General features: G+C 51.9%; 4 protein-coding genes and 1 long non-coding RNA gene across 11 annotated transcripts in view; 2 read left to right on the top strand and 3 right to left on the bottom strand.

Annotated features, from left to right (window-relative positions):
• The window catches only part of LOC116156812 (uncharacterized), a 6,908-nt gene extending 2,765 nt beyond the window's left edge, over positions 1 to 4,143 (bottom strand). For both annotated transcript variants that reach the window (XR_010383896.1, XR_010383897.1), the window contains exons 1-3: positions 3,976 to 4,143; positions 3,264 to 3,356; positions 1 to 760 (exon numbers count right to left, since the gene is read on the bottom strand). The exon at positions 1 to 760 is cut by the window's left edge. This is a non-coding gene — a long non-coding RNA (uncharacterized LOC116156812). The remainder of the gene's footprint in view (positions 761 to 3,263; positions 3,357 to 3,975) is intronic.
• A 74-nt stretch (positions 4,144 to 4,217) lies between these two features.
• Positions 4,218 to 14,175, top strand: TINAGL1 (tubulointerstitial nephritis antigen like 1). 2 transcript variants are annotated; one of them, XM_010976095.3, is made up of 12 exons: positions 4,218 to 4,307; positions 4,820 to 5,137; positions 6,085 to 6,148; positions 9,943 to 10,035; positions 10,251 to 10,365; positions 11,461 to 11,584; positions 11,670 to 11,820; positions 11,954 to 12,143; positions 12,253 to 12,298; positions 12,561 to 12,684; positions 13,499 to 13,544; positions 13,651 to 14,175. In XM_010976095.3, exons 2-12 carry the CDS (start codon positions 4,828 to 4,830, stop codon positions 13,789 to 13,791), a joined length of 1,404 nt encoding a protein of 467 aa, XP_010974397.1. In that variant the 5' UTR covers positions 4,218 to 4,307; positions 4,820 to 4,827; the 3' UTR covers positions 13,792 to 14,175. The 2 variants fall into 2 exon arrangements, with proteins under 2 accessions (XP_010974397.1, XP_064349897.1); XM_064493827.1 differs by lacking the exon at positions 4,820 to 5,137 and having other exon boundaries at positions 4,219 to 4,307.
• Positions 14,176 to 41,537: 27,362 nt separating this feature from the next.
• Positions 41,538 to 49,482, top strand: HCRTR1 (hypocretin receptor 1). Its single transcript, XM_010976094.3, has 8 exons — positions 41,538 to 41,660; positions 42,861 to 43,198; positions 43,387 to 43,565; positions 44,711 to 44,954; positions 45,332 to 45,447; positions 46,941 to 47,167; positions 48,233 to 48,354; positions 49,021 to 49,482. The coding sequence occupies exons 2-8, from the start codon at positions 42,892 to 42,894 to the stop codon at positions 49,209 to 49,211; spliced, it is 1,386 nt and encodes a 461-aa protein (XP_010974396.1). The 5' UTR covers positions 41,538 to 41,660; positions 42,861 to 42,891; the 3' UTR covers positions 49,212 to 49,482.
• Positions 49,483 to 51,977: 2,495 nt separating this feature from the next.
• Positions 51,978 to 68,830, bottom strand: PEF1 (penta-EF-hand domain containing 1). The gene is made up of 5 exons (XM_010976093.3): positions 68,686 to 68,830; positions 59,886 to 60,201; positions 55,489 to 55,644; positions 54,852 to 54,995; positions 51,978 to 52,968 (listed from the first exon to the last, which is right to left on the bottom strand). Exons 1-5 carry the CDS (start codon positions 68,707 to 68,709, stop codon positions 52,739 to 52,741), a joined length of 870 nt encoding a protein of 289 aa, XP_010974395.1. The 5' UTR covers positions 68,710 to 68,830; the 3' UTR covers positions 51,978 to 52,738.
• A 6,458-nt stretch (positions 68,831 to 75,288) lies between these two features.
• On the bottom strand, positions 75,289 to 126,198 carry COL16A1 (collagen type XVI alpha 1 chain). Of its 5 annotated transcripts, none has more exons than XM_064493823.1 (72): positions 126,180 to 126,198; positions 124,044 to 124,150; positions 122,050 to 122,124; positions 121,827 to 121,944; positions 120,882 to 121,005; positions 120,285 to 120,551; positions 119,619 to 119,699; positions 119,327 to 119,452; positions 118,485 to 118,538; positions 118,160 to 118,186; positions 117,570 to 117,605; positions 116,548 to 116,574; positions 115,445 to 115,507; positions 115,124 to 115,165; positions 114,955 to 114,999; positions 114,817 to 114,852; positions 114,377 to 114,439; positions 113,972 to 114,016; positions 113,793 to 113,888; positions 113,578 to 113,616; positions 112,949 to 112,993; positions 112,773 to 112,808; positions 112,180 to 112,290; positions 111,740 to 111,775; positions 111,479 to 111,514; positions 111,293 to 111,403; positions 110,893 to 110,937; positions 108,996 to 109,031; positions 108,703 to 108,747; positions 108,287 to 108,418; positions 107,521 to 107,556; positions 107,216 to 107,323; positions 106,783 to 106,905; positions 106,624 to 106,677; positions 106,366 to 106,407; positions 106,010 to 106,045; positions 105,871 to 105,924; positions 105,620 to 105,688; positions 102,883 to 102,936; positions 102,765 to 102,791; positions 101,994 to 102,053; positions 101,769 to 101,816; positions 101,587 to 101,640; positions 98,045 to 98,098; positions 97,797 to 97,829; positions 95,638 to 95,754; positions 95,511 to 95,552; positions 95,334 to 95,420; positions 94,514 to 94,558; positions 93,602 to 93,646; positions 91,810 to 91,863; positions 91,260 to 91,313; positions 90,670 to 90,723; positions 89,031 to 89,075; positions 88,867 to 88,920; positions 88,527 to 88,562; positions 88,143 to 88,205; positions 85,686 to 85,757; positions 85,465 to 85,518; positions 84,780 to 84,824; positions 84,559 to 84,603; positions 84,189 to 84,242; positions 83,696 to 83,749; positions 81,621 to 81,671; positions 81,212 to 81,301; positions 79,710 to 79,745; positions 79,094 to 79,138; positions 77,982 to 78,170; positions 77,548 to 77,614; positions 76,640 to 76,816; positions 76,384 to 76,461; positions 75,289 to 75,633 (listed from the first exon to the last, which is right to left on the bottom strand). In XM_064493823.1, exons 2-72 carry the CDS (start codon positions 124,114 to 124,116, stop codon positions 75,431 to 75,433), a joined length of 4,878 nt encoding a protein of 1,625 aa, XP_064349893.1. In that variant the 5' UTR covers positions 124,117 to 124,150; positions 126,180 to 126,198; the 3' UTR covers positions 75,289 to 75,430. The 5 variants fall into 5 exon arrangements, with proteins under 5 accessions (XP_064349893.1, XP_031320440.2, XP_064349895.1 ...); XM_031464580.2 differs by lacking the exon at positions 126,180 to 126,198 and adding an exon at positions 125,735 to 126,103; XM_064493825.1 differs by lacking the exons at positions 101,769 to 101,816; positions 126,180 to 126,198 and adding an exon at positions 125,735 to 126,103.
• Positions 126,199 to 139,502: the final 13,304 nt, after the last annotated feature.

The following is a 139,502-nucleotide window of genomic DNA, read 5'->3' as shown; positions in this document are numbered from 1 at the left end:
TTCATTGGCTCCTATTTGCTGTTCCACCCATACCAGTCAGCTTCCGTCCTCATTCTTCCACTAAGACTACACCATCAAGGTTGCCCTGATGTCCTTGCTGCCAAATCTAGTGGACACATCTCTGTCCTCGGCTTACTCAACCTCTGGGCAGCATTCCACACAGGCAACTACCCCTCTTTCTTAAAACACTCTCTTCTCTTGGCTTCCTGGCCCTTCTCTCACCTGGTCCCCCTTCTTCCTCCCAGACTGCTCAGTCTACTGTACTGTTCCCTCCTCTCAGCCGAACTTCTGACAGAGGAGTGTCCCAGGCTCTGTCCACCTCCTGCTTTTCCAGTCTGAGCTGGAAACCAGCATAGGCCACTGTAGGTCTCATCGGCCAAGCTGTCCCTGAGCCTGCCTGAACTCCGAGAAGGCGAACACCAGAGTTTTTTTTAAGCAGCTGAGATTTTGCGGCCATCTTCAACCCACCAGGCTAGAAACCTGGAAGTCCTCCTCAATTCCTCGCCTCTCTCACCCATCACATCTGATCCTTCAGAAAGTCCTGCCACTTTCACCTCCAGAACAGGTCCCCAGCAGGCCTGCTTCACACAATCTGCATGGCCACCAGCCTTGTTCAAGCCTCAGCATCCCTAGCCTGGGTTATACCACCGCCTCCTACCAGGCCCCTCTGAATCCGCTCTTACCTGGTGGTCATCCGCCCCTACAGAGCAGGCAGGTGTAAATCAGATGATTTCAGTGCCACGTTTAAATCTCTTTAAACCTGCTCAGGAGACAATTCCAGCTTCAGACTATAGCCTGAGGGTCCTGCATGACGGGCTGCCCAGCCCACCTCCCAGCCTCATCTTGCTCCTCTGCGCCCCTCGTTCACCATAGCGCAGCCACTCTGGGCTGCCTTCTGTGTCTCAAACAGACCAACTTATGCCAGGCCCCAGGGCTGTGGCTCATGCTGACCCTTCTTCCTGGGACACCCTCCCCTGGACTCTAGGAATGGTCCTCCTGCTTGTCTTTTGGTCTCAACTCAAAAGTCATCCTCTCTCTGAGACCCCCTTGACCTTCACATCACTCCAGGTTCCTGAGCCAGGAGCACTGCTTCCATAGCCCTTTACCTGGTGGAATGATGATTGATATGTTTGTCTGCTTGTTTATTTGTCTGTCTTCCTATTAGCTTGAAGACAATAGAACAGTCTGGCTTAACCTTGAACACTTAGCCTCTAGCACAGAGCCTGGCACATAGTAAATGCTTAATAAATATTTATTGGAATATTGTGGAATGAATGAGAAAATCAAACAGTAAAGCATTCCACAGGACAACACACTTCCATGTGGCCCCGAATCTTATCGATCACGAGCTTCAGCATGCTCCAGTAGTGCCACATTCTGTCACATGGCCCCAGGGGCAATGCTTTGATAACACAGCCCAACGGGCTCCAGGAAGCCTGACATGTCCCGACAGGGCCCAACACGGACAACATTAGGTCTGGCCTAGATCTAGGATTCAGCTCCAGGCATCACTGCTCCAAGCTCTGGACAGGTCCAGCTGACCACAGGGGCCCTCAGCCCTCACTGGGGTGCCATTTGGGATCCAAATCCTTGAGTCCCCAAGACTCAAGTAGTGGGTCCTGGGCTGCAGACCTGGGTTGAGCAGAGCACAATGGGTCTTTGTCTCTCCAGGAGGCCCTGCTCTGCTTCCAGAGGAGAATGGCCCTTTCTGAGCACCCAGAGCAGCTGGGGAAGCGGGATGGGTGGGGGTAGCGCGGGACTCCCGCAGAGAGGAGAGGAGGCCCGGACCTCTGCTCTGCTGTGTGACCTTGGGCATGTCACTGCCCCTTTTTAGCTTCACCTCCCTTTGTAGAAAGAAAAGAGCATCAAAACGGAGCATCCAGGTACACATGGGAAACCCAGGCCCAGAGAGGGGCCGTGTCGGCCCAGGGTCACAAGTGAGGGAGGACAGAGCCACTGTGGAGCTGCAGGCCACCTGCCTCCCAGGAGGCCAAAGGGCTCAGAGAGTAAGGCCTGCTGCCACCACCTCAACTGTTGCTCCGCCCCAGGCCCTAGGACAAGAATGAGTCACCAGGAAGGAGGGGGGGCCACGGAAAAGGAAAGTGGGGCTCCAGGCCCTCCTCCAGAGCCCTGCCCTTTCCCTCTCCTTTTTGGCCAGGGATCCCAGTGAGTCACAAGGTCCCACAGGGGCGGGATCAGCACCAAGCTCAGTGATGACGAGGGACCTGGGAGCCATGCTCTTGGCTCTGCTCTCTTCCCTGGCTCTGTGTTCCTGTTTCCTAAGCATGGACAGACAGACAGGCAAGGACAGGCAGACAGCTAAAACTCCTGAACAGACACAAACAGACGCCCACACAGATACAAAGACATCTAGCAAGACAGACAGGCACCTAGTACATAGGCAAACAGAGTGGGTCACACAGCTCTACACACCGATACGCTAGTCAAGAAACATAAATACAGGCCAACAGTACACCGACAGACAGACAGACAGACAGACCCATGACCACACAGAGGTAACATCCAGGTGAGACACAGGCACATAACAGACAAGCACACCCAGACACACACTCAGAAAGAAACACCTCACTCTCAGATACACACAATGCAGACCCACATGGGTGGCCTACAGGGGGTGATCTGGGGCGAAGGACAGGCCAGATGCCCCTGGGTCAGCCGCCAGCTCCCGGCCCCAGAACCATTCTGAGACTAATTCACAAAAGTGGGTTCTCTGGGCATGAGCTCTTCTGAAGGCAGCCTCCATTCCTACCCAATACAGAGGCACCCACATTGTAGTAAGATGAATGGAGGTTAGACTTGAAAAGGGATTTCCTGACCAGGAAGGTGTTGAGACCTGCAGTGGGTGACTAAGGGTGACTGAAGGGAAAGGAGGGGAGTGGCAGTAGGTAGGGAGCCTGCGTTCTGGCTGTGTGACCTTGGACAAGTCTGTTCTTCTGAGCCTCAGTGTCTCATCTAGGTTATGTCCCCAGGGACCCTGGAGGGAGCAGATGGGCCAGCTCCTGTGTGTGTTCTGGCCAGTGCCCATCCTCCACACCCCCGCCCTGGGCAGGATCCCCTTGGTGACTCCCTGCCCAGTGCCCCCTGGCAGGGGGTAACCCAGTCACAGATGCTCGTTGTCCTGGTCCCTCCCCTCCCCCAGGGGCTGGCCAGCTGAGGATGCCTCAAGGCTGGGGGAGGGGGGCAGGGAGGTCAGAGAGAGGGCAAAGGGAATCCCCAGCGCTTGAAGCTTCCCCCACCCCCACCTGTGAGGCTCAGGCCCCGGGATGGGGGGCATCTGTCCAGGTGGAGTCTCTTTCATCTTCCCGCTGTTAGAGTCCTCTGGCTGGGGACCCAACCTGTTGGTAGAGAGGGGATTGCGTAATCTGAGGTAAAAGGTGACGGCAGGCCTGGCGGGACAGAAGCCCCATTGTCTGGGGCTCAGGCCAGCCTGGGCAAAGGAAGGGTTTATGCCTGGGGCAGGAAGAGGGGGAGCTCTGCAGGGGGCGCCAACTGGCAGGGCTCTTGCCTTTGGACCCTGAAGGGTGACAGGTGCCAAGCAGGACCCCAGGGGCAGTATTTGGCAGGGTGCCCAGGCAGACTCGGGAGGGCAGACCCAAAGAGGGGTCTCAGAGCCGGGAGGTACCCTCACACCACACCCACCCCACCCCCTTGGGAGGATGAGCCGCCCCAGGCCTCTGCAGGGTCCTAAACCATCCTCCTCCAGATTCCAGTCATTCCTGGGAACGGAGGCGGCTTGGGGCGGCTCCAAGCCTGGGGGGCACTGCGAAGAGGGGTGTGCATAGCTGTATTTATTACTGAGGGGTCACAGAGGGGCTTAGAGATTTTTTTATCACCCACATCTTCCCTATCATTTCCCAAACTTAAGACCCAAACTCGGAGCTCCGCTGCCCTCTACCTTCCTCTGTCCGCGCGAGTTCCTCAGCCCCACAGTGAAACCCACTGGGCAGTCCTTACCGGTGTCAGACCACAGTCCTTTTTGCTTCGGTTGGAGTTCCGCCCCTTAAGGGAATGGCCTCCACCGAAGACCCAGCAAGCCTGGTCACCTGCTCACAGTCTCTCTCACTAGTTCCAGCTTCGGAGTTAAGGGGCCACTCCAGGTGCGAAGGAGCCAGGGCCCCTCCCTCCGGCAGCCGGGCCGGGGCGGCGCGCCAGGCAGCGGGGCGGTACAAAAAGCGATCCCGCCCCGCGCTCCTCACTTGACTTTGAGTGTCCGGCGGTCGGCGGTCGCAGGAGTGAGGAGGCGGAGGCGAGTGAGGCAGCCGGGCTCAGCCCACACCCCTCACCAGGTAGGGACGCTCCCCTGCTCAGAAGGGAGAGGGTATAGACAGAAGAAACAGAGAAGAGAAGGGGAAAGACAGGTGCCAGAGAGGGAGAGTGGAGGGGGGCAGGGGGGCACAGAGGGAGGGGGATACATAAGGGCACAAAGTCAGGGACCCTCATCAGGGATGGAGCTGAGGGAGGGGCAGGAACCCAGGGCAGGAGGAGACTTTGGGTGTAAAGCATGGGTGTTGAGTAGAGGGCAGCAAAAATGCCACAATCCCCACCTCCTGCCCTTGAGGGTCCCCAGGCAGGTCAGGGAGGGGCTCCATTTCTTTTCCAAGCCCCCTCCCCGCTAAGCCAGGTCACCTAAGCTGTGGCTCCTTGCCCCTATCCTGCCTGGGGACCCAGGAATCAGAATCCCTGCTGGATACCCTTGGACTCACAGCCCCAGCTATCTGGGAGATCAGTCCCTGGGGTACCAGGGAATCTCTGCTGCTCATCACCTCTGACCCCTGACCTCTGCCCTCCTTGGGCCCAGGAGGCACCATGTGGCGATGTCCACTGGGGCTGCTGCTGTTGCTGCTGCTGCCTGGCAAGTTGGCCCTGGGTGCCCGGCGGGGTCGTGGGCGCCGGGAGCTAGCACCGGCTCTGCACCTGCGGGGCATCCGGGATGCGGGTGGCCGGTACTGCCAGGAGCAGGACCTGTGCTGCCGCGGCCGCGCTGATGACTGCGCCCTGCCCTACCTGGGTGCTACCTGTTACTGTGACCTCTTCTGCAACCGCACCGTCTCCGACTGCTGCCCTGACTTCTGGGACTTCTGCCTCGGCGTGCCACCCCCCTTTCCCCCCATCCAAGGTGGGCACCAGACGGCCAGGGGTGGGTCACTTGGTCAATCCCAAACTCAGCAAGGCTCAGGAGCAAGGCTGATGCACTGACATTTCCAGGGGAGGCTTTCTAGAATCTGGGAAAGAGACACTGCCCCACTCTCTGAACCTCTGGGAAGTCCCTGCTCTGGTCTAATCTGAATCTCTCCAGTGAGCCTGAAAGAGAAGATCCTTGGTCAGTGGGATTTTAAGTTGGCTCAGGAGAAGGGCAGCCTCCTGCCCTTTCTTCCAGTCCTGCCTGTCTCCATTTTCTGGACTTGGAAGGTGCTGGCCCCGCCTGCTGACTCACTCACAGACTGATAAAGCACAGGGGTTGGTCAGGGTCATCTTAGCAATTCCTCTACTTTTACTCAGGATTCTCCACCCCGATGGCTGGGCACACCTGGAAGGTGGATCAGGTCTATTCCTGCCTTCAGCCCTGACCACCATCCATTTGCCCTTATCCCATAGGAGAATCATGTGAATTCCTTCCCACAATTCCATGGGGCTGTGGGTGTGAGACTGCATTCCTGGGTTGTCATCCCAAAGTGCTGTGTTATCTTAAGGGAGTCACTTACCTTCTCTGGGCCTTGGCTTCCCCATACCCCTCCCACTCCCCATCTCCAGACCCCAATTCATTTAAATGGCATAGGATCTAAAGAAGGTTGTGACTGGCAGCCAAATGAAGCAAGAGGAATCTGGGTTGGAGTCACTGGAGAACTTCCCAAGTAGCAGTTGGTGTGTGACCCTGTAGGTGGTGTCTTAAGTTATAGCTTGGCTTTAGTTTCAGTGAGGGTTGGTGTGTGCATGTGAGTGTGCATGTGTGTGTATGTGTGTTTTGGGGAAAATTCGGGACACCTGACCTCTGAGGACCCAGCCATTTCAGCCCATCATGTCTGGTCTTGGTTCCACTTCTCTCCTTGTCTTCCGTCCCTGCAGGATGTATGCACAGGGGTCGCATCTATCCAGTCTTGGGAACCTACTGGGACAACTGCAACCGTTGGTGAGTGTTGGGGCTTGGAGGGGGCTTGCCTTGTGGGCTTTGTGGCCAACAGACTTAGTTCAGATCTTATGCCTGTCACTCATGTGCTGGGCACAAGTCCTTTCCCTTCTCTGAGCCTCAGTTTCCTCATCTGTAACATGGGAATTTTCACATGGACCATATCAACTTATATACCAGGATTCCAACAACAGTCCCCAGGTATGGTCAACAATGGATGCCCGGCTCCAGGTGCAGCCCCTCCTGCCTGGGGCTGGGCTGCTGCCCCTCCCAACCTTTCTCGCTGTCATGGGAGAGTCCAAGAAGGGGGCGCCAGGAAGGAAACCTCTGACTGCAGTATCCGCTGCCCTGGACCGGATGAGGGTCAGGGATGGCTGAGTTGGCAGCTAGCCAGACTGTAGCAGGGCCTTCCCTGGAATGTGGCCTCCCCCAGCCTCCTCCCCTACATTCCCAGCAGGAGGATGAAGGGTTCAGGGGTGGCCCCCACTCTAATCTAAGGCCTGAGATGAGAGGTGGATAAAGGTAAACTGGGAAGCCTTGAATGCCTTAATGGAAATAATGGGACCCTAAGACTTAGAGGAGGAGGCCCTGCACCCACTCCACCCCATGCCGTCTTTGCCCAGGACTGAGAGGGCCCCAGGGACAAGGAAACTTTTTGGAATGCATTACGCACAAGCTATTTCCATTGCCTCACTGGCGTGAGGGGTGCCTGGGTCACAGGGAGAGTGGGGACTCATGCGTTTCAGCGTGTGTCTGGGTGAGAGAGTATGTGTGTGTGTGTGTGTGTGTGCGTGTGTGCGTGCATGCTTTGAGTGTTTGTGAGCTATGTTTGTGTTTAGAAAGATGAAATGTGCCTGCCTGATTCTGCTTGTACTGATCGGATGCCTCTGGATGTTGAGGGGTTAACACCCTTTCCCATTCCCTTCCCTGAGGCCTGGCCACCCAGGCCCCCTCTGGAATGCTGGGACCTGCTGCCACCAGCCCTGCCTAGACCTGCTTGAGCAGCCCTGGGGGCAAAGAGGGAGGTGGCAAGAAAGGACTGACCAACCCACTGCCCTCCCAGGCCAGCTCTGGCTGTGTTCCCCGCAACTGACACCTGAGGGAGGGTAGGGGGTTGTGTCTGGGGGCATTCCAGGCTGTGTGAGCCCTCCAGGGATGCTTCGGAAGCTCTGAGAGTCAGAGGGGGAAGGCAAGGCCAGGGAGAGCCTCCCTGCCCCCCTGCAGTCTCCTCTGCTCTCCCTAAAGGTGCCCCGCAGCTCCCAGGGCTGGAGAGCCCAGCCATACTGGGTCTCCTTCCCCTTGAGGCTCCTTAAAAGGCAACATTGGAGGCGGGAGCCTCAAGAGGGTGTAGAAGGACACAGCTTAGCATCTTGTAATAGCGCAGTTATGAGCTTGTAAAAGCATCATAGAATTTACAGAATTCAACTGTTCAGTCGACTCTTATTTGTTAGAGCCCTACTATGTGCCAGGCGCTGTGCTGGGCCAAGGAGATGCAGTCAAACCATGGCAGACATCTTTGTCCTCACACTGGAGCCTCTAGTCTAAACCCATTCCAAGTGTGATGGGGAAAAGAGAGAGGGGATCCTAGTTTCGAGTGGTATGAGGGTGAGGGGAGGCCACTCAAGAAGGGACATTTATGTGGATACCAGGCAGATGACAGCATGAGTGGCCCAGGCCCAGGAGGAGGGAACATGGGGGAAATGGCTGTGGAAAGGCCAGGAGGTGGGACCCAGCTCATTGCAGCTGGAGCTGTGAAATGGGGAGAGAGTCCCGGAGGAGGTGCAGGCCATGTCCCATGGGTCTTATAAGCTGTGCCAAGGATTTTGTATTTTGTTCTAAGTGTCGTGGGAAGCCACTTAGAGATCACAGAGTCTGATTTATGTTGCTCAAAGATCTCTGTGGCAGTAAGAGAGGGGTGTGAGTACTAGGGGGAGGGAATCAGAAAGCGGCAGGGAGCCTGGGTAGGAAGCCACTGCCATGGTCCAGATGAGAAATGATGAGGGACCAGAATAGGATGATGGTAGTGGAGGGGTGAGGCGTTCTGGCTTGAACAACTGGGTAGATAAGGGGGCTATCTTCTGGGTTGAGGATGTTACGAGAGGAACAAGTTTGGCAGAAGGCAGTCTTGGCCATTTGGCATTTGCAATGCCTTTCACACACCCAGAGATGTCAGGAGGCCGGTTGAATACCAGTCTGAAACTCAAGGAGGCAGGGAGTTGGAGTTCGAGTTGGAGTTCTTGTAATGAGAACAAGAATGGTAGATAACAATTTTTGTTAATTTATTTTTTGGTAGGGTGTAGAATTAGGTTTATTTATTTAATGGAGGTACTGGGGATTGAACCCAGGACTTCATCCATGCTAAACACGCCCTCTACCACCAAGCTATACCCTCTCCCCAGGTAGCTAACAATTCTTGAGCACATAACATGGGCCAGGCCCTGTGCTAAATCCTTTACAAGCTTGCCATTTAATCCCTAGAAAGTGGTACTATTATTATCCTCTTTTTACAGACAACAGCATTGAGGGAGAGCTTCAAATAACTTACCTAAAGTCACATGACTAGTCAGCTAGGATCGGAACTCAGGATTTGAGTTTCAGAATCCATGCTGTCAGTCACTTCACTATATTGCCTCATTCATTCATTCACTCACTCACTCACTCAACAAATATTTATTGGTTACCGATGATGTGCAAGGTTTTGTTTTCTAGGCTCTGAAGATGTCAAACAATATCTGCCCTCAAGGACCTTAGAGTCTATGAGGAAACAGGTATAAAGAATATAAATAACTAAATATGTAATATGTCAGATACACTATCGGGACAGGCTGAGGAGAAAATAAAACAGGGACACAGGGCAGGAAGGGCAGAGGATGTTGAGATAGGGTGGCCGGGGCAGGACACCCTGAGAAGGTGACATTTGAATAAAGACTTGGAAGAAGTGAGAGTAGGCCATGAGGATGTTGGAGGAAAAACAGCTCAAAGGCCTGGGGGCAGGAACACGGCTGGTGTCAACATTCAGGGGACCAGCCAGGCTGGGGCTTCAGGAACCAGGACTTGGAAGAGGGGGGCAGAGAGGAAACAGGAGGACAGATCATGTGGGGCCTTGTTGGCACTGGAAGGACTTTGGCTCCTTATTCCGTGATGTGAAGCCTGTGGCGGGCTTCAGGCAGCGGAATGGCCAGATATGATTTGGGTTTAACAGGATCGCTTAGGCAGCTGTATTAAAAATATACTGAAGTTGGGGTGGGGCATGGGGCAGAACTGGGGAGAGCAGTGAGGAGACTGCAGCATAATCCAGGTGAAAGGTGATTGGACCACAGTGGCTGCAGGAAAGAATGAGATGTGGTTTGGATTCTGGTTGTGTTTTTAACGTAGAGTCAACAGGATCTGCCAGTGAATTGGGTCAGCACATGAGAGAGTCAAGGGTGCCTCCCAGGCTTTTGGCCTGCGCTCCAGGAAGGATGGAATGGTTTTTGAGGCCTGTGAGAGTAGGGGAGAGCAGAAATTCGCTTGGGATATAATAAGTGTGACTCGCTAGACACCCCAGTGGTGATGTTGGGTAGCAGCAAGATTCTTGAATCTGGAGTTTAGGGAGAGATCTGAGAAGCAGATATAAACTTGAGAATTGTGAACCTGAAGTTAACATTTAAAGCCGCCAGGCTGGATGGGATCATCTAAGGGCCCTCCTTCCATAGGCGCTGATGCAGAATTTCAGGCCCCTGTTAACCTCTGAAGCCTCCTCCCTTCGGAGGATGCCCAGCCCTGCCTCACCTCTTCCTTTCCTCGTGTTCCTCCAGCACCTGCCAGGAGAAAGGGCAGTGGGAGTGTGACCAGGAGCCATGCCTGGTGGACCAAGACATGATCAAGGCCATCAACCAGGGCAACTACGGGTGAGAGGCCTTAAAAGTGCCCCCAGTGGGCACACAGGCACATGCACGCACATACACACGCATTCTGCCCGAGGTGCATGTCTTGCCAGACACACCCACTCTCAGATCTTATTCATGTGTACACTTAGCCAGGAGGCATCTCTCCCACCCTCATGTGCAGACCTCTAGGACCCCCAGCCTTGGCAGGTCTGTGACCGCCATCCCTTCTCTTTCAGGTGGCGGGCTGGGAACCACAGTGCCTTCTGGGGCATGACCCTGGATGAGGGCATTAGTTACCGTCTAGGCACCATCCGCCCGTCTTCCTCCGTCACCAATATGAATGAGATTCATGTAAGTCCACCCCCGGCCACAATCCTGCCATCTCTTCTTGGCCTGGGACCCTGACACCCTGTGCCTTGTTTCTTCAAGGGCCTAGGCCTATCCTCCACCAATAAGCTGTGTGTCCCTGGACAAGTCACTCCCCTTCTCTGGGCCTTGGGTTTCTGCTTATAACCAGATGTACTGCAATGCAAGAACTGATGCTCAGAATCTGAGCTTTGTGGTCCCGGCATCTGTCCCTCCCTGGCCTCCCTAGCTTGGGAAAAATGTCATTGGTCCCAGTATGGCTGGGTCAGGGCCCAAAGGGCCAGGAGGTCACCTTGGTATTTTGGGAAAGGAGGGACAGACACTCCTCTGGCTTTGGCCAGAGAGCAGCAATTCTCGGAAACAAATGCTGTCTCAGCGGAACCCCAAGGGAAGAGGAGGCTTCTCCCGACCAGTGGGACTTTCTAGAGGGAGAAATGGGAACGAGACCCAGAACAGTCAAAGGGTGAGGAAAGGGAGCTTCAGCAGGACAGGGCTGGAGCACATGCTGGAGGCAGTGGCAGGCAGGGAGGAGGCGGTGGCTGGCCGGAGTACCCTCTCTGCTGAGGGAGTTCACTTCAAGGCTAGGGTGACCAGACCCTGCCCCTGCCCTTACTCCCCTGGGCCTCTGGCTATTTCTGCCTCCTGCTGTTTGCCTTGGCAGCCTGCCCGGTCACGAGACCTTACTGCTTCTTGCCTCCACTGCCCTTTGGGGCCTGAAGCCCAAGGTCCTGGTGGGAAGAAGGATGTGGCAGATCAGAAGGTGCAGAGGAGGAAAGAGGCGGGGGCTGAGGAAGGAAATCGGGGTGGCCCTGGCCTGGCCACTTTCCTGTTCTTGGCTTCAGTTGCTGCACCTATAAAACAGGACTAGCCACCCTCCACCTGACACTAGGGAGGCACGAGATGGTGCTTGGGCCTTCCTCTCCAGTCCATCTGGAGGTTGTTGGAATGTCTCAGCAGCAGGAGGGCTCAAGATCAAACTGAGGAAGGCCCTGGACGCTTGGGAGACCTCCGATGCCTAGGGCCCCCTAGGGCAGGCTGGGGCAGAGGCAAGAGGCAGACAGAGTGACCTCTGCTTTGCAGACAGTGCTGGGCCCAGGGGAGGTGCTGCCCACAGCCTTTGAGGCCTCTGAGAAGTGGCCCAACCTGATCCACGACCCTCTCGACCAGGGCAACTGTGCAGGCTCCTGGGCCTTCTCCACAGCAGGTACATCTGAGGGCAGGGTCTGGCAAGGTGGGAAAGGAGGACAAGGCCTGAGCTCCCTGACAGCCCCTCTCCCTCCTCCCACCAGCCGTGGCATCCGATCGAGTCTCAATCCATTCTCTGGGGCACATGACACCTGTCCTGTCACCCCAGAACCTGCTGTCTTGTGACACGCACAACCAGCAGGGTTGCCGCGGTGGGCGTCTCGATGGTGCCTGGTGGTTCCTGCGACGTAGAGGGTGAGCAGCAGAGGGCGTGGGCAGGGAACAGGGCATGAGGCTGCTGCCTTGGGATGCAAGGGGCTGCAGGAAGGGTCTGGGCCAGGCTGCCCTGTGCTCACTCTGTCCCCGCTCCCTCCTGCTGCCCTTCTAGGGTTGTGTCTGACCATTGCTACCCGTTCTCGGGCCATGAGCAGGACGATGCTGGCCCCTCACCTCGCTGCATGATGCACAGTCGGGCCATGGGTCGAGGCAAGCGCCAGGCCACTGCCCGCTGCCCCAATAGCCATGTCCATGCCAATGACATCTACCAGGTCACTCCTGCCTACCGCCTTGGCTCCAATGTAAGTCTGCACTTGGGTGAGAGGGCAAAGGCAGGAGAGAGGAAGGTTGGCCAAAGGCTTCAGACTCACCCCTGACGAGTACTCTCCTCCTCACCCCCTTGCTCTCCAGGAGAAGGAGATCATGAAGGAGCTGATGGAGAATGGCCCTGTCCAAGGTAAACACCCCTCATCCTGCCCCCTGGCTACAGAAGCTGTGTCTGCTTGAGACTGGGCACAGCAGCACAAGTGGTCTGTACAGCATTGAACAGCAAGTCCATCAGGGCCAGGAGGTGGGGGGACCATGTCCCCTCTCCACGGGCAACACCTGGAGCGGATACTTAGAGCCTTGGTGCCAAGAGGCCCTAGGGCATCTCCAGGCTCGGCATCAGTGCCTGTGCTGATGGGCTGAGCCAGTCGTGCTTTGACCTTTGCCCACAGCCCTCATGGAGGTGCACGAGGACTTCTTCCTGTACCAGAGCGGCATCTACAGCCACACACCAGTGAGCCTTGGGAGGCCCGAGCGATATCGTCGGCATGGGACTCACTCGGTCAAGATCACAGGGTGAGGGGCTTGATGGGCAGGGGGATTAGGGGTAGCAGAGTTTGCACTGGGGGCTCTGAGACTGCCTTGGATCCTCACCATCTCTCTGCAAAGCTCCATTTCAAAGAGGTGGAAGCTTACATTGGAAATGAGAAGGGACTTGCCCTGAGTCACACCAAGCTTAGGGGCCTTTTAAGGTGTTCTGCGAACTGTTCCTTCCTCACACACTGGGATAAAGTAACTCCAATGAAATACAGACAAGAATCCAAGAGTTGCTCAACCTCTCCCCCGCTCAGCACCTGTTCCAACTCTGCCTGACTCTCGGACTCAATCCCCAAGCCGTCTGTTTCCCCAGCTGATATAACAGGAGATGCTAGAATCATTTATTTCAATTGTCCAACCAAGGAAATGTACTTTGCAGGGGGAGTTTGGGGTCTCTAAGGTACCCACATTCTCTGAGTCTCTTCCTTCTTGTCCTTGGCACCCCACCTCCTCCCTGGCTCCCCAGATGAGGAGGGAGGGCAGGCAGATGTGTGGGGTCCCAGAGAACTGCTCCCCTGTAGTTCTCTGGAGGGTAGAGGCCCCAGTTCCCTCCGTTTCTGCTCACTGCCTCCGGTTGTCTCAGTGCCTTCCCCAGACTGGGCGCAGGTACACTGGCGTAGACATGTGGAGACTGAGGGGGGTTCAGAGAAGGACAAAGACCTGCCCAAGTCCTGAGGGTGTATCCAAGTCACCAAAGGCAACAGGGGCCTGATTAGGGAAGGCCCCCGGGTTGGGTCGGAGCTCCTGAAAGCAGCTGAATCAGCGCCCTTCCCCCTCTGGCTCTGCCCCACAGGTGGGGAGAAGAGACACTGCCGGACGGAAGGACACTCAAATACTGGGTGAGTCCCTGCGCCGCGTGCCCCGCGGCCACCGTCATCTTCCCCCGCCCTCCTCTTCTCCTCCCCGACTGCCATTCCCCTCCTCACAGCCCTTCCTCATTCCCAGACGGCAGCCAACTCTTGGGGCCCAGCCTGGGGCGAGAGGGGCCACTTCCGCATCGTGCGTGGCGCCAACGAATGCGACATCGAGAGCTTTGTGCTGGGCGTCTGGGGCCGCGTGGGAATGGAGGACATGGGTCACCACTGAGGCCGTGGGCACCACGCCGGGAAGAGCCCCCTGTGGGGCGGCAGCCCCCCGCCCCGCCTGCCCGACGGAGCTCCGGGGCGCAGGCGGGCGCCAGGGGTCTAATCCCTGCTCAGGTTCCGCTGACGCAGCGCCCGGCCTGGGAGCCACGGGCGGCGAGGCTGGCGGAGCCCCCAGACCTCCCAGCAGGGACCGGGCAAGGCCTGGCCGGGGAGGAGCGGGCCTGCACATCCCAGGCCCCGGCACCCCCACGCAAGACCATCGAAGCCAGGGCACTCCCAAGTCTCTGGCCCCACTTCCCCGCCCTGCCCCACCCCTGTACTCTTATTCCTCAAAGATATTTATTTTTCTTTTCACTGTTTTAAAATAAAAACAAAGTATTGATAACTGTGGTATTCTCATAACTTCCAGGCGTGGAAAGTGAGGCCAGAGTTGAGGTGGCATATGCTTAGACAGCAGAAAGGACTGCCTGAGGCCTTGCTGGGTGGCAGGGGTGGGTGGACTAAAAATCTTAGCCTCCATTTAGCCCTAACTGTCAGTGACTACGGACACTGACCTGCTTGGAGGTGGGGCATGGATGGCATGGCCTTTGGCCCCCAGAGAGACGTGGGCCCGTGGGAACCACGTCTCAGACGCTGAGTCAGCGCTGCCTGAGGGGGGTAGTCCAACCCACCAATCAGCAGAACTGGCGCCAGTGCCCAGCAGGCAAGGGGGGCACAGTCCCACAGAAGCTGGAACATCTGTCTCTGCAGATCAGCCTCTCCAAGCCACCCAGGCGAAGGGGCCCCTCTCTCTTTCCCCTGCCCCTAGGCCAGGCTGGGTCTGCCTCTCTGAGCCGTCTCCCTACCTCACTTCCCCAGGCTCCCAGTGCCAGCAGAATAAGCCCAGGCTTCAGCTTGGCTTTCAAGGCCATCAGGACCCACCTCACTGGCCACCTCGCCAGCTTCTTCACCCAGGGCCCAGGCAGCTCCAGATTCTTCATTGCTCCCCAATGTCCAGTACACATACAGACCACTGGGCATTTGCTTCTGCTGTCCTCCCAATGCAGATGCTTTTCCACCCCTGTCCCACTGCTATTTCAAAGCCAGGGTTCCTTCTATCAGACAGTACTGGTGCAGAGTAACTGAGGTGCTATGCAAGGGACCCATGCGTCCCCTGACTACCCCAACCTCACTTAGCATGGTTTAGACACCCCCTCCCTGAACTCATCTGCACCCTGCCCTTCCATCCAGTGTTTCACTTATCCTTCCTTGAGGGTAGGGACTGGGCCTGATTCATTGGTGGGTCCTGGTACCCACATTTGTACACTCGATAAGGTGGCGTTAGTTTGTGGAATGCTTGAGTTAATATGACCCTCCACTTCCCTCCCAAGACTGTAGCCCCAGCCCATCTCTTCAGGCACAGATGTCAGTACGGTGCCCTGCTTTTCCAGGAGCCCAGAGAGGCTACGCCTGGGGATGGGACTTCCCATGGCAAGAATTTCCTCCTTGTCCCCACCCCTAGCTGATCGGGAAGGCAAGGGGAGCTGGAATCACTGAGGGAAGGAGCCCCTAAGGGCCAGCCGAGTCCCCCGCCGACCGTTTGGGCATCACCTGAAAGGAATGTGGGCGACCGATAAGCGACCGCCTTTGTTTCACTTCCTGTTTGCTAGGACGTCCCGAGCCCAAGCCGGGCTTCCCTGGCCGTCCGGGGGCCCTGGGGACGGTGACAGGCAGGGAGTCCCGAGCAGCAGCGGCGGCGGGTCTGTCGGCTCAACGCCCCCTCCGCAGCCTCCGCCGCCAGGACACGCCCGGCTGTTCCCACCCAGCTGGAAAAAACCCGGTCCAGGGGCGAGGCTGGAATTTTCTGCAAGGATCTTTGGCGGAAGCAGTGCGGGTTAGGAAAGGGAGGGGAAGAGGGGCGTGGCCCGGTCTCGAGGCTCCGGCTTTGCCAGCCCTGCTGGAGGCCTGATCCTGCAGAGGGGTGGACGCAGCGCTTCCCTACTCCTGTTCTCGGGCCAGGGAGCCCCAGGCCCGCGAGGTCCGCCCTGGAGTGGAGACGGCTTGGCGGATCCCTCAGTAACCTCCATCAGCCACCTCTACTTCTCTGATGTTTGCACTGGACGCGTCGTCCTAAACAGGGAGACAAACCAAGGGCCCCCAACCAGATTACTGCCCTTGAGTCTGTCAGTAAAGAAATCCTGGCGCCCCAGAACCTTGCTCTGTGTCCTGAGGCTAGTCCCTTACTCTATCTGGGGCAAGGCCATGGGTCCGTAGACAAACCTGGGTTTGCACCTGCTCAATTCCACACTGGCTATGTAATCTTGATCTCTCAGAGCCTGTGTTTTTCCATCTTTAATGAGGATACTAGTACACCTCCTGTAGTTGTTGGGAGGATCAAAAGAGACAAAGCATGCTAAGCATTTAGCACCATGCTTGGAACTTACTAAGGGCTCAATAAATGGTAACAACTCTAATCTTTTAAAGGGGGTTGGCCTTGACAATGTAAAAGCTTCTCATAATGAGCTAAACATTTATTTAGTGCTTAACCACAGCTTTCTGCCAGCACGTTGTTCTGAGTGCTTTACATATATTATTTCATTTAATACTAAAAAAATGAGCAACTCCCCATTTCATTATTTTGGAGGTAAGAAATGGAAGCATAGAAGAGTCTGAAGGTTTGTTGTGGCAGGATTCAAACCCAGGCTGTCTGAATCTTCATACTGATCAGCTTCGTATTAATAGATTTAGTAGTGATAGTCCAGTGTCCCTTTCCAAGCCCTTTTCCTGTTTGTCAGACTCTTATTCATCCTTTAAAACTCAGCTTAAATGTCCCTCTCTGGAAAGTCTTTCCTGGTGTCCATCTTCTGGACCTCCAAGGACTCCAGCAGACATCCCTGGCACAGAGGGACAACTTTTCCTCCCACAAAGGTGTGGGCAGGAGTTTTTTTCTTAGTCCCATCCTTTTCCTATGGATGAACTGTTGCACTTGGGCATTTATTCTGGTCTTCTGTGGAGCTCTGCGGGGTCCCAAGGCACCTGACTTTCGTTTGCCAGGAGCAGCTGAGTTACATCACTTCACTACTGCTAATGCCTCACATCTTTCTGGTATCTTGCCAAACCCCGTCCTTGCCTGGTGCCCGTTAAGGGAAAGGAATTCATGCCTCCTGAGCCTGCAGTGTGCCAGGCTCTGGGCTGAGTGCTTCACACACTTTTGATCCTACATACAACCCTGTGAGAAAGTGTATCTTTAGAAACCAATACCAACCAGTGAGGTGACTCTGAGAATCTAAGGGAAGGGTGAGCTTCCAGATTGTGAGCAGGGCTCCTGGGCCCAGGCACAGCCAGAACTGACCCAAATACTACCAGGACTGACTCTCTCAGTATCTCTCCACTAATTCTGTCACGAGGGAGGACATTTGGCCAATGACAAGTCCTGAGTCTCTCATATTTTCACAGCCTTTTTTTTTTTTTTTTTTCAATTTTGACTCAAAAAGAAACAGAACAGAACAGGAAAGGCTTCTGACTGGCTTGGCTCTAGTCAGGTGTCCACCTGTGGGCCAGTCACCTATGGCCAAGGGACAGGCTCAGGGAAGCCATGACAGCCCTGGATGAACCAGCATTTGGAGGAGAAGGAGATCCCATGGAAGGAGAGGGCTGTTGAACAGATGACAGAGAGTCCACAACAGCTGGGGTCTACTGTAACCACCATTTGACAGATAAGGAGTGAGCAGCGCAGGGAAGCCTGGATCTGTCAGGTCACATAGCTGATAGGTGGTGGAAATGGATACAGCCCACACTGCCTACCATTGAATTTGTAGATCAACCCACAGAGATGCCCTTTGCAGGTCAAAGAGTGAGGGATTCCTCCCCCAGCTTCTCCCTGGTGACTCACTCCTGAGACTTGGAAGATAACTTTTCTAGAATTCCACCCATTTTGTGAAAATTCTGTGGCTCTGACACTAATACCTGAGGTGGTCTTTCCCAAAGTAAAGCAAGGCTGAGTCTGGGCAGGCCTTCCAGGACAGCGTCCTGCTCCCTGTTCCAGGGGGAATAGCATGGCCCCCCCATGGGATGGAATGAGATGCTTAACAGAATATGCCAGTTTATGGATCAGAGAGATGGGTACCAAGGGAACCACACCGAAGATATACACTCTAGTTAAGGACTGTTATTATGCCCATTTTACAGGGAGGAAACTGAGGTTGGGGTGGGGCTGGGAAAAATGAAGTGACTTGCCTTAAGGATACATTGCTAGGAAGTGGTAGGGAGCCTCAGTTGTCAGGCTCCAAAGCCTGGGCTTTCCAAACCTACGTCCAGGTGCACACTCTTCCCTTTGTACCCAAGCAGCCTCTTTGGCCTCCAGCTCTGAGCAGCTGACCAGGACCTGAAGTTTGGGGCTCACAGAAGCTGGTGACCTGGAGGGAGGGGGAGTGATGGCGATTATGAACACTCAGGTGGCCTTGGCTTGGAGCTGCAGGGAGGTGTCAGGGTCTGCAGAGTGGGAGCCAAATCACTGCTCATCCTGTAAAGTCAAGTTCAAAAGCCTCCTCCTCTGAGAAGCTTTCTGACTTTGTACGGTTGTTTTCCATCCTCTGAGCTCCTGTCTATCCACTTCTTCACCATGGTATCCCTTCCTGACTGCAGGCTACTTGAGAACTGGGCTGGGCCTCACCCTCTCTGCGGTCATTATTGCCTCAAACACTACCTGGCAGGGAAGAAACACAGGAGCCGTTTGCAGGGAGAGCGGAAGAATGAGTGAATGAATGAATGCACCCCAGAGGCAGGGTCAACCTTGGCAGCAGCGACCCCTGCTGGCTGAATCTACACCCCACCTGCCACAGCCCAGAGAAGTGAAGAGAAGGGACCCGGGCTGACTCCTGAAACTGAGCACTGTGGGTGTCACAGACCTTCCCTGGGTGAGTCCTCATAACTGCCCTGTGAGGCCTGGGGACCAGCCCAAGAGGACAAGCAGAAAAGGGAAGAACTGGAAGGGGATGTCAGTCTGTTGGACTCCAAGGGCCAACTCCCACTCTGCACCTCTCGCCCAGAGGTCGTGCCCAAGCCTGGCCAGGAGAGGGCTTTGAGGTTCCCCTCACCTGTGGCTCTGTCTTTCATTCAGAACCCCTCGTATCCGCCCAGCACACACAACCTCACCCTGAAAGTCTGTAACTCAGAGCTGGACAAACCCAGTCTCTGCTGGACTACCTGAAGCTCACTTTCCACTGTGAATCTCAATTTCCCAGCCTGTAAATTGGGAACAGTGATCTCTGCTATCTCTGTGTGGGAGCTGGTCAGGATTAAAAATTTCCCGATGAATGAGGAAATAAGGGAAACAAGCTGGGCCCACTGAGAATCAGACTGAAGAAATTGGTAATGAATCAGAGCAGAGATATGCAAAGTCACCTTAAAGGGCCAGGCTGACTCTCGGTCCTGCAGAAGCTGACAGGCACTAGGTGAGAGTATTGACCCATCTAAGGTGATAAAGTGTCCTCAGACAAAGATGTCTCCGTGACCCTGAGATGCTGAATGTGCCCAGGAAGAGGCTATTCTGGCCATCGGACCAGTGGCCAAGCTGAGCCTGTGTTAAGACAAGGTGAGTGGTGTTGATGAGCTTTGTGTATTTCCTTCCCACGAGGCAGGATGGTGCTCTGGAGTCCTGGATGTGGTAGCTGTCCTAGCCTGGGGCCATTAACCCAGGGTCTCAGCCTCAAATGCCTTTGGAACTAGACAGACACAAGAGTGAGCCAGGAATGTCAGAAGAGGGAGTCGTGAGGCCTGTGTCCGCACGTATTGGAGAATGCGCACTTGCCTAAAGGCATTCAGTATCAATCACTTTTAAACACATGATGCCAGCCTGCATCACTCAGGGTCCCAACAGGAAACAGATGGCGTGTTCTAATTAAGAGAACTTGGGCAGAGTTTATTTTCAAAAGAACTAATGACAAAGCAGGGTGTAGTGGAGTCACAAGAGAGATTGCAGGACTCTGAGGCTAGCAGTAGCATAGCTTTCATTCCCCAGGGCCTGCAGGGTCAAAGGGAGGGCGAGGTGACCAGACTCTGATGGAGAGAGTTGTGTAGAGCAGAGGTGACCTTCTGGTGAAGGGGCAGAGGAATACATACCTCAACTTCACCCTTCTCCCTCCCTTTCGTCTCCTCCTGGCCCCTATTTACCAAACCCCACAGGACTGTGGACTTTAATGTGAACAAGAAATAAACTTCAACCTTACTTAACCCATTGTTTTTTCGGGTCTTTTGTAACAGCAGTCCAGCCCTCACCAACAACAAAGGAAACATCTGCCAAGAAGATATAATAATCATGAATACATAAATCATAAACATATTTATTTTGGTGAAACATATAAAGCAAATCGGGCAGAACCATAAGGAGAAAGTCAAGAATCTGTAAAGAAAGTGGGAAATTATATTAAAACTTTCTTAAAACCAGTGGATCAAATAGAAAAACATTAGTAAGGATACAGAAGTTTGGACAATGTAATTAAGGAAATTCATCTGCTAGATAAACATAAACTTACACCTCCTTACACAGAATACCCATTGTTTTCAAGCTCAGATGGAACATTTTTAAAAACACCACATATGTGGCTATAAAGGAAGTCTAGAAAATTTTCAGAGAATATCAGTCATGTTCTCTAGCCCCAATATGATAAAATTAGAAACCAACAATAAAAAGTTGGCCAAGGAAATCCAGTATGTTTGTTAACTTAAAAACTCATTTCTAAATAATTTATGTGCTAAGGAGAACATTATAATAAAAATTACAAGATATTTGAAACTGAATAACAAATAGCTAAAGTGGAACTTGGAGGAAAAATTATAGCCTTAAATGTATTTATTAAAAATAGGAAGGACTGGCAAGAAATGAACTGAGCATCTATCTCAGGACTTTAGAAAGAGACCATCAGAAAGCCCAAAGAGAGTAAAAGAAAGGAAATAGTAAAGATAAAGCAGAAATCAATGATATGGGAAACAATAAAAAGTTGGACTAATTCTTTAAAAAAAACCTTAATAAAATAAACAAATTATTAGCACAAAATAGACAATATTGGGAACAAAAAGAAGGCAATGGCCAGAGATGCAGCCAAGGTTTTAAAAATAAATCACTAAAAAACACCATGAGGACCTAGGGTTCTGGAAAGATATCAGATTAAGATAAATGAAAAATCCGGGAAGTAAACTGAAAAGGATGAAGTAGAATACAAGAGGTGGGGAGCAAAAACCCTAAAAAGATTAATGCGGAAAATTCAAATAAACATGCCCTTTATAAAAATAAGTTTAAAGGCTGATTTGGGGGATACAATAAACAAGGTAGAGTAAAAACTGAAAAGCAATGAAATTATAGGCAGGAAGCTATGATGAGAGTTCAAAAGCATTCTAAGTTCCTTGATTGTTTTAGAGGAATTGATTAACTTTGGACATTGTTAAGTAAAATATGCATGTTAAAAATTTAAGGATGACTAGTGAAAAACAGAAATAGAATGAATTCTAAACCAGTAGAGAGGAAACAAAGGGAATGAAGTCAGTCAAATCAGATGACTTTCAGGCAGGAAATGACACATAGAAGAAGCAAAGGTTGCCAGTTTCCAAGATGGCCCCAGTGATCGCTGCTTCCTGGGACCCATACCTTCAGGTAGTCCCCTCCCATAATGTGTGGGTTGGACTTAGTGACTAGTTTCTGTTCAACAGAATGTAGTAGAGTGATGGTATGTCACTTCTAAGCAGGGCTGGTTTTCTAGGAGTATCTTCTCATCAGGGCTCCATGCTTGGTTTAACGTTCTGCTCTTGCTGACTTGAGATTCCTAGTAATTTTTTAATAACAAATTATATAGCCAGTTTTGGTTCCAAGATCAGATTATAATTAAGGTTGCCAGATAAAATTCAGGAAGACCCTGCCAAAAAAAAAGTCAAATTTGAATTTCAAATAAGCATGAATGATTTTTTTAGTATAAGTATATCCCATACAAATATTAAAATGTTATCTGAAATTTAAATTTAACTGGACATCCTGTATTTTTATTGGTTAAATCTGGCAACCCTATTAGAAAAGATCTGTGGCTTTCATTTTGATTGCTCTTTCTCAGAGCTCTCTATCTCTCTCAGATCGCTCACCCTGGGGAAGACATATATGAGTAACTCTATGGAGAAGCCCATATGGTGAGGAACTGAATCTTCCTGCCCCCAGCCATGTGAGTGAACTTGAAAGCTGATTCTCAACAGACCTTTTAGATGGCTGCAGCCTTGGCTGACACCTTGACTGCAACCTCCCAGAGAGGCTGAGCCAGAATCATCGAGCTCCCAGACTCCTGACCCTAAGAAACTGTGTGAGATAATAAATGTTTGTTCTTTTGAGCTGCTCAGTTTGGGGGTGATTTGTTACAGAACAATGGATAACAATTAATAATACACATGGAAAACACAAAATAAGATATAGAAATGAAATCTTAAATGCTGGTAATCACACTAAATGTAAATGGACTGATTTCACTGGTGAATAGATTATCAGTGTGAATGAAAACACACAATTTAGCTACATGCTGTTCATGAGAGACATACTTGAAACAAAAATATGGAAATATTGAAAACAAAGATATGGAAAAAGATACCCCAGGTATAACAGACACTGTCAATAGCATGCCGCAAAACTTTTGCTCTTTGCTGCAGAATCTTGATTCTTTTTTTTTCAGGCAGTAGGCAGAAATCTGTTGGTTCCGGGAGGAGTGCCTTTACCCCAGCCCCAGTTTATTTCTTGTAGTGTTAAAGTACCAATTCCAAAGGATGAATTGTGATTTGGTCTAAGCCAGTCATGGACTCTCATTTTTTTGGTCAACAATTAGGGAAAAGGTGCTCATGTGACCTAGTTTTGGCAACTGAGATGTAAAGGGAAATCTTCTGGGAAATGTTTCCTTACCTTTTCCTTTCTCCTGCCTGATATGTGAATACAATGCCTGAATGCCTTTTTGCTATCTTGACATACCGTGAGCATAAAGGCTCACAAGCCTTTGTGAAGAAGAAACACAGCCAACCTGGGTACCTGATGGCATTGCAGAGCAGCTAAAGTAATGCCAACATGAGAGCCTAACTCTGGAATTTTTGTTACTTAAAGGAAACATAATTTGTTTTGGCCACTGTAGTTGGGTTTTGTTACTTGCAACTAAATGCATTCCTAACAGGCACACCAGACAAATACTAAGCCAATGGAAGCTACTGTAGCTCTATAAATATCAGATGAAATGCACTTTAAGTCAAAAGGCATGATTTTGAGGAGAGGGTCATTATATAATGTTTAACAAGGAAAATATTACCAAGGAGCTATAACTCTGAACTTCTTTGAACCTAACAGCATAGCCTTCAGATTATATTTTTCCTGTAAAAAGACAGATAATAAATATTTTAGACTTTGCAGGTAATACAGTCTCTGTATCAACTTCTTTGCCATTGTAGTGAGAAAGCAATCACAGATAACACATAAGCAAAAGAACATGGCTGTGTTCCAGTAAAACTTAATTTACAAAAACAAGGAGTGGGCCAGATTTGGTCCACATACCATAGTTTGATGACTCAGATATGAAGCAAAACTTGAGACAATTTTAAAGAAAAATGAATGGATTCATAATTCTCCCAAGGATTTTATCTTTCCTTTCTCCATAGTTACTAAATTAAGTAGCCATAAGATTAATAGATGTGCAGAAAATTTGACTAGTATAATTAAGAAGCTTGTTCAAACAATCAGAAGATTAACATTCTTCCCATACAATACAGGAAATTTTATAACAATTGATCACATACTAGGTCATGAAGAAAGTCTGCCCACAGAGTGAACAGTTGATATTGTTATAGGCCATCTTCTATGATTACAATAGAATGAAATGAGAAAACCGTAACAAAAAGATAACCCTAAGTTTGAAAATTAAGATACCTCTAAATATTTAATAGGACAAAGAAAAAATTCAAAATATTAGGAATTGGCTGACAATGAAACCATTACATTTTGAAATTTAAAAGCAGCTAAAGCAATACTTGAGGGGATATGCACACTTTTAAATACATATATTAAGGACTGCACATTAATAAAGATTTCACATTAATGCATTGAGCTTCCAACTTAGGAAATCAGAAAAAAAAAACGTAATAACACCCTTCCCAAATAGCAGAAAATAGTAAAGATAAGAGAAAAATCAATAACAAGAACAGAAACAAAGAAACAATACAGATCAATAAAACAAATGTCTAATGAAAGAGATACATTTCTAGCAAGACTGATTAAGAAAAAAGAGAGAAGGCCCAAATAAATAAGAGGGAGTTAGCTATAGAAAGATTTTTTTTAATTATAAGAAATAACTTTAAGCCAATAGATTTGAAATGTAGATGTAATAGATGTGTCTAAAATATGACATCAAAACTAACTTTGGAAATGGAAATGAGAAATAAATGATAACATTAAAGAAATAGTTCAGATTATTCTATTTTTAATCTTTTAAATCTCTCCTGAGTCTGTAGTTATTTTAGCCTTTTCATTCTTAATATTTATTTATTTGTGCTTTTCCTTTTAAAATATAAACCAGCCTCAGAGGTTTGACTATTTTATTGAACTTTGCGAAGAATCAACTTCAGGTTTCATTAATTCTCTCAATTGTATCATTGTTTTCTATTTTATTAATTTTTGCTCTTTATCCTTTCCTTTGCCCTACTTTCATTGGGTTTATTCTGTTGTTCTTTTTTATTTCCCAGGTTAGAACAACATAGAATTTTCAACACTTCAGTCAATAATCACACCCATCGCCCTAGAGGTAAACTATTCTGACTTCTATCACAGTGGATTAATTTTACCCACTTTTGGACTTCATGCAAATGGAGCTATAGAGTATTTACTCTTTCTGACTTCTTTCACTCAACATTGTTGCCTGTAACAACAGTTGTTTGTGTGTGATTTATTTGGGGGTGTAGCATCCAATTGTATGAATATACTACTACTTATTTATCCATTCAACTGTAGATAAGCATTTGGGTTGTTTCCAGAAGTGTGTTTTTAAATTTCCAAACATTTGGGAATTGTTTATTGTTATCAATTCTTAAATGCATCTTGGTTAGAGAATATGGTGCATATGTGTAGAGAATATAGTGGATGACTGATTCTTGACAGTAAGACTCGCCTTATGGCCTGGTATGTGGTCAATGTTTGTAAATGTTTCATGTGAGCTTGGGAAGAATAAACGTTGGGTGTTGGAATCTCTTTATGTCAAATAATCAAGCTTGTTCGTTGTGTTGTTTAGATCTTCCATACCATTCCCTTATTAACTATTATTCTGATAAGAAATATCAATCAATAATGGAGTGAAGTGTTTTGAACTACCCTACTCCAAACTGTGTTATTATTTTTTTTTCTTTTTTTTTTTTTTTTTTTTTTTGGTAGAAGGGGGAAATAATTAGGTTTATTTATTCATTTTTAGAGGAGGTCCTGGGGATTGAACCCAGGACCTTGTACATGCTAAGCATGCACCCTACCACTTGTACTATACCCTCCCTACCCAAACTGTGTATTATTGATTTACTGTTATTACCAATGTATTTGATTTGTCTCTACCATTTTACCATTTGCTTTCTATTTGTCCTACTTTTGCTCTGTTTTTTGTTCTTTCTTGCCCTTTTTAAGAGTAGACTGAGTTTTTGTTTTCTGTGATTTTTACTCCCCACCCCATAATGTTTTTGACGTCATATTTTACATACTTTGTTTTGTATATCCCTTAACTATCCATGGTGGATATAGAAGGTTTTACTACTTTTGTCTCTTAACCTTCCTACTAGGTTTAAAAGTGGCTGATCAACTACCTTTACTGTACATGTGTCTTTTCCAACGAGATTTTTCCTTTTGTAATTGTCATATTTCTAGCTTTGGTCTTGTCTTTTCTGCTTAGAGAAGTTCCTTTAACATTTCTTGTAAAGCCAGTTTCGTGGTGCTGAATTCTTTTAGCTTTTGCTTGTCTATAAAACTCTTTAACTCTTTCAAATCTGAATGAAAGTCTTGCTGGGTAGAATATTCTTGCTTATAGGTTTTTCCTTTTCTTCACTTTAAATATATCATGCCTCTTCCTCTGGCCTGCAAAAAAGTCAGCTGATAGTCTTAGGGTTCCCTTATACATAACTCATTGCTTTCCCCTTGCTGTTTTTAAGATTCTCTCTTTATCTTTAATTTTTTGCCATTTTAATTATAATGTCTCTTAGTGTAGATCTCTTTGGATTCATCCTGTTTGTGACTCTCTGTGCTTTCTGAACTTAGATGTCTGTTTCCATTCCTAGGTTAGGGAAGATTTCAGCTAAGTTCTCTGCCCCTTTCTCTTCTCCTTCTGGGACCCCTATAATGCAAATGTTAGTATGCTTGATGTTGTCCAAGAGTTCTCTTAAACTAACCTCATTTTTAGAAATTCTTTTTGCCATTCAGCTTGGGTGATTTGCTCTACTCTCTTTTCCAGTTTGCTGATCTTTTCCTCTGTATCATCTAATCTGTTGATTCCTTCTAATGTATTTTTCATTTCAGTTATTGTATTCTTCTGCTCTGTTGATTTTTCTCTATATTTTCTAGCTGTTTGTTAAACTTATCACTATGTTCATCCATTCTTCTCCCGAGTTCATTGAGCATCTTTGTGATCATTACCTTGAACTCTTTATCAGGTAAATTGCTTATCTCCACTTTGCTTAGCTCTTCTCCTGGGGTTTTATCTTGTTCCTTCATTTGCCTCATTTTGCCTAATTCTCTATTTTTATTTCTATGTATTAGTTAGGTCAGTTACACTTCCTGATCTTAGAGAAATGGCTTTATATAGGAAACATCCTAGGGGGCCCAGCAGCACATTCCCCTCTGTTCACTCAAGCTGTGTGCTCTAGGGGTGCCCTCTATGTGGGCTAAGGGCTCCTCTGTTGTGGTGGGGCCGACTGCTGTGGGCACACTGGTAGGTGAGGTTGGCCCCCAGCCTGGTTGGCTGTCACACCCTGCCTTGTGTGGAAGCTGCTGGCCCACTAGGCGATGGGGCTGGCTCCTGGCACTGATAAGCTAGAGGGAGGATTCTAAAATGATGCTTGGCAGCACCGGTGTCCTTGTGGTAGAACAAGCTCCCAAAAATGGCTGCTGCCAGCCTCTATGTTCCCAGGGGGAGTACCAGTTGCTTCCTGTCTCTTCGGGAGGTGCTCCAAAATCAGCAAGCTGGTTTGATCCAGGTTCCTTTCAAATTGCTGCCTCTGTGTTGGGTCTTGAGCATGTAAGATTTTGCCCACACATTTTAACAGTGGAGTCTCTGTTTCCTATAGCCCTTGGCTCTCTTGTATACAAGCCCAGCTGGCCTTCAAAGCCTGATGTTCAGTGGGCTCGTCTTCCTGGGGGGACCCCTGAGCGGGGTGACTCGATGTAGCTTGGACCCCTTGCTCCTTGGGGAAAACCGCTACAATTGTGATTAACTTCCCCTTTGTGGGTTGCCTAACCAGAGGGTGTGGGTCTTGACTGTACTGCTTGCCCACCCCTCCTACTGGTCTCCCTGTGGTTTCTTCTTCTATCTTTAGTTGTGGAAAATCTTTCCTGCTAGTTTTCAGGTTGTTTTCATCGATGGTTGCTCTGTACATAGTTATAGTTTTGGTGTGCCCGTGGGAAGAGGTGAGTTCCATCTTAGCCACACCCTGACTTTGTCTCCTTACTCCACTTTTTCTGTCTACTGGTTTGAAAATTAACTCTATTCTTATGAAAATGTTGACTCTATTCCTATTCTTAGAGCGGCTACCTTTAAAATTCTACATTTTGCATTTAACAAAGCCTGAATCCCAGCCCTCTTTCCAAACAATACAAGAATATTGGAACACTTTAACGCCAATGGCTGTCCCCTTCCACCTTGCAATCAAATTTCATTTCAGTCTGTGCTTTTTTCCCCTAAGTCCACAGGTTTGCCATCATGATTATTGTATTATACAACGTTTGTTTAGATTTGTCTACATGTTTATCATTTTCTTTTCTCAACAATCCTTCTTGCATCTCAGATTTATCTTCTTCCATCATTTTTCATCTTAATAAAGTACATACTTAGAAATTCTTAAGTAGGTCTGTTGGTGGTGATTTTTCTTTTTTTAATGTTTCTTTTGAGAAAATTGTATCTGGGAGCTAGGGAGAGCCGCTGACCTGAAATCACTTTAACACACTTCCGGGGTGTCTCTTTAAGCTGGAATCTCAGACTCAGGTCCCCCCACTTGCTACTGGCCTGACCCTGCTCCTGACTGTTGTGCTGAATAGGCCTTCACCTTTACACCTAAGTGATTACCTCTCATAGAGGTTTGTGTTCAGCTCACAATTTTGATTTGTTTCGTCTCCTTAGAGAGTTCACTTCCTCAGAAATCAGTAATAAAATAAAGAGTTGTTTTGTGTTTTTATTTTTGTTTTTTCAGGATCTGGTTCTTTGGGAGTGGGAAAACTTTTCAGAGCACCTAGTCCACTAGAAGTGGATGTCCTTTCCATTCAAGTTTTTATACTTTTGCTCTTCTTCTTTGTATCCTTGAGTAGTTGATAGTATCATTTTGCCTGTTTTTGAACTTCACGTAAAGTTATCATATGGTACATATAGTTCTGCCTTTTATGCTCAGTGTTACTTGTGAGATTTATCCGTGTTAACACCAGCACATCCCTTAGACTCAGGCCCTTCTCGATGATTTAAAGTGTCAAGGACCACTCAGAACCCTTCCCTTTGTCTTCTAAACCATGCCTGGGTACCTAGGATGCTGGAACTCCCCTGCCCTACGGGCCCAGAGACTATTTCCGAGGCCAGAGCAGTCATTTCCGTGCTGGTTTTTTTTGTTTTTTTTTTTCAGTGGTTGACTCTGTGGCCATGTACACCCTAGTTAACAGGGGCGTCCAAAGGTGGCTGTTTGAGAGCATGGAGTTGGTGGACAGAGTTTAGATAAGTAGGCTGATGTGTGAGGTCCATCACTGTGTGGGATAGAGCCAGAGTGGGAAGAGAAGAGGCATGGGCCCTGAGCCTCCAGATTACTCTTGCCATGGGCCTCATAAATGTTAGGGGCAGACCTGTATATATATGTGTGTGTGTGTGTGTGTGTGTGTGTGTGTGTGTGTGTGTGTGTATATATATATATCTTCAGTGCATGTCAATAAATACATATATATCTTCAGTGCATTCATCTTTATTTACTTTTTAGCTCTAACATGACTTATTTACATATTATTCTATTGTTTTTAATTTTTCACTGCACTCAGTGGTGGAGTGAGCATTCTTGTATTTGTCAAGAGTTAGGATTTCTAGAAGTGACTGGCTAGGCTCAAGAGAATGCACCTGCTGGACTTGACTAGATTTTATCATATTGTTTTTCAAAGTGGTTATAATTTAAACCCTCATTAGCACTAACAGGAATGCCCATTGTTCCAGACACTCACCAACACTTCACAGAGTCAAATGTTTCAGTCTCCGTTCAGTCACATGGACTGAAAATGTCGCTGATCTTTGGGTCATCAATTTGAAGTATAAGATTACATCTCATTGTTATTTTAATTTGTATTCCAATCATTTTCAAGTAAGGTTAAACATCATTTTCTATATATTTGTATGGTTTGCCTCTTTATATTTTTTACTTAATTTTCTCTTGACTTCTTTATAATTCTTGTATTGATCTGTAGTTCTTTATGTGGCCTGGATACTAATGCTTTGTCTATTGTGTGCATCATATATATATGTGTGTATATATATATCTTCTCTCAGCCATGTGACTTGGCTTTTAATTTTGTTTATATTTTTGCTATACAATACTTTGGAATTTTTAATGTAGCCAAATCTATCTGTATTTTCTTTATTGTTTATGCTTCTCATAGCTTGTTTAAGAAATCTTTACATTGTGAGGTCTGGAAAAGATTTTAATTTAAAAGTTTTAAGTTTTTTTTTTTTTTAATGGAGGTACTGGAGGTTGAACCCAGGACTTCATGCATGCTAAGCACACATTCTACCACTAAACTATACCCACCTGCCCCACTTAAGGTTTTTTTTTTCATAGTTAGTATCCCTCTGCATTGACTTTGGTGATCAGAGTGATACAGAGGTGCAATTCTCTTTTTTCCACATAGTAAACCAAATTTCCCACCGCTTTTTGGAAGGAATTGGTTTAAATGCCACCTCTGACATATGTTGAACTTCTAGTCTGCACGGCTCTGTCTCAGGGCTCTCCATTCTGCCCCGTTTACGTATTTGCCAATATCTGCCAATATCTCCTTGTCTTAACTACTTTGGTTGTGTAATGAGTCTTGTTATCTGGAGGGTCACTTTCCTCATCGTCTTCATTTTCTTCAAAGTTGCCTTGGCTACTCTCGACTGTTCTTTCATATGACTTTAGGATAGGCTTGACCTGTTTCTGAAGACATTAATTTAAAAAAACCTCTTTATTTAACCCTTTGAAACTGAAATAAATTTCTATATTAATTTGAGAAGTACTAACATGTTTACAATTGAGTCTTTCCTTCTATAAGCAAGTTATACTCTCTATTTATCTGTCTCTTGAATGACCATCAATCAACGTTTCTAATTTTTTCCATAAAAATCTTGCACATCTCCTAGATTTATTCCTAGGCACTTAAGAGTTCTATGCGCTTTTGTAAATGGTACCTTTTATAAATAGCTAGTATTTTTGTTGTTGTTGTTGCTAGTATTTAGATTTTTCTAAGTGTTGCTAGTATTTAGATATGAGATGGAAGATGTCCCAAGAATGGGAAGGGCCTAGGGATTTGCCCTACTCAGACCCTTAGCTACCACAGTGTCATGGATGCTGGCAGAAGACATGAGACTCCTGGGTCAGAGACAAAGGACTTTGTTACTCGTGGCTCAGCAAGCAACATGAACTTCATGTTTGAGTCAGCAGTTCCACTTGCCCCCTATGTCCCACAGGGATGCTGCACATGCAGTGAGTAAGTTTGCATAATTACTGAGGAACCCAGAGTTTAGGGGACCCAAATGCCTGACCTGATGTTTACTGCAGAGGGAGACATTATCTTCATTATACCAGACAGTAAGCAAATCTGCCTTCTGCTCTGGAGGGAGACATGTACTCTGCATTCCAAAGATGGTTGACATACAAACATCCTTGAAGGGATAGTTAAAAAAAAAAAGTCCAAACAAAAGGGCAGTTCAGTTGTTGCCTCTGTTTGCAAGTCATCCAGGAATGCAACAGATCCATGGAAAATTGCCTCTCAATATGAATCCCCTCAATAGTTTTTAAGAATTTGTGTGTAGGATCTCTTAGATTTTCTGGGTAGACAATCACATGATCTACAAATATTATAATGACCATTCTGTTTCTTCCTTTTTAATGGCTTGTACCATTTATTTATTTATTTATTCACTTTTCTTATCGCATAAGCTAGGAAATCCAGTACAGCTTTGAACAGAAAGACGGATAGTGATCCTTTTAAGGGGTTCTTTTTAGGTTTCTGACTTTGAAGGGAATGCTTTTTAAGTTTCTGTCATTAAGTGGTACGTTTACTGTAGGTTTTAGAAAGATCCTTTATTATGAATCAGATTAAGGAAATTCTCTCCTATTCCTAGTTTGCCAAGAATTTTAATAAATTGCTTAATTTTATCAAATATTTTTTCTCCATCTGTTTTATATGATCATAGGATTTTTGTGTCTTTTAATCTGTTAATGCTATGATTTAAAATGACAATTTTCAAATGTTAAAATATTCTTGCATTCCTGGAGTAAACCCAACTTGGTCATTATGTATTTTTTAATATATTGCTGTATCTAGTCTGATAATATTGTATTTAGAGTATTTGGAGCTGTACCTGTCATGAAACTGACCCAAGATCTTCTGTCTAAACTGTCCTTGCCTGGGTTGAAGGTTCTACTAGCCACATAAAATGTAATGGATTGTTTTCCTTCTTTTTAAAAATTTTTTTGAAGCAATTGGTATAAGATATGGACTGTCTGCTCTCTGAATATGTACCTGAGCCCAGATCCTTGACTGTCACAGCCATGTGCCACTAAGAGTGAATGCCAGAGGCAGAACTGAGGCTGTGAGCCCACTGCTTGTGACATCGGGTCAAACCATCTACTCCACCAGGCAGGGATGGCTGTGATGGAGGTTCAGTTAGCAGATTCCCCAACTCTTGCCCTAAACAAAGGCCTCCCACTTTACATCCATCATCAACAAAAAAGCGATATTTTGTCTCCCATAGTTACTCTTTTACTTTATTTCCCACTGTGTCAGAATCAGGCCAAGGAGGAGAGCGAATATTTAAAAAAAAATTTTTTTTGGATGGAAGTACTGGAGCTAGAACCTAGGACCTCATGTATGCTAAGTATGTGCTCTACCACTGAGATATTACCATGCATGCCCCCACTCCCCGACTGCCAGAGAGAGAGACTCTTTAAAGGAGACCCCCTTGGAGGCCCAAACTGGTAGATACACAGAAAAGGCTCAGGCAATTAATCAGAAGGTAATCAACATGGTAATCAATTAAAGAAATATTCCAAAGTATGGTACACGTAGCACTGCTGTGGATGGTATTTAGCAGTAAATAAATAAACCTCTATTATCTTAAGAGTTATGTGTTTATTTTCATTTAGATTAAATGATATAACTGTATAATTACAAACAATGAGAGATATAACTATAACATCAAACATGCAATTTTACAGGCAGAGTGAGAACTAGGATAGTCAATTTAAAGAAAAATACGACTGTAAGTAAATAATACTATAGGTAAGAAGAAGATATGGCAGAAAATGGGATGGTGGTATGCAAATGAATATAGTTTGGAAAACATTCAAGTAAAGGCTTGTCTAGTGAATAACAAGCCAACATCAGCCACCAACTCTCCCCTGCAAACACACACATCAGGAACATACAGGGAGAGGGATGTATTAAAAAATGGGAGGGAAAGAAGACATACAGAGGGCCAACAGGCACATGAAAAGGTGTTCAACATTGTTAATCATCAGAGAAATGCAAATTAAAACCACAATGAGATACCACCTCACACATGTCAGAATGGCTATCATCAGGTAGACTTCAAATAACAAATGTTGGCAAGGATGTGGAGAAAAGGGAACCCTCATATACTGTTGGTAAGAATGTAAATTGGTGCAGCCACTGTGAAAAACACTACAGCAGTTTCTCAAAAAACTAAAAACAGAACTACAATATGACCCAGCAATTCCACTCCTGAGTATGTATCTGAAAAAAACCAAAACATTAATTTGAAAAGATACATGAACCCTCATGTTCATAGCAGCATTATTTACAATTGCCAAAGTATGGAAGCAATCTAAATGTCCATCAACAGATGAGTGGATAAAGAACATGTGATATATACACACAATGAAATACTACTCAGCCATTAAAAAGGATGAGATTTTTGCCATTTGCAACAAATGGATGGACTTGGAGGGTATTATGCTTAGTGAACTAAGTCAGAGAAAGACAAATAATGTTTGATATCACTTATATGTGAAATCTAAAAAATAAAACAGACTAGTGAATATAACAAAAAGGACTCACAGATACAGAGAACAAACTAGTGGTTACCAGTGGGGAGGGGAGGTAGGATAGGGGTAAGGGATTAAAAGATACAAACTATTATGTATAAAATAAATAAGCTACAAGGATATATTGTACAACACAGGGAATATAGCCACAATTTTATATAACTATAAATGGAATATAACCTTTAAAAATTGTGAATCACTATGATGTACACCTGTAACTTATAATGTCATACATCAACTATATCTCAATTTTAAAAAGTAAAAAATAAATTTTTCAGAAAAAAATGAGAGAGAAGTACTTTCTTAAAAATTGAGTGTTCTTTCTCATAAGGACCACAATTCCTACTCAGAGTTCTGAAGTCTAGAGTAAATCCCTTCTTATTTGGCCCAGGTGGGAACCTAAGTGTCTGAATGCCTATTTGCCCCAACTCCTGCCCACATGCCCTAAATTGAAGCCTGCTGGTTTAATGCCCATTTAGTAAGCATAAGGACAAATTAAAGACATTTTCGGGCACACAAAGATTCAGAAAGCTTTTCCCCTGTGCACCCCTTTAAAAAAATGTTATTTGAAGATATACCCCAGCAAAACAGAGACAAAACCCCAGAAAGAGAGAGAACATATTCACGAAAGAGTGGAATTAACCCAGGAGTTATGAATAGAAATACCAGAAGTCCATAAAGCCATCAGTCAAAATTAGAACAGGAAGTCAGAGGGTTTGGAGAAGAGCGCCTTTAAGAAGAAAATGGGCTTCATTCAACAAATAACGTAATTAAGAAGCTGGAAGATATTAATGACCTGATTAAAAAGGCATATGTTTCTTTTCTCAAGAAGAGAAGAGCAATTAGAAACTCCAGGAGAACAAAAAGTGGTGTAAGAAAGTCATGGCCCAAATATGAAGCAAATTAAAATGTAACATGACTTTGAGTGTCTGAAGGAACGTAGGAAAATACATTTGACCTTGGAGCCTGGAGCATTTCCCCTTCAAGCAGCATTTAAACCATAAGATCATAGTTCCTTCTCTATGGGTCCCAGGATGCTAGTTAGCTCTGCAGAGAATAATGTTCACATAGTCATAACTTTTTTAACTTTATTTTCTAAAAAAACCACATTTTTCCATTTTTCAAGTTCGGACATAGACAACACACAAAACCAGAACTCTTATTTTTCCAGAGTTATTTATTTTTTTCAGTTGAAGTATAGTCAGTTTACAATGTTGTGTCCGTTTCTGGTGTACAGCATAATGTTTCAGTCATACATATACATACATATATTCCTTTTCGTATTCTTTTTCATTTTCATCATGGGTTACTATAAGATATTGAATATAGTTCCCTGTGTTATACATTTTAATTATGGGTACAGAACCAGATGCAAATGTAATGGTTTAGCAAGAAGAGGGGGTGCCAAGAGTGATAAAGGATGTCTTGTCTTACCAAGGCAAGAGTCAAGAGATATTGCATAAAAGTAATGGTGCAGGAAAGATGGAATGGAAAATACGTATCTAACCAGACTCTGGGGGGAAGGTACCTTTGCAAAACCGCACATCTTCCACAGTGAGACTCTATTAGTTCCTCAATAGCCACCTTCCCCTCTTCCTTTAGACCCAGAAAGCTTATTTCAGCTAAGCACATGGCTACTCAGAAAAAAATTACATCCCTCAGCTGCCCTCGCAGCTACACGTGACCAGGTGACCAAATTCAGGCCACTGGATGTAACAGAAGTGATGTGCCTCTCCACTAGCTAGCATATGGAGGGGACTGGCCATCTCTGGCCCGGACCAAGAGTTTTTGCCATTAATGATACTAACACTTAGACGTAGGCCAAGTGTCAGGCTTTTCTAAGGGCTTCACGTATATTAACCTATTTAACCTGATGAGAATGTGTATTTCCTATTGCTGCTGTAAACAACTACAGCAGTGATTTGAAACAGAACAGGTATATTCTCTTACAGTTCTGAAGATCAGAAGTCTAAAAACAATGGGTCGACGGGGCTGCTTCCTTCTGGAGACTCCATTTCCTTGCCTTTTTCAGCTCTGAGAGGCTACGTGCATTTCTTGGCTTGTGATTCCTCCCTTCTATCACTACCGTCTCTTGCTTCCATCATTACGTCTCCTATTACTACTTTGATTTCCTGCCTCCCTCTTATAAGGACCCTTGTGATTCCATTGGGCTGACCCGGGCAGCCCAGGATAATATCCTCATCTCAAGATTCTTAACATAATCACTTTTGCAAAGTCTTTTATTGCCTTATAAGTTAACATTCACAGTTTCTACAGATTAGTACGCAGGCATCTTTGGAGGATCAGTATTCTCCTTACCTCAGACTGGAACTATATTATCCCCATTTAACAGGTAATGCAATTCAGGCACAGAGTTGTTAAGTAGCATGTCTAGGGTCACACAGCTTGTAAGTGGCAGACCCATGATTTAACCCTGGACAGCCTGGCACCAGAACCTGTGCTCAAAACTGTGATACTCTTGGGGGAGGGTATAGCTCAAGCAGTAGAGTGCATGCTTAGCATGCATGAGGTCCTGGATTCAATCCCCTGTACCTCCTCTAAAAATAAATAAATAAAGCTAATTACCTCCTACCCAAAACAAACAAACAAACAAACACTGCAATACTCTTCTATCCTGGCAGAATTGTAGCGCCACCTTGCCAGCCCTGGATGGCCTGCAGAGAAAAATAAACTTCCATCTTCCTAAGCCTGTCATCGGGGGAGTCTTTGTGGTACATTAGCTATATTCTAATACAGGGACCGATAGCTACTCTACATAATTAAAAATAAAGACTTTACTTTATTCTGAGTGGTTTGAATCTTTTACAAGGAAAATACACTCTATTCATTTCAATGGGTTTCAGTTGGCGGGCACAGTTGTCAATCAGTCCACATTGCACCCTCTGTTAACACCCTCCAGGGACTGCACTGCTTCTGTGATGGAGTCCAAGCTCCTCAGCCTAGATTCAGGGCCAGCCCTTCACTCATCTTTTTATTTCTTGTTGCTTCTCTTCATGGAAGTACCTTCAGGCCAAACTAGCATTTACTGTGGCCCCAGAACAGCCCTTTGGCCATGGCCACCCCTCATGCTGTCCCCTCTGTCTGGAATCTGCCCCTTCTTCCTCTCCCATTCCTGCCCAGCAAATCTCACTCAAAGCCCACCTTGAACTCCTATTCATCCTTCAAGACCCAGCCCTTGTTGCCTCTGGAACATTTTTGTTTATCTTAGTTTTTCTCCTGTTAAAGATTTTCCTCCAATGTCTGGTGATCCAGGTCATAGTTACCCACCTCTCACCCCTAGTCTATACCTCTCACCCCTAGTCTACATACACACATACACCCCTCCCAGGAAGATCAGGCCTCTCCTTCCCCTTGTATGTTCCTGTGTCGAAGTAACCACACCAGCACACGTATCCTATGATCATTGTTTATTACTACTGTTACTCCAGCCTCCAGCACCAATACATGACTCAAAATAAAAATAATACCAAATGACAAGTAAAGGATGTCTGACAAAGCCCTTCCTAAGAAGACCACTCTGATTTTTTTAAACATTAAATTATTTTTAAAGTATCATGTGAACAAATGTGCCTGTCTTGCTGGTGTCCAGCACTTGTTACTCTGCACACCTGCCTGTTTGCAGTGAATCCCTACACAACTCGGCTTGGCAAAGGCTCCTGTTGGTTTCAGGCAGTGAAATGAAGCACAGAGAAGTTGCATTATTTCCTCTGGCTGCTGTAACAGGTTATCACAAACTCAGTGGCTGAAAACAACACAAAATTTTTTCTCTCATATTTCTGGAGCTCAGAAGTCCAGAATAAGTCTTATGAGGCTAACATCAAGGAATTGGCAGGGCTGCATTCCCTCTGGAGGCTCTAGGTAAGAATCCATCCCTTACCTTTTCCAGCTGCAAGAGGCTGCCATCATTCCTTGGTTCATGGCCCTTTCCAGGATTGGCATCATCCAACCTCTGCTTCCATCATCACATCTTCTCTTTCTTTCTGACTCTCCTGCCTCCTTCTTCCAAGGACCTTGTGATTACATTGAGCCCAGCTGGTTAACCCAGGTTATCTCCCAATCTCAAGATCTTTAACGTAGTCCCATCTGCAAAGTTTCTTCTGCCTTGTGACTTATTTACAGATTCTGGGGTTTAGGACATGGACATCTTCGAGGGCTATGACTCAGCCCACCAGAGAGGTGAAGTGACTAGTCCAAGAGCACGTGGTAGTAAGCAACAGCGCCAGGAGTCTAACCCAGGCCTTTCTGACCCCAGAGCCTGTGCTCCTGACCTCCTTTCAACACTAGACCTAACAGGTTTGGGGGCAGTGGGGATTGCTTGCTTTTCCTTTGGGTTCACATACACTATCTTTATTGGTCCCAGCCGCATCCTACCCCCACCCCTGATTCCACAGGCTCCCACCCTAATGCATTTGATACTCATCCCCACCCATATTTACATGGGGGTCTCCCCAGCCTAACCAGGAGGGTCCCCAGCTCTGCAGCTTACCTGCCGTCAGTGTCTGTTGAGTGCGTATATGGGCGAGTGAGCAGACAGAAGGGGCTGCCTCCAGCCCCATCCCATTGAGCTCCAGCCCCCGTCTGAAGATGCTCCCTAGCTTATGACCACCAAGGATGCCTGACTTCAGGCCCTGGGCCCCTGTTCTCTCAGTGGATTTTGGTTCCCTTCCAGCCACTTAAACCCTGAAAAAGGGCCAGCCTTCCCCAAAGAGAAGAGGCACAAAAGCTGAGCCTCTGGCCTGGAGATGGAGGACATGAGGTCCCTCGGTCCCTCCCATGGGCATGGCACTTTGTCCAGAATTTCCAGAGGCCAGTACTGTTGGGTCTAAGAACCAAAACGCCCCAGCTGCCTCAGTGGCCTGCCTGGACTCAGCCCTCAGAATCCCCCTTTCTGGGCTCACAGCCCAGTCACTGCTGGTGCCCCCTCACTGCACCCCACACCTCCGCTTGTTTTTTGATCTCTGTTCTTCTAAGAAGCACTTTTGCCCTGCCCAGGGTGACCCCCTCCCATCCTAGGCCTGTGGCAGCATTAGCAAGTTAAAAAAGCAATTACATTTCAATTACTCTAGTCCTAGCCAGACAGAGGTTACTGTAAGTCACACTGGAATTGGGAAGGAGGGAAAGGTAGCACCTGGGGCCAGTGCCCAGGCTGACACTTGAAGATGGATGTGACAGGAACCTGTGCCTCGGAGGCTCAGGATTAGATCAACAAGGCTGGGACTGGCTGGTTCCAGGAAAGAGGTCATGTGGCCACGGTTGACTGACAGCTCGGCCAAAACAAAGGCTTCAGGCTGGTCCCCCTGGGAGGAGAGATGCCAGACTGAGCGCCCAGCCTGGAGATGGAGGATATGAGGTCCCTGGGTCCCTCCCCTGAGCACAGGTGCTTTGCCAGAAGCTCCCAGAGGCCAGTGCTGTGGAGCCCAAGGACCAAACCGCTGAAGTGCCTGGTGGGTCTCCTAGAGCATCACTGGCCTCCTTGGGACCCCAGGATTTTCTCTGAGCATACACTCCAGGGTCGCTACCCCATGCCCACATATGCCAAATAACTGGCCTCTCCAATCCTCAAGCTGTGGCTAATGGAGCCAGACTCAGGACCAGAGGGATCTGGGGACCCAGAGCCTCCTGCCTGACCAGGGTCTGATAGGGCAGGAAAAAAGATCTGTTGCTTCAGGGTAGAAGGAATCACTCCAGATCCCTTGTCCTGGGGAGCAAGCGGCCACCTCTGGGGCACCAAGGGGTGAAGAGGAGGTTTGGCAATTGGGATCCCTCTTAGGGGGAAATGGGACTGGCTTCATGAAATGGGATATTGTGGATATGGGGGTGGATTCTCAGCCTGACTCCTTCCCCGCACAGACACATGCACTCCTGTTATAATGATTTGGGGGGACCTGAGAGGCCCCTTGCTCACTCTAACCCAGGGTGTCTGGGGGGCCCTGAATTGTGGTGTTCTAAGCTCTGGGCTGGGTTCTAAGCCTGGGCTGTGCGGGCTCAGCTGGAGCCCACCACCTACACAGGCACAGAAGGGTCTGTACCTTTTGCATCACCGGCTGTACCTTATTTGAGGCAGCTGTCATTTGAGTGTCCCTGCATGATCTGTCATGCGCATGTGCTGCAGCCCCCTCCCCAGCCCCTACCTAGCCAACAGTCACAGCTCTAGATGGGGCGGTTCATGTGGGGGATTAGATGAGTCATTGCTGTGGAGGCAGATGTACCAAGTTCCATGTACGCACACTCGCAGAGCCACGGACACAAAGGCACACCACACGCACATTCCCACACTCACAGGGGAACGCACTGGGAGGCCAGCGCTAGTCAAAGCCATGGTCGCACATTCAGACACACAGAGAGACAGACACCCCTGAGTGTACACACACACGCACAACCCTCACAGACAAACACCAATACACACAGAGATAAATCAAGACCCATACAGACACATCCCACCCAGAGTGACCCCCAGTCATCAACCCAGAGCTTGTCCCCTACCCAGATGCATGCTCAGAGACACAAACACACACACAGCCACACATTGGATTCCCCAGACACACACTCACAGCCCTTACTTCTAATTACAGATACTCAAACACATGCACATACACGCATCCTCTCATCTGTTTTCCTACCTCTACCACCCCCTGGGGCAGGCAGGAAAGAGCACTGGAACCACATGGATACTCTGACCGACCGGTCACTGACTGCTCAGATGCCTGCCCAGGGACCAAGTTCTGCCCTAGGGTTAGCTTCAGTCCTCCCTCCTGCTCTGAACAGGTGAAGAAGGCCACTGACCCATTTCCTGTGCTGCCCCAGCTTCCCTCCCACGCACTATGCCTAATGGTGCATCTCCAGCTCCTTGAGAAAAGGCTTTGGCTGCAACAGGGAAGATGGAGGTTACATCTCAGGATTCATCTCCTAGGAGAGAAGGAGTGCGAATCTCTGAGGGTGAGAGAGGAGGGTGGATCCAATGGATGAAGAAGGTCTGGTTCTGAGACTGAGGATGGCCAAGGTGATGGCCTGATGCCAGGGGTCACCCCTCACCTGCCTGTGACTCCCGGATGGCCCCACCTCCACAACTTGGCCCCTGTCGTTTCCTCTGCCTTGAATCACCTCTGCAGGGCTTCCTTCTCATCCTTCAGATCTCTGTGTTCCTGCTCTAGGAAGCCTGTCCTGACACCCTGGCTGAATCAGCCTGTCCTTCTGTGCCCTGCAGCCCACAGCCCTGGGCACCCCCACAGCCCTCCTCACACTGTGGAGGACTTGTCCATCTGTGAGCCTGGGCGCCTCTGTCTGGTGAAGGAGGAGGGTAGACCGGGAGAAGAGCACAGGTTTGAATCCCAGCTCAACCTCTGCTGTATGACCTTGGGCAAGTCACTGAACCATGTGAGTCCAGGGTCCTTATCTGTGAAATGGGGATGGTAACAACTGTCTCACTGGGTTGATGTGAAGATTAAATGACATTATGCATGATGGGGACTGTACAAATGGCAGCTGCATTATTGTTGCTCATTGCCTGGCACACAGCTTAGAAAATGTATGTTGAATTCATCAGCCCCTCTGGTCCACCATTCCTGCCCCTACCTACTGTCCCTGTCTTGGAAGAGGGGAAAGTAGGTATGAACATAAAACAATAGGGGGCAGATAGAATCAGAGGCTGGGAGATGGGCGAGCAGGGCCTTCTGGCATCGCTGGGAGCTGGCTGCTCCAGCAACAGCCGGAGCTTGGTTGGAGGCGATGCAAGCGACATCTCTCATCCCAGTGACCCACCTGTGCCATCATCCTCCTCAGCTAGGTGAGGCAGCAGGGCGAGGGGGGGAGCTGGGATTCACCTCTGCTCTGTGGCTCTCCGAAGCTGCCCGGGGTCGCCTGCACACAGTAGGTGCGCTCTGAACGCTAAGTAGCCGGAGGCATAAATGTTGAATGAATGCGAATGGAATGAATAGTATGGATGAACACATGAATGGAGGCGGGATGCACGCGTGAGGTCGGGGGCGAGGGGGAATGAGCATCTCCCTCCGCCCTCCGGATCAGGGGGCTGGGAGACCTGCAGCCGAGACCGGCCGGGGGCTCCCTCCTCGCCCGGCCCCTCCCGCCCGCCCTCCCCCCCCCCCCCCCCGCCCCGCGGCGCGCAGCCCGGCGGAGCCCGCGCCGAGCCACAGCCCGCTTTGGAGCCGGCACTCGCGCCCAGCCGAGCGAGCCGAGGCAGCGCAGCCTTGGGAAGGGGCTGTCCCGGCCCCCTCCCCGCGTCCTGGCCCCCGGAGACTGGCCTTCGGGGCAGGGAGGCGAAGTCCCGGTGCAAGGTGGGGGGACCAGCAGCCGAGGACGCCGGGGTCCCGGAGCCAACAGGTGCGGGGCTTGGGGGACCCCCAGGCCCGGGGTGGGGGTTCCAGAGGACCCTCGGCGGGAGCTAAGAGTCTCGGGAGGTAACCTGGGTGCTGGGAGGCTGGCTCCCCAGCAGGCTCTGCCCTCCCTCCACCCACACCCCCCACCGCAAGCTTAAGGCAAGATCCTAAAGAGCCCCTCGCGCCCTCGCTCCCCCCACCGCAGCCCCCACAGCCACCGAGGTGCGCGGAGGTCCTGCTGTGGGAGTGGGTCCGCTGGCTCCCGGTAAGGGTAAGAAGGAGCCCCCTCATCCTCCCTCAGCGGTCTCCAGTGACCCGCAACCCTCCTACACACACGTCTGGGGTCGCCCCTGCCCAGCCAGGGGAAGGAGGGGTCTGAGCAAGCGAGGAGGGGCGGGGTGCGAGGCCGGATTTATGAATGGAGAGGGCGGCCTGCGCGCCGGCCCAGCGACCCCTGGCGGCCGCCGGGGCGCATCGCGGCTGGTATTCAAGAGGGGGACCAGAGGGGATGGGGGTGCTGGTGGACCCAGCTGCTGCGCTTAGGGCTCTTCCCTTGCTTCCAGGGAGGTTGTCAGTTCCTCCCTGCACCTCTCCTCACACTGGGTGTGCGTGCGCGTGTTTGTGTGTGTCCACCGGGGAGGTTCTGTCAGGTTTTGTGGGTGGGGCCTGGGTCTCTAAAATCCTCCCTTGACCGTTTCTTTCAACTAAAATTTCAAGCCTTTTAACTGATCCAGGAGAGAACATTTGCAATCGGGATGGCTTCCCCTCCCAAATATGTGGTGTTTGGTGGATTCAGACAGACCTGGAATAGTAGCTTTGTGACCCTGAGCAAGGGGCTCAACCTCTCTGAGCTTCTATCTCCTCTTCTGCAAAGCAGGGCTCTTAGCAATGGCCGTGAAGCTGGCTTCCGGTGCCAGTTTCTGGGTAAAGCACTCTGCACTCATTAGAGCTCCTTACTCCTCACCGAGGCCCAATGAGGCAGGTTCAGTTATTACTCAATGGGATAGATGAGGAAACCAAGGCTGAGAGGGACGAGGTAAGTTACCCATCTGGTATGAAACTGGGATGCAAGGCAGATCTGTCTTTCTGTATCGATTCCAGGCTCCCCATAACCCATGTGACTGTGAAAATAAAGAGGGAGCTTATCTTCAAATTGCCTGGCACACTCCCTAATATTCCCTTTCTTCCTTCTTCCTTCCTTCAGAAGGTTTGGGGCTGGGACCCCAAAGACCTGAATGCAAGGCCCTGGGCCCCCTGAGGGAAGTGGGCTGAGGCCTGGCCCGGGTGCCCCCCTCCCTCAGCAGAGCCCAGGATGCCTCTCAGCTGCAGCGGCTCCTGAGCTCATGGAGCCCTCCGCTAGCCCAGGGCCCCAGACGGGAGTCCCTGCTGGCAGCAGGGAGCCATCCCCGGTGCCCCCAGACTACGAAGACGAGTTTCTCCGCTATCTGTGGCGCGATTATCTGTACCCGAAGCAGTACGAGTGGGTCCTCATTGTGGCCTACGTGGCTGTGTTCCTTGTGGCCCTGGTCGGCAACACACTGGGTAGGTCTCTAGGTCCCTGTGGTGCCGGGGGCTTCCCCTGGGGACTGGGAGGGGTCCTGGGCCTCGCTTTTCTCCCCATCCCACAGTCTCTACTAGATAATGTGGGGGAAGGGTCTTGCTGATGGGACTCAGCTAGACTGGGCATGGCTCAGCTGTTGGCTTCGATGCATCCTGGCCCCACCCTGCAGTCTGCCTGGCTGTGTGGCGGAACCACCACATGAGGACAGTCACCAACTACTTCATCGTCAACCTGTCCCTGGCTGATGTGCTAGTGACAGCCATCTGCCTGCCAGCCAGCCTGCTGGTAGACATCACTGAATCCTGGCTCTTCGGCCATGCCCTCTGCAAGGTCATCCCCTATCTACAGGTGAGCTCTGCCTGGGCACCCTTATGACCCCTCATCACACCAAGTACAAAAACTGTGGCCTTGCATAGGTCTCTGTGACCCTCAGACTTGCCTTTCAGACGGGACGTGGTGGCTCAGTACTTTGGCAGTGTCATGCTTTATTGTTAGTAAGGGCAGCTGCCAGGCCCGACACTCAAGGATGCAGACACAGCCCCATGTACTCAGAGACCCCCTCCTTCCAGGTCAACCCACAACATACCCACAGCCATGTGTGCACACATGTGCAATCACCTCCAGGCACATGGGCACTCAGTGGAGGAGAGAGGCACAGGCCACCATGACAGACAGCTGGGTCTGCTCCCTGATCCCAAGAGGGGCAGATTTGAGGGGGCCTACTGGAAAGAGTCTCCTCTCCTCCCCTTCCACCCTGGGCAGGGCCTTCCATCCCCCAGTAGTGGGAATCAGGATGTCCATATGGGGTTGGTGGGGTGGAAGGAGGACTGGCCAAAGGCCCCAGAGGGCAGAAGGCACTCCTGGAGGCAATGCCCACTTACATCTCTGGCCTAGGTTCATCCCTGCCTCCCAGAATGAGGACTTTTCTTCCTATCAGCCTCGGGAAGGGATGGAATCTCAGGGCAGAGAGAAATGCCTCTTGGATTCCCATTATTTTGAGGTTTTCCACTCACCCGATTAGCTCTGGCAACTCTGAGGATAAAACAAGCAGATGAGGAAATTCACCTTAGGCAAGTTATCTAACCTTTCTGTCTTAGTTTCCTCATCTGTACCATGAGGGTAAGAGTACCCACCTCTTGGGGTTGTTGTGAGGATAAGGAGGACAATGTCTGGCATGTAGTTATTTCCAAAAATGTAAGTTATTATTCATGGTAGGAGCACCTTCTATGTGCCAGGTCTCAAGCTGGACATTATCCATCCATACTTTCATTTATTCTCACAAGAATCCTGCCAGGTGGCTGATATATCCCCATTCTGCAGCTGAAGCTCAGAGAGGGTGAGAGATTTGCCCAAATCTACATAGCCAGTGAGTAGTGGAGTCAGGATTTGCCCTGCACCTGGCTGCCAGGTATTTCTAGGCTGTAGGCTCCATTGCTCATCCCATAGCTCTGGGTGGCCCCTGAAAGGACTGACATTGCATCCCCATGGTGCAGGCTGTCTCTGTGTCAGTGGCCGTGCTGACTCTCAGCTTCATCGCCCTGGACCGCTGGTACGCCATCTGCCACCCGCTGTTGTTCAAGAGTACTGCCCGGCGTGCCCGTGGCTCCATCCTGGGCATCTGGGCGGTGTCACTGGCTGTCATGGTGCCCCAGGCTGCTGTCATGGAGTGTAGCAGTGTGCTGCCGGAACTAGCCAACCGCACCCGGCTCTTCTCTGTCTGTGATGAACACTGGGCAGGTAATGGCGGGAGCCTTGGGTGGGAATCCCTGAAGTGGGCGCCTCTGGGGCATATACCCCCAGGGCAGACAATCAGGGCACTTTTGGGGTGGGCAGCCCCAGAGTGGGTATCTCCTGGGAGGACATCCTAGAGCAGGTGTCTACGAGGGATACCTCCAGGGTTGGTACTTGCTCTAGTGTGGACATTCACCAGGGGTCCCTCCAGGATGGGCACCCCCGGGTTGGGCAACTCCAGGGTCTGTCTGCCATGGTGCCTGTATGGGGCCCAGCTGCAGTGGCTTGCTTTGGCTGTAGTCGGGGCAGGGTGGCAATGCTAAGCAGGGCAGGTTGGGGGCTCCCAGACTGGGCCCAACCCTTACATCTCTTGGCCCCTGCAGACGATCTCTATCCCAAGATCTACCACAGTTGCTTCTTCATTGTCACCTACCTGGCCCCCCTGGGCCTCATGGCTATGGCTTATTTCCAGATCTTCCGCAAGCTCTGGGGCCGCCAGGTGAGGCCCACTCCGGTGTCACTGTCTGGGTTGTGAGGGGACAGGGGGGCTGGTCTAAGGGAGCAGACAATCCTTTGCCTTCAGAACATGCATCCTGGCTACAACCAAAGAGAGACAAAACCCAAGGACACGTCAAACTCGAGGCCCAAAGTGCTAGTGGCAGCCCTGGAACCGAATGGTAACTAACACGGTTTCAGTATCAGTCATTTCCGGTTATCGGACCACACACTCCCGGCTAGTCTTGCCTCACCTTCACCACCACAGATTATCCCCAACTTAGTATAAGAGGAAACTGAGACCCAGAGAGGCAAAGCCACTTTTCCCAAATCCCTCACCAGTGAGTGAAAGATCGGGGACTAAAACCCAGGCCTGTGGGGCTCCAGTGCTCAGTTCAGTGCCACAGGAAGAACAGCACCTCTGTGTTGCTTTCTAAATTAAGCGCTTTGTTTGCAATGGCTTCACAACTACGTAACCAAAGAAGCAATATTACCCACTTCACAAATGCTGAGTAAGGGAACTGACTTGCCCGAGCCAACGAGTGGCCAAGCCTCTCTGGTTCCAGGGCCTTCCTTCTTTCCTCTATTGCAAACTGACCAACAGCAGGTTTTGTGGGCTTTTTTGCCGGTGGGGGGAAGGGGTGCTTAGACGCCCTTGGCATTAGTGGGACTGAGTCCTGGATCAGTGCCTGGGCGGGGGCAGGATGCAGGCCAGAACCTGAGCAGCCCTGCTGTCCATTGACACTTCAACATCTGCTCCTCCATCCCCTGGTCAAGGTGGCAAGAGTCGCTATCCTTATCTAACAGGAAAACTAAGGCTCAGAAAAATGAGTTGACCAAGGTCTCATAGCTCATGAATGGCTGAGCTGGCTCTAGACCCCACATTTCCTGAACTCTAGCCCCATGTCCCTCTGTTGTGGGGTGATTCAGGTGTCCAGTGTGGGAGAGGCTGTGAGGACATCTGTGGTTGTTCCAGGAGCCTGGAACCATCATAGGCTGAGAGGCACCAACCTAGGCTGGGATCTGTGCTCTCAGGCCCAGGCCATTCCACACTGCCCACCTGCTCACCCCTGGCTCAAGCCTCCCCCCCAATCAGGCATGGGTCAGGGGAGACACAACTCATCGCCCACCCCTCTCCCCACAGATGGAGGTGGTGATTTAAGGAAGATAGATGGGCAGCTGGGAGGATGTTCAGGCCCCAGGCTGTGACCTGGGGACTTGTCAAGGGTCCCCTTCCTCATCTGTAAGGATCAATAATACCTTCCCCAGGGGCATATTGTGGGTGGTCTCACAATGAGCGAGTGGAAAATGGAAGTACACTGAAGTCCAGAGCCTTGGTCTTTATCATGAATATGAGGTCCCTTCCTACTGCAAGGGTTTGTTTCTTTGCCCACCTCCGCCCTGCCCCAGGGTCCAGCCCGGAGCAGGCCCAGCAGAGCAGAACAACCCTCCCAAGGAGCTGTCCCCACCGCTGCTGTCTGTGTGTGTGCTAAACAGATCCCTGGTACCACGTCAGCCCTGGTGAGGAACTGGAAGCGGCCCTCAGACCAGTTGGAGGACCAAGGGCAGGGCCTGGGTGCAGAGCCTCCACCTCAGGCCCGTGCCTTCCTGGCCGAGGTGAAGCAGATGCGAGCTCGGAGGAAGACAGCCAAGATGCTGATGGTTGTGCTGCTGGTCTTTGCCCTCTGCTACCTGCCCATCAGTGTCCTCAATGTCCTCAAGAGGTGAGAGCATGTGGGGAGTGGATGTGGGTGGATAGGGCTGGTGGGGTCAGAGGAAGGAGCTCTCTGCTTTGGCCCTACCGAGCATCCACTGTGTGACCTTAGGGGCACTCATTTCTCTTCTCTGAGCCTCAGTCTCCTTATCTATAAAATGTGAATAATAATTGTCCTGCCTCTTAGAACTATTGGGAAAATTCTTTCATCCTTTCACTCAATCATCAGATTGTAGGGGCTGGGAACAAAGTGAACTAGTGCAGGGGACGATGCCTTCATGGAGGCAACATCTAGTAGGAGAGAGAATGGACAAATAATACCAGCCAGTGCAATGAAGAAAAATAAAATAGGGAAAGAGGTAGAGAGTGACAGTGACAGGTTGGTGGGGTTTTTAACAATGTTTTTTTTAGATGTAATGGTTAAGAAGAAAAAGGGGGCCTCTCTGAGAAAGTGACATTTGGCAGGGACTTGAAGAGAGGGGCCGAGCCTACAGGTGTCTGGAAGAACAGCACTCTTAGAGGAGGGAACACAGGGCAAGTGAGAGGCCATGAGGTGCGGGGCAAGTACATGGGCCATTTGACACAGGACAGCCTTAGTGTGAATCTGTGGCTGTGTGATCCTGGGAATAGCGCTATACTTCTCTGAACATCAGTTTCCTTATTTGAAAAATGGATGGTGTTTATGACTCATCATTTTGCTGTGAGGATGGATGAGAAAGTGGAGGGGAAGCCCCAGGGAACCAGACAGCTGGTGACTGAGCAGATGGGCCCTGGTACCTGTCCCTAAGTGCACTCTGGTCATACTCTCTGTGCTCAAGAACCCCAAACTGTGGTCAGGACCCCAGACCCAGAGGTCCAGGGAAGGCCACCTGGTGGACAGGAGGGGCAGAGGGACTCTTGCACTTTAGAGCCCTTCATGAGCTGTGTCATCAACTCAGCTTCCTGTACTGAGCCTTGGTTTTTCCTGTCTGTTAGATGAGAATAGTGACTCCTGCCCCACATAAACACATACACACATATCTACCCCATTTCTGAGCATTCTGCACCCCCTCCTCCACCCCCGTGCTGGTCCTAGGGTGTTCGGAATGTTCCGCCAAGCCAGCGACCGAGAGGCCGTCTATGCCTGCTTCACCTTCTCCCACTGGCTGGTGTACGCCAACAGCGCTGCCAACCCCATCATCTATAACTTTCTCAGTGGTGAGTGGGCTGGGAGGCAGAGGGACTGAGGGTGGGTGGCAACAGTCCCCAGGACAACAGTCTCCCCATCTCCCTCGTTCCCCACTGTCCTCCCCTTTAAGTGAAGGGCTCTGGAATTAAAATGGGGTCCAACTTCTGGCTAGGTGACGGTGGGTAAGCTACTGCACCTCTGTGTGTCTCACGTGTGGAGTGAGGATGAAGGACTCCAGCCTCTCAGGATGCTGGGATGAGCAAGGGCACAAGCTCAGGCAGTGCCTTGTGCGAGGGCTGCTGCTGCTGTCACGTTCATCACTGTGGGGCAGAGGTGGGGAATGCCTAGCCACAGACGCTGAGCCCCGAGACCCTCCGTCTACATGCCAGTGAGGGCAGAGGTGACCTGAGGTCCTCGAGCCAGACACCACGTTTCGAGCCAGGCTCAGAGCCAGAGCACAGTCAAGGAATCAGATGAAAATTGCATTTCTCCTTGGGAACCTGCACTGGGGCCTCTGTCCTCACTCTCCCTGGCAGTGACGAGGTCGCCTTGGGGCTCTCTCCATCCCAGCTCTACCCTTCTCTCCCGCCCCCTCACAGGCAGCTTTGCTGGAGCTGCGTGGGTGTCCCTGAGCCCAAGGCCCCTTCCTGCTCCATCCGTCTCCTTACGGCTGTGTCTTCTGTCTCCCCACCAAGGCAAATTCCGGGAGCAGTTTAAGGCCGCCTTTTCCTGCTGCCTGCCCGGCCTGGGTCTCTGCGGCTCTCTGAAGGCCCCCAGCCCTCGCTCCTCTGCCAGCCACAAGTCCTTGTCCCTGCAGAGCCGGTGCTCTGTCTCCAAAGTCTCGGAGCCCGTGGTGCTCACCAGCGTCACCACGGTGCTGCCCTGAGCGAGGGCAGGGCTGTCCTGGTGGCTCCAGGGAGTGTAACCTGTTCCCTGCCTGGGCTGCTCCCTGAGACCCGCCCCCACTCCTTGTAGAAAGACTGCTGGATGCAGTGCGAAGCCAGGGGCTCCACTCCTGGTTTTCTGCCTGTTTAACTCTGGGCAAGTTACTTCCCTTCTCTGAGCTGTGTCCCCTAAGTGGGACTAATGTGAGGATTCAGCATGCTCAAGAAAGTGGAAAGCTCTTTGTAAACTGTAGTGTTATGGACAAGATTATCAGCTCACTTGGCCACACCCCACAGTACCATCCATCCTCATCCTTCCAGAGCTTGGCCTTCCTCCCAAAGATCCCTCTCATCAATTACAGGCCCTCCCTGGCGGAGGGGGGGGGGGTCCCCAATCAGCATTTCCATATGGCCCAGGAGCTCCCTGAAGCCCAGGCTGCACTTGGCCAGTTGCTTCTTGAGGCCTGTGTGAACTAATCTGAGCCCAGCCCTACCCGAGTGGGAACACAGCCCCACAGTCACCAGGTGCCGAGGGCAGACACCGTAGACTGGACCCCGTTGGTTGCATGGTGTGATCGAACACTCTCCATGTGGCTGTTTGGCATGGAGGCCAGCAGTCTGAGGCAACTGTAATTAAAAGCCTGACACTGAACGTTCCCTTTCCTTGTCATTAAACAAAATTTGTGCTTCTTAGGTTAGGAGTGAGAAGGTGGGGAGGCTGGGGGAGGGGAGAAGACAAGGCAGTGCTGGAATGCAATTATCTGCTGACCGCTCCCATCTCTCATCCTTGATACAGGTGGGCTCCAAGCCAGGCCTCAGAGCGCACAGGTTGCTGCCCCCTCATTGATCCTCTGATGCCAGGTCCTCGATCCTGGCCACATCTGTCTGCCTATGGCCCAGAGGCCTATGGCAGGTAAGGGGGGGGTTGGGTAGGCAGAGAGCAGAGTTAACAGACTGATTTACTCTTATCTTCACCTTCTTGGAAATCAGGGCTCGCGTTTATTTTCTCTGAACTCACAGGATAAAAAGAGAAAGCCAGAGACTTGGCTAGACGTGCTCCGTCTGCCACCAAGATGATTAGAGGGCTGCCAGAGGCCCTGATCCTTGTTGCCAGAGCAGGGGGTGGAATGCAGTCTGAAGTACTCTCCGCTGAGAGGAGCAGGAGGCAGCTGGCAAAGGCCAGCTCAGCCGTGCACACCGCCGGGTCTGCTTAACTTGATTAATGGTACTGCGGGCTCCCTCTGACCTCACCCGTCAAGAAGTGGGGCAAAACCAAGCTCCTGCCAGGGGCCCAGCCCAGGAATGCATTAGCTCCCCTCCTCTTAGGCAGAGCAGGTGGAGGGAGTGGTCTGAGCACGTCATCCTGCTCTCCAGATGACTCACCAGCCCAGCTCGTGTGAACGTTTCCATAGACGTGCCGTTGCTGCCAGGCAGGGTGGGCTGTCCTGCCCACTCCCCTCTCCCGCTGGCCTCAGGATCCAAAGCTGTGTAAAGTTTGTAGCCAGGCTGGAGGGGCGGCGTGCGGAATAAGGTATGAGGGCTGGCCCCCAAGCTCAGAACCGACCATGCACACGAGAATGAACCCAGGTCCTGGGTTCCTCACCCCAGCTGAGCACAAGGGTGAGTGTGTGACCGGCACCATTCTAGATGGGGGCTTCGGGAGACACTTGGCTCAGCGGAAGCAAAGAAACAACAGCCGCTCCCCGAATGGCTGCAGTTCTACACTGTTCTCTGCTGGTTGAACCCAGCACCACAGTGGGCCATTTTGGGGGACTCAAATGAGCTGGGGAAAATTCAGAGGAGGTGACCAGGATGCCAAAGGGAGTGGGGACTAGGGGATGTGGTGGCAGGTTCCAGATGTCTAGAGGGCTGGCAAGCAGAAAGGGGTGAAATATGTTCTGGGTGGCCCAAGAGAGAAAACCATACCAGTGGGTGGTGTTTTCAATGTGGCAGGATCTGGAGTCCACGTTAGGAAGAAGTTCCCACTAGTCAAGGAGGAAATGGGCTGCCTGGAAAGGCACTGACTTATTTGACACTGGAGGTTGGCAAGCAGAGGTCAGACTCACAGTGGGGTAATGGAGAGGGTTCTAGTTCCAGGTGGGGCTGACCTCTGGGAATTGGATTCCACCTAATTCTAGGATTCTAGCACAACTGCAGCCCAGAGGAGAATGGGGCTGAACTGGCTGAGCCTGACATGGCTGCTGGGCCCCACTGAGCTGCTTCTCCAACCCAGAAGGAAAAAGATTAGCTCACCATTACCCAGTGTAAGATCCCCCAAGCAAACCAAAATGGCTGGTGTCTTGGCTTCAGACTGCAACTTTGCAGATACTATAGACATTCAGTGTAGGCTGGTTACCAGGCTGATTTAAAGATCCAGCTGGCAAGTACAGATGTCTGTGCTTGGTAAAAGTGGGGGGAAAGTTATGACTTCATAAATGCAATTTGTCTTGAAGACAGAACTAGGGCTTGAGATAATAAAAAGGCCATGCTGTGAAAAGTTTGGAGTGGCTGTTTCTAGCCCAGAATACCAGCCCTAAAATCATTATAAAATACACAGTAGGCTTCTAGAACTCAACCTGGCAGGTCGCTACACTTAATTTCACCCTGGTAAGTGAGAGCAGCCCCATGGAGGCCATATCCCCCTGAGCGGCTTCTTTCTGCATGGCATGGTTTATACTATGTACTTAAATATTCCTTGAATGGAAAAATAAATGAGTGACTGAATGGATGAACTTGTAGTTGGGAAGGTGTGGTGGAAAATGTGGAACTCCAGAGTTTTATCCTTTTATTGAAGCTTACAGTTTCATTGAACTTTTGGCCCCGAATGAAAAAACTGCAAATAAAAAAAAAAGCATTGGCAGTGGGAGGTGGCAACCCGTCCCATGGGGACTGAAGCCAAGCAGAGGGGCAAGTGAGGGGCCCAAGCTGCAGAGGGGTAGCCTGGCCAAAGATGCCCAGGGGGCAGACTGTCCAAGCTTCCTGAGCAGGGACAGCCACAGGCAACTAGAAGTCAACACACACGGACTTGTGGGGTGGAATTCAAGCCACTGGTCATGCGGGCAAATCTCTCACCCTTGGTCAGACTGCACTTTGGAGAAACTGGGTCCATCTGACAAGACAGCACGCGTGACGGAACACAGGTAAGAGGCTGATGAACACTTACCACTGGCGTCAGGGCACCTAAGGAAAGCTAGAGGCTGGAGCCAGCCGATTAGACACTAACTCCTTGCAGTGACCGGCATCTCTTGCACCTGGTGCAAGGCTGTGCCTTGTAAATGCTCAGGGTTGTAATTCAACTTCCAGGCTTTTCCGAGGTCAGGCCCCTATCTATGTGGCCTCAGCCCAGGTCCCCACTATTTGGTGGCTATGACATAGAACTCCCAGCCCTCTTTGGGAACAGTGCTGCATCAGGCAAGGGAGAATTCTTTTTTTAGGAGGGGCAGGAAAAGAAGAGAAGCCCACATGCTTCTCCCACCCTAGGAGCCAAGAAAGGTCCCCTGGTGCACTCCCCACTCTATAGATGGGCTGGTCATAGCATCCGAGAGGCTGTCATGGTGACGAAGTCCTCGAAGCTGAGACGAATGTTGCCCTGCACAGCTGTGTCCTTCTCCCGGAAGGCCTCGGTCAGCACCTGCAGCTGGGTGCATACCTGGATGAAGCGATCGAGCTGCATGGAGGGATTGGCGGAGCGCGGGCAGTAGCGGGAGACCAGGAGCTGGGTGAACTGGGGGCTCAGGTTGTAGCCCATCTGGGACAGAGCTGGAGAAGTGGGGCACACAGAGCAGACACAAAAACTTGCTGTAAGCACTGCCATTGACCAGCTCTATGGAGCACAGCAGTTCAGCAACTCCAAGGGGATTGGAACCAAAGCAGAAACAGGACAGACATCCTGAGGGGTGTCCAAGATGGCAGAGGCACGCCAGAGGCTGTGCCTGGATGCTTTTCTTAGATGGAAGGCCCCCATCCCTCTTTCTCCAAATTTCCATTGCCATCTGTTTATTTAGGGGTCTGTAGGGTCCCAGAGTGACACCAGTCTGTCTGTGCTCATCTCTGACCTCTGCATTACAGACAGAAGCCTAAGCCCCCTTGGGCCACCCTGCTCAGGGCAGATGTCTGAGGCAGCTCAGCACAGAGGCTATGAGAGCCTGCTCTGGAGTCAAGACAGCCCCCCAACAAGATGCTTATTAACCTTGCTAAGCCTGTCTTACCATCTCTAAAATGGGGATAATACTTACCTTGTAGGTTCTAATAAGGATTAGAGGAAGTGATCAAGCAAAGCACTTGGCATAGTGCCTGTGGGCATAGTGCCTGGCACATAACAAGCACTCAGTGTTATTTGTTAAAACTAATAAAGTCATCATCATCCCCCCAGGCGAGGCTGTGGGGCAGTTCCAAGGTCACAGCCTCCATGCTGCTCCCCAATCCCTCTACCTGGGATGCTTCCTTCTTCTCTGTATAATCTACCAGCTCAGGCTAAAATCTCAGTTCTGTTTTTGCTATGTGGCCCTTGGGTAAGTTATCTAGACTATGCCTCAGTTTTCTTTTCTGTAAAAGGGGTAATAATAAGGGATCCTTCATCTAAGGGTGGGGAATAAGAAAAAGCAGCTATCGCATGGGAGAAAGAATGATATAACATTTTGAGTGCATCCTTAGAAAACTAAATGTGACAAAAACCCAGGACATATTTGGAAATTGTATGCTCTCTAGCAACTTTGTGTGAATTTTTGTACAAGCACTGTTTTATGAGTTATATAAAATGTTATAAAAATAGAAAAAAATGATGTAACATATGAAAAATGCTTATTACAGTGTCTGGCCCATAGCAAGCATTCAATAAATATTAGCTTTCTTGTGATAATATCACCCTCACCAATGTCCATCACTGGATCTGGCAACAGAGTTTAGGTGCTCAGTCCAGGTTGCCTCCTTTCCCTTCCACCAGGGGGCTGCCCCAACCGCCTGCCCCACCCACAGAGCTCCTCAGTATGACTGAAATCTGTGTCCAGGGCAAGCGGCTGGGTTCTCTGGGGAGTCCTCTCTCCCTCTCAGGTGGCAAAGCTCCCTGTCTGGTTCTCAACACCGCACTAACTACCCATCCTCTAGAGTAAGAAGTGGAACCAGACCTGGAGCTGTGGCTAAGCTGGGTCATCTTACCCAACTGCAATTTTTAGAGTGGTCTAGGTCCCAGAGCTGGAAAGAAACTGTCTTCTAGCAGAACTAGCAACAGAAGCCATCTTTCTAAGCCCCTCTACAGGACACTTTCCATTCTGCATGCTGGAAACTAGAGAGGAAGGAGCCACCCAAGCCACACGTCCTGGTCTCAAAGTGCCCCAGGCTGCTGAGTTTCCATCCCCAAGGCTCCCTGCCGGCTGGTCCTGTCTCTCCTAGTGCTGCCAGAGATCCCATCGCCAGAGTCCACCCCTGATCCAGCAGCCAGGCGTTTCCTTGCCCTGGATTTCAGCTTACTGCCCAGCCAGGTCACAGAAAGGGTGGGGAGTGGGCCTGTGCTGAGGGCAGCGTCTTATAGTGAGTGCAGTGGGACATTTGGTGGTCAGAGGCTAGAGGGAACCCCATGCTCTGTCTTCGGGAGAAAGAGAAAGATCCAGCTCCACCTGTGCACTGAGTCCCGGGCAGGCCCTTACCTTGCTGCAGCTCTGTGTAGCTAATGGAGCCCGAGCGGTCCCGGTCATACTGCTGGAAGAGGTTCTTCCACTGCTGGATGAATTTCCACAGGGCCGAGAAACCATAGACGTCAATGCGTCCTGACTTGGTCTTGTCAAACATGTCTTGGAGGGAAGGGAAAGAAAGCTTCAAGACTAAGGTTCTCAGAGACCAGTGAGGCAGCCTTTCTCCCTAGGCCGGAGTAGGAGGCGCCATAGAAACGAGGCCTGAGGCCCAGATGTCCCCAAGACATACCCACATCAAGTATTGTACCAGTGCCACCCCCGGTCACCTTCAGCCCCACCCCTGCCAGAACTGCATTTTTTTCTGCAGCTTTGGGAGCTGACCACCCCCTGCCATCTCCTACCAGGACAGGGAGTCTCATTTGTGCAGAATGAGAAACTGAGTCAGCCTAAGACTCAGTAAGGTCTAGAACTTGAGAATCAATCTAAGGAAAAGAGCTCCCTGTCTAAGGGATCTTGCCTTGAACCCAGTTTCCTGCCTGAAATTCCTCCCTGTCCAAAATATTTCTCCTCAGAATGGCCTCCCACCTACCTATCATCAGGCAGGAGGTGGCTCGGCCTCAGCTCGAGCCCACAGGGAAGGGCCAGGACTCACTTATCATCATGAGGCATGTCTCATCGTTGAATGAGGACCAGTTGGAGTTGACCAGGGCCTGCTTCAGCTCCTTGATGGAGATGTAGCCACTGTGATCAGAGTCCACTGACTGGAACCAGGAGTAAGCCTCAGGGTCCACATTGGGAGGAGCGCCACCTGCAGGAAGGGGTGCCAACCAGGGGAATCAGACATAGGTCTCAAGACCAATCCGCAGAAATGCTGGGAAGGGCCAGCCTTAGTGCCTCCCTGCCTACAGGTTTTCCCCATCCTAAAAGCCTCATAAATCCACCTACCCCGTCCCTGTCTTCCATCAAGCCATCATCCTTACTCTGGTGGAAAAGGACCTTCTGTGTAAACTCAGAAGTATTTGCAGTTGATTTCTACTCTGTAAATCCTTTGCGCTTTTCCTCTGGTGCTCCAGTCACTTCTCTGTTTAAGTTTCTAAGGAACACAGACTTGTCTGGAAGATTAAGAATTCTCTGAAAAGGGGGATTATCTCTTCCCCACAGACTGGGGACCCCAAAAAAGTTTGCTAAGTACCTAACACGCACAGCCCGGAGACAAGCACTTTGAGAGTTGTAGCAGTAGGGAGCTCCCCGAGGGGGACACCAGGTCCGACCCATCCCTGACTGCCCCGGCACAGCAAGAGCGGGCACATCTGCAGCTACCAGAGTGTGGGTGGTCACGAAGCTCCACCTCTCGTTACTCCCCATCACCTCCAATGTGCCATGTGCATCCCCATCTCCAGACCTCCCTGCAGATATCTCTGACACCTCCTCACTCGACACATCCAAATAGCTGCCCAATGCTGGCTGTTCCACACACAGGCATCATCTCCTCTCTGTTCCTACTGCACCTGCCCTGACTCAGACACCCTTTACCTGGACCAGGAAAAATCCCAACCAAGTCATCTTTACAATGACTCTCTGCCACCCAGCACTTCCTACCGAGTAATCTCTATAAAATTTCTGTTTTCACCAATTTCCCCCCACCTCAACTCAAAATTCTTCAAAGGCTCCCCACTGCCAACAAAATAAAGTCCAGCATCCCTAAAACAGCATTCTAATTCCTCCACAATGTGGTTTACCCCCATCTACCTGTCACTCTATCCCTACTCTGTCCCCCGTCCACCTGTTCCAGCCTCGATGCCTAATACACTTGCTGTCACCCAGATCTGCACAGCCCCAACCCCAGGAAGCCTTTACTCACTGGGTTCTCTCCACCTCGTACCCCCTTCTCCCTCATCTCTTTGCATTCGTTTCCCATCCATCCTTCAAAATCCAAATAAAATCCTGTTTCTTCCATAAAGCATTCCTTCTTCTTCCTGCCCTGGACAGGCCTCCTTCCTCTCTCCTTCATACACCTCTCTCTATAATCACTCCACTGTGTACATGTTTCTCCCTACTTCTTCCAGGTTAGACTTGGAGCAACTTGTGGGCAAGACCTCAGCCCAGCTCATTTCTGAATCCCCAGGAGTTAGCACAGAGCCGGACACGGAAAGGGGAGGTGCTCGATTCATGCTAGAGTTGGCTTCATGGTTCAAGCCCCAGCTCTCCCATGAGCAGCCTTGGTTAAGTTATTTAAGTTCTCTGTGTTTCAGTTTTCTTATCTGTGGAATGAGGACACAACAGCATCAACTTCATATGGTTATTGTGCAGACATAATTAATACATAAAAACCATTAAATCAGCACCTGGCACCATCGAAGCACTACATAACTGCTGATTATTCATGTTGTTGTCGTGCTTCAAACAGCTTTGTGTGTCTGGGAGCTTTTTGTGTATGTGGGAAGATGGAAGAAAGGGTCATTCATTTGGAAAGACACGCAGGGTGAGCTGGGGGTGAGAGGAAAGGGTGGCAGATAAAGTGGAGAAGCACAGAAGACCAGACCTTTTGGGATAAAGCCAGTTACACAGTATTGGGAAACCTAGGGAGCTGACAGGACACAAAAAGGGCTCCTTCACACAATGCAGTATGAGACACAGCACAGAAACCACCACCCAGTCCCAAAGGAAAAGGGTTTGCTGACTGTGGGACTAGTCTGACTGCCTCAGCTGGGAAATCCAGGCAGGTCCCACCCTTTTACCTAAAACGGCCGCTGTGCCGTGGGGGAGAGGAGGCCACAGGCGCCAGCAGGAGTCTCTGTGACGTGTGGTCTGTGCAGTTAGCACAGAGGAGCTCAGGCTCTGAAGCAAAGAGCTCTAATCCTTACTAGCTTGCATGACTTTAGATACACTGTTTCATTGTCTGTGTACTGATCCCCATTTCTAAAATGCACCTATTTCCCAGGGTTGTTGTGATGGTTAAACGAGACAACAGTAAAATCAAGTGTTCACAGAAGGCCTGGAATGTGCAGTCACATTTTCACAGAGGAAGGGCTATTTAAACCAGGCTGAGAAGAAGAAAAAGCATGTTGGAAAGGCACAGAGTGTGTCTGGAGTACTTCCAGGGGTCTTGGGTTGACCAGAGGAAGGAGCAATGGCAGGTGAGGAGCTGGAAAGGCCTTTTGGGAGTCGAGGGCCCTGAGGATCTTTCCTGTGGGCAGTGGGGCACCTTTAATAGTCACATCTCTCCCGAAGAGCAGGTGCTCAACCTTTAGACCTGGAGTCAGTGGGCCTAAGGTGACTCCAAGGCAGGTGTGTGGATTATGCTTTAAAAAGCACTGCTCTGGGAGCTCACTGGAGGCACTGGAGAGGAGGTAATGATGGCTGGGTGAGAGGAAGGTGGGCTGAGGGTGAGCAGCTAAGAGTCTGAAGCACGTCTCTCCGCTCCTCTGCAGCCCTGGAGAGATAAGCCTCACAGCCAGGTTCCTTTCCCTGCAGTGACCTCATGTAGGCTCAGGGACAAGACTTTAAACCGAGGAGGAAATCCACCAGCAAGCTGCTGAGCTAAAAGCAAACGGCCTGCAGCTCCAGCTCTGCTGAGATAAATGCCACTGGCTCACAGTGTTTAGAACCCTCAAGGGCGAGACTCTCCCTTGGCCACCTGCCGGGTATGTATGCTAAGATGCTGAGCTCCCCGGCAGTACCCTTCCCCGGAGGCTCTGCAAGTGCACCAGAGTTGCCTCACTGCTGGTGTGGCCTCCTGGGAACCAGCGTGCTATGAAGAGGCTGACTGAGTCTGGGAGGACGCAGGGGTATGGACACTCACTGACCCTCACCCTCTATCAGAAACTACTCAGAAATCTTCACTGAGCCTGAAGCCCCCACCTAAAATTCTCTGCCTCCATGAGTTGCCAAATCCCTTCCCCCATCTTGTCCAGTACCGCGCCTTTACTGTCTCTTGCTCTTTATCCTTCCCCATCTCACTCTATCACTCTCCTGCCCGCCTCAGCATCTTTTGGTGGTACGGCCTTTGGCACATCTGCCATCACATTAGATGCTGAATGCCTCTTTGCTGAGAAAACCCCAGAACAAGTCTTCTCACAGAACATTGCTTACTAAGCCCCTGCCATGTGCCAGACACTGTGCCCAGTGTTTACCTGCACCTTCTCACTTAATCTTTAGTAACAATCTTGCTGTATGCCAGAAATTAACACACCATTGTAAATCGACTATACTTCAATTAAAAAAAACAAAAAACAATCTGGTGAGCTAGTAACATTTACCCATTTTATAGATGTGGACACTGAGGCTTAAAGGGATGAAGTAACTTGATCAGTCAGTAAGTGGTCTGATCTCAAAAGCCCAAGCTTTCAACAACTATGCTACCTTGCCTTTCTACATATAATGGTCAGTCTCTCTTACACATAAATGGGGTTCCTCCCCCTGAGACTGCAGTATTATCTCCAGTTATTTGCTAAGCCACCCCTCCCCGGTTTCCCTGAAAGAGCACTGTGCATCCTCTCCCTGCCTGGTGGTTAGCAGAGCCCCTCCAATGATAGGAGTATCCACTCCTATCCATCTGATGTCAGGCTTGACCAGAGGACGTGGTTTGGCCAATAAACTTGAGTAGAAGATATATAAAGAACTTCAAAGCAGAAGCTTTAGGAGGCGTCGTGCTCACTCTCCTGCTCTTTTTGTTTGCCATGAGAACAGCATAACCCAAATAGGGGATATGCCGCCCCTCCAGCCTGGATCCTGGAAAGAAAAGACACGTGGAGCAGAACCTCAGCAGCCAAGCCTGCAGCTGCCAACATGTACGCAAGAGTAAATAAGTGTGAATGAGCAACAGAAATAAATGTTTGTCGTTGTAAGCCACAAAGATTTTGGAGTTGCTGTTACCACAGCAAAGCTAACTAACAGAGTTCTCACTCTGCTAATGAAAGCTGAAGCTGGAGGCAAGATGCTAAGGCATCAGAGACCAGGCTGCCTGCACATCCACAGGAAGGGCAAGGAAGGGTGCTGGGTAACTCACAGCAAGGCCGGGGGCACCTGGAGTCCAAGATCGCTACTTACCTGGAGGAGGTCCCTGTCCGTAAGGCCCAGGATGCTGGGCACCATAGGAATTTGGAGATGGCTGACCATAGGGGCCCCCGGGGGCTCCACCGCCATATGGTCCTCCTGGAGTTCCGGATGGGAGCCCCCCAGGGCTGGGGTGTCCATAGGGTCCTCCACCAGCTGGTGGTCCATAAGGCCCTCCAGGGGCAGGACCTCCCCCATATCCACCACCAGGGGGTACCCCACTACCATACTGCCCTCCACTATGGGGGGCTCCGGGGTAGTAGCTACCGGGGGGGGCCCCGGGCGCTTGTCCTCCAGCTCCTGGGCAGCCCTGCAAGAAGAGCAAGACATCAGTCAGAACGATAGGATCAGAAGCTAGCCACAGTCTGGCACTTTACAGTCATAAAGTACTGCCACTGCCATTCTTTCAACTGATCCTATAGGCTGGACTGGAGTTATGATCCCATTGCTCAGATGGGGAACCTGAGGCTTCTAGGAGATACAGTTTACCCAAAGTCATGTTGCCAATGACCTGCATAGGTAGGGCTGGAACCCTGCCCTCCTGGCTGCCCTTCCCTGCACATCAAGGGGCTCCATAAGGGCTGGGATCATGTCTGGTTTGCCACTTTATCCCCAGCCCTCAGGGCAGAATGGATGCTCAGTAAATATTTACTGTATGAGTGAGCAGGCAGAAGAATCAAACTGAATTCCAAATCCTCACCCTGTGGTACCCCATCTCTAGTCGCAGAATTCACAGTGCAAATGTGATCTCCACCACATGCCCCTGACCCTCTTCAGTCACAAATGATGTATCCACAGCAAAGATTCATCCATAGCATTCCTTCCTCACCCCACTCTAGCTCATGATGCAAAAACACTTCCCTAGCCCCAGTCACAGTTCTGTGAGACAAACAGGCAAGACTTTATTCCTAAGGCAATATAAGACAATGGTTAAGAGTGAAAAAGACCAGTTCAAGTTTGGGGTCTGCCACTTACTGAATGGTCTAATGACTTACCCTCTCTAAGCCTCACTATCCTTTGTGCTAATAGTGCCTGCCTCCCTCTCAGGTTAGTATATGAATGAAATAGGGCCAGTCATGTAAGGGGCTCTGAAACAGGCCCTAGCACAAAGTAAGCACTCAGTGCACACTATCAATAGTAGCGCTTTGCTATGGTGGAGGAAACTCGAGTCCAGAAAAATCACACAAGAACTGTGTCAAGGGTCTGGGGCCAGAATCCAGGTCTCCTACTGCTAAGCCCAGATCATGTGTCCATTAGAGCATACATGGGAGCACTCCCTCTCTTGTCCATGTCCCCATGCCACTAGCCAGGGATCCCTGAAGCTCAGAGTGTTCGGCTCCATCTCCCTAAATGGCCAGCAAAAGGCCTAGGGGAACACAGCCCCAACATATCTGCAGACAGGCTGGCTCAAGGGCAGAGAGCAGCTGGGCCCAGCTCTGAGGATGGTGAGGACGGTATCATCTAGACATGGTCCAGCTCAACCTGTAAAGGCACACCAGTGGCCTAGCTAGCGAGAGCCCAGACTTTCTCTCGTAGTTGTGTTTGCTAGCTTCCTGGACAGCTAGCCTCCAGGCTAAGGCCAGACTCATACTTCACCTAAAGAGGGTCTGCTTGCTCAAGGAAGAGAGGTTTCTTGAGAGACGGGGGGAAGCAGGCCCTCCACCTTCCCCACTCAGCATCGTGGGAGCTCTTCTGCCCTGGAAGCTGCCATAGCTAGTGGCAAGACTCCCTCACTGAGGATGAAGCCACAGGCCAATCCCAACTCAAAACTCTGTTCTCGTCAGCTGAGTTCATGACCATGGGCCAGTGGCTTCATCTCTCTAAGCTTATTTCTTCTCAAGTAAAATAAAATAACCCCTTCCTCATTATTCTGCAGATTACAAGAAATGAATATGGCAGAATTTTGTCAGTATCATTTTTAGCTAAAGAACCTTCTGATAAATAGAAATTTAAAAACTGATAAAAGAAAGCTGCTCTGGTTGAAAGCGGGGACTTAAGAGCCCCAACCATGCAGGCCCCTCATTTGCCAGCGTGTGAGGGAGCCCTGCGGAACCCTCACAGTGGTTCAGAAGTCAGTTTGAAAACCATTAATATAAGAAAAATAGTTCTTACAACAGTGTCTGGCATAATTCATAGCTGCTATTGTTATTATATTAATTATGATTATTATTATCATCAAAGCCCTGAGCCAGGTAAACTCTGGGGGCCGGGGTGTATAAAGGAAAGTCAAATGTTCGAAGGAGCTCACAGTTGATATGAGAGGCATGGAAACATTCTCTATAACATGTAACAAAACAACATAAGGAAATAGGTCTTTAAAATGAAGACATAAGCCATGCACCATGGGACCACAAAGGAGGGTGAAACTGGGGAGGGTTTCCGTGGGAAAGCAGCATTTGGATTAGGACTTAAAGAATAAAAAAGATTCCGCTGGAGAGGGCGATGGGAGAGGTGCCCAGCAGACCTCTTCAACCTAACCCCTTTGGTTTACAGATGGGGAAACTAAGGCCAACTGAGGGGAAGGGACTTGCTCAAGAACCGCTGTGAGTGGGAGGCAGAGGTGGAGTTAGATCACTCCCCATGCACATCTGAGCGCAGTGACTCCCACTCCCTCCTGCTACAGTGCTCTTTCCTTAAGCAATGGGGCACTTTCCAAAGCAGAGTAGGCTAGAAAAGGGGTGGGGACTCTGCAGAGTCTAGGCACACCCAAAAGAACAGGCTGGACACCAAGCCAGGAAGTAGCCAGTCCACAAGAAGCCCTGTGAGCAAAGCCATTCACGGACCTGGCTTAGGGCATCTGAACAGCCCTTCCCCCTGGGAAATGCCCCCACACCAAGCAAGCTGGTGCTGCCAGGCAGGTCTTCCGGCTTTGGCGCAATCACAATCCAGGTGTCTGGTGCAGCCTGGCAGCAACTGAACCCTTTTCTTTCTGCCCTGCATTAAAGCCCTCACGTGTAGTTTACTGTATAGGAACCATACCACAATAAAGGTGTTTAATAAATAAATATATAAATAAAGCCCTCACATGTACAGTTTACAAAGCACTTTCACATACACACAAATGCTACTGGCCAAATCCTGCCAACAATCCTCTAACAGAAAAAAAGAAGATATAATTAGTAGGTCTACTTTCAGATGAAGAAACTGAGGTGCACAACTGTTAAAAGACTTCATTCATTTGGCAAGCATTTACAGAGCAATATATTGTGCTAGGCTCTCTGCTAGGCTTGGGGGCACAAAACTAAACAGGGCTGGCCTTGAGGAGCCCCAGATAACTATGATGCAATCTGATCAGTATCATCAGAAAAATCTACTTAAATGCTATCAAGGAAGCATGGCCAGAGGAATTGGTTCTGTCTGTTAAAGATTAAATGAGCAATCAAATGAACAAATGCAGGCAGTGGGTTAAGGAAGGCTTCCTGGAGGAGGCAGGAGTAATATTGGAGCTGGTATTGAAGGATGCACAGACATTCCCCAAAAGGCAAGCAGCAAAGGACATTCCAGACAGAAGGGAGAAGAAAGACAAAGGCACAGACCTATGAGCGAGCATGGAGGGGTCAGGGTGTGGGCTATAAAGCAGGGGGCAGAGGCAAGAATGCAACGGTGAGCTCCAAAAGGCAGTCTCTTTACACACTCCTTGTCCAATCACCTCTCCTGCTGCATTTCAGTCAACTGGTGGGTAACTGTGTCTTCAAGCAGTTTCTCTCTGTCACGCAACAGTGAGATCCCCAGGGGCAGACACTGGGCCTCATTCATTGTGGTACCCCAGGGTCCAGCAGAGTGCCTGGAATGGGCAAGCCTCCATAAAAATGTGAACAAACAAATACCACTTTAAAGATCTGGGGCTTTATGCCAGAGGAAACAGAGCGCCATAGAAGGGTTTCCAACAGGGAAGAAACGTGATCAGAGCCTTGTTTTGCAAACTAACCAGCGGCAGTGTCAGCAGCAGTGTGGAGGATGAGCTAGCGGGGGAGGCAGCAGCCTAGGTGCTGGACACGCAGGGCTGGAACCAGACAGCAGACTCAGAGAGAACAGGATGGAATCTGAAGCTATTTCAGAGATAGACCAGACATGACTTGGCAACTAATTAGGTTAGGGAAGCGACAGAGCGGGGAGTGAGGAAAGAGAAGTGTTTAGAATGACTCAGGTTTCTAGCTTGCACCAGAAGATGAAGAAAGTGAAACCATCAGAATCCAGGCTGGAGAAGATGGTTCCCAGGGTCACGGAGTTGTTAGTAGTATCTGAATCAGGAATGAAAACCAGAGTGCCTGACTCCATGTTCTCATACTACTCCATGCCATGCTGCCAACCCTTTTAAGTTTTTCCAAGAGTATTTCATGCTGATAAACACAAGATTGTAAAAGAAAAAAAAGACAGGAAGAGTTCAGTAACCGTGGTTTCCAAAACATCACAGAAAACTAACCCTACATCTTTACTGATTGCATAGAACCAACATTTGATACATTTGAATGGGGGGAGGGGGCAATCAACATTTTATTGAGGCTCTCGCTGATCCTCAGTCCCATCAGGTAAGTGCTATGATCCCCATTTTACAGATGAGAAAATTAAGGTGCACAGAGTTTAATCACATGTCTGTGATGACACAGCTAGAACTGGTGATTCAAAACAGGGTCTGCATGACTACTACTCTACCCTCTTCTGGGTGTTCACTCAATAAATGAGAGCATCCACCACGTGCCAGTGCCAGGGACCGTCCTAAATATATCTGTCAAATATGATGGATTTCTACCCTGGGCAGGGCTGAAGTGGGAAGAGTGGGATCAGGTGATCTTTTAGAGGCTTGAAGCCCGGTATCAGGAGACTTAGAAGAAGAATTTTAACCTTTTTTTCACCCCAGCACCTAGACCCAATTTGAGAGCCACAGTATTGTAAGAGATCCCAAAGACCTCCCAGTAGGACCTCTCAGTCAATGAGGGAAGCTCTGAAGCACTATCTGGAATCTCTGTTTGCATTCCTGTAAGTGGTGGGGAGCTCACACCCTCCCAAGTAACCCACTCAGAAAGTCCCACGTTTTCTTTTGGCTCTGAGGGCTCATTCTTCTACCCTCAAGACACAGAGATGTCAAAGGTTGGTCCACACTGAGTCCTCACAGAGAAGAGTAGGCTGCGTTGCAAAGACAAGCCTGTGCTCTGAAGCTACCGTGCAAGTGCCCACGAGAGGAGGCTAGAGCCCATTCTAAGGGGTTAAACATTCACAAGACAACAGGAGGGGTTTGTGCATTCACCAGCAGAGCCTCCTAAAATATTTAAAGGCCAGAAACCTGCAGCCAATAAACAGTGAGCCAAGAACCGTCTCATGACTTCAATTACTACCTCTCTGCTGACACTCCAAAATCCCTCTCGCCAGCTTCATCTCTTCTGAGCTGCAGACCCACCTATTCAACAACCTTCTGGAGCTTCCCCCCCGAATCTATTCCTCCTTCTGTGTCCCCATCTCAGTGAAGGGAAACGCTGGTGGCCTCCTGGACACCTCCTCTTTCCTCCCTTCCGTCACCTCAATTAGGCACCAAGTTGCCTCAGTTTCACCTCCCAACTCCATGTTCACCAGGTCACCGCTCTCTCTCACCTAGGTTACTTCAAAAGCTTTGAAACTGGTCTCTCTGCCTCCAGTCTCCTTGCTTCAGCCCAACCTCCCGGGGCCCCATGCTAACAGCTCCAAAGCATGGATTAGAGAAAACTCTTCAGCGACTCCCTCACAACTCTTAGGATGAAGTCCATACTCCTCAAAAAGGCAGACAAGGCCCTTTAGGGTCTGGTCATTGCTTACCTTTCTGCTCTCATTTCTTACCTTTTGCCCCCTCTTCCCTACAACTCAACTGATCTCCTTAAATTCTTCCAAAATACAGGGCTCTCTTACTTGTTTCCCAGCCTTTGTAAATACTATCCCCTCTACTGAAGAACCATGCCTTTTTGCACCCAGCTAACGCCCACTGCAGGACTGAATCCTACTGCAGATTCAGTTTTTAGCTTAAATGTCACCTCTTTTAAGAAGTCTTCCTACCCTCAAGACTGAGGTATTGCTCGAGTGCTAGCCTGACACTCCTATTTAATACTTATCACACTGATTTCACAATTTATATATTTGTATTGCTCTTCCACTTGGAATATTTGCTTTACTAAATTTAATTTACCAAACCCAAGCCTCAGACTTTTGCAAGAAATTTCTACAAGGAAATGTCAGAGCAGGGATTTGAAGCCAAATCTCTCTGGCCATAAAGACCACGTTCTTGAGCACTGAAATCCATCAGGCTGGCTCCCCAACAGGACCAAAACTTATTTGGTTTTATCCCTCCAACACCTAGTCCAAGCATGAGGACCCTGCGGCAGGAGGCAGGAGAAAATTACAGGAGTTTGACTCCTCTAACAATAGGCTGGAATCCTCCAGGGCTATGTCCTGGGTGGAGGGGACGTGGTGCTCACTAAGCCTTTGGGTGCTTTCGAACAACCCACTTCCTTTCTTGGAACACCATGGACCAGGAGCTAGATAGGAGGACAAAGGTATGATGGGGAAAAGCATTTCTTCCTCTACTAGAGACACATTTCTCTCTGGGCTCCATTTCAGTACTTCACTGGGCATAAGCCCAGGTGGTATGGCACGATGGCAGCGATCGCAGCAAGAGCTATGCCACCACGCACCAGCAGCACTACGTGATAGCAATGCGCCAAGCTCCCTACAGGCTTTATCACATTTCATCCTCTTTTCAGCCCTATGAAGTATTGTTCCTCCCTTTTTACAAGTGAGGAAACTGAGACTCAGAGTCCTTAGATGATCTGTCCAAGGGCATGTAACTATCAAAGAGGAGAATTAGGGTTCTAGCCCAGTTCTATCTAACCTGGAATTTCAGGCTCTTAATTTCTATGTCACTGCTTCTAGGATGCACACAAATTGCCTTCAAAAGCTTATTAAAATGTAGATGCTTGGGCCCTTTCTAAGCACAGAACAGGTCTGAGGTGTGGAACCCGAAAATGTGCTTTTTAAACAAGCTGCCAGGTGACTCTGATGCAGACCATCCACCGAGAAACAATGCACCATAGCAATGTTTTCCCAAATTATGTTCCTCAGGAGTACCAGTGACATCAAGAAATGATCAGACTCAAAAAAAGTAGGGGGGAGAGGGAGGGAGGGCATATGGTTAAGTGAGTTTAAGAAACACTACATATTCTATTCCTCTCTGGCAGATTTACAATGTATATTCACAAATTAAGAATTCTGAGATGCCCCATGGTGAATGAACTTATTAAGCTGTATTTAACAGAGTATTTCCCAAACTTATCTAACCACAGAATACTCCTCTATCAGAAATACTTAACACCTCATAAGCCTCAGCAAATGGAACCGACCTTGGGAAACACTGCTAGGTTATACTTCCTCCTAACCCTAGCTCATGCTGGCATCTCTCTTCCCTACCTCTGCTAAGTATGCAGTGAAATGAGGTCTAAGTTCTAGCATGAGCCTTGCCTCCTCATTTGCTGCATGACCTTGGGCAAGCCACTTAAGCTCTTTGGGCTTGTTCCTCAGCTATAAGTTGGGGGAATAATCTCTGCTGATCTGTTTATAGGGCCTTCATGATTGAGATAACGGAGGTCCAAATACCATGTGCAAAAACTGTACAGGGCTGCACTGCCTCAGAGGGCTCTTGTAGCATCTTTTGGTATGTGATTATACTCAGTCCAACACAGTAATATCCCATGTGACCTGGTTTTCCAATTTTTCCTGCATAGGTTTTATCTCCTAAGATAGTGTGATCTTGGGCAACTCAGGAGCCCTCTCTGGGCTTTAGTTTCCACCTTTTAAAATTAAAGAACTCTTCTTAGGGCCCTCCCAGCTCTGACTTTCTAGGAATCTAGGAAAAATCAAAATACTAAAAGGTGAAACTGTTGCACTTAGTAGTACCAAATGCTTTACTAGCATCACTTCGTTACGCTTCATAACAGCTCTATAAAGTAGACCCTCTTATTTGGCCCTATTTTACAGAGGAGGAAACTTCAGCTCAGAAAGGCAAAGTGCCTTGCTCAAGGGCTCAAAACTAAGTAATGGAGCCAGGGTGAGAACCTTCCTCTGATTCTAAACCGCACTTCATCACTCTACCATTGTCATCCAACAACGGACTCTGGCCACATAAATACCTTGCTGTGGTGTTCTTGGCTGGATCTAGATAGGCTAGCAAGTGGGGAAGAGGCATCTATTGACAGCTCTGGGTTCTGCTACCTAACTGCCTTCAGTTAGGTTCCATGACTTCAGATTAGTTCCATGTCTTTTCTGGGTTTTATTTTTCCTGTGTGTGAAATGCAGGTGTTGGACTAAGTTCTCAAACAAGCTCCTTTGTGCGCCTGCTAAAACCACAGATTCTCCTAATTATTCAGATGCAGTATGTCAGGGGTGTATTTTTATCCGACGCCCCAAAGGATACCGAAGAACCAGGGCTCTAAACGTTCTATTGGCGTTGATGACCCCGCCCGGGGCCCCAGCGGGAACCCTGGGAAGGTGTGGACCCCAAGCCAAGCCCAGCCTGACTCTCTGGGGTCCAAGGACCCCAAATCTTCGCGTGCGCGACGTCAAAGGGGGCGCGACGCGACCTCCCAGACGTGCAGTCCTGAGTGACGTGAGACAGGAGCGACCGACCATCCCTTTTCCCTTCTCTCCTGCGCGAGACCTCGCTGAAGGCAACCTCAGCGTGGGAAAGGCGAGAGGTGGGGAGAAAGCGAAGCCGGAGGTCCTGGGCCTGGACTTGGCGAGGCCCCTACTTGGATTCGCCCGCCCCTCACAAACTCACCTGCCCGTACGGATAGCTGGCCATGGCGATTCTGACGTCACACGCGGCGAGGGGCGGGGCCTCTGTCAAACCCGCCTCCTCCTGGGTATGGGGCGGGCCCGCTTATGATTGGGTGTATGTGACTGTCAATCCTGGGAGCATGGGTAGTCGGGAGTGACGCTATAGGGCGGCGGTCGGGTTCCTCTCTGAGAGGTGGGGGGAGCTAAGATTTGGGTGGTGGTTCTCGGAAATCTCTTTTGCTGTACTGGCGCAGGTGTCCCTCCCTTTCCTACCCTTAAGTGGGCCCCAGGGCTGGTCAGGCCTGGGTATTTAGAGAAAAGATTGGGTGGGGTGTTGCAGTCGTGGCCATGTTTTAACCTGGCAGATGGGACGCATGATAGTGGCGTAGTTGCTGTCGTCACTACAAGTTTCCGCCCAAGGAGAGCCGCCCAGCGGTTACCGTGACAGCGGGGAACCGAATGAAGCCTCCTAGAAAGGGTAGAGGCGATGGTAAGAAGTACTTCGTTCTAATGTCAAGACACCACGTACCAGTTAATAGCTTTGGAGTGGGATCAGTGGTATTTGAAGAGGAAAATCCCAAACCGTCGGCGTGGGAGGGAAATTAGATCATCTAGAGCGTCTTCCTAAATAACTGGGGAAAGTGAGATCCAGAGAAGCAGTGACTTGCCCTAGTTCACTATGGGTTAGGAGCAGAGTGTAGCCGAGAACTGGGGTTAGTGGATGCCCTGATTCTTATCACTGGAAGTCTTGACTGGTCCCCAAAGTAGGTCAGATCTTGATTACTAAGTGACCTCATAGCCATGTACTTGCCTCTTGGTGATTCAGGCTCTACACTTGTTTGTATGCTTATTTGATGAATTTGTTAGTTCTTCCATGTGAGCAAAGATTGTCTGGTTTTACTTGTCTTTGTATCCCCAGGACCTGTATTTTTAAAATAAATTAATAGTGTTATGAGTTATTGTCCATTCCAGCCCACGTATCTAACCATCTAGTGAGGCACTTTGCAAAATCACAGAGCTGATCATGCTACTTGTCCACTGGACAGCCTACAGTATCTCTTCATCTACACCTGCAAAATCAGGTCCAGATTCTTCATCATAGCACCCAGGCTCTTAACAGTTTGGCCCAATCTCACCTTTTCAATCTTATTTCATACAGCCCCTGTCTGTCTGCTGCTCTGTACTCCTATGTTCACTTTCACCACTTAGCCCTCTTTCTTTGGAGTGGGGATTTTGATTTTACCACTTTCTAACTCTCTGACCTTTGACAAGTTATTTAACCTCTCTGAGTCTGTTTCCTCAACTGCCAGAAACCAATATATAAAGAGATCTGAAAAATGAGCTTAGGGCACCTGCTCATGCCCAGACTTATGCTCAAACCACTCCTTTCACCAGACCAGCAACCCTCCCATCTCCAGTCCTTCAAAGCTCAGTTCCAACCCCATCCTCCACCTAACCCTCACTAGCCACTCTCTTACCTGCCTCCCTTTGCACTTGGTACTGCCACTGTGCTATATTCTAACCTCCTTGTGTAAGAGGTCTCTCTCTCTCTTTAATGCATTTATTTATTTATTTATTTATTTATTTATTTATTTATTTATTTATTTATTTATATTTACGGGCAGTGGTGGGGGTGGTAATTAGGTTTATTTTTTAATGGAGGTACTGGGGATTGAACCTAGGACCTCGTGCATGCTATACATGCACTCTACCACTGAGCTATACCTTCCCTCCGTAAGTGTTCTCTTAGATATTTTCCCCCAAATCCGTTCCTCTCCTTCATCTCAGAAAATCCATCCAGTTTCTCAGGCCAAAGGATCATTCTTGCATGGCCTGGGTTTTTCCACACACTCTCCTGCTTCCATGTGCTTTAGTTCAAAATCAAACCCACATCTGCTCTTTTCTCACAGTTTGCACTGTCTCCTTAGTCTAAGACACCATCCTCTGTGGCCTGGATCATGACAGTAGCCTCCTGATCAGTGTCCCTGCTTTTACTTTTTCCCCCGCATGCTTTTCTTCATAGGGCAGCTGGAGTGTTTGTCTTAAATGTAAATCAGATAATGTCATTCCTGGGCTTAAACTCCTCCAGAGGCTCCCAATAACTCTTATAAAAAAATCTAAATTCATCCTTATGACCTTCATGGCCTGATATAACCCAGACCCTGCCTGCATCTCCAGCATCACTTTGTGCCACTGTGATCCTCAGATCTCTCCAACCTGCTAGCCCCGTCTCCACCCCTGGAACATACCAATCTCAATTCCACCTTCAGACTTTGCATTATCTCTTCCCTCTGTCTGGAATGCTCTTCCCTTGACTCTTCACTGGCTAGTTCCTCATCATCCAGGTCAGTTCAAATATCACCTCCTTGTTGGGGGGGGGGAGCATTCCTTGACACCACATCTAAAATAGCACTGTCCCCAACACACATTCCAGTCATCTATGACATCACTATGTCTCATTTTTTTTCATAACACGTGTCACAACTTGAATTGTCCTCTTTAAAGTTTATGTGTATATTGTAGGATTATCCTTTTCTTACTCAGTCGTCGATCCCCAATGCCTGGAATAGTGTCTCGCATGAGTTCAATAAATGTTAATAGTTAGTAGTGGCAGGAGTGGGAGTAGTCTCCTGTACTGAATGCTCACCAGGTGCCAGACATTGTGCTCAGTACAATGTTTTGTTTCATCTTCACCACAGTCCTTTAAGATAGATATTATTACCTATTTATAATGAGGAGTTGAGGCTGAGAGAGGCTAAGTGACTTCCCTACTATCAAAAAGAAATGGAGAAGGCAGGATTTAAGCCAGGTCCATAGTCTTTTAACTAATCAGTATTTAGGAGGTCTTCTTTACCTTTGTAAACCACCTCCCCCGACACACACACAGAGTCCAAAAAATAGGTGGCATCAAATTGCAAAATCTCAGAAAGGAAGAATTCCTGCCATCTGGGATGAAGGTCACGGGATATTTGCTCAGAAAGAGAACAGTGATGTCTGGCCTGAAAACTGGGGTAATGAGAGGCATGCTCATTTTATTTCACAAACATATTAACCCATTGAATTCCCACCATTTGCCAGGATCTGTTCTAGGTGCTGAGGATTAAGCTATGAGAATTTCACACCCAAGGTCCCTCTCCCCAGCAAAGAGCTCTTAGGAGAATGTTCTGTTGGATGTCTGTGCTATTTGCAGGCTATTTGCAAGGGTATGCAAGTCATCTCTTAGGCAGTCAGGACCCCACCAAAGCCAAGTCCAGGGCTGTGCCCCCGAGGACCTGCAGCAGGCCCAGGTGTGTTTATTTTGGAGCGGGCTGGGTACAATGGAGATCAGCATCTTCCAAAGACTGAAAAACAATCAACTCATTTCCAAAACCTCAGCTACCTGAGGCAGACAGAGGTGGGTGGAGAAGTTCCTGTTTTTGTTTCAGCTTTAGCCAAAGGGGAAAACTTGGATTCCAGCTCTTTTTAGAGCACAGAGCACTTTCCTCAGTTCATGGGTGCCCCGTGGTTGACCCCTTAGAGGTGAGGCAGAGCTTGGTAATGGAAGAAGACCCATCCACTGGAAAATATCACCTCCCGGGGAGACACAGTGTTCCTTCTAGGCATCCTGGCTTAGCTCCAAGCTCCAGTGTTGCTTACTAAGAAGGAATACTAATACCCACTTAATTATTATGGAATTAATTCTCTTTGATTCTGAAGAACTAGATCCAGTTCCAAAATTTAAATTCCAGTTGGATGCTTTGGACCAGAGGGTGGTTTGCAGCTTTCCACAGAACCAACAGAAAAATGAGGACAGCAGACATGGCAATTTGGCCACACTCCCCTCCCATTATGGGATCATGTGGAGAGTACATTGATACGTTTTATCCCCATAAACTATTCAGGACAATGACAAAAAGATCTAGGCTTGTAGGGGGTTAACAGACCACACATGAAGAAAGAGTCTAAATAGAACTCCAATGACTGGGGTAAATATTATGACAAAAAAAGAAGATTTAAATTCCAGAAGGCATCACACTTGGGGAATTTTTCTCTGCAGAATAAATATGCAGCAGTCTTTTCTCCATCTTACAAAGCAGAGGGTTTCTCAAATTAAGAAGTTCCTGTTCAGCAAACCTGACTTAACGTAGCCTTGCCCAAAACTGCCCTTGCTGCCCACCGTCTCCTGGGCTCACACACCACATTCCAAACACATGCACTGACTCTCATCACTCAGCACGCCACCCTCAGTCATCTCTGGACCTTGGCATGTGCTGCTCTCTCCGCCTACATCAATCTCTGCCTAGACAAGGTTAGGTCTCTCATCTCCATGCTCCGCTGGCGCCTGCTACGGCCCCATCATCCCACTTTATTGTAATTTCTTGTTTAACTCCCTGCTTTCCCCCGAGACACTGTGGGGGTGGGGGCTGTATCTGTCTAGTTTGCCTCTGAATCCCCAAAGCCTGGTATAGTTCCTGGCACAAAGTAGAAAGAGGATATGGACTCATCAAGTTAGACGTTGACAATCTGAGTGATCTATGTGTTGCCTTCAAAGCCCGGAATAAATTCACTAAGAAATGAAGACAGAAGAATAACGGCAGGAATGTGAGAAAGTGTGTCCCCTCCCGCCTTTCTCTTCAGCTTACCCAGCTCCTGAATTTATGAGCAAAAGCTGTGGATTTTCTTTTTCTTTCTTTCTTTTTTTTTTCTTTTCGTCTTCTTCTTCTTCTTCTTCTTCTTTTTTTTTCTGTCCACGGTAACAGAAGAGACTATAAAATTCAGCTTTCCATCTGGTTCTTCATGGTCCAAGAAAATGCAGTGATTTCAAACTCAGAGAGACAAGCACTCAAATCATGAAAGCTTGAACCTAGCCTGTCACAGAATCCTCTAAGAGTAGTATGGATTTGACTCAGGGAAAAAAAGTGGAGGAAGCATCACTCCGTAAGGATTGATTCCCTGGTGGTCCTCAGAGGGGATAAGTTTGATGTCCCCTCATAGCATTTTCCCCCCTCTGGCCTTCAAAGCCAGCCTCCTTATTTCAACAGCTGGTCCTTGCTTCTCTTTCTACTTGCGCCAACGTGCTCCTTATCATGAGGTCCGTCATCAGATAGTGCTTCTCAGGCTGGGCAGAAAGGAAGCTGCCTTCTAATGGGAGCACTTTAACATCTGTCCTCATCCACTGTCCAAAACAGGCTGCTAATTCAATGCAAAGAGGATGCGTTTGCTTTTTAATGTTTTATGTTGGAGCCGGGGTTAACGTGAGAATTGCTAGTGAGAGATAAAATGAGAATTGGCTCCTCCTTTATCTAAAAACATCGTGTGAGATCCTTGGCTCACCCCAGAGTCTGCCTGATGTCAATTCCCTGGCCACTGGCACACCTCTGCTTCTGGCAGGGAAAAAATAGGGCAAAGGTTCTGAAAAGCTCTTGGTACTTGAGGCTCAATGGGAAAAGGAAATTTTCAAAACTGTGCTGGAAATGCCAGCTCTGAAGGGATTTGACAGCCAGTTTGAAGGCTTCAGGCAGTTTGGATAAGCATCTGGACTCTGGGTACATTTCTCAGCCTGCTCTGTGATCCCTTTGAAGTTTATCCAACTTGAATAAACCTTCCAGAAAGCTGGGGCCAGTAAAAAGGCTCTCTTTGGAAGTCCCTCTGGATGTGCCGTGACGCTTTCTCACAGGGCAGCCATCGCATCAGGACAAGAGATCTGAAAAGTAGAAAAGGAAGAAGTTTGAGATAGAATGTTTCTATAATGTTCAACTTGCTGTCTTTTTTCTTGTTCTTCCTAGCTTTTTTACATGTGGAGAAGGAGGCAGCAGATAGATCACCAGTGGACTTTGAGGACCGTGAACTCAGATCAGATCACTGCTTGCCCATGACCCCTTTGCACCGATGCAACCTGTTTCTGAAGGCCAAGGATAAGATGTACAGGAAAAGCACCACACGTGTCAGATTAACAGAGAGTAACAAAAGATGCCATGTGTAGCCCAGGAGAGCTGGTGACAGGGCCATGCGTTGGCACAGGCAGGAGTTTCCACCTGATTTCTCAGAGAAGCATTCCCTGGTTGCCTAGGCCAGGGGCTGGAGCCTACCTGTCCTCCTGTTTGCACAGCCTCTCTCATCACAGACTTACTGGAGCAGCAAGAAGAGACCGCGTGCTTGGAGGTGCTGCCAGGCAGATGAACACACCTCGGCACCAGGTGGCATTTCCTAAGGTGCATCCTGGATTGGCTTGAGGTCATACCCAAGAAGTGAAGAGGATGGGCAGAGGGTGGGTTGGGTATCAACCACTGGTTTCTTTAGGGAAGCAAATAGGAAGGGGTCTTTACAGCTGGATGTGGAATCTTCAAACCCACTTTTGGCTCATTCGTGGGGAGAGGCTGAGCAATGCCCCTTCTCTGACTTTGAGAAGTGCGCCATGAAGAAACAGACACAAGGTCTAGAGGACCAAAGGAGACTCAGAAGTATCTTGAGAGGAGATAGACAGCAGCATCCCCCAGCTCCACTGGTTGACCACAGACAATGAAGGACATGCCCTCTTTTGACCCAGGGACCAAATGACAAGAGGAGGATGACAGGGAGATGAGCTGCAGCCCCAGAGAAACCCCACTGGACGTGAGATTGCAGGTAGTTTTGTTTGTTTGTTTATTGATAAAAAAAATATTAATAGCAATTTAAAAAAACCAAAACATTCACAACCCATCACAGAGTCCTAAAAGTTTTAGCCACTTGTTCCCAATGGAGTCCTTCATCTGACAGAGATGATGATTTCAGCCAAAAGGCCCCTTCATGTTTTTCATGGGTGGGTACTGCTGCTCCATTGGCATGGCCCCAAAGCAGTCCGAGGGGTTACAGTGGCCGGCCTTGCCCGGCTGGCCCATGGGGCCCGGGGGACCGGGGATGCCAGGAATGCCTTGCTGGCCCATCGGCCCAGTGGCTCCCATCTTGCCATACCCGGGAGGACCCTGAGGGCCTGGAGAGGAAAGAGTCAGAGAAGGAGAGTCAGGAGACCCAAGTCACAAGAAAAGAAATAATGGTCGTGGGAAATAACACCTTACACTTGATGAATATTTCTCCAGTTACAACATGTTTTGATGAAGACCTTATCTGATCCTTACATGAATTTAATGATTACCATCATATTACTGGAGAGTTTTATTCAGAGTTTCCATGGGCCAGGTACAAGGCAAGTGCTTTTTTCTGCATTATTGATCGAATCTTCACAACAATTCCATGAGAAAGGAAGTATTCTCTCATTTTGGAGACACAGGCTCAGAGAGGTCACACACGTAGTAAGTGGTGAAGCTGGATCTCAGAGCCAGGCCATCAGGCTTTAATCATTTCTTAAGCCAGGCGAACACCTGGCTTAAGTGACCTCATCAAGGTCATATAGCCAGTAAGATGCCAAGCAGGACCTGACCTTGCATTCCCTGGGCCCACCACATCCAGATCTCTTCCACTGCGTCATGCTGGCCCAGTTCAGGACTTGAGGGCAGGCACTAGGCCAGCATCTTCTACACCGCCCCCCGCCCCGCACCACACACAGACACAGACACAGACACACACACCCTACTGGAGTGTCTTGCACATTCCATATACAGCATTACTATACAAGTTGGTTGATAGGCTTGTGGTTATTTGAGGTTCTACACAACTGTGTTATAGAAGGAACACAAAGAAAGGCGACCTCAGCTGCTTATGGGCAAAGGCTGGCTTCTCCTACCTGGGGGCCCAGGGGGACCAATTTCTCCTGCAATGCCAAAACCAATGTCTCCCTTTTCACCTTTGGTACCAGGCAATCCTGGAACAAAAGAAATAAAATAAGAGGTCCTATTCCTGAGTAGGAAAATGACACACCTAGTTGGGATTATTTGAAATACACACACATCAAATGCCATATTCACAACAGACCTCGTGCAGCACTCGTGTTTGCCCCGGAGAGCTAGGTGTGCACCTCAGTAACCAGAGGGCAGACCTACCTCTCACTCCTGGTAAGCCCTGCCGTCCTTCTCTGCCAATCTGACCAGGGAGCCCAGGTGATCCCGGAGAGCCTGGACGGCCCGGGGGACCATCCTTCCCTGGGGGCCCTGGTCGTCCCGGAGCTGCCACCATTTCCATGGGGAACTGCATCCTGGAAGTGTAGTAAGCCATCCTCTCTGTAAGAAAGGACAGAGACAGGTCACAGGGCACTGCAGTGACTCAGTGACTGTAGATGATACAGAGAGGCCGCCAGCAGAGAGTCCGAGACAGCCTTTCTTCAGAGGGATGTCAGAGCAAGGAACGTGTAGGTGGATCTCTTAAGTGGTCTCCTGCGCCCTCGCCCCCACACTGTTCTCCACATGATCTGCCTGAAGCACAGATCTGATTACAGCATCTCTCCTCTCCAGTGGCCTTCATTAGTTCACCACTGGCTTCAGAATAGAGTCCCGATGCCTTGCTTGGCATTCGAGGTCGGCTTCCCAAGCAAGATGCCCAGACCCTTCAGGACAGGCTCCATGTTTTCTCCAGTCCCTAGCCTATCAGTGTGGGGGGAACAAATGAACAGGAAAAAAGCTTAAAACGAAACCACACCAGCCATCTTACAGTTGCTACTCGCTCCTCTATTCAGAGCTCACCCTGTGCAGACTCATTTGATACCAATTTTCTTGCCCATCTCCTTTGCTCCGGGGGTGCTCGGGGAGGGCACGAGGGAATCGTTTTATCTCTGAACAAAGCAGGTGACAGGGACGGTCTGAAGTCTAATTGAACATATGCCTGTAAGTGGGGGAGTGTGTGTGAATGGGGTGGGTGGATATTGAGCTTTAAAGGAAAGGAGGCCAGGGTGGGGTGGAGAAGCAGCTGGGAAGGGCGAGCAGCACCCACTGCCACCCAGCCGGCTGCCAATTACCATCAAACATTTTAATGATCTCTTGTCTGATGAACCTCTTGATTTCATCATAATTCACCATGTCTCCCTGAGGAGAGAGAAGAAACCTGCCTCAATTATACTTCTAAGCCTGGTGCTCATCTTCCCTGGGAACAGACTTCATGGAATTAAAGGATGGGGAGGGGGAGCAGAGGTCCCAGGAGCCTCCCGCAGATACTTAACCCAAGGTCCTAACCCCCCTGAAATGGTACAACATATTTCATAGATCAGCGGACTTTTCTGGGGAAAGTGTCCCCAACTCCTCTCCCAAACTCTCCCACACAGTTAAGAACCACCCACAGAGGGGCAATGCTCTTTCCTGTAGGGTGTCAGCAGGAGCTTCTAAAACAGTCCATGCTCTGCCCCGCATGCCTGCTCTGTGGGACAGTGTCTGTGGCTGCCAGCTTTCCCCTTACCATGGAGCCAGGCACCCCGGGCAACCCGGGGCTCCCTGCAGGCCCCGGAGATCCAGGGTGGCCTCTCTCTCCTGCAGGACCCGGTGGCCCAACAGGTCCCATGTCGCCACTCTTGCCAGGCCCGCCAGGCATGCCAGCTCTTCCCTTCTCTCCTGCCTGGCCCTTCTGTCCTGAAGGTCCTGGATCACCCTACAAGGACAGGAAGTCACAGGCCAGCATTGCCAAGTGTCATCAAGTCTACCTCATGATGTCTCAGCAAATCTGCCCCTGTCTCCAGGACCCTACTGGGCCCCCAGCATCTCCCTCTGGACTGTGCCCACAGCACCCTGACACGTTTCCCTGGGTCACTGCCCCCAGAGCAGTCCTTCTAAAGGACAGTTTTCACAGTGTTACTCCCTGCTTAGAAATTCTGAGGGCTCCCAACTGTTCTTGGGATAAAAGCCTAATTTCTTGGCCAGGCATTCAAGACCATTCACGATGTCGTCCTGATCACATCTCCTCCAGCCTCGTTTCCCTCCCTTGCACCTGCAGCCACACCTTACTGGTTATAATTCTGATGTGGCCATGCCGTCTTGGTCTTCTTTGCCTGGAATGCCTCCCCTCCCCTCTCCCCAGTGCAATCCTCCTACTCAGCTGAAATGTTCCTGTTCTCTGCACAGCCTCCCTGATGCCCCAGGTTGAGTTGATTGCTCCCTCCCTCGGATCCCACAGTGCTACATCTAATCTTCTGTAAAACCCGCCATGCTCCAGTGTTAAGTGTGACTGGACTCACTGGACACCTATTGTTCAGGGACTCTATTTACCCAAGGCTAGGACAGAGGGCCTGGCAGGTAAGCAAGGCCAAGTGGATGCTCGCAGAATGAATGAATGAATCAATCAATCAATCATGAGTAAATAAACTGGAGAGTTCCATTCTCTCAACCTTCATTAAGAACCCTGAAACAGCCCCATGTGGGAAGTTTTCAGAGACGAGGTTGCTCCAAGTTCTGCCCACTTTTCCCCCTGCCCACTGGCCTTCCTGCGTCTCCTCTCCTTGGCTAAACTCATAGCTTGGAGCTGGGTTTCATCAACTCATGAGCTTCTCCTTTCAAACCCAGCCAGTGCCCACTCACCTTTGGGCCAGGGGGTCCGTAGAGTCCCTGTTTTCCAGGGGGTCCCTAGAAAAAAGCAAAAGTCAGGGTCAAGTCTGGGCAGCATTTCTAATCTCCCCTGTCCAGCAGAGGCAGCTGCTGTGAAAGGATCACCTTCCACAGCATTAGGGCTGGGCTCTGTGTGAGAAAGGATGACAGCCTCTCTGCCAACAAGAGGGTAGACATCTGGAAAGAAGAATGGTGTTCCCAGGGTGTGGCCTTATATGATCATGTTGGTTGGTCCTTTGTCACAGACAAAAAGAGGTGAGAAGTCAGAATGAAAGGGAGCAGCTGGCAAGAGCTAGTGCCCAGAAAATGCTTATTTAGAGTTTATCATCATCATCATCATTCTGGTTATTTTTGACGAAGATATGGTAAAAAAAAAAAAAAGTGTGAAAAACAAGCCTCATTCTCATCCTTCTCCCCTAATCCCCAATTCCTCCTCCCAGAACTACAAGAGTACCAGCTCCCTATGTATCTGTCCAGAGGTAGTCTGTGCATAGAAAGAGCTTTTGTTGAATGAACAAAGAGGGGTCAGGGCAAAGCAAGGTGCAAGAAGAAGCACCCCCGAGAGAAAAGAAGCCGAGCACAACGGTACCTCTTTGCCAGCTGCGCCATCCACACCAGGTTCACCCTGTGGAGCAGAGAGCAACGGAGGTGTGACTAATGCCAAGCCAGCTTGGTGTCACGTCATATCTGGTGAGGCACCCACCAGATATGACCAGCCCCTGTTCCACCAAGGAGCCATGCTCCTTTCTCACCCCACTTGGACACTCTGGGCACAAGCCATGGGCACATAGACCACACCCCACATTGCAGCCTGGTCCTGGCCGCCCCCTGACTGAGCTCTGTGAGGGAAGTGCAGACTGCGCCTGCCCTGCTCTTTGCTTGGGATCCTGGCATCTTGCAGATTCTCTGGCTCTGAGTATGTTAAGTGTTTGCTGAATGAAGGTGTGAGCCATGAACCTCTGTCCTTAGTGAGGTCCCAGGGTCCAGGCCAGGGCAGCCTAAGCCTGCTCTCTTCTTGAGATAGGAGAGTCTGCCTCCCAAGCCCTGCCCACTTCTGGTGGGATGCTGGGGAAGAGAAATCTGTGATTGCAAGGCAACTGACAGGTTTACCCTGGGGATCCTGGAGGCTCCTGAGCCTTGGGCAGGAGGGATGAAGGTTTGGAGGGATCTGGCAGGAATCAGAGTGAGTAGGAGGCAAGACTCAGCCCTCTTAGCAGGTGGGCAGACTGATCACCCCTTCACAGGCTGGAGTCAACCCCATTCCAGGACACCAGCCCCAGAGGCATTGCTACTGCTCCCAGAAGGAAGTCTGCTTTGATGAAAAGCACCCTGACCCGGAGGCTAGGAGACCTGGGTCCCTGCCTCAGTCCCCCAGATTTTTCACCCCTGAGACTGACAGTCAGCTCCACCTGATGTGGTCCACCTGTCTAGAACCTTTGAAAAGGTGGAGAATTGCACTGTCGCTATGGACACAAGTTCTAGAGTCAGGCAGGTTCTTCTACAAACTAGCTATGTGACTCTGGGCAACCTACTTAACCTTGCTGAGCTTTGGTTTCCTCATCTGTAAAAGGGGGACAATCAGACCTATTAAATCGGGTTGTAGTACAGATTGAATGACAAAATATCAAGCATGTAGTTCACTGTTCAGCACACTGTCAGTAACCAATGTATCATAGCTGTCAGTATAAACATGAGCTGAGACCAAGGAGTGCTTTCTGAGTTGCTGAGAGCACTCCAGCAGTAGCACTGCGTTCCTGGTGCCTGACATTCACAGGTTTTCTTGGTCACCTACAAGCTCCCCTGGGGAAGGGGCAGCGGTGGGACAGGGGCCAGTCCCCCCTGTCCAACACCTGCTGGAGGGATGTGCATAGTGGTGCAGTCAAGGCAGTGGCTGGTGTGAGGTTGGCCCGGCACTGGCCCGCACAGCTTTTTGTAAGTAAGATGTGATCCTCAGGCATGAGCCCCGTGCTGCCATCTTCCATGCTAACTGCCTCTCCTTCCCCGGAGACCCAGATAGGCAGTGCTGCACACAACTGGCCAAGTCCCCTGGCCCTTTCCCCGGGGGCTGTGCCATAAGATGTGGGGTCTTACCGGAGGGCCAGGGTGTCCAGGGGTGCCAGGCTGGCCTGGAAGACCTAAAAGGCCCCTCTCTCCAGGGGCTCCCCGGTCTCCTTTCAGGCCCTATAGAAAAGGAAGGGAATGCTGAGAGGGAAGGGTAAACCCCACACAGCCACAGGCAGACATTGTGTTCCAGGGACCATGTCCCCCAACCCCAGGCCCCACAGGGGGAGGTGCCGCTGCCTGAACTTGGGAAAAGAACCTGGGATGACCTCCCAGCCCTCTCCAGAAGCCTTCACCACAGGCCAGTTAGGGAGATCTCTGAAGGCAGGAGAGGCTGATGCCAGGGAAGGAAGGGGGGATAGGGACACACTGCAAGGAGCCCACAGCAGAGCTGGGCCAAACTGCTGGGAGGGAGGGATGAGGGCAGCATGTCACTCACCACTGCAGAGATCCCAGCTGGGCCTGGCTGGCCTGGAGGCCCCGGCGGCCCCTAAAGAGAGATGAAGTCAGTGGGATGGAAAGAGGCTCCAGTAATAAGGCCCCGGGAGGTACCAGGGCCCCACTGCAGGAACAGGCCCTAAACTTATTATGGCAGCTCCATCCTCTTCCCTGAACCCTCCTTTCTTCTGCTCTTGCATTTGAGCTTCTGCCAGCAGATCTGTGCCAGAGCTGGGGCCTGGGGGTCCCGGACCGCACAGGACGCTCACACCCGCTGCACTCCGAGTGGTACAAGTGGGGCCGCACTGAGGGGATGCTCTGGGAGCCAGAGCCAAGAGCAGAGGGAGTAAACTACATGCTACGTGGGCCTGGATGTCTTCTGAGCAACCCCCACCTTCCTTCTATTCTGTGGGAGGGGCAAAGGCCAGGAGTTGTCCTCTGGTGCAGCAGCGGGTGAGGGGCAGGGGCTCAGCACCAACCCCAACATCCACACACGAGGCTAAGCTCCAGGCTCCCTGGTCTCCTGCCACTTGCCCACGTCCGGAGGGCAATGAGACTCAAACGCACATGAGTGCTCCTGCCTGCCCCATCTCTCCACATCCCCACTCAAATCACCTCCCTGGGCACACAGGCCTCTCTCGGAGCACTTCCTCCACACTCCCAGATGGAAAGTTCTGGAGGCACAGCTCCAGAACTCAAGCCTCCTAGGGCAGGAATGTCCAGCACTGGGACTGGCACACAGCAGGGGGCTGGGTTGGATGGACAGAGGTGAGAAGAGGAATCCTGCACCCTCCATGCCCCTAGCGAGTCTCCAGTGTGGACACAATTCAGAGTCTGTCACTCCATCTTTCATTTGTAACGGGAGGAGGACAGGTCTAGACCTGGGGTCCCCATGCCAGGGTCTCTGGACACCTTGAGATCCATAAAAATAGTGATGAGGACTCAAGAGTTCCTTTTTCAGTCCTGAACTATTTTTAGCATTTCCAAAAGCTTTCTGGAAGTGTACTGCCAGCCTCAATAGAGCTGTAATAACACACCAGTGTATTCCCTTTTCTCTGGAACCCCACCAGCTCGGCGCCGTCACACTGATCAAAAGCGCGCATTGGCAGTCATCTGTGTTACCGATGAGTAAGTAGACGAGAAAGCCATTATTGCTTAATAAAAATCCTCTCCAAGTCACCCTTTCTCAGTAAACACACCACCCACTCACCCAGCTGCCCAAGCCAACCAGGAGTCATCCTTGACTCCCCTCCTTCTACTGCCCAGCCCCCCTCTCCATCCAGGTCATTAGCAAGTCCTCCGCCTCCAAACACTCACCAGAACTCTCGTCGTCGCCACCTCGCTCCACCACCACCACCCCTCCACTGATGTCTCTGCCTCTGTCCTTGTGCCCTTCTCCTCCTGACCATGCCCCCGAGGTCTCCCATCTGCCTCCCGTCCTCTCTAAGCTCAAGTTTCCCCTTCCCACTCACACCCTCCTCAAACTCCACTCCAGCCACCTTAACTCTGCAGCGCCACAAACACACCCAGCCCTCCCTGCCTTAGGCTCCTTGCATCGGCTGCACCCCTTCCTGGGTGCTCTTCCCCTAGACTGCCCGACACAGCTCCTTCTCATCATTCAGGCCTCTGCTCAAAGGCCACTGCTCCAGTAAAGTCACCTTGCACCCCCTCACTATGACACCACACCACTGCCTGATCCTTCTGCATTCATTTCTTTGTTTGTTGTGCCTGTATGGAAGCTCAGGGATCAGGGGACCTTGTCTACTTCACTCATTGCTATAGCCCAGGGCTTGGAGCACTGCCTGGCAGGGAGCAGGTGCTCAATAATTATCTGTTGAATAACTGAATGATCTCTGTTTGATAAGCAAACTCGAATGTGCCCAGAAAATAAGGAAATGATGAAAAGCCAGGGAACCGCTGCACTGGGTGAGCCCAGAGCCCCTTATCGCTCCACACGGCTGGAGCTGCTCCCATGGTGGGTTCTGCCGGGTCATCGTCAGCTTGCCCATCACCACCCACCCAGCCCAAAGCAATCCTAACTCTCACAGAGGCAGAGATAAAAACAGTTTGACTCACAACATGGCCAGGAGGGCCGGGTCTTCCCTGGGGTCCCATGGCACCAGGCTCACCCTGCAGCAGCCAGGAAAAGAAAGAAACAACACAGGAACAGACTTACACACACGGACTGATAGGTAGGAGAGGGCTGAGCAGAGCAGGTGGGACTCCAGTGGTCAGAGGAGCCGCGCTGAGCCCCGACCCCCAGGCCGAAGACTTCTGGGGCTGGAAGACCAGCACTCCCATGAGCATGGCTGGAGGGAGAAAGCAAAGCCCAGGGAAGGCAGCGAGTCCCTGCCTTTGAGGTTAGAGACCCAGTATCCCACAGGGAGAGGAACCAGTTACAAGCCTTAAGAGGAGGGAGGTCAAGATGTGCAGTGTTGGGCAAAACCTCCCCCATAAGGCCAAGGAGAGGAGGCAGCCAATTTGCCACCGCGAGGAAGTCGCCGCATCCCAGACTCAGCAGAACCCAACGGCTGTCTAAAGGCAGCACGCATAGACCCCAGTCCCTTACCTCTGCTCCGGGCCGGCCACTGCTGCCTGGGGGACCTGGCTTTCCACAGTCACCCTGGAGGACAGAGGGGCAACTGAGGCTCACCAGACCTCCATTTGGCTCCCCCCACCCCAAGCTGACCCCACATCAGAGGGGTCCACATCAGAGGCCCGACTCTGGCCAGTGGCCCCTGGATGCCCTCAGGCTGGTGGACGGCAAAACCCTGACCCAGTCTGCCAGGCACCGGTGGCCTCAGAATGCCTGATGCTGGGCTGGCATCTCTGCCAAGGGTCAGATGGCACATCGACCCAGCTAGGCTGCTACATCCGCCTGGGTCAGGCCTTGAGAAGAGCGGAGAAAACCTGGTTAGCACAAGTCACCAAATCCCTACCTTCGGTCCTGGAAGGCCGGGATGTCCGGTTTTGCCTTTGAAGCCCTGGAAGAAAAAGCAGGAGGTACCACGTCTCTCGCCTCAAGCAGAGGCTGCTTCCCATTCCTCCTTCCTCAGGTTAAATAAATCAAACCCATCCAAAGTCATACTGCACTCCACAGAGGATGTGGACTGGAGCTGCCCCACCCAGCACGGCAGCTCCTTCTTGCAGCTCAACTTACCGGGGGTCCCATGAGTCCAGGGGGGCCAGCAGGACCGGGGTCCCCCTAGGGAAAGAGGTGGGGCACTGAGACAGAAGCTTTGTCCAGTCTGTACCCACTCATTCACCACTGTCTCCCCCTTTCTCCAGCCCCTCCCCCAGCCATCCTAGGCTGGAGGGACTGTCATGTGGGGCACGGGGAAGCCAGGCTCCAAGCCAGGCTCAGCCTCTCACTGGCTGTGGACCCCGAGTGCATCCCGGCCCCTTTCTGAACCTCAGTTTTCCTTCTTTGGGGTACAGAAGGGCATTGACCTTGATGCTTTGCCCTTTGCCATGGCCCCTCCCTTTCAGATTTCCCAGCAAAACCAGACCCAAGGAGCCAGGGCTGCTCTAGTCCTTCCAGGTCTGCAGCCTACACTGACAGCCAGCCTAGCTTCTTTAGTTGATTTTCTGGGTATAAATTTTTTCCCTTCAGTGCCTGCCTTTGGTGAGACCCAGCACATCCAACCTGTCTAAGGCCACAAGGAGAACAGAGAAACCAAGGGGCCCTGGTGCCATCAGAGAAGTGGGGTGTGGCAAGGGGCAGACCAAGGGAAGGTGGGAGCACCCCTCAAAAGAGGCATGGGGGTGAGATTCCATTCTTTTCATCAGGGTTCTCTTTGACTCTTAGAGAATGATTGGGTGCCCTCCCGGGCCCATGGTCTCACCCTCAAGCCAGGCTTGCCGTCCTTCCCGTCCAGACCATCCAGACCAGCCGGGCCCTGGAAGTGGGATAGAGGCATTTCTGCGTGCCTGTGCTGGAGCCCTTGGAGGTGGGTGGCCTGACCCAGCACCTCCACCCTCTCCATCCCTCACCCAACTCCCACCCCTAACACACACACACCACACTACACCATACACCTGCCAGGCTAAGAGGGCACACACTCACCTGAATCCCGGGAGATCCTGGTGGCCCAGGGGGACCAGGCAGGCCTGATGGACCTCGCATCCCTTCACTGCCCTGGAAATGAGCCCCCAACAAAGTCAGTAGGGCCTTGCCCCCCTCCCCTACACACGCACCAGCAGGAGATAGGACCCTGGGCCATGGGCAGTGGTGACTACTGGAAGTCAGGACAGCTGGCTTCTAACCCCAGTTCAGTTCTGGCCTAACTGGTTATATCCCACATACCACTCCTGCAAGCGGATTTGTCTTCATCCGCAAAGCATCCCCCTCTCCGTGCAGCTCCATGAAGAAGGGACAGAGCCTACTCAGTCCAGCATCGTCCTCAGGGTTGGCATGGTAGGGGCTTAGTACCATGGGCTGAACTGAAGGCACATGTTCAATTCACATTGATCCCAACAAGGTGCCCAGCACTACAGAGCCTCTGATTCCCCAGATAGAGAAAGGGCGGCCCTGTTCTTGAGGAGCTCACAGGGGGATGCAACAGTCCATGTGCTCTGTGTGAATAAGGGGCAATGGGCTTTCAGAAGAGGGAGCAGCTCACTCTGGTCAGGCAGGGGTCAGGGAAAGTGTCACAGAAGAGTCTGCTGGTGCTAGACTCTGAAGGATGTCTGGGATCTGGGCAGGTGGAGAAGGAGAAAAGGGCATGCCGGAGAGGACTTCGGAGAAGGATGAAGATGTGAAAGGGGTCACATGCCTGGCCTCGCCCAGCTGTCTCAGGGGCCCGCATGATGGGTGGCCTGCGAGGGGAGTCTGGAGGAGTTGGATGGGGAGGGCCCTGAACACTGAGCTAGACTTTATTAAACAGACCAGTGGTTTTCAAACTGTACTTCTCAGGGCCTGGGGGTTCCTGGAGGTGCCTGGAGCTGGGGCCACAAAAGGGAAGCCCAGATGACCCCTACCCTTGTCTTAGCCAGAGCAGCCCTACCTGTATCTGTTTTATAGATTGAGAGTTCACATGGGGTTTTGTGTGACAGATTTGGAGATTACAAAATAAAGTCTGAAAGCACTACTATAGGCACTGGGGAGCTATTGATGGTTCAAAGCAGAGGAGTGATGAGAGCAAATGCGTAAACTAGGATGTTTATCAGAAAAGGTATGGGGAGCTAGGTAGCTTAGTGGGGGAAGGCTGCGGCAGTCTCCCAGCGGGGAGAGAGGGTGGCTGTCCTGGAGCAGTGGCTGTAGGGGTTGCCAAGAGGAAGGGAATCCAGCTAGAGATCCCACAGAGTAGGGGTGGGGGAAGAGCTCTGGTTGGCATTGCAATGTCACCAGCAACCAGGAGGGGTCAGCACAGGTCCAGGAAATGGCAATCCCACAGGGAGTTGGGATGGAGAACCACTGGCCAGAGGTTTGGGATTCTCTGCAATGACCGGCCTAAGGAGAGCAGGCAGCACTGGGGTATAGAGCCAGCACAGAGGGCTCTGGCAGGGGCCACCACCCAGGTGCCCCACAGAGAATGAAAGGGAAGTGGCACCCACCACTGCCTCAACCATGACTGATGGGCACTGGCTCTGCGGAGGCAGAGAGGGGTGTGGGGGTTCTCCTGAGCTGGGAGGGAAGTCTCAGCTCTGTCGTTGTCTTGCTGTGCACCCCTGGGATGACCCCAGACTCTCTGGGCCTCATTTCCTCATCTGGACAGTGAAAAGCTAGATCCTTTCCAGCTTTCAGAGGAAAGGCGGCTCCCCATGAGGCTGCAGACCTCCTGCCCTTCCCTCTGGGCCATGATCCTCGCACCTCAAGTATAGAAGTCAATCTGGGTCCTCACTATACTACCCACCAGTCGCATCTGGAGAGCCTGGAGGATGGGCTGAGATCAGGATGTCCCCAGACCAAGGAAGAGTGAGGCCCCAGAGTTTATCAAGCCAAACCCAGGTGTGGGGGCTCCCCAGGCTGCTGCTCTTCCCACCCTGGCCTCCAGGTCACAGGCCACACCTGCCCTCTTTGGCCCTTGGGGACAACATGAGTATGGCCGCCCAGGAGGTCCCTCCCTTTCCGGCTGTCATCAGACCCAGAAGGCAAATGCCCAGAGTTCCTCCTGCTGTAGGGCCTGGGCTTCCCAGTCTCGGATGTGCTTCCCTCAACTCCTCACCCTCCCCTTGAGGAGGTGAAGCTGGCCCGGGCTGACCTGGGGCATTCTAGTCAGCCACCTCTCACTACACCCCTCTGCTTCCTCCCCACCCACCCTCTCCATCAGGTGGGGACCTCGGTGGCACAGAAGCCAGGAGGCATCCTGAGCCCAGCTGTCAGCTGGAGGGGTCCACTGGTCTACCCTGGCCCTGCTGCCCTACAGCAGTTGCTGGGCACATCCTAGAGGTCTCTTTTCCCACCCTTGATGTAACTGAGTTGGTCCTTGAATTTTGGAGGGACTGATGCTGGCCAAGGGGCAGGGGCATAGGAGTTCCGTGGCTCAGATCTGTGACGGTAGCCGACTGGGGTCCTGCTCACCTTCTCCGCTTGGGGGCCAGGTGGGCCAGGTGGTCCAGCTTTGCCTGGGAATCCAGGGGGACCCTATGTCAACAAAGGAGCAGGCAGGAATGAAAGTGGGGCTGGAAAGGAGCTCCCCTTCCTTCCTTCTCCTGGGTGTGCTTCACCGCTGTTAATGTGATGCATTTTGACTTCCTAGAAACACCACCCAGGGGCAGTTCATCTGGCTGGGCTGCGTGGCTGGGGCCCACCCAGGAGGCCCTGCTCTCCAGGTCCTGGCTCCTGGAATCAGGCCTGGCCACCCAGGCCGTTCCTCCCGTGCCCAGGCCCACCCTCGCCCTGGCCAGGCCTGCCCCTCTCAGATGGGATGACATTGGACAGAGCTGGCTTCGTGTACTCACTCACCGGTGGGCCTGGAAAGCCTGGCTGGCCTTGAAATCCCTAAGGGAAGAAAGGAAGGGACAGTCTGCTGTGCCACCTGGCTGCCCAGGTGGAAAGAGTGACAAGGTGAGGCTGCTTCAAGTCATGGGGACTTGTCCTTCACTCTGCCCAAGATGGCTGGCAGTGGGGCTCTGGGCATGAGGTGGGAGGTTACAGTCAAGGATGGGTGGGGGCTGGGAGGCTTGAGCTGGTCATCCTCCATATATGAGGGTGACCAACAGGGAGAGGACCCAGCCCCTTCCCTGCCTCCCCCCAGCCATCCACCGTGGTCAGGAAACCCAGCCAAGTTCCCGTCACCACTCACCTGGTCGCCTTTCTCACCAACGTTCCCTTGGGGTCCTCGCTCTCCTCGGGGACCCTGTCACCACAGAAAGCAATGCATCTGGAACCCAGTCTTCCTGCCCTAAGATCCTAGGGCAGGACCAGGGATCCCCACATCCAAATCTCCCTGTCCCCTTCCTCACTCACCGCTGGGCCTGGGGGCCCTGGGAGGCCTTCAGAACCAGGTGGGCCCTGGTGACACAAAGGAGCAGAATATGTCACTGTGACTGGGGGAGGTGGGAGATCAGGGGATGGGGCAGGGGACAGGGTGCAGAGCAGAGGCAGGGGATGTGGTGGGAGGCCCTCTGAGCCCTGGGACTCCTCTCCCTGGTCTGTTCAGGCTTCCCTTCTCTTGCCTGAGCTACTGAACCAGCCTCTTAACTAGTCCTGCCACCTCTTGACTCTCCAATCCAGCCAGCAACTGGCTGCCATCTTCTCTTCTTCAACACAGCTCTGATTATAATACTTTTTTGCTCCAAAATCTTCCATGGCTCCCCACTGTCAGCTGAATGAAACACACTTTCCACCCATGCTGGGTTTTGAGGCATCCTGTGATCTGATATGAACCACCCTTTCCTGCTTCACTTCCCTCTCCCCTTTCTTTCTTTTTTCCTCTCCCCTTTCTCATCTTCTGTCTTGCTTGGCCAGACTGCGGTTCCCTGAACTCTATACATCCAGACCCCTGGGCCTTTGCACGACTGTCCCCTCTACCTCCCTAGCTAGAGTGTCCACCATTCCCCCAGCCTTTCTAGGCCTGATGAAACTTTACCAAATCATTAGATGGTTCGAATCTGTTCCTGAGGTGTCCCCACCCACGGCCTCTCCCTCTGGGATTCCCCAGCACAGAGAACTATGTGTCCTCCCCTGACTCCCACCCTGGAAATTCCATTCAGGGCTCAGCTCAGACACCACCTCTTCAGAGGCCTCCCTCTCTAATGCATCCTGTTCATGGCTCCAGTTTCTTACCCTGCTTGATTTTCTCCGCTGGTCCTATCTCTTATAATTTATACGTATCTGTTTATTCATCTGTTAACTGCCTGTCCCACTAGAATGTGAGCTCCATGAGGGTTAGGGGCACAACGGCCTGTTTTATCCACCAAGGCACCGTCAGAACAGAGCCTGGCACCCAGAAGGCCCATGAGAAAGAGCTATTACTGAATAACTGCACCGTAGGGCTTGGCTTGCTCCCTCCCAGGAGGCCTCGTTGGCTTGTGTAAGAGAGAAGGTAAAACAAAGGTTTGGGAGGTCTGTCACAGACAAACTTGGGTTCAAGTCCAGGCTCTGCCCTAACTCATTAACTAGCTGCATGACCCTGGGTGAGCCATGTCACTTCATGAGCCTCAGTGTCCTCATCTGATGACCATCCCATCTCCGGTGCTCAGCATGGGCCTGGCACATTTGTTTTGTGAGGCATGGCTCTGGGCTGCAGGGGTCAGGAAGCCCAGTAGAGTCCAGAGTCCTGGGTCTGGCACTCAGGCCTACAGCCATGGAGGGTTGAGGTGTCCTCCTCCAGGTGACTCTGGCCCCCCTCTGCCTTCTCCAGGATTCTCCCCGCGGCTTCCTTCTGCCCCGCTCCCACAGCAGCCAGCCGGCAGCAGCACTGCCTGCTTGAGATGCAGCTGGAGCGGCTCAGGGGGGCCGGGAAGTCGGGGTCATGTCTCCCCCTTCGCTTGCGGCTGGGAAGCTCTCCAAGGGAGGCGGAGGCGGAGGCGGAGGCGGAGGCGGTGGGCAGGGACCAGTCATTTGAAGCCCTTCCTCCCGCCCCCGCGGAGGGAGCTGCACTCACCGATTCTCCCTTCTCTCCCGGGGAACCCAAGTGGCCGCGCTCCCCCTTGAGGCCCTGACAAGCAGCAAAGAGAGCGTGAATTAGCCCTGTGGGGAGGTGGCAAGGCGCTGACGTGAGGGGTGGAGGCTGCAGCTGGTACACAGACTGGCGCTTAGAAGCAGATGGCGCCCAGGACGACCGTGGGAGCTGGGGGTGGGGGACCAAGGGGTGGGCATCGGCCTCCAAGCCATTCAGTGGAAGGGGGGGTCATGTCGACCTAACAGGCGCCTCTGCACTGTCTCCTCAACTCTTCTCTGCCCCCCCAGGAGGCAGATCCCAGTCTACTCCCAAGTCTGGGCTGCTCAGGGTACTCTGAGAGTCTGGCCCTTGATGAACAGTGACTACAGTGAGCCCCTCAAAGCAGAGAAGTAGGCCAGGCTCCACTACCAAGTGGGCTTATGATGGTGGGGACTCTGTACAGACAGCCTGGCAGAGACGCCTGCTGAAATGCTTGCAAAGGAGGGAGCCCATTGAGGATGCCCAAGCCTGAGCCTGTGCTGATACCACCCCCATGGTTCTGGTACCCTCAGACCCAAGGTCCCCTTACTCACAGGCAGTCCCGGGGGGCCCATGGCACCTGGGTAGCCAGGTTGCCCTGGAGGACCCTGCAGAGAAAGGGAGACATAATGGACCAGCCCCCCCAACACTTCCGTCCCCCTCCCTGGGCATGAGGGCAGCCAAGGCCAGACCATCTGGAGCAGGTGCCCGCCTGCCCCAGTACAGCCACCACCTTGGGCCACTTCCCCCAGGCCCAGCTTCCCTTGGTCATGACTGCCACTACAGGCCTGGACCCTGGGAGCTGAGCCAGAGGAGGAGGACCAGGGCAGGGGATGATGAGGACCGGGGTGGGCGAAGTAGAAGGGGCATGCTGAATGGGAGAGAGAAAGCCCCCAGGATCGGGGTGTTTGCCCCTTATAGGGAGTCGAGGCACACCTGTGACCCTGATGGGTTGTGAAGACTGAGGGAATCAGGGCTGAAGGGCAAAGAGTTTCAAAAGGATGAGTCCACCTCCCATTTTCCACTCAGCAGGCTTTCCTGGGGGCCCATCCTCTGTCTCCCCAGGGCCCTGCATCTCTCTCCATCCCCTGCTGCCTCCCTTACCGGTTCCCCCTTCTCTCCGGTCAGGCCCCTGAGGCCTCGCTCTCCTTGAAGACCCTTGGAGAGAAAAATCATGAGAAACTGCAGGGGAGGGCAGAACCCACCCAGCCCCTGACGCCTTCCCCCTGTCCTGCAGCCCTCTGTTCCCATTCCAGGCAAAGGTGGAGGGTTGCTGGTGGCCCCGTAGTGTCCCCAGCAGAGTGACTGTAGGAGGGGGTGCCCAGAAGGGTAACAAACTATCAGAGGAATAAATTCCCATATATGGGTGCCTCTCAGGAGTATCCCCGAAGACAGGTCATCACAGAGATATACCCACCCAGGTGGGTGACTCTCAGAAGGTACCTCTCACTCTCAGGTGACTGCCATTGGTGTGCCCTGTGGTCACTGTCTGGGGTGCACCTTTTAGGAGGGTGACACGTGCTCCCCTGAGGGGCGACTGTCAGGAGAGGTGTTCCCCGAGTGATGCTCCCCACCAAAAAGTATCACCTGATACCCAAAACTTACCTGTCCAAGCCCCCCGCCCCAGCCAAAAATCACCTTCTTTTAGGGATGCAGGGGAGGGACATGGGAAGGCTCCCTCCAGAGCAGTCCTTGCCACTTTTTAGGTGAGAAGGGATATGCATTCCAATCAGGGCCAGAGCCCCCATCCCTCATTCCTCACCCTGGCCTTTGTAGATGCACCACACCATTAAGGGGCCTTGTCTGCCCCTTTTCCCTCACACCCTCAAGAGACGGCGCCCAAACCTTTTCCACAACACAAGACAGATGGCTAGACGGACAGATGGCCCCTTCACCCAAGCAAGCAGAAACAGACAAGGTCCGGCCAGGATGAGGACGTGGGGACAGATGGAGCTGTGACAAGGAGGGGCCCTGCTCCCTGAGCCTCCATCACCAGGCCTGGGAGGAGAGGAGCCAGGCCCCAGCAACACGAAATCTGACAAACAGGAGGTTAGTTTCCATGACCCAGGAGGGAGCAACAGTGAGGATGGGGATGATTTAAACATACTTATGATGATGATGAAGGCAGAGCAATTAACGACACCTGGCAGAAGGAGGCGGCCAAGACACTGGGCACCGAGGGGCAGGGCCCCATGACACCCAGAAACCCTACTGGCTGGCATCACATGCCCCGCCTTGGAGAAGAATTGGGACCAGAGCCAAAGAAGAGGAAAGGAAGAGGAGGAAGTTTCCTCAAGGATGATGGGAAAGGTTGCAAGCATGGCCGCCTTGAAAGCCCTGGGGTGCCTCTGGACAGCCCTGCCAAGCAGCAGGGTGGCGAACCCGTGCCAGCCTGCAGTGTGAAGCCCTAAAGCTTTGGCATCTCTGCCGGGCTCTGTGCCAGGTGCCTGGCAGGGCCCCAAGAACTACTTTCAGCAAATCTTCAGTCAACACCAAAGGTGGGAGAAACAGGAGGCAGAAGTGAGAAGGGAGGGATGGAGAGGCCCCTGGAGGCACCAGCTTAAAATAAGAAGGTAAAATAGCTCCGGAGGATTTAGGGGGAGTGATGTGTGATTGTGGGAGAGAAAAAGGGAAACGGAAGGGGGGAGAAGAGAGAAGATGAGAGAGAGAAAGCAGGAGAAGAGGGAGAAGGGAAAATGGAAAGAAGTCAGAGACTGGGATGCCATCCAAGCTGCTGGGACCTCAGGGAACCCGTGTCGTTAGCTACCCAGCCTGCAGGGGGACAAGGACAAACATGGAGGAGGGAGGCCAGGGCAAGACAGGAAGGGAGACAAGCAAAAGCCACAGAGACCTGGCTGGCGGGGGAAGGGGAGGTCGAGCAGCGCTAAGTTCTTACAGGCAATCCGGGGGAGCCAACAGCACCAGGAAAACCTGGGGGGCCCTGGTGGGAGAAACAGGCAGGTCACATCTCACGAGCACATTAACCCTGGGACACAGTCTGGAGTGGAGGGTCACGGGGAGAGGAGGTCATGGGAATATTTTCAAGGCAGCTGGAAAAGAGACTCATCGCAAGTCTTGGCCCAGAAGACATCTGCTCCTCGCCTCGGTTCCAGAAGAGTGGCTCCGCCATCAGCAGAGACGGAAACAGCCCCCAGCGGCAAGCAGCCCTGCCCAAGTCTTCCCGAGTCTGAGCGAATCCCCTTGCCGGGGCAGAAGCCCGTCATGCCTGCTGCCTGACCTCCGTGGGCCCCCAGGTCAGGGGCTCCCTGGTTCTAAGATGGCTCCCACCAGCCTTTTTTGTTTTTCCTCCAAAGAAAGCATTTACAGTTCCTCCAGGCTCTCCTAGTCACATCTATGGTCCTGTCATATCAGCACCACAGAGAACTCCAGGGTAGACGCCCCTAGGCTGGCTTTGGAGGCTTGTCCTAGAGAAGGCCCTACAGAGCTCCATCTCAGCCCCTGGCCCCTGTCTGAAGATCACTGCGCGCTTTCCTGGCTGCCCAGATGGTGAGCAACTGTGGTAAACACAGCAGGGATGGGGCTGGGGAAACCAGGATGCACCCCAGGGCCTCCTCGAAGCAGGACCACAGGCAGAGCAGGGCGGAGCAGTTTTGGTGGTGGGGTGGGGGGGATTGGGTGGCAGGAGGCCACAGTCCCTGCAGATGCTCTGACAAGGGAAAGGAGAGGCAGTGGAAGCTCCCTCTTTCTGTCCTGCCCAGCTTCCTGGAGACAAGGCAGCAGAATGGTATCTGGGATTTACAACCCTTTGAGAGCCTCTCAGGTGGGCCAGGAAACCACAGATACTTACAATAGGGCCTGGAGGACCCGGGGAGCCCCTCATGCCAGGTGGACCCTGCAAAGGAAGCCAAGGGAAATCACTGCAGAGGCCCAGATGCCACAGCGCCCCGGCGTCTCAGCAGCTCTCCACCCAGCCCGCCACAGCCAGAGTCAGCAGGCCGTCAGAGCAGGGTGTCAACGCTGACGTTAAACCTTTCATTCGGTTCATTCAATCATCCGGCAAACATTTATCAATCAGCTATTAAGTACCGGGCACTAGTCCAGGTGCTGAGGACACAGCAATAAACAGAACATTAAACTCCCTGCCTCATGGTGCTTACATTCGAGAGAGGGAGATGGAGAAGGAATAGAACGGGGGCTGGCAAGTCGTCAGCAGACATCCGTGGCGTGTTCCCAGTATGTCTCAGCGTGATAAGTGTGAGGCAGAAAGGGGGACTGGGTTCTAGGATTGGTGTGGGGGTTCCATTTTAGAGACAGTGATCAGGCAGTGTCTCCCAGAGAAGGTGATATTTGAGCAAAGGGCTGAAGGGGTGAAGGAGCGGGCCCTGGAGAAGAGCCGCAGGCCGAGGAAGCAGCTAGGCGTGGGGAGGAAGAGAGGCCGGGGGAGCAGAGCTGCGAGGAAGCCCGTGTGCCCGGAGAGCAGATGAAGCCAGAGCAGTGAGGTGCGCCGGGTGACCTAAAGGCCCTGAAGGTCCCTGAAGGACTCCCAAGAGAGACAGGGAGCCACGAGAGGGCCCAAGAGGACATTTGGCAGGAATGAAACTGCCCTTAGGAACTGAGGGCCACTTGAGTGGAGACCCAGTGCCTTGGGGCGAGGGCCCTGCTCTTACCTCTTCTCCTCTCTGGCCAGGCAGTCCCGGAGGGCCAGGCAGGCCAGGGCTCCCTGCACAGCCCGGGTCTCCCTCGCTGTTGTCCCCCTAGAGCGGGATGGGGATGGTCAGCGTGAGGGTGTGAGCAGCCCCAGGGTCGCAGGGCAGGAGCTGAAGAGAAGACGGAGGTCCACTCACCCGGGCCTCCTCAGCTCTTGGGCGCTCCCGCTCCATGAAGCACTGTGGAGGACAGCCAGAGGCCCCGTCAGCGGGGGCAGCCAGGAGCTCTCCCCGCACCAAGGCCACCCTGAGCCCAGCCTCCTACCCGGGCACAGCTGTCGAGGCCTGGCACGCCGGGGATGCCCTGGTCTCCCTTCTCTCCACTTTCTAGGAGAGCCACAGGGTGGGCCTTCTGCCTTTGGACACAGTCCCCACAGATGCTCTGATGAGAAAAATGGGAGGCAATGGGGCCTGGGGCAGAGAAGGCCAGGATGGGCTGGATGGGGGACCCCACTCGGAACTCAGCCTGGGGCACCCTGCTGGCTGTCCACCCACCTGCTCTCTTCCTCCCCAGCCACATCCCTGCTGCAGCTTTGCTGCATCCTCAGGGGACCCAAAGCTGGCTTTGAGTTTCCTCCAGGAAGAAGCTCTGGTAGGGCCAAGCCAAAGCCACTTCCCAGACAGGAGTGTGAGAGGAGGCGGAGGGGCCCACGGAGGGACCATCTGTCCCGGCTGTTCCTGCAACCTGCACCCACTGTGAGGACATGCCACGAGGATTTAGACTGAAAAGCCCAGCTCCAGACACCAGCTCCTCTGCCCAAGGCACCAAAGGGAACAGCTGCAGGAGGAGCCAGGCCCTTCGCGGACACCCTCTGGGACGGGGCTTGCCCCTGACTCCCCAGCAGATCCCAGCTGTCACAGGCGCCCCAGTTTGCCGGGCCTGAATCTTCCTGGAGGTTTTAACCTCTTTGGGCTATAGACATCTCTGAGAGTTTGATGGAAGCTGAGTCCTCTTCCCCGCAAAATGAAACCTACTCACGAAAACTAGACTAGAATTTCAGAGGACCTGGGAGCCTGGCCGGGTGTCCACAGGCCCCTAGACACTCTTCAAAGCAAAGGCCAGTGATAATGGTTGTCATTTACTCAGCACCCATGATGCCAGCCATGGTAACAGGCCTTAGTCCATTATCACCTTCAGTCTTGACAGTGCAATGAGGCAGGTCATCTTGTAAGCATTCTGGAGATGAGGCTTAAAGAGACAGCAGGACCTGTCTAAGGTAAGTGGGGCCCTGGATTGGGCCTTGGTCTGTTTGAGGGCAGAACTGGCACTCTGTCCACAGGCCCAGCTTCCTCTGGGCTGTGGGTGCCTGGGGTGGTCAGCACCCCCTGGGGCACCATCTGACCCCTTCTCCAGATCACACTCAGTTCCTGTAGAGGGGCTCCCCATGGAGCACTTGATTAAGAGGCCATCAGATGAAATGTTGCACAGAGAACGTCCAATCCTGCATTTGGAGTCTCACAATCACCCTCCAGGGCCAGGTCTTGGGGAACCCTGGCTTGCCAGAAGCCTGGGGAGAGCTGGGATTTGTTGCCACAACCCAGCTGTGATCCAACCTGTAACTGTTGCCAGGAGGTTAATCTGACCTCAGAGCAGAGGCAGGATGGGCAGTCCCCATGCTCTGTCCTGACCAGGACCACTGCAGTCATGGGAGGTCCAGGGCACTGACCAGCCAGTGCTAGAAGGGGGTGACCAGGATGGGGTATCTGGGGGCCAAGGTGTGGGAGGGGCCCCTAAGGATGCTGGGCCGGAGGAGAGAAGGTTCCTGGTCTCATTTCTAGAGGCGAATGAGCAAGGAAGGGCTGTGTCACCCGTGGTTGCCCAGCTTGGGAAGGCAAGCCAGCCCTCGGGTGTGGCCTTGATGCTATGCACAGACCCTGGCACAGGCTGACTCTCCCACCAGGCCCCAAGTCCCCTTTCTTGCACCGCTAGAATTGCCTCTTAAATCCCATCTCCTCCCTGGATTCTTTATAGATTGACCAGAGGACAGCTGAAGACTTCTTCCGGGCTCCTATCCAGTCTTATCATAGTAATAACCTTCACAGGTCCCTGCTTGACAACCCTACAAGTGCACCTTCACCCTTCCTGCCCTGCCCCAGGGTGATGGGGGGCAGGGGGTGGATGCAGGGCCTCACTGGCTGCTGCTGTGTGCAGGTGTCCTGGTTACAATTGCCAAGAGCACCATGGCCACGTAGGCACCTTCGCAGGATTCCTTCAAACACTCATTCAGCAAACACTGACTGAGGGTCTGCTCTGAGCCGGCACTGCGCTAATCCCTCATAGACAGATGCCTGGCACGCACATCCCCCACCAGCCGCTCCATCTGCAGCTCTCTCTGCGCGGTGCCACGCAGCTGAGTGCTTACTACAATCATCCCCTTAGGGAAACCCCTGCCAATGCCTACTCCCCCTCTCTTACTCTCTTACCTTAAGGAGGTGCTGTTCAATGGGCAAGGATCCCTGCAAGACACAGACATGAAGGCTCAGACGGGTGAGGGGAGGGGGGCAGAGACTGAAGGCGCCGGGTGGAGCCTTGGGAAGCCACACACATGGCATCCAAGCTTCTCCCCGCCTCAGAAGAGGAAGAGGGGCCCCACTGCAGCTGGGCGCTGGTGTGGCAAGGTCAGCCCTGGGAAGAGCACAGGAGGTGCCGGACAGAGTTGGCGGATACCTACCAGCTCTGCAGTTAATCCAGGCTGTCCTGGCAAACCATGGTTCCCAGGCACTCCCTGCAGCCAAGAAAAGACACTAGTGAGTGGACACCTCTCTCTGGCCTGCAGGTCACCCTGATTCATTCTCAGCATCCCTACTGCCTCTCCCCATCATCCTGCAGCGCCGAGAGCCCTGACTGGCACAAGGCTGATGTCTATTCTTAGCTCAAAAGCCTCCAGACCGTTTGTAGAGGGAGCTGAACAGGCCCAGAGGAGTGACCCCCAAAATCAGTCCAAATGAGTTCTTCCCCTACACGTTAGGGGCAGAGGGTCTTCTATATAGGAGATAACGACTGTTTCTTTCTCTGCTAAGTACTTTTCCTATATTTTCTCACTACGTTCTCATATATCTTCTCATTTAATCATCACAGTTTTCTTGGAGAGGTGTTTGTTAGCTCCACCTTAAAAACAAGATGAAGAACTCAGAGAGGTATGTAACTTGCTAAAGGTCACAGGATGAGCAAGGCACAGAGGTGAGATTCAGATACTCCTACCCGTTCTACTGTAGAAGGGAAGTGGTACCTGGTTCCAACCCCTCTCTCACCCAGTCTCTCAGCAGCATTCCTCAAATGACAGTCCCCAGAACACTCATGCCCACAGCAGGGTGGACGCCAGAAAGACCCATCTAGGGGCAAATCCTGACTGACTACCTGTATAGCTTTTGGCAGGTTACTTGGGGGAAAAAATTTCTGTGCCTCAGTTTCCTTTTCTGTGAAACAGGGAGAGTTTATGGTAAGGCTTAAAGGAGATCATGGCTGTATGGTGCTTAGTACAGAGCCTGGCACGAGGGATGCTCATGTTAAATGCTGCCAGCCAGACTCCATTCCCCGGACAGACTCACAATGCCAATTAGTGTATTAAATACTCCGTGGAGGCAGGGAATATGCTCAGTTTTAAATCCCCAGTGCCCAGCCTGGAGGAGGTGTGCATTAAGTGCGCGCTGAGTGAACGCACCGCTGCTCACTGCACACAGGATTTCCTTGGCCTGATCCAAGAGCTGGCCTCTCTTCAAGTCCCAGCTCTCAGCAACTGAACATGCCACCTCCCCCAGCAGCCCACCTGATTTCAGGCCAGGCTGCAGCAGGCCTGAGTCAGACCTGGAGTCAGCTTCCCCCAGCCCCTCCTGCACCCCACGTGCCATCACCCAGCCCTGCTCATTCCACGTCCTCAATGAGTTAATAAGGTAAAGCGCTTAGAACAGCTCCTGGCACAAGGAAAACACCTTGACCGTGTTCATTATAATTATGCCCCTAAATGATCAGTCACCCCCTGCTCCACTCTCCTGCTCCCGGGTGTTAGTTCAAGCCTGATACTCTGTGATTTTCTTTTCCCGCCCTCCCAGAGCTGTTCTCCCACCTGTCCTACTGTAGAAGTGAAGCGGTGCCTGTGCACCATCTATTCTTAGCTATAGAACTGCACATTTCTTAAACATCTGTGCCTCAGCTGCTCTTCTGAGAAGTGGACGGGGATTACATGAGATTATATTTCTGAGGCTCTGGATGCTGTCTATCCTGAGCCTGTTCCTGCACCTGCAGAGAGGAGCTGCTGGGCCCTCGCCTTCTTGAAAGGACTGCAAAGAGACTGCCAGATGAGGGGCAGGTGCCCGCGAGCAGCAGCCTCGGCTTAGTCTCCAGCACTGACACCAGATGAGGACTCTGGTGCCTGGGACCGGGCTCGGTGGCAGTCACTCTTTTCTGCCACGTTCCCCCAGCATGTCTTGGCAGGGTTCACAGGACATCAGCATGCGCTTGTCAGTGGGTCACTTTGAAATGACCCTCGCGCTTCCCCAAGCAAATGGCAAGCCCCCTGCAGACTGATTCCCGTCTCCTGGCACTGCAGCCGGAAGCCAAGACACTTGGTAAAGGTGTGGCTGGCCGGTAGGGGACCTAGAGTTGGCTCTAGTTCTGAGCTCCTGACAATACGGAGAGAATGGGGATCCCGACAGAGGCTCCCATCAGCAATGGGGGCCCACCAGAGCAGATTCTTTGCCTGGGTCGGGGGTGGATATAAAATTGTTGGGGCTGTGGGGAGTAGTTTGTAAAAAGCTTCCATGTGATTCTGCTCTGCCTCTTCAGGTGAAAATCACTCTTTCAGAAGCTGGGAGGCAGATACACAGAAGCCACTGTCTGTGCCTCCCAGGGCCTCTGGGAAGTGTGGCCTGGCATGCAAACATGGGGGAGCTGCCCTGCATGGCAGCAGAGAGCATTAGAAAATGCTCTGCGCGGGAAGCCCCAGTCCAGTGCCGCCAATTCCTAGTTGATGACCTCAGACAAGATACTTCACCTCCCAGAGCCTCGGTTTGCCCAGCTGTGACTTAAGGCTAACACTGCCTTCTGTTGGAGCTGATGTAAGGCTCAGGTGAGTGAGAGAGAATGGATGTAAAAATCATAACAGAAGTTGTCATCCATAATGATGGCTAATGCCTTCTGAGCATTTATTTACTGTGGGCTAGGCAGGGCTCTGTACATTTAGCATGCATTAATGCTTAATACTCACAAAAGCCCCATGAGGTAGGTGCTGTACTTATCTCCACTTAACAGATGAAGTAACTGAGACACAGAGAGGGTAAGTAACTTACCCAGCATCACAAAGCTAACACACAGAAGATCTGGGAATCAAAGTCAGGCTGCCTGGCTGTGAACGCACACTCTAATCACAATGCCACTCAGATCTCAACTCCTACTGCTCTCACCACACACCCTGGCCTCCTTCCTATTCCCTGAAATGGCAGGCACATTCCGACCTCTGGGCCTTTGCACATGCTGCATGGTCTGTCAGGAATCCTCTCCCTCACAGGCCTACTCCTCATTTCTTTCAAGTCTTTCTCTTTTTCTTTTTTCTTCCCCCTTTTTTTCCTTGTTTCCCTTTAAGTCTTGATTCAAATGCCCCCTTCTTTTCAGCTTTGTTCTCAAATATCTCCCCTGGGCTCTTCCCATTTTCTATCCACACTCCCTGCTTTAACTTTCATGCAGCACAAATCACTTTCTAACACACTGTATTTTATTTATTTCTCTTGTTTATTTTCTGTCCCTCCTACTAGAGTGCAAGCTCCTAGGGGTTTTTCTTTCTGTCCACTGCCATCTTAACAGCACCTAAAACAGTGCTTAGAAAATAGCGGGTATTTAAAAAAAAAAGAAAGAAAATAGCGGGTATGCAAAAATATTTGTTGCACAAATGAATATTGAATGTGCTCCAAAATGGTGAGCTCTGTTCCCGTGTCAAGGATTGTTAACTGACCCAGATTCTGGGTTCCTGACGGATGACCAAGGCCTGAGCTTGGCTACACACAACAGGGCACTCCTTGAAAAAGGGCTGGGAGTACACAGAGCCTGCCCTCAGGGACCAGTGGGCCCTCCACACGACTCTGAGAAGCAGGAGCACAAGGAGCGAGAAATGACACGTGTATGCATTGGGACAGGGGAGCAGCACACGTGGGATCCAGCTCGGAGCATGCGCCCTGCTGCCCTGCCCCCTCCCAAACTCCTCTTTCTCTTCTCCCTCTTTACCTGCAGTCCAGGCATCCCAGGGGGGCCTGGTGGTCCGGGAACACCCGGAGGACCCTGAGGGAGAGAAGAAATCATCAGACCCAGAAGAGAGCTCTGCCCCATCGCTGGGGGCCTGGTGTCAGGATGGGCAAGCCATGGGGCGCTGGCAGGCAAGAGAGACAGAGGAGACAAGCGACACACACCTGCGGGCCCGGCTGCGAGGAGCTGCCCATCCAAAGTCCCGGAGCACCCTGGGTGGGAGTGGGGGTCGCAAAAGAAGGGGAGAGGTTATAGGCAACGTCCACACCAAGCGCAGGGCTGCATGGGGAGGCAGCTGGCCGGGGCGCAGGGGCCCAGGCACCTTGGGCACGAGGCAGGAAGCCAGGCCTCTTCCCCCAGGTGGGGGGAAGGCTCTTGGCACCACTTACCGGCATGCCAGAGAAGACAAGGTCCCCTCGGGAAGGACAGGAGCACTCCCCTGGCTCGCCCTGAAAAGACAAGGGCCTTTATCAGAAAAGGGCAAGGATGGAGAACCCTCTGGAAAGCGACAGTTGGGAGGCAGAGCAGGCTCTAGAGATGGAGGGGGCAGGGTTTCAATCCAGAATCTGCCTCTATTACTGTGCCCTCGGGCAATCTGTTTGACCTTTCTGAACCTCAGTCTCCTTGTCTGTAAAATGGAAATAATACCAAACGCAAAGACTGTCATGAGGACGAATGGATGAATGTATACAGAGTTCCTGCTGCATGACTCGGCAAACAACAGCTCCTGCTATTACTGCATTTTTAGCTTCACCATTGTCCACTGATACACGGGAACTCAGCCCCATTCCCCTTGGCCCAGCCTGACTGCTGTGCCCTTCTCTCCTTGTCATTCACCTCCCTGTCCTCTCACTCATCCTTCTGAACTCAGGTCCTTTCCCTGTCCTGTGATACAGCACCCATCTGAAAATGAAGCTGTCCCCCAGGGGTATCTTGGGATTCTGGTTGAGCCCTGGGCCAGCAGGGCCAGCAACCAGGTGAAGTGGGAAGTGTTTGGGGCTCCTGGAACCTTGAACCAGGGAGCTGGTGGGTGGCAAGGAGACCAGGATGACTCCTCGACACCCATCCTCCAGCCCAGGGACACAACCGAGTGGACCCAGGTGGGGCTCTAGGGGCTGCTAATTTCCTTAGAGTATTGGTCATAGGTCCCTGGGACTTACCTTCTCTCCCTGCGACCCCTTTTCACCCTGCAGGGAAGAAACACCAGGAGGTGAGTAGACAGGAGTGTGGCAGCAGGGGCAGCTATGGCTTCCTGCTGCCCCGAGACTCAGTACTCACCGGCATCCCTCTGGCTCCCGGAAGTCCCATCTGTCCTTGCTGCCCATCAGGGCCCTGAAGGGAGAGATCCCAGGGTCAGTGGGTGAGGCTGGACATCAGCCAGCCATCTGGCCCCTCTACAGGGGATGAGGACAAACAGGAGCAGCACCAGGTTCCCCTGGAACCCGCGCCCCTGTGCCCACGTTCTAGAGGAGGAGACTGTAGGCACAAGAGACAAGAAGGGGAGAAAGAAGGAGGAAGACTGGCGTTTCCTGAGCACCTTCTGGGTGTCAGACCCTGGGCCAATGGCCTGTCAGAGAGCACTGGATGGAATCCCCACCCCAAGCCCTCCCTGCAGGACAGTATTGTCCCATTTCACAGGTGAGGAAGTGGAGGCTTACAGAGATTTTTGTAATGGACCCAACAGCACAGCAGCATCTAGGTCTGCTCTCTCCTGTCTCCCTTTAGTGCTTGATCCACAGTCTCCCCACCATAAAAGTACTCTCATTAACTCAAGGAGGGGGTGGGAATTTCAGCCCTGATTTGTCAACAAGGAATTGAAGACACTGAGAGACTGTCACTTGCTTATGAGGTGGGAAGCCCCATAAAAAAGACCAGCAGGACCCCCAGGCAGGGCCACTACTCTCCTGCCAGCACCTGGGTTCCCTGGCCCAGAGGCTTTATCTTACTTTTTGCCTCTGATACAGCTTACTTCTGGGAAAGTGAAACTTATCCCTAAAATACTATTGGTTCCCTGAGCTCACTCCTGATTGGTTATTTCCTTCACTCCTGATTGGTCCATTTCCCTAACTTCTGATTGGTCTGTTTGTAGTACTTCATTTGCGTGGAGCTCACTTCTGATTGGTTATTTCTCTCACTCCTGATTGGTCCATTCTCCTCACTCCTGATTGGTTATTTCTATTCCTCCTGATTGGTCCATTTCTACAAAGCTTGTTCCTAATTAGTCAACTTTTGTTATACCTTAATTGCATATGATGTTGCAAAGTGTAAACTGGTAGCCTATAAAAGCCTGTGTAAACCTACAGACAGAGTCTAGATCTTGGAGTGTTAACTCCTCTGGGCCTGCTGGCATAATAAACCTGAGCTCTCCAACTCTCCAAGTGCTGCTTGGTCTCTCACCTGGATCCAAGTTGCTGTCACAACCGAGCTGTAACACTGAGCTGTTCCACTGAGCTGTAACACATTTTTCTGCAACACTTAGGGTCACACAACTAGTGAGTGTGGGTTCAGGACTAGGAAGTCTCCTGGATGGGATTCAGCCTGAGGGATGACAGTCTGGAGAGGTCAGCCAGCCACACAGGGCATTTTGATGGCTGTTGTCCTGCAGGTCATGCCACCTTCCCACGTGGGACTCGAAGCTCCTTAAGAACCAGGGCCACCTTCATCTTTACCTCTGCTTTTATCGGGGGCTCCCTGGGACAGGCGGGGACCCTGACTACCCAGTTCTGCTAGGCAAAACAGACTGACTGCAGGCACCTGGGTGAGACTGGCCCCTCTGGGCTTCCGCACACGCTCAGGAGGAATCCATCAGTGATCCCCAAACTGGGATTGGAATTTCTCTAGGGAACCATAAAGATAGAAAAGATACGGTTCACTGGGCTATTTTCAACATCATCAAAAGCCTAAGGAAAATTATACATTTGCCCAAGACCTGGCATGGAACAGGCTGGCTGAAAGGTAGCATTTCTTTGGTTGAGGCTAGAATTATATAATCTTGTAAAATTCTAGTGAGTTCATGTGGAGTCGAAGCTGACTATTATACAGGTCTTTGATGAATAAAAATAAGGCAACACATTTATTATTACTTAATCTATGCAATTTGTTCCACAGACACATCTTTCAAAACATGGGAGTGATTGGTGAGACAGTAATAAAGGGAGGTCCTTGAGGGGAATGAGGTAGGAAGTACTGCTGACCTAGATATATCTGTGCTGCCCAGTATGGTAGCCAATAGCCATGTGTGGCTACTTAAATTTAAAATAATCAAAATTGAGTGGGGGAGGGTATAATAGCTCAGTGGTAGAGTGCGTGCTTAGCATGCATGAGGTCCTATGTTCGATCCCCAGTACCTCCATCAAAAATAAATAAACCTAATTGCCTCTTCCCCCTCCAGTTTTTTTAAATTAAAGAATAATAAAATAATTAAAATTGAATGAGATGTAAATTTTAGTTCTTCAGTCACACTAGCTACATTTTGAGCGCTCAGTAGAGGCATGGGGCTGGTGGCTACATCTCAGGCAGGGCAGAATAGAACATTTGCCATCATCACAAAGATCTACTGGGCAGCTCTGTTTTGGATGATCCTGAATAACTCCAAGGTTTGTGGTGGGGTTGGGGGAGTGAACTCATGGGCTCTGAGTCAGACGGACTTGGGTTCAAGTCCTGGCTCTGTCTCCTCACTCTCTGACCTTCAGTTTCCTCATCTGCAAAATTGGTATAATACTAGCTGTTACCTTACAGAGCTATTGTGAGGATTAAGTGACTCTGTTTGGAGCTTAGCACAGGGCCTTGGCACCGTCACTGCTCAAAAAATGGTGGTGTTCAATATTGTCATTATTCAGGTGCTCCTTCGAAACAGTGTGGTCTTCCTTCTCCAAGGCTGGGCTAGGTTGAGGCTGCTCTCCTCCCATCCCCAATGCTGCTGGGACTGGCAGGGTCAGGCCCGTGCCCTCTTCCCAGAGGCAACGCCCTTGGTCCCAGCAATGTCCCCAGTGTGGAGCACAGAGAGGGCGCCTACCGGAGGCCCAGAGACACTGGCACCAGGAGGTCCCACAGGTCCAGTGGCTCCTTTCACCCCTGGAGATCCCTGTGGAAGAGAGGGTACAAAGGTTGTGGGGGCAGAATTTGAAGCTAGCTACTATCCAGCAAGTGAGACTAGGCCTTGGGCAGCCCCCTGACAGGCATCACTCAGTTCCCACATCCCCTGTGCCCACGGCCAGGACACTGCGAAGCATGGCAAGCCTAGTGCCCAAGGAGGCAGAGGCTCACCTTGGCACCCTTCTCTCCAGCAGGGCCAGGTGGTCCCCGAGGTCCCCGAAGCCCCTGCAGATGGAAGCACAGTTAGTTACCTCTGTCCTGGAGTGGTCCCTTCCCCTGCCAATTTCCTCCAGGCCCAGGGCAGACGTACCTGAATGCCAGGCAGACCCTGGACTCCAGGCTCCCCCTGCAAGTCAGAAAAGGCAGACTGGGCCAAAGCTGTCCAAGCCAACCTGCCCAAGCCAAACTGCCCCACCGGCAGACCTGGCCTGGGGTGGGGAATCTGCCAGCCCAAACTCAGGAGAGCTCCACAAGGAGGCACTAAGGGTCAGAGAGGGGCAGGGGGTCAAAACCAAAGTCCCAGACAGAAGCATCGGCAGGCCAGGGCTGCTGCCCAATTCCTTATCCCAGAGCTGTGCCCTGAGCATCTGGCGGCAGACTGGAGTGAGCTGCTGGCTTATGGAAGTGCTGGGAGGTAAGTGGGCAAAGGTAAGGCTGGAGACTCACCTGGGGCCCCGGGACTCCCACTCCTGGAGGCCCAGGCTCTCCCTGAAGAGGCAGAAAGACAAGCCTGAGCTTGAGACGCCCCACTCACCCTTCATCCCTGCCCCTGCCCCAGCTCCTCCTCCTTGACCTCCTCCATCTCTACCTTCTCCCTACTCTGCAGCTGATCCTTCTCCACTCCAGGCCCACTGCCCCAGTGTATCTCCCCCTACACATACTCACCCACACAGCTGTAGCTCAGGACCCCACATCCACACATACCTGTAGGCCTTTCAGTCCTGGGGGCCCTTGAACTCCTGGTAGACCAGGCTGGCCCTAAAAGACACAGGTGACCCATGGATCCTGCAGGGAAAGGGGGAAGGAGGGAGAGAAGGAAAGCCCAGGGAGGGAAGGACGAGAGGGCAGGTAGCCAGAACTCACCGGTTTACCAGGCCGGCCAACACCTTCTGGCCCCGGGTCTCCTTTCGGGCCTGGCTTCCCAGGCAATCCCGCCATGTTGGTCAACGCCCCCTGCAGGCTGGGGCAGGCAGTGCAGCCATCACCCTGGTGAGAGCCGGGCACAGCCAAGAGCTAGTGAGCCAGGGCTGGTGGCCAGGCCCAGAGGAGACATCAAAAAGCAGATCCTAGTGCCCTTTGGAGAGCTCTGCCCCTCCGCTGCCCCCACCTCAGCCTGGGATCTCAAAACAGGCCCCCGACACTCCTAGCTCTCCCAGAATCGCTTCTCCACCCAGGGATTCTGGCATCCCGTAGGGGAAGGCTCACAGCCTGACCCCAAAGTCCTTCCCCTCGTTAGCTCTCAGCTTGATCTCTTTTTGCACATGCAACAAACTGCACCCTACCCCGTTTGCCTGACCTTTTCTCCTTTTGGCCCTGCAGGGCCGCGAACCCCAGGCTCTCCCGACAGTCCCGGCTGCCCTATGGTGCCTGGTGTTCCAGGATCTCCAGGATTCCCAGCATCACCCTGTAAGGAGTTGGGTTCAAGGAGGGCAGAGGTGACCCAGCTGGGAGCACGGTGCCCTCCTGGGACCTGTAGGCCCTCAAAGAGCCCTTCACTGGGGCTGGGGGCTGGGCAGGGAGTAGAGAGTGGGCACTGGGCAATCAGGAATAAGAGGCAGGGAGGGCATCTGCGAGGAGGTGGTGCCCACTGAATTCTCTCACCTTCTGCCCCTTCAGTCCACGCTCTCCAGCCTTGCCCTGAGGAGAAAACATTCCAGCACCCACTCACTCATACTAGACACTGCCCAGTGTCTGGCTCTGTGTGAGACCTGGGACTGTACAGTATACCAAACAGACCAAAGCCTCTGCTCTCATTCTAGTGAAGCAATGCTGGGTCAATTAAGAGAAGTCTTGAGCCAGACTCCCTGCCTAAGTGAGCCTGGCAAGTTACTTAACCTCTCTGTGCCTCAGTTTCCTCATCTGCCAAATGGGGATGATAAAAAAGGGCATAGGCTTCTACTCAGTAGGGTTCTTGTGAGATGAGACGAGCTGATGTGTGTGAGGCAGTGCGTAAGCCACAGTATACACTCTGTCAGTGTTCGCTGCTGTGAGCCGGGCAGTGATAACAGTAGTCACCAGGGTGGTGATGCTCACTTCCTGAATGCTTGTCCCAGGCTTTACAACAACACTGTGTGCAGGAAACAGAGGCACAGACATGGAAAGTGACTTGCCCAAGTCAAAGTGCCACTAAAAGGCAGAGCTGGACTTTGAGCTCAGGTTTGTGTGGTCCCAGGTGGTGCTCTTTCTGCACGCTGCATCCCAGGATGAAGGGCAGGGGCCTGTCAGGCCAGAGCCCTCTGAGGACAGAGGCCCCGGCCCCTCCACACACTCCCACCTACTCCCCACTTCGCAGGGAGCTGGGAGACCCAGGCAGCCCACCCCTCTCAAGCCCTGCCTACGTCCCTCCTCCACAGGCCCCAGAACTCACCTGTTTTCCTGGCAGCCCAAAGCCTGGAGGCCCAGGCTCCCCTTTCTCTCCAGGAGGCCCAGGCAAGGCCACCACGTGGCTGTCCTCATCCTGACGCTCAGACAGGGTGAGGCATGCCTCACAAGGCTCCCCCTGCCAAGCAAGGACACACAAGGCTGGGGGACTCGGGCTGGGGAGTGTGGCCAGGCCTGATGTAGCACGTCTGCTGGGCAAGGGATATCTCAAAAGAGATTGTTGGAAAACTGGTAAGAAAGGAAGGTGGGGGCCAAGGCCTCAGGGGTCTTGAAATTCCTGCTGAGAAATCAGATGTTACCCTCAGGCAGTGGGGAGCCTTGGAGGATCTGAAGTAGAGGAAGATGAGCGCGTGTTTAGGAAGCTGGCCCTGGCTGCAGTGCGGGGAATGTCTTCAGACTCACCTTCTCCCCTTTGATGCCTGTGGGTCCCACTGGTCCTGGAGGCCCCTGTGTGATACGAAGCCATGTTGGGGGGCAGGTATAGCTCAGTGGTAGAGTAGGCGCTTAGCATGCACGAGGTCCTAAGTTCAATCCCCATTTAAATAAGTAAGTCAATATATGTAATTACCCACCCCCTAAAAGAAGCCATGTGTGATCCCCAGCAGCTGCCTGGGCCATGCTGCCCAGGCCTATCATCTCCCCACCTCCCACCTTGTCCTCCTCCCCAGAGCTGTTGCCATCCAAAGCACACCTACCGGACTGCCGGCTGGCCCTGCCTCCCCAAAATTACCCTGAGAGCAAAGCAGAGAACACAGGGTCAAAGTTGGGAAACATACAGATGCTAGGTCACTCCCAAACTACCAGAATAGCAACTTGGGACCCCCTGTCTACCCTCCTCATCTCCTGGCTAGGGAAACTGAGACCCAGAGAGGGAAAGGAATTTCCTCAAGGTCTCTTGGAGAGTCTGTAGCCAGCCTGCTTCTGCTCCCAGCCTCACTTTGCGGAATCCCAGCCCCACCCTTTGCCCTGGCCCAGCACACAAAGATCAGGAGTTCATTTCTCCGACAGCCATTGGCTGGACCCCCGGAAGTGCTGCGCACTGGGCGAGGTGCCGGTATGTAGTGGTGAACAGTGCAGACAAACACGCCTGTGGAGCTTACACCCTTGTGGGGACACCAAGAACCTTTAAATAATAGTAACTGTGAAAAGCAATGAGTGCTGTGAAAGAAAGAAACAGGGTGATCAGACAAAGAAGGCAGGGGAGGCTGTTTTAGACAGGACGGTCGGAGAAGGGTTAACCACAGTTATCAGAAAGACGAGACTAAAGTCAGTCAATGAAAGACTGGGGGGAGGTAGAGAGGAAAAACGTTCTAGACAGTGGGAGCCACAAGTACAAAATCTAAGAGGTGGGAACATTCTTGACATGTTCTGGGAAGGAAGGAGGGCAGCACATCAGAAGCGCAGGAAAGGGGAGAGGAGGGCCAGATGAACCTGCAGGGGCAGGCACGACCAGGCATTCAGGGTCATGTGAGGCACAGCAGGCCTTCCATACAAAGTCGAGTCATGGGAGGATTTTGAGCAGGGAAACAATGTAACCTGAGTTCCCCTCCGACACACACAAAGCCACATTAGCTACTGGATGACAAGTCTGAGAGCAGCAGTGGCCAGGTAGGCAGCTGCCGCCACCATCCAGGTGAAAGATGATGGGGACCCAGACGAAATGGCGGTCATGGAGGTGAGCAAAGTGGGGGGAATTGAGAGATGCGGTGGCAGAGCTTTCGGATGGAGGAGATGATGTGGGTGATGTGGGGATGGGAGGAATCAAGGATGCTGCTGGGTTTCGGGTCTGAGGAGGTTTGAGGAGCTGGGTATATGCCATTTATGCAGCTGGGGAAGACCGGAAGAGGAAGCAGGTATGGGTGGGAGTGCAAAGCTCCATTTGAGAAATGACAGGTGTAGAGCTGGTAGAGCTGAGTCTGAACATACATCCCTGTGTTTCTCACACTTGAACACTCGTACACCCACAGAACCCCTCATTTGAGTAAGACTGTGTTATAAGTTCGATGTTGTCATTTGTCTCCAACGCAGACGCAAATATAAACGTTCACACGGGCACTGAAATTGAGTGACCCATCGGAGTAGCGACGATGACAGACTCTGGAATCAGACTCGCTGGGCTCAAATCCTAGGTCTGCACCCAAACACCCGTGTGACTTTGGGCAATTTACTTGGCCTTCTGGACCTCTTTTTCTTCCATAAAATGGGAGTAATGGAGGACCTAGACCATAAAGTTTTGGGAGGAGGAAACAAGTCAACACATGTACAAGCCCTTAGAATGCTGCTTGGCACAGAGTAAGTGGTAAAGAAGTGTAAAGGCTATTATTTTATTATAAGGTGGTCTCGAATGTCCATAATTGTTTTGGATTATCAGTAAATTAAAAGTACAACACTAAGGAACTCTCTTGGAGAACATGCAGGCCCTCAGAAATAAATTCTTTGACTCCAGTCTGCAAAACACTGATGAATTTACTTCTCTGTGGATTTACAGTTTTATCTCTTGTCTATATTGTCCCTATCCCCCACCCAGCGGCTCCCCTCCCTTGCCTCCCTGCCAAGAAGTCCCTGTGTCCCTGACATCTAATCAGGTCTCACCTTCTCTCCTTTCAGCCCTGTTGGCCCTGGAGCCCCAACTTTCCCCTGAAAAACAAGCAAGTCACAGTCACAGCATCCCCCAACTCCCATTCCTCCAAGACTCCATGGGTCCCAGTGTCCACCGAGAAATGCCAGCTCGGAATAACGAATCCTACAAGCCTGCAGGTCACTGGACAGTTACTTCTGTTATACAGCTGGGCACGCAGAGATTCTAAGAGGGAGTCCTGGGTTAGCACAGGGGTAGAGGGAGAGACCAGGCTATAGACCTGGGACACCTGCCTCCAGGCCTCCCTCTTGGTCTCTGCTTTGAGACTCTGGGCTTAGGGAGTCAGGGAGGCCACCAGTGTGACAAGGATGGGTTGGCCTGGCCTGGCCTGGCTAGGAGGAAGCAGTCACTCACCGGAAGGCCAGGCAAACCGAGACCAGGAGGGCCCACGTCTCCTTTGGCTCCTGTAGAAGGCCCAAGATGCTGGGCCGCTACAGCTGAGCTGCAGGACAAGCAGGGCTCCCCCTGGGGAAGGAAAAGAAGGGATCAGAAAGGCTCCCACGAGTCAGACGGGGGCAGCCAGAGGATGGGGTCCCTCACCTTCTCTCCTTTGAGGCCTTGGATGCCGGGGTCTCCCTGCAGGAAGAAAAGGTTTATAGGCTGAGACTGAGTATGTTGGGGCACCCCAAACTTCCTAGCCATATATGAGGACAGCAATGTCACACACCACAAACCCTTCAAATACCCAGGGGTGCCAGGGGGTTCAAGGTCAGCACCCCAGGGCCACGGCTCATCAAACCTTATAACAGATGGAGGAAATGAGGCCAGGCTGACACCCCACCGGAAAATGCCTATACATACCCGATCACCTTTTTGTCCAATAGTTCCCAGGCCATCCTGAAAGAAATGGTCTATGAGGGAGTGGGGTTCTGAGTCCAGGCTAAGACCCAAATCCAGCCCTGCTTACTCCTTTCCTCCACCCCAACTAACACCCAATCCCAGGAGAAGGGCACAGCCTCACTCACTATAAGCATTGGCTCTACCCCAACTTGCCCAAAAGGCATCTTAAGCCTTGGCTCAAGGACCCTGGTTGGTTGCCATGGAGACCTGAGGTGACCTTCTAGCCCAACCCTAAACTCTATGGTTCAGTCCCAGACACCCCTGATCTAAGAGCCTAGACTCTCTGCCCACAACGTCTCTATGGCCATGAGAAGTTCCCAGCACCTCGGCCCAACTCCTCTCCATGATTACCCACCCCAGGTTTTTTGTGGAGTCCCAGAATGGCCACCCAGGGCACTCACCCTAGCTGGTGCAGGATCACCTGGTTCTCCCTTGGGCCCTGGCTTTCCAGGGAGCCCCACAAAGTTCTGGAACCCTTTAGGCAGTGTTGGGCACACTTCACAGGGGTCACCCTAGCAGAAGGGAGAGACTGTGAGTGGACAAGTTAGGGCTGAGGCCCTGGGTCAGACAAGGAGCTCTAGACATGGGGTGGGCCAGGGCCCTTCTCCCAACATCAAAGTGGACAGCAGGAACACTGGAGGGACTTTCTGTTCAACAGACTCATTCATTCAACTTATGATTCCTGGACATCACAAAACTACATCCTCATGACAAGCCATAACAAATCGTTGTGCCCCATTTAGAGATGTGAAACTTGAGCCAAGAGAGAAGTTCATTTACTTGCCACGTTCATGTGCATGGCCAAGATGGGATCTGAACTCAGCTGTGTAACTCCCAAGCCAGGCTCTTTATTTAGTAATCACACACGCATGCCACAGGAAAAAAAAGGTGGAGGAGGGTGTCCCAGAGCCCAGCACCCTTGATGCTCAGTGTCACCTTCAGAGAGAGGCTCGCGCTCCCACCCCACTCTCGGGCAACCAGGTCTGGGACTCACCTTCTCTCCCTTCAGCCCCGGCACCCCTGGCTTCCCCTGTTGGAGAAGTAGTGAGCATTACTGCCCAGGCAGAGAGGACCTGTGGACCGAGGCCCCTCCCTCTGGTGGCCTTGGTAGTGCAGACCTGGTCATGGTGGGCAGTGCCCTCCCTCCCTCACTGGCCTGGGGTCACTCACAGGCTTCCCGCCAGGACCTTCCTTTCCCGGCACCCCGGAGCTGCCCTGTGGTCAGAAGAAAGGGTTAAGGGGGAGGTTTGTGGCCTTGACCTCAGCCCATCCACCCCTTCCCCATCCAGTCCCCTCTCTGGATGGCAGGACAATCCTGCCAAACCTCCCATCTCCTCTTGGTCTATTTTGTCAACAAACATTCCCTTCCTGTTGCCTGTCCTTCTCCCTACCTAAATCAAGTCCTTCTGGTTGCAAAGCAAGGGGGAAAATGAGGCCTCTGTGTGCCCCTTCCCCAATGCAGCACGTTGCAGGGTGATCTAGGTGACCCTACTGAAGCCACAGTGGACAGACATTTCTAGGGCTTTCTGCTCTTTAAGGCACAAGGCCCTAAAATGAGCTTAGGCCAGGCCCTCCAGTGAAGATCACTGTGGTCATTACCAGACTTGGGCCTGCCCATCCCAATGCCTGGAACCCAGGCCAAGCCTCCCTCGTCAGCAAGCACTGGGATGGGGACACTGCCCACGAGGAGCCCAGCCCCATTGTCCCTTCCCCACCCCAGCCGCCCCTGTCCCCATTCTCATCTCTCCTCCCACCCAGCAGGAGCTCCTGCACATGTCCCTGCTTCTGTATGTGCTTACCTTGTCTCCCTTGGGGCCTGGTGGGCCACCCGGGTCCCCCTGAGGAAAGAAACAGGGTCAGGCAGGGGCTTCCCAGGGCCTTTGCATTCCAGTGAGATCCATACTGGTCCTTTCCCCCAACCAGGACCCCCAGGACTGAGCCTTACCTCCCCACTCCTGGCCAGGCAGGAGAAGGGTCTCTGAGGGAAGGATGGTAGAGGGGCTGGGGTACTCACCGGAGTCCCAGGAAGTCCTATCCCTGGGGGCCCAGGGAGGCCAGGGGGCCCAGGCTCTCCTGCCAGCCCCTCGGGCCCAACAAAGCCAGGGTCTCCCTGGCACAAACATAAAGTGGGTGTGAGAGAGCAGCCGCCTCAGCCCCACCACCCACTCTACCCCTCAAACGGCCACAACTCACCTTCTGCCCTTTGGGCCCTATGACACAGATTTCTCCTGGCCGGCCCTGTGGATGGGGGGCAGGGTGTAAGGACGGCCAAGGCCTGCCTGGCACCTCCCTGGGGCAGAAGTCCTGCTGGGCCGTGTAAATACCCAGTTGCCTGCCCTCACTGCCCCGCCCCAAAGCCAGACTCCGCCCAGTGCCCCCAGGTTCATCAGATGTGAACCTCAGGGGCATTAGAGGTCAGATCTCTTAGGCTGGGAATCAGGAGGCCCCTCCTAGGACACAGCCCTCCCCTCCTTGGGTCTCTGTTCTCCTCTCTGAGCAGGGTAGTGGGTAGGATTCTGACGGTTATATTTCTGCATTTCAAGACTACGTGCTGAGGGATGTGGGGGTTATGATGGGGAAGGGTCCTGAGCACCATACATCTCGGCCTGGCTTTCCCGGCGAGCCCTTGATGCCTCCATCTCCCTTCTCGCCTTTCTGGCCCTGAAGAAGGAAGAGTCAAAGTGGTTAGGGGTAAGGGAAGGGGCTGGAAGAACCAGGACAGCTCCATCTGGTGAGGGATGACTGCTTTCTGGACCTGTGGTCTCAGCCTCCCCAGAGACTGAATGGCTTCAGAGTAGGGTAGGCAACAGAAAGAACTTCCAAACCAGCCAGGCCACTCACTCGGAGAGTCTGTGGCTTTTCCCTCCAGGTCTGGTGGGAATTTGGACAAGGCAAGATGACTGAGAGGTCTGGAGGGCCCTGCCAACTCTGGGCCCAATGACACTATCCTCTAGATTGACTTTGGACACCTCCCTCCTCATGTCTGCAGGATTCGCAGACCTCCCTGGCACCCACCCTTCAAAATCCAGGCCCATTACCTTCTGGCCTGTGGAGCCTGGGAGTCCTGAGGGTCCCTGAGATCAGGAAGGACACAAAAGAGAGGTGAGGAAAGAGGAGGTGGGGGGAGGCTGGGCCAGGACTCCACAGCCCCACCCTGTCCCTGATCCCATGCTCACCAAGGCTCCTGACTCCCCCTTCTCTCCCTTCGGGCCTTCTGAGCACTGAGCAGGGAGATAAGGTGTTGAGAGGGGCCTGGGTCACCCCACAGGCTTCTGAGGGCACAGCCCCTTCCCTAGAGGCTGGGTCCATATTGGCCCTAAAGTAGCCCCCTCCTCCAGATCTTACCTGAAGCGGAGCATCCGGGGAGATTCGAACACAGTCATTGCCCTAGAGGTAGGGGTAGGGAGCAAGGGATCAGGGCAGCCTCCTCGGGGAGTCACCTAGACCTGTTTTGAGAAGGATGGGCACAGGAACCCCACAGTCCCAGGTCCCCCTAGAAAATAGAGGTTTCTACACAGTAACCCCAGGAGAGACCCTGGCCTTCATCTCCCATTTGGGCCAGGCTGCAGGTTTCTAGCTGAGATGATAGGATGATGGCTCACAGCCCAGCCCAACCCCAGGGCACAGCTGGGAAGGTCCTGCTGTGGCCGTGGCTGAGGCACTTACCCGGGCTCCCTTCTCTCCCTTGGGTCCTGATGGACCAGGCAGGCCGCGCTCACCTTTCACTCCCTGTGGATGAGAGTAAAACAAGGGCTGGGACCAGAAGGGGACATAAGAGCCTAGAGGAAGCTCTCCCCAGTCTGGTCCTCTCCACGCATCCACCACACATGGGCACAGCCCTCCCCAACCCCCACCTCACACACAGCATATGGATTCCATATGCATTCATCTGAGTGTCCCTCCCACCCCAAAAGGCTATATTTGGCAAATCTATAGTCTCACGCACAAGGTATCTCTTCCCCCACACCCCTACCCAAGCATGCTAGCTCACACGCAGCACACCCAGGGGCACAGGACACATGTGTGTAGACACACACGTGTGGAGTGGCAGAAACCCGTGATGGTGAGTGTCAGACTGCCTGAATTCAAATCCTACCTCCACCGCTTATTAGCATGTGACTCAGGGCCAGTCATGTGACCTCTCTGAGCCTCAGTGTCTTCATCAATAAAATGGGATTCATGTTAGCACCTACCTCAAGGGACTGTGGTGAGGAAGAAATATAACCCTGCAGGTAAAGTGTTCAGCGCCACTTAGCACGCAGAGGAAGGTGGCCCCGAGAATTACGTCATATACTCACAGGCACACTTGAGTGTGAGATCTCACATTTGCACCCATGGGTATACGGGTTCACCCCCACCAGTGTGGGTTGCACACATACAAACATGTCCAGAAATGCCCATAGCCTCACACACACACAATCACTGACACATCAGTCACACATGTGCGTACAGCTGGGCCTCGGTTTTCCCTGAAGTAAAATGGTAGTACCCACCCCACAAGATGCCTGAGGGGGTTCAGGAAGGTCAGAGTGCACATGGGTGACCCAGGGCCCGATACACAGTGGACCCTCAGAAAAGGGCAGTTCTTAACATCCTTATATACACACAACCACCTACTGTCTCCAACACACATGCACATCTAATCACCCCACACCTTTGCAGGCTTGGGGAGCCCTTATATAAAGACACAGCCAAGGGGCCACATGCTGTGAGATGGGCTAGCACCACTGAAGAGGGCAGGAGTGTCCTGTTCTCCATCTGGGACTCACCTGGGGGCCAGAGGGGCCAATTGTGACCTGAGGGGACAGAGGAGAGAGGATGTAATCATGTCAGGAAGGAGAGGAGACCAGGGGCCCAGAGAGGGCAAGCAATTTAGCCAGGGTCACACAGCATGGTGGCTGGACCAACCGCCTGAATCCCAGCTCCTGCTCTGCTTCCCAGGCCAACAAACATGCTGATTTTATGCCCTAATGCTGTCAGGCTTCCAGAGGGGTCTGACCTACCTTCTCTAACCTGACTTTGGCTAGCTCCACCCCCTAGTTGCTAGGATAATATGGCTGCTCGGTTGCCATGGCAACTCCTGAACATCTGGGGACCATCAGCCTTACCGGATTTGGTGGAGTACTGAATTTGGTGGAGGAAAGAGGGGCAGGCAGCAAAGAGGGTACTTCCTAATGTTCCCCCAGGCCAGGGGCTTAGAGCTGAGGGGAGTGGGGGCTGTGCCCTCTCTGGATCAATGCGGCGTGTCAACTCAGAATGTCAGGCTATGGGAAAGTGGTGACTCATACTGCCCACGGAAAAGACACAGGTGGATACCATCTGGGCTCACACTGAGCCCCTTTCCCTTGTCCTTCTGGCCCCCCAGAGGGAAGATGGGTCAGGCCCAGCTAGAGAAGGATTGGAGGGGAGGCCCTGAGCCAACATGTGGTTTTGGGAGCCAATACTGGGCTGTGTCTCCCTGAGCCAGTCCTTCACCTTCTCTGTCTCCAAGATGACACAGGAAATCTTCCAAGAAAAGCAGGCCTGAGTCCTTGTGGGGAGTGTAATCAAGGCCCCGATTCTGCTGCCACCACCCCGTCACCATTCCACCCTGGATCCCAATACATTGCCCAGATTGCAGGGCATAAGGCTGCCTTCCACGTGGCCCTGGATTGGCAGGGATGGGGTGATGGGCAAGGAGAGAGTGTAAAAGGGCACAAAGATCCCCTTGTCCTTAACCAGGAAACTGCCAAGCCAACCTCTAGGCAACGCCCACGCCCAGCTCCCACCCAACACACCCCTATGCACTTACGTTGCTCTCCTGGGTACCCTGGACACAGGGTGGGCACTGAAAGGGAAGGATCAGCCGAAAGGTCAGGTCTGAGACCCCAGGAGCAGCCCTCTCCACCCCATTCCCTACCCCATACACACACCAAGCACAAGAACATCACAGGTGTCTTGGGTGGAGTCAAGGGAGCACAAAGGTAGACATCCTATCAAATAGGCCTCGCCCTTCAACTCCCACCAACCCAGAGCCAAGCTATTTCTCAGATGAGAAAACTGAAGCCCAGAGAGGAATAGCAGTGGGCCTGGGTCACACAGCATGTTGGAGCAGAGTGAGGCCCAGAATCTGGGGTCCATGGCCAAGGCCTAGGCTCACTCTAGGATACCCACAGCCATTTGCTGCCAGCTCAGCAGGAGTGTCCAAGGTTAAACACCCCCTTCCTGAGAAGAAGCAGTGGGCAGGCAGGGCCCAGCATCAGGCCCCCAAGGAATGCTGGGAGCCGTGTGGTCATCCCACACCCCCATGCTCGGGCTCCAGTGCCCAAAGCCTTATCCAAAGGGCTCATGCTGGCACCTTTCCAACTAAGCTCTTTTTGCCAGTCTAGATAGGAGGCTTACCTCATCGGCTGCTGTCTCCTGGTGGGCCTGGGAAGAGGGAGGGCAAGAGAATGGGCGGGGAACAGAGGGGACAAAGCAGTGCTTCCAATACCCCTACCCAAGAACCATCAGGAGTGGGTGCCCTAGACAGTGCCAGGTACTGTCTGTCTCGCCGCCATTCATCCTGCCTTCCTGGAACTGGCACCTACATACCCTAAGCTCTGTCCAGGAGTGGGGGCAGGTGGGAAGAGCGTGGGCGGAGAGTCTCTTACTCAAAGGGTTTACAGAGGACGTGGAGGGCAGACTGAGGACACTGTGGCCTCCTCTGCCCACCCACTGTCTCTACCTTTGTTCTCCTTTCTGCCTTCTGGCTGATTCTTCCTGTCAGCTGGGCATCCACCTGAGCAGACAGAATAAGGGGGAAATCTTGAGGAGGGGGCAGTTTTGGGGCCCATACTAGAAAGGGGCCCCCAGGCCAGGGCATGGACCCCAGGAACCCCTCAGTCTGATATCTGGCAGCTTCCAGGGCATCAAGAGCCTGCTCAGGACTCTGGCATCCCCAGAGGCACCCCTCCTTCTCCTTCCACCCACGTGATGTCGGAGAAAACAAGATCACGAATCAATGGGATCCTGTGTTCCTGCAGCCAAAGGCTGGGCATGATGCCTGTGGGCAGGGAGCTGCCTGGCCAGGGGGTGGGGCTAAGGGAGGAACTGGGTTTCCCTGCCACCCCTAAGGAACCTGGGAGCTGGCAGGGCAGCTGGCCATGGTGCTGGGTGTGGAACCAGCCTGGTATTGGCCGGGGCTGAGCCCTGGAGGTGAGTGAGCCCCACAGCAAGCAGTGTAACCTGGCCTCTGACCCCAAGTATCCCTGTCCTGGAGAAATTGTCTTTGGGTGACAGCCTGGTCCTTCTCTCACCAGAAGGGTCTGGGATGGTACCAGTGAGGGTCTCTGTAGTGCCAGAACTAGACAGGCACAACTCTCAATGCCAGCAGGCAGGCAGGCACAGGGCATGCAGTGGGCTGTCTCTGCCTCCCTGAATCCAATAGGGGTGGGACACAGACAGGCAGGGCTTCCAGTGCCCTCTCTGCCCCTGGGCACACGGCCAACTGACCCTGGGGGTAGCCAGGTCAGGGAAGGCACATCACACTTGTACCTGTGTCCATGTCTGTCTATCCTGCCCACCCACCTTGCTGTTTTGCGGCTCCTCTAGGCAGAAGCAGCGGGTGTAGACCTTGCCCTCAGTCTGCGGACTGATCTCGATGAGCTCATTGTTCTGGGTGTCCCGGCGGGCCTTGGAGGTCTCTGGGGAACACTGACCAGTGTAGGGGAAGGGCTGAGGTCAGTACAGAAAGCAGACTCCATCCCTGACCTTCACCCACTCATCCTAAGTTTAGGCTTCCTAATTCACCATTCCCAGCACACTGTGTCCCTGGGCGGTGCCCTAACCCTCCTGGCTGTGCTGGGGCTGGGCCACTCACCCCTCCTGGTAAAATCTCACAGCAGCCCTCCTCCAGCACAAGCTCTGGGTCACAGTAGATGTGTGCCTGCTGAAGGTCAAACTGTAGGGGACACACAAGGGTCACTTCATTTTAGTAAGTAGCTCTGTCTTGGCCCCCAGTGAGGCACAGAGATGGCTCCACCCCAGAGTTTGCCCTCAGAGGCTTTCCAGTCTGGCCTGAGAGACCATCAAGAATATAGCTGTCACAAAAAGCAAAACAAAACTACACGTGCAAGGAAAACGGAGAGGAGGGAGGAATGCTCACCTTGGCCCAGAGGAAGAGGGGAAGAGGAGGTACCATTCAAGCCGGGCCTTGAGGACCAGTAGATTTTTAGCAGGTAGGTGTGCAAGGAAAAGTATTCCAGGTGCAAGTAGCAGCAGAGGCAAAGGCTAGAGCTGTGAAAGCATTAGGGGAGGTGGATGGCTGGGATGGAATTAACCAGAGCAAAACTGCGTGGAGAGATGAAGCAGAAGATGGTGATGCAGACATTTATAGGGACCAGATCATGAAAGGCCTTGAATGCCACATTAATATGTTCAGGAGGTCCATGGGAAACCATGAGAACAAAGGAAGGACCTGGACAGATAGGTTCCAGGGAGCTCACCCAGGCTCCCAGAAGGAGTCCATGCCCAACCTAGCACTCACAGAGACAGGTTTGCCCTGCTCAGCATCCAAGCCCATGAAGACGTGGCCCACAGGCTGCACAGGTAGCCAGGGCCCCAGAGGCCGGGAGGAGGCTGATGTGCAGTCCACATGCACGGATGCCACACGTCCGGCCACGCTCAGCATCAGCTTGTGCCAATGCAGGTCGAAGAGCTGGGGCACTGAGAAGATGCAGGACACAAAGTCGCCATCCTGGCCCCGGGCCCGGAGCTCCAGGCTCCGCTCTTGGCTGTTGACTTCCAGAGAAATCTGTGTGAAATTGGGAAAGGCACAGGGCAGGGAGTCAGAGCCTCCCTCCCCCACTGAGCCACAACATGACAAAGTTAAGGGCCCTCGAGCTCGTTTCACAGGAAGGGAAACTGAGGCCCAGAAAGGGGGGAAAAGCTGGCTAGGGTCACAGAGCAATACATCCTAAAAAAAAATGGAATAGGTGCTGGTGGGGTGGGGGTGGCCTCAAGGGTGGGCACTGGGATGGTGTAGGGAGGCCCCAGAAATCACAAGCAGGGGCAGAAGTTGGGCTGAACTGGGACTGCTTGACTCCCCAAGAGCAAGAGGGGTGGAATGGGGTGTCGGACTCACCTGTGGGTACCCATCGCCATCCGTCACTTGAAACAAATACCACGTGTTCTGATGGGTGTGTTTCTTCAGCAATAGCGTCAGCACCAGGGCAAACTCACTGGGGAGGCCCTGAGGGAATACGCGTCTGGGGGGAGAGCAGGGAGGGTGCCCTGAGGCTTAGGTAAGAGACCACAGGTACACAGCTCCACACTGACACATCCGTATACTCATCCACACATTCTACAGACACTTACTGAGGGCCTACAATGTGCCAAGTGTGGGTCTGGCTATGGGGGGGTGGTCAGTGGTGAAAACACAAAGAAGGGACCTCTCGTAGAGGCTTCAAGTCTAATGGGTTGGGGGGAGGTAAAACTACAAACAAAGAATCCTCAGAATGACTGTTCCCCTATTTCATTATGATTGTGGTAAGTGCTTCCAAGGACTCCAGGATGCCTTGGAGGGAATAACTGGGCTTGGGCTAGGAGAAGAGATACTGAAAAAAAGATGAAAGGGTTCAGCATGACTAGAGCAGCAAGAAAGAAAGAGGAACATTTTGGAAGATGAGGCTGGAGAGGGAAGCAGGGGCCAGACCACCCAGGGACTGGTGGGAGTTTGGACTTCACATACATGGGCGCGTGCACACACACCCACACATGCACAAACATGCACACACACACGCCCCTTGAAATTTCCCACCTCAATCCTGGGGTCCTCATGGTGCCCATAAATTGCAGACCTGTCCTCCCCCACTGCTAACCAGATGAGGAGAGGACAGAGGGTGGGCCTGCCAGTCTCCTCCTCCTGCCCACCCTGCAAGGCCCAAGAGTGGAGATCAGGCTGACTCCTGGCAAGGAGTGGGGTAAAATGACCCACAGCTGCCCCTGGGCTGAGGGCCCAAATCCAGAGCTGCTGGGGAATGTGGTTGCCCTCAGTCTGGATTCCCAGCAGTCACACTGGGGCCTTTACCGCGTGGGCTGGGTGACTGAGACCGCGCCCAGCCGCAGGATGAGAGGCCCCCTGTGGTTTCGAATCTTCTTGATGGCAGATGTCTTCATGAGGCTGAGTCGGCGGATGAGATTGAAGCCTTCGGGGGAGACAGCAGATGAAGAGCTCAGCTGGGCAGGTGGGGGGTTCAGGCCACCCCAAGAAGATGGTGGAGAGGGGACAACAGGATGAGATGGACACTCACCTGTCACGTTGGTCGATAAGTCACTTCTGTATTCCAACTTGAGTCCTTCTTGCTGTGAAGGTAGGCACTGCTCCCCTGGAAGAGAATTGGCAATGGGCATCTGGTGGGCTCAGGCTGAGGGGGCTGCACAGCCGGGCTCTTGGGGAACCTGGGATGGAGCAAGTTCATGTTCCCTACTCTGCATCTTTAGCTAGGCTCTGCCTTGCGACTGCTCTCACCTCTGCCTTCTGACCCTGGCTACCCTAGGAATGGGGAGAGGGCAGGCACCCTAGTACATACATGGGAAGACTGAGGCCTGGCCCAAGGCTACTAAGTGAGTTTGCAGCAGAGCAGGAATCAGAACTCCTAGAACCCAAATCTCCGAAGACCCCAAGTCAGGGACCAGGCTAGCAAGAGAATGAAAGAAACTCTGGGCAGCCCTACAGATGGGGTGGGGAACTATGTATTTACATGTGCTCCTTCCATGACATATACCCAAGTGGGGGACAGAGGAGCACTTCAGGGGCAAGGAAAAGTCAGGACCATGCACACTGTGTTATATACAAGTGCATGTGCAGTTGTAGATGCCCGTGCCACCAGGGATGCCAAGTGCTGCTGGTACACGTGTTGTCAGCAATGGGTGGGGCTCTACTTCCCGCAGCCAAAGCAGACAAGCAAGACAGACACAAGTGTGAGTCAACAGATTGACTTTTCACCTGGATAATCTCCTGATGAAACAGTGAGAAGAGACTGAGGGTCTCAGTGGAACACAAGCTCGAGGAAACCATTAGAGTCTTGGGTCTCCAGACAGGGTATCTTAAGGGGGTAAAGTCTCCTGGAGAAGAGGATAGCTTAATTCAGGTCTCTAAAACCCCAAAAGGACAAGTAGGCAGCCACAGGCCTTCCTCTTCTCTAGGGCTGATTGCTACAACAGGAGAGATAGAGGCTAGATTCAAAGAGGCCTTTTCATCAATGTAGATGGGGCAGCTGGGACAAGACAATGAATATAGCTCCTAGAAGCTGAGCACTGGACTCCTGGATATCTGGCCGGAAGAAGGAATCCTGGATCTCTCGGTCCACTGACCCCACTGGAATCTTCCTCCCCCAGGTCTGACCAGAAAACCATCACTGTCTTTAGCATCAGCAGCAGCAATGGGTGACTCATCCCTTGGCAATAGGCCCAAATTCCTTACAGATGTTGAAATTTTCTGCCCCAACCCCAAGGGGACCCGGTGAGGGAGAGGAGAGTAAGACTCATGTGCTCACATATAAAGACACATATGTGCACACACTACCCACAGGTAGTCACATGTACCCTTCACATCTGCATCTTGGGTTTTCTGCCTCCTTTGGCTGGATTTGGGTTCTAGGAGTTCTATTTCTGCTCAGCAAGGCGGCCAGAGGGCACCCAGCAGGGCAGGGCAAGTTGCCCGGTCAACTTCCTCTGGCTTTGGGCCCTGGAAAGCTACACCCTTTGTTCCATCCAGCGTCTGGGCCCTGAGACGGGCCCTTTATCCAAGATCGCTGTGGAGGAGGAGGAGCACGTGGGCTGGAGGATGGATTCTCCAGCATGGAAAGGACTGGAGAGGCCTGGCCTGTCTGGGGATGCAGCTTCCCTCTGCAGGGAAAGCAATCTGCTCCTCCTTCACCATACTAGCTCCACCATGCTGTCCCCACCAGCTCTTGGGGCACAGGTTGGGTTTATGTATGAGGGAGAGGGGTACTTCTCACACACAGAGACCCAGGAGTATGTACAGATGCACAGAGTAACTCTGAGATGTAAACACAGAGAGGCCCAGAGACACACACACAGGTGGACAAAAATACACACTCTCTAGCTCACTTCACACAGGCTTATGTGGGCAAGCAACTCAGGCCACCCCAAGCCCAGCCCCCAGATTATCCTATAAATGCCCAGATGACCCAGGCCCACAGTCACATATGTGCATACAACCCCGCACTTCAAGGAGCCAGTGGCAGGCCTATGGCATTCTGATCCTCACGTGTCATCTCACCTGGGTCTGCCCCATGGCTGCAGGTGACCCAGAGACTGAGCAGCCACAAGCCAGGAGCCCACGATGCCCACATCCCGGTCCAGAGAGGTCGGCCACAGCCACAGCACCTGAAAACCATAGAGACCAGGAAAGTGGATTCCTGTGCTCACAGAGCACAATTCCACATATGGGCAAGCAGCAGCCAGCCCTGGGGGCCCAGGCACTGGGACTAGGGTGGCAGGAGGTCTGGCCAGGCATCAGTCCCTCTCAGATGCCCAACCACAGGCCTTGGGCTAGGTTTTGGGCTGGGGTGATATTCAAAATATTTAACCACCGGTATGGCACGGACACTGAGCAGTCGGAGCTGAATACTGGCTGGAGCACTGAAACCATGTCCAGGCAGCATCTGGCTCTGCCAGCAGATAGTTGCTGGATTGAGGAGAGATCTAGAGGGTCCTAGAAGGCCAGGTCACTTGGGATAGTGAGGTGGTTGAGGCAGAAGCTATTTGCCAATACACTGGAGTATTTCAATATTTTATCAAACTGTGTACTATTGGTATATGCTAATCTTGTATCTGGGTAGCTGCACCCAAGTCAGCCAGGTAGCCCTGTCTGGCGCTGACAAGGTCAGGGGCCGACGACTAGGCTAAATCTCCTGGCAGGCATCACAGGGTTGTGTGTGAGCCCAGGAAACTTCCCCCATGGGTGCAGTGGGCGGGAGAGCAGGTCACCCGGCTCAGGACCTTGTTGCCAGCCTCCCCTGCTGATGGATGCTCGTCTTTTAGTTTTATTAAACCCTGATGGATGGGCCCAGTTAAATCAATGTGGACTCAGCAAGCAGCCAGCAGAGCCATACATCATCTGGCCTCCCCGGAGACAGGCAGTTCAAGAGCACAGTCATGCATGTGTCAGCATGATACACACAGATACACAGACACGTATACACACAGACCCATTTGTGCTAGCCTGTGCATACAGTCCTACCTGCACACAGGCATGCTTGCAGAGACACATGCTCACCAGTACACCCAGACACACCAGCTTGCAAATATATATGTGCACACGGCCAGCCTATGACTAACCCTTCTGTAGGCCCTCCTGTTGGGAAGTTCTTATGCAAGTCTGACCTCATTCCCTCCAGCTATAATGGAATTCTCTTTCCCTCCCTCAGTTCTGGATAGGGGGTGAGAGCAGGAAGAACCCCTCACCTCAATATATTTGGAGATAGGACCCCAATCTCCTTCCTGGGGCAGAACTGTTCCCCCACCCTATTCATCCCCCATCCTGGTGGTAGGCACATCCTGTCTCTCAGACCCTATCCTGGCCTCCCCCTCCTGCCAGTCAGTGGAAGGGCTGCCAACTGTGAGAGGCATGTGAATGCATGTGGAGGCGTGAACATCGATGTGCTCACTCGTGTCCCCTTCCTGCTCCAGACCGCTGGCTTCCACTCCTCTAGCTCCAGCCAGAGCAGGGAGCTAAAGGGATGGAAGGAGAGCAGCTTCCAAGGAGATGATCCCATCCCAATACAAAGGCATAGATTTAGGGGCTGGGAGAGTCAGAACTGGGATGGAGTTTATAGGTCATCCCACTAGAGAGAAGAGGACTGAGGTCCAGAGAGGGGATGCCACTTGCCTCAGGTCACACAGCAAGTAAGAGGCAGAAGGAGCCCTGCAGTCCAGAGCCCAGAGGCAACCCCCTCCACCTCCACTTACCGTGGCTGGGGATCCCCCCCACCTCACTGAGTAATCCAGGCAGCCCAGCGCAGCCAACCACGGAAAGCAGGGCCTGTGTTCCTCAAGCCGGCTGGGAGGTCCTCGATCACTTCTAGCCGGCCTCGGGTCCCCACTTTTCCTGGCCCCGAGCTTTGGGGGCTGAATGCTACCCGGCGCGCGCGTGTGCCTGCCGGGGACTGCGGGCCACTCCGGGTGGGGGAAGAGGGGGCGGTTCCAGGGGGCTGGGGACTTGCCAGGGCCGCTAATGGAACACAGCTGGACCCGCCCGCCAGGCAGGAGGCGGGAGAGAGGGCCGGGAGGGGGCTCCAGCGGTGGCAGAGGCGGCGGGATGCCCAGCCCCTCTCCTGGCCTGGCTGCGCTCCTAGGCCCGCCCCTTCCACATCCCCGCCAGGTGAGCGAGCGAACGAAGCGAGCGAGGCGGGACCTTGCGTGCCCGGAGCTGCCCTGCAAGGGGGCTTTGGCAGCAGGCGGCGGGTGGGCGGGGAGTCCGGCCCTTTAAGAGCTAGGCCTGGAGCTTGAAGGGCCTCCCCTCTGCCACTCTCTTCCCTTTCCCTGGCTGGGCCTCCAGCAGGCTGGCGGGGAGGGTGGGCTGGAGACCCTCCTCCCCAGTTCCTCGGGACCCATGACGTGGCTGCTGCCCAAGCCTTCTTGGTCAGCTTTTTCCAGCTTCTCAGCCTAGCATTCCCAGTCAGTCTGTTCTCTGACCATCTGACTAGGGGGAGGGAACCCCACTCTAGGAGTGGAGGGAGGGGTGCTAAATTAACCCCTTCTGCTCTGGCCCCATTCCCAGACAAGTGGAACCCATCAGGTCCCTTTATTCCTCTTATTCCATGAGGTTAGAAGGGCTCATATCCCTGTTCTCTGCTCTTCGTGATTTTGAACTTACTAGTTAACTATGACTCCACTTTCTCATCTGTAAGATGGGATAAGGATCACGTATACTTCACAGGGTTATTGTGAGCAGGAAACCAGCTAGAATCTGTAAAAAGCACTCACCACGGGTCTGGCACAAAAGGAGCTCAATGAATATTCACTATTATCATTATTTTGTGAACAGGGGCAGGAGGTGGGGACGGGGTGAGGAGGTGAGGCTGGGATTTAGTTGATACTCAGGATCCAAGGAAGTGAGAGGAGTTGAGGTTGGATGAAAGGTTGGACTTCTGAGAAGGGAGTAGGTAATGTATCCCGTTCTGTCCAGAGGCAGGGGGTGATCAAGGTGACCCTCCCAAGAGGCTACCCCTGGAGGCAGCAAAGAAATTTCTGGGCCCCAAGAATGAGGAACTACAGAGTAGGTTCAAGAGGCCCATGAGTGGTAGGGATGGGTATGGGGGGAGCAACTGGAGGGCTGATTGGTGGGAGTGGGGCTTCCTGGAGAAGCAACATGGTGGAGCCATACCCCTGTGGCCCCATCTAACCCGAGCAGGGGGCGGGGCCAGACCTGGGATTTCCCCCCTAGAGAACCAGAGGTGCTGAGTCAGCGGAAACCCCAACCCTGGCCACAGAGGCACGCCACTGTGGTCCCTGCGTGGAGCCGGCCCAGATGTGGCTACGACAGTGGTGGAGCCTGGGAAGTGCTGAGCTCAGCAGGTGGGAAGTGGAGGGGTGGGGCTTTCTGGGAGCTTTGGCCCAGGAGTGGGCAGGCACAGGCTTGGCCAGCCCATAGGGTACTGCCCCAGTGGTGGGCACTTGGGAATGAACAGGCAACACACATAGGTCAGGCTCTGTGCTAAGAACTTCACATAGGCTAGCTCCTGTCATCCTCACAACAGCCCTGGGAGAATTCTGTGCTTATCCTCATTCTACAGATGGGGATACCTAGAGCACAAGAACAACTCAGCTTGCCCAAGATCACATGGTTGGTGAATGGTGGGACAGGGATCCACACAAGCTAATCCTGGACTCAGCATACATCCTTAATTTTTTTTGTTGGGGGAGGTAATTAGGTCTCCTTCATCCCCTCAGCACATACTCTTAACCACTGTGCCATTCTGGGCAACTCCTACCCTTTCCCCATTCATATCCCAGACCCTCCCAGGCAGGAGGGAATGGCTGGACCCAGGGCAGCCAGAGCTGGGGGGATCTAAGAAGGGGGAGTCCAGATACTTTCCCACAGCACCCCAAGGATGCTCACAAGAACAGCCATGCCCAGGGTACACCCTATGCCTGGATACATGCTCGCAGACACAGTCTATAAATGTGCCTGTGCCCCTCCCTCCCCTGACACATTTGTGCACCCATCCAGAAGCGTGCAGTTAAATATGTTCTCTCACAACATGTGTGTAGACTCCACATGCACCCACTTATGTTCATACAGACACATGTACACACGAGATACTCCTCCACATAAACACAGAGTCACACGTGTGAGCACAGGTGAAGCCACAGAAATCTATCCCGGGACATACTTAAACACAGGTGCATAATTCTCAGAATACATACATATGGCACCACATATACTTGGAAATACACAGAGACACATGAACAAGCAGATGTGTGTGCACAAACATACACATAGAATCACACACGTGCCCACAGGCATAATTTTTCATATATGCAGAGAAACCTGCAAACCTACAGCACATACACACGTGTGCACAGTCATAGGCGGCCACACAGACTCGGCTCCTGCAGAAACCCCCACTCAGATGCACACACACACACGGATGCATATCCGTGCACACGCGTGCAGCGATGCTGACACATTTACATGCATTCAGCCCCAGAAAGCCCTGCGTGCCAGCAAGCAGGGTATCCCGTGGGGCTGGGCTCAGTGCCCTCACCCCAGATGGCATCTCCACGAGGTAATCAACGCTGCTAATAGCCACCAGCTGCCCTGGAGCCTGCCTGCTGCTGCCGGGTGGGGCTACGAGGCCTCCTGGGCCTGGGGTTGTGGGACCAGATGTCGGTGGCGCCAAGGGTCCGCCCACCCTGTTGTTCCAGATGGCCATGGGGGAATCCCCAGCTGGCAGGGGCAGCACCAGGGGTTGGGGGAAGCCAAGAGCCAAGACAGGGCCGGGTCCCAGGTCAGGCCCAGGAGCCCCATATAGCCAAGCAGAGGCAGTCCGAACCCTATGCACAAGTGCACACCTGGGCCCTGGCATATGTGCACACAGGGGCACACACATACACGCACACACCTATCACACACAGCCAAAACCGACCTCTTGATTATTCCCCACTGAGCTGTATCTCCCCGTCTTCCTCATTCTGGTAAACACCACCATAATTCATTCCAATGTTCAGGCAAAAAACACAGGAGTCATCCTTGGCTCCTTCCTTTCCCCCACCATCCACACTATCCTGTTGAGTCTATGGCCACAACACAGCCCACACCCACCCACTTCTCCTCAGTCTCACCCAGGCCACCTCTTTTGCTTGGACTTTTGCAGGAACCTCCCAATCCTCTCCTTCCTACTCAGCAGCCAGCAAGACCTTTCCAAACCTGTGGTTTCACTTTCCTGTTCAATCTTCCAGTGTTCGTTTCTCCTAGGAAGACCCCAAATCTTTCCCTCGGCCTTACCAAGTCCATCATGATCTGGCCTCTGCCTTCCTGTCCAGTCCCCTCACCCCAGAAGCTGTGGCCCCACCAGCCTCCTTACTCAGTCCTGAACTCAGCAAGTTGGTTTTCCCCTGAGGCTTGAAGGATTTGTCCCTGATCTTTGCTGGGCTGGATCTTTGACATCCAGGTCTCACCTCATAAGTCACCTCCTCAGAGTGGCCTTCCCTGGCCACCAGAGCTAACAGAGCCCCAAGTTATTGTCTAGCACGTGACTCTGTTTTAAATCTCTGCATGGCTCTGATACTTGTTCATGAACTGTCTTTCTCTACTAATAAGCAAGCATCTCCATGAGGGGCCTTTTCCACTAGGACCCACTGTCCTGCAGCAGAGCCTGGTGCCTCATAGGCCCCCAGTGATGGATTAGTGGACAGATGCCCAGGAGCACTGTCCAAGCACTCAGACCCAGACATGCCCCAACTGGAGGTATGACACACGAGCACAGACACGAATGTACATGTGTGCAAAGACACACACACACACACACACACACGTGTGCAGCTTCCAGGTCACAGAGGAGAGACTGAGGTCAGAGGACCAAGGTCTCCCTTTGCCTCCTCGGGTTTCTCTGGCTGTCTCTGTCATGTCTCCTTGTGACTCTGGCTTGTCTCCCTTAGTGAATCCCTCTTTTCTCTGCATCTGGTTCTCTAGCTTTCTTCCCTCCCTCTCAGTGACTCCGGCCCCCTCTCCAGCTCTCTCTCATCTTTGTCTCTGTTTCTAACCCTCCTGTTTCCCTCTATTTTTAGATCTGCTTCTCATACGCTACATCTCTCTCTGTGTCTCTGGTCTGTTTCTTACATCTTCTGCATCTTTTTGTCCCCCATCTCCTATCTCTCTTTATCAGAGCTTCTGTATTCTCCACATCTCTTCACCCTGTCTCTATCTCTCTCCACAGTGTCTCTGTTTCTGGCTCTGTGTCTCTGACTCTCCAACCCTGTCTCCTATTTTCCCTCCCTCCCTCCCCTCAACCAGCCCTGTCACCACATCTCCATGTCTCCACAGATATCTGCATCCCTGTGACAGGGGGAACCATCTTTCTCCTCTGGTGGCAGCTTTATGGTCCCTCCAGGCGGGCTAGTGCTCCACTCTGCTGATGCCCGCCTTCCCTGCAGGGCCGTGGCAAGTCCACACTGATGCTCCCAGCCCTGGCAACTTTGGCTCTGGCAACATCTCTAGATACTCAAGCAGGGTGTCTTACTGCTCATGGCACCTGCTTGGTTTGGCCAACCTGGAGCTTCTGGAGCTATAAGCCCAGACTCTGATAGGCATTGCTGTGGATGTGGCAGCTGCCAGGCAGGTAGACACTGGGGGAGGAAGGGGGAACACTCCAGGCATCCTGGGCCCCAGCTTGGTTGTCCCCTGGGTTCTGCCCACCTGTTCTGAGGAACTTGGGCAGAGGTGACATGCACAAGAGCCCTGGATTCCAGTCTTACCTCTACCAACTGTGTGACCCTGGGCCCCAGCCTCCCCACCGTACCATGAGCTAAACTGGAGGATCCCATGTTGACCCGCCTGGTGTGTTAAAGCATCTAAAATCACCTTATCCCGTTACTCTCTTTCCGTAGTTCCGAACTGGGGCAACTTTGCTCCCCAGGAGACATCTGGCAATGTCGGGAGACATTTTTGATTATCACAACTTAGGGTGAGGGGACCTTCTAGCATCTAGAGGGTAGAGTCTGGAGAAGCTGCTAACCATCCTAAGATGTGCAGTACGGAATTACCATACGCTGCATGATACAGAATACAATACGGAATTATTCCTCACAATACAGAATTATCCGGTTCCAAATGCTCTCCCCCAAAGGAAAGATTGCTCCTCAGAATTCCCACGCTCTCTGACCTCCTTTAAACTCTTAATTACGCTCTGATCAGGTGTGGGGGCCGTTGGAAGATACCAGAGTTGGATCCTGCCTCTGTGTTTAATAGCGGCAGCTAACATTTATTGAAGGGCTGGCCGGCACCACACATGGAGAAACTCATTTTAGTCTGAGAACAACAGCAGGAGGCCCAGGCACTGTTATGATCCCCATTCCAAGCATGAGGAGGCAGGCAGAGAGAGCATGGGTAATCAGCTCAAGGTTACACAGCTGGCAAGGATGGAGCGGGATGTGAACTGGTCATTCTGGGACAGACCCACAGGGCAGAGTTGTCTCTGGAAAGGAGCCCACACAGCAGGGGCCTGGGCAAGTCCTTTTCCCTCTCTGAGCTGCCATTTTTTCTTCATCTGTTCAGTGGGATCGACTCTGTCATTTCACCCAGCAACGATTCTAGGAGGTAAGTCACCGTTATCACCTCCACTTCACAGGCTAGAAAGGTAAGGATTCAAGATTTAACCTCAAGGTCATAATGCTGGGAAGCAGTGGAGCAGAAATTTGAACTCAGCTCTGCCTGACTCCAGGGCCTATGACCTTAGCCAGATCACCTTCCCCCCGAGCCCCCCACCAGGTGCTATAAAGCAAGAGAGAAGAAGTTCTGACACTTGGATGACTTGTAAAACACATTGTCAGGCCCCACTCCGAGAGTTTCTGAATCAGTAGTTGGCTTTTCGAACAAGTTCCCAGGTGATGCTGGTGCTGCGGGCCTGGGGACCACATTTGAGAGCAGTAGAGCAGTAGAGCATGGAATTGGATCACCGGTATTTGGGTTCAAATCCTGACTCTTTAACTTGGTAGTATCACTTAGCCTCTTCCTCAGAAAAGCAGAAATACAGCAATATGTGTCACTTAGGGTTTGCCGGAAGGATTAAAGGTGAGAATGGCAAAGGGAAGGGCCCTCTTATGGTCCCAGCACCTAGTAAATATGCTCATATGCTCGCCAGCGCCAGAATAATGATCCCCAACATAGGCAACTCCCTCCTCCCCTAGACAGGCCGGAAGCTCCTAGAGGGCGAAAGACTAAGCAAAGGACTAAAATCCTGCCTTTTCTCCTGTCTGCCAGCCATCTCCCCCGGCATGTACAAAGCAGGGCACAGAGATGACATCTCAAAACAAACACACGGAGGGAGGGATGGTGGGATATAGCCCATATCTTCCAAGCATTCCAAGGGTCCTTTGCCCCATAGCACAAGGCCTGGAGCAGGGGAAGCACTGAAGACCTCCAGACAGACCTGGTCCCCAGCCTCTAGGCCCTGCCCCATCCCTGATAACCCCTTTTGAGGCAACTGTTGGCCTCCCAAGGCCCTGCGGGGTAGTTTGTATACCCTTACCCAAGCATCTTTTTGGCTACCAACCAACTCAACTCACAGTCTTGCTGTGCTGTGTGGCCTTTAGCCAATCCGCAGCCCTCTCTGGGCCTTAGTTTCTTCACCTAAAAAGTCAAACAAGAACTCAGCATAGTGGTTAAGGGTAGGGGCTCCAGCCCCAGAATAATTGGGTTCAAACCCCACCTCTACCACTTACTAGCTGTGAGACTTTAGACAAATCCCTTCACTTCTTGGAGACAGCTGTAGTTTCCTTGTCAGTAAAATGGAGTTGTCCACAGCTCACAAGGATGCCGGGAAAGTTATCTGAGATGACACATTTCAAGTGCTGAGCACAGTTTCTGGAACTCAATAGATATCAGCTATTCCGTACAAACAATGAGAGTGTGTATCCTTACCATCAAAGCAAACACAATCTGTTGGCTGCCTTCGCTCTCCTCCGGTCCCTCACATGTTTAGCTCTGAGACCGTCTTCACCTTCCTTCCCAATAGGGGCTGGAGAAGGCAACTGGGAACAGTCTCCCAGAAAGAGTAGATCTGAGCAGAAGCTCTGAAGAGGGAGGGGTGTAATCAATTACACTCTTTGATCTATTTCCGCATCTTTGTGCCCTGCTAGACTATAAGCCTTAGAAAGAGCTGCTTTTGCTATTTTATCCTCAGAGCCTATGACAGAGACTAGGTACTTTATAAATACTTGGTGTCTGAATGAAAGAGGGGGCTCAGCTCCTTCCAAGGACAAACTCCCCTCTGTGGAGGGCAAGTGGAAGAGTCTCCTGGGTGAGGCGTGTGGGGAGGGGAGCATCTAGGGACTCCCAGGTTCTGTTTTTGCATGCAAGAGCCTCAGACAGTTGGACCCATAAATTCTTTGAATCCTGGAATCTCTGGGTGGAGATAAACTTTGGCTGCTGCCCAGCCCCACCTCCTCCCAGTAGTGCCCAGGGCTGGGCTGGGGAGGCCTGACAACCTAGCTAAAAAGGGAGCTGGAGGGAATGGGCAGGGCAAGGGAAAATTAAGGGTGAAAACCCAACTTTTTCACCAAGGCAGAAAATACACTCTAAGCTCAGAAAGGGTTTGATCTGGGCTCTGCTACTTCCTGGCTTTGTTCTCCTAGGCAAATTCTTTCACCTCTCTGAGCCCTTAGTTTCCATATCAGTAAAATGGGCTGGTAATGATAACGCCTAATCATATGGAATTGTTGGGAGCATTAAATGAGATCATACACGAAATCAAGCCAAGCCCATAGTAAACGCTGAAAAATGTTAACTGTTGGCATTATTGTTATTGAGGAAGGCTACTAATTCACCAGGGACTCTTGCCCTACTCCTTACACCCATGCTCATCTCTGACAGTACCCCCTGCCCCCTCCCTATTTACATAGCTGATTTCATGTAGCTTTGTAAGATCAGTGATATTTCCAACAGATAGCAGACATTTTTTTTTCCCATGAAGTGGCCTAAAGAGCAAATAATATGAAAAGAAATAAAACCAGTTGGAGTATTGTCAGCCTTGACCATTCAGAAAAGGCTTGATCCTGGTGATTGGAGGAAAGAGGACAGGTAATTGGAAGGTGGGGTTAAAGAGCCTGGGACTGCGGACCTGGGTCCAGGGCTAGGGTCAGCCCTGATGCACTGTTTGGCTCTAGGGGGGCCCCTGTACTGTGGCGACAAGGAATAGCTGATCTGAGGGACTCTAAGCCCCTTCCATTCCCCAAGTCTGAGATTCTTAAACCTGTAATGACCCAAACATGCCCCCTCTTCAGAACCAGGAACAGGCTGAGGTGAGCCAAACCCATGCAAAGCCGGGATGCTGCCCCTCCTCCCCCTACTCTGGCCCAGGTGTTCCACATTAACCTAAGAGCCCCTGTGACCATGCCCCCACCCCCATGGCTGAGCCCCTCCAGGCAGGGAGCTCACCACAGCCATTAATCCTCCCCTGCACATCCAGAAGTGGAGAAAAATAGGTGCCAGAGATGATTACTAACTTGCTAAGCTGGGATGGAACCCTCATGTGTGTAACACCCACCATGTCACTGCTGCTTTTTAAAAAATGATTTTAATCATCAGAACAATCCTAAGTATCTATCATCATTCCCATTTTGCAGGTGAATGGGTGTCATCCCCAACTTAAACACTGTAACAGTAAGGAAATGGGCTCGAAGAAGTGGCTTGCTTAAAGTCAGAGCTGGAAGTGGAATCTAGGGCTATTACAGCACAACCTGCTGTGTGATAGGCCCCTTCCTCTCTCTAGGACTTAGTTTTCTCATCTGTTGAATGGGGATGCTCATTCTAGAGACGCTAAGATCCAACTTGGTACTTTTTGCTGTTCTTAGTGCAGGTCCCCACCCAGAAACCTACAACATCTCCGTGGGCCTGGGTGGGAGAGAAGGGTAGGTGTAGACGTGACTGTTCCACAGGCTGGTGGGGGGTTGGGGGTTGCCGCCAGACGACAATAACAGCTAAATAAATCAGGACCAGGAACTCCTAATCCTTCCCGGCTGTGGCGCTGCTACCGCTCACCCGGCCTGGGCCTCCATAGCCTGGCCCGCTCCCCGTGCCTGGGAGGGGGACACGGCGCAGCCAAGAGCGCGCAGAATGGGGCCAACAGAATCGGAGTGATGCCCAGCCGGCGTAATGTCCAACCGTCAAGACCGCCTGGGCTCCTGAGATGGGAAGGCCCTCCCGGCAGGGTGACTCAGGCCTCCCAGAGCCCCTCCTGGGTAGGCACTTTCCCGCGTCTTGGTCTATTTTTAGAGCAGGCTCCAGGCCTGCGCGCAGAGGGGTAGGGGAGGGGGGCCTCGTGGGGGTGCAGGCGCCTGAACAACTTCTCCCGCTCGGGGTTTAAGCCCCAGGCCCTCCAGCCGTCTAGCTAGAAAAGAATGGAAACACTTGAAGCTGGGGAGAGGTGCAGGCCCAGAAAATGCGTCCTTCCTTCTCCGTCCCGCTCCGCGATGCCTGGCAGCTCCAGGCAGCTGGGTGCGGCCTCCCGAAAAACGACCTCTGTTAAGTGGGGCCAGGATCCTCCCGACGGTCGGTCCGTCCGTCTGGCTATTGGACTTGGGGCCAGAGCGGGCGGGGCTCCCGGGAGACCACAGTGGTTGGTGCGCGGGGTAGGTGGGGAGAGTGCTGGGGTTGAGAGGAGATGCTTCCAGGTTCGGGAGACCCGGAATACACCCCGCCATCGGCCACGCCCCTAGTCGGCCTTGGGCCACACCCACTGTGGCTTTCCTGACTCCGCCCTAGGCCCCGCCTCCTATCTGACTCCGCCCGGAAACTATCTTGTATCCTGTCCCAAAAGTCCAGAGAGGCCTGGACGCCGGGCCTCTAACATTCTGGGGCTCGAGCTGGGCCTACCTTTGGGGGCGGGGACAGAAGTGAAAGGGATGGGGGCTTCCTCCCCCAGCGGGGGTCGGGGAGAAGGAGAGCGTCGTGGGAAACAATGGCGCCATTGACGGGGAGACGTATCTGTGGGAGCCGGCAGTCTTGGAGGCTGAAATGGTGGAGACAGCCCGAGCACGGAAACACCCCGCTACACGCGGGCACAGAGCTGGGTGCAGAGGCACCTGAGGCAGAGGTCTCTGGCCTGATGGCCCTACTACTGGGCCCTAAAGACTGAGGGGACAGTCCAGGGGAGTGGGGACAGCTGATAGCCCCAAATACATACGCCTTCTTGGCGAGTTCAGGGACTCCGGGTATGGAGAGGCTCAAGTGGAGGCCTTCGCACTGAGGGTGAGGGACAGAGGATGGGAGGCGGAGCCGGTCTCCCAGCACCAGCCCTCCATCTAGTGGGAAGTTTGGGAATAGCAAGATGCAGAGATGGGGTGGGGGGAAGGGTCCATTGCACCCCGAATCCTTCCTTTCCTTGGCCTTCACGCCACCATCCTGCTCTGCTCCATCTCAGGGATTCACCCCAGATACTCATTCGAAGATGTGTCCTGTCTCCCCAAGTCCTGTCCCTTCTTCCTCATAATTATCTATGGGTAATGCCCTCTTCTGTCCATCATCACCACCTCCAGGGATCCAGGCAGCCACCATCTTTTGCCTGGATCCCTGCAGCTCCTGCCAACTGCTTTCCTGGCCTCCAATCTTACCCTATCCCCTTTCATTCTTCTACTACTAGCCAATAAAGTGTTTTTAAACCAGAAATCTGCTCGGGTCACTTCCTTGATTAAAATCTTTCAGTGGCTTCTTGTGGCCAGATGAACTCCATACTTTGGGTTGGGACTTAGGAGGCTCTTTGCCACCCAGTCCCACCTCCTTCTGTCTTAGCTATTCTCACAGGGCAATTGTCAGTTCCTCACACACCCCTGTTGGCTCTCACCTTGAGGACTTTATACTTCTTGTTTCCTCTTCCTGGGACACTTTTCCTTGCTGTCTTCAGGACCCCTTCTGGCAAAAACTTCCCCTCTTTGGAAGGCTTTTCCTGACCTTCTGACATGACTTGGGTGCTCCTTGTCTAAATTCCCACAGGACCCAGTGCCTGGATCTCTCATGACCTATCCACTTTTGTGACAGGATAATTTATTAAGATGTTAATTATTTTGCTCCCCTCCCAGTTCCAAGCTGAAATCTGAGCCCTTTGATTTTTCTAGCCTCAGGGAACTTGTACGGGGCTGAACACAAAAGCTGCTTGAAGTCTGATGGCTCATCCTGACTTTTGAAAAAGCTAACCTTCTGGAAGTGACTTGCTAGGTGTTCCCAAGGGATGGGGAGAGGAGGGCAGCCAATGTGGGCAGAGAAAGGAGAGAGCGCAGCTAGAAGGGCCAGCATTGGGGGTCATGTGAATGGTGGGGATCAGTGTCCAGTAGCCCCTCCCCTGACACATGATGGTAGCTGTAGGGAGGAGAGGGGTGGAACACCTAGGGAGGCTGGAGCCCAGGCACTGGGGTACTAGTCTCAGTGCCTCCAGGTGACACAGGAAAAGCTGAGTTGTTGAACCTCAGGGGACCTCGTGGACTAGCACGACAGGTATCTACTTCTGTGTAACCAGTGTACTCAGGATCAGGACTCCAGACTTAGGCCCAAGTGGGATGGCAGGTCCTTGCACAGGCTTATGGAGAAAGTGGCAGGGGACCTCTGGGATGGTAGAGACTGAATTTTCTGCCAACTTGTGGGAAAGGGCTTAGAGTGAGAGCCAGACTGGAGCTGATTTAATGAGAATACAGAAATAGGGTATTTCTTGAGTTTGTGTGCCAAGAGTCCCACCTGCTCCAGCTGTCTGTTGTATGCCACTGCTCAGCTGAGACTGGGTGTGCCTCATTCAGAATCGAATCCTCAGGCCCCAGCGTGGTGCCTGGCATATAGGAAGTACTCAAAATGTATCTGTTGAATTCATTTTTCCTCAGTAACTACGGAAATCTTTCTAAAGCGCAAGTCTGCTCCCGTGACTTGTAGGCAGCCCTAGAAACAGAATCCAAATCCCTCCCGTGTCTCACAAGGCCAACCGTGCTCAGAACCTGGCCCCTTTCACGGGCCCCAGCTCCGCAGCCCATCCTCCTCACACTCTCCTCTCCACCCAAACCACACGTTTTGCTGTTCTCCAGATGAGCCAGGTTTTTCCATGCCTCTGTGCCTTTGCTTACGTGGTGTCCTCCGCCTGTGGTGCCCTTTCCCCCTTCCCTGCCTGCTGAGCTTTCAATCTGTCTTCCAAGTTCAGCGCAAGTGTTGCCTTCTTTAGCCTTCCCTGACACCTCCCGACAAAGACAGAGGAGATTCCCTCCTGCTCCAGGCCGTATTACTCATGTCCAGGTCTGGCTCCCTCTTCCCCAAGACCCGTTTTCTGGACTGTGGGTTTCTGTGTGTGATGTCCAGTGCCCAGTGCCACGTACACGATAGGTTCTCCATAAGTGTTCACTGTTCACTGAGCTTTAGCCCTGATCACCACCCGCCACCACAATGGACTCCTGGTGGGACCTCAAGCAACATTTTCCCTCTGTGGGCCTCAGTTTTCCTCTCTGCACAATGGGGGCAGTGGAACTCCATGGTGTCTAAGGGCCCTTCCTTCTCTCAGTTGAGCTTGGAAATGATGGCATATAAAATACAAATCACCTGTGTGCACTGCAGGCCAGCAAAGAGCAGAGCCTGCTGGGATAGGCAGCTGCACATGGTAGCACCCAGGGGCCACCTGGGAGCAAGCTCCTGCCTAAATAGCTGCACATGACACGCTCATACACAAGTGGATGTGGCCTTCATCCCCAATCAACCATAGACCCTGACAGTGAACAATTCAGCAGCAGCTGGAGCTGCCAGGCCAGCAGCAAGTTAATATGCAAGGAAAGAGCCTACTGCAATATGCATGCCCCGAAGCTGGTGTCCCCCGGGGGTCTCGCCTTCCCAGGCCTGCTTGTGCAACACCCTCTCTCCAGCCTCAGATCTAGATGCAGAAACAGTCAGCCTGTGGTGGGGCACCAAGGGCCAGAGCTTTAACTGCTTCCTGGATACTTGCTTCTCAATGTCCTATGGGAACCTTAAACTCCACATTCATTCATTCACCCATTCAACATTACCCATTACGTTCATATCATGTGCCCGGCAGTGGTATGTATATCAGTGAGTATCACCCTGTTCTGCTTTCAGGGGCTTCCAGTCTGGTGGGGGAGACAGACAATAAACAGGAAATACATGCTATAATTTTGCATTGGGAGAAGCAGTACTGTGGCAGGATTAGGGTGATATGATAAAAAATGGTTCAGAAGGGCAAGGCATATGCAAGGAAGGCATTTCTGAGGAGGTGGCATTAGAGATTTAATCAAAAGATGAGGAGATAGCAAAGCAGATAACCAGGGAAGAGCTTTTCAAGTGGCAGGTACAGCATATGCAAAGGCCCTGGGGTGAGAGAAACCATGAAATGTGTTCAAGAAGCACAAAGGAGGCCATGTAGCTAGAGCTCTCTCCATGAGGAGAAGGGTAGGAGACTCAGTCAGAGTGGTGGGCAGGGACCAGATCAGGCCCCGCCTCTTGGGCCACAATGAGGAGCCTTAACTTAATTCTAAGAAC

The sequence above is a fragment of the Camelus dromedarius genome, chromosome 14 (genome assembly GCF_036321535.1).
Source record: "Camelus dromedarius isolate mCamDro1 chromosome 14, mCamDro1.pat, whole genome shotgun sequence".
In the NCBI taxonomy this organism is placed as follows: Eukaryota; Metazoa; Chordata; class Mammalia; order Artiodactyla; family Camelidae; genus Camelus; species Camelus dromedarius.
This window is presented reverse-complemented; position numbering and strand designations above follow the sequence as displayed.

Bases quoted from the DNA above. Each gene is read 5' to 3' on its own strand.
- TINAGL1 (XM_010976095.3), top strand. From the start codon at position 4,828: ATGTGGCGATGTCCACTGGGGCTGCTGCTGTTGCTGCTGCTGCCTGGC. The intron at 11,585-11,669 runs GTACATCTGAGG...TCCTCCCACCAG, and splicing joins CTGGGCCTTCTCCACAGCAG to CCGTGGCATCCGATCGAGTC. The intron at 12,144-12,252 runs GTAAGTCTGCAC...CTTGCTCTCCAG, and splicing joins CCTACCGCCTTGGCTCCAAT to GAGAAGGAGATCATGAAGGA.
- HCRTR1 (XM_010976094.3), top strand. From the start codon at position 42,892: ATGCAAGGCCCTGGGCCCCCTGAGGGAAGTGGGCTGAGGCCTGGCCCG. The intron at 43,566-44,710 runs GTGAGCTCTGCC...CCCATGGTGCAG, and splicing joins AGGTCATCCCCTATCTACAG to GCTGTCTCTGTGTCAGTGGC. The intron at 48,355-49,020 runs GTGAGTGGGCTG...CTCCCCACCAAG, and splicing joins CATCTATAACTTTCTCAGTG to GCAAATTCCGGGAGCAGTTT.
- PEF1 (XM_010976093.3), bottom strand. From the start codon at position 68,709: ATGGCCAGCTATCCGTACGGGCAG. The intron at 54,996-55,488 runs GTGAGTCCTGGC...CTTCCCTCCAAG, and splicing joins GACATGCCTCATGATGATAA to ACATGTTTGACAAGACCAAG. The intron at 52,969-54,851 runs GTAAGGGCCTGC...CCACTTCTCCAG, and splicing joins CTACACAGAGCTGCAGCAAG to CTCTGTCCCAGATGGGCTAC.
- COL16A1 (XM_064493823.1), bottom strand. From the start codon at position 124,116: ATGTGGGCATCGTGGGCTCCTGGCTTGTGGCTGCTCAGTCTCTGGGTC. The intron at 108,748-108,995 runs GTAGGTGTGCTT...CGTATCACACAG, and splicing joins CAGGGCCAGCCGGCAGTCCG to GGGCCTCCAGGACCAGTGGG. The intron at 91,314-91,809 runs GTAAGGGAGGCA...CTTTCTCTGCAG, and splicing joins CCGGAGAGAAGGGGGAACCG to GGTCCTCCAGGGCAACCTGG.